The following is a 144,179-nucleotide window of genomic DNA, read 5'->3' as shown; positions in this document are numbered from 1 at the left end:
CTCATTGAAATTGTCATCTAATCGCTTGTACAAGTCAATAGGCTCTAATATGACTTCTGATTTCTTATGGAGCAAGGTGCTTATAGCAGCTTATTTTCTGTAAACCAGGTGCTGTTTTTATTTTTTAATATCTCTATTTGGATCCATACTCATATCAGGCAGAAGCCTGATAGCTGGACAAAGAGGACTTTGTAGCAAAAGTAAAGTGTTAATTGTTAGAAATAAAATGCATAGATATTATCTTATAAATATTGAGCTTAAATAGCGCAGTTCAAGGATCACAATTTGTGAATAACTTTATAAAATCAAAGTTAAAGAGATTACTAAAATACCAATACAAACAAGAAGAATAGATTAAAGGACCTAAAACAGAAGAAACCAGATCTTTTCATAATGTTAATATTTTAATTCTGACATTTTTGTTATTTTTTCCTATTGATCGTTCAACCAGGAAATAGATTTACTTTTTTATTCCGTAATAGTTTCTTGTTCCGTACTTTAAGTCACCTGCTGATATTTAGGTGAACATTTTTGTTATTTCAGTAGTCCATAAACTAGATATTATATATCTGTTTCCCCTTTGTCATTTCTCAAAGGATATGTTAACCTACACTGTATAATTTTTGGATTAAACTAAACACCATAAAAAAGCTACAGTGTAAGTGTATTTTAAAAGCTAAACAGTGTTTTAAACAAGCTGCAGTTATTAAAAAAATCTTTGTCTTAATTGTACGAAAATGCGATTTAGATCTAAATTTGCATTGATATGTACATTCATTTATTACTATGTGACTTAAAATTTATTTAATTCCACAAATGAAATTCCCAAACAGGTATTTGTGGGATTCTTTTTTCTTAAAATGGAAACGTCTTGGTAATATCTTCAGTAACTTGCAAGTATAACAGATTCTTACTCAATCATATTAAAAAATAAAGGTTTTTCCACTGTGCTTGGTGATAACTACATTACAGCATAAATATACAGAGGGTGCCAAAAATATATATACAACATTTTAAGAAAGGAAAAAGAAACTATTAAAATTGTAATAATATAGATCAAAAACAAAAGATGAATACAAGTCATGTGTATACATTTTTTTGGCACCCCCAGCATATATCAGAAGCCAAATTCAATTGTATTGAACCTTATAAAGCTCCTGTTGTCAAAAACGTAACAGAGTGTATGGCTGTTGTTATCCCTTTTTATTGATGCATAATCTTTATATCTATTTTATTGTTTAAATTAATATCATCCACTCTAAATGAAATGTTTAATGCACAGAAATTCAATGTTAGTTTTTATCATTTAATAAGTTCAATTCAACTCATATTTATTAAGTGTATACCATATACCCTATACTGGGCAACTGTAAGAGATACATAGATATGTTGTTCTTACACTCCAGTTGTTCACAGTATAATGGAGAAGAATGCACTACAGTAAGCGTCGTGACAGAAGGTGCGCAGAGGCTGATGCTGCATGCAGGGACCCATTTTATCCAGAACGGAGTGGAGGTTGCAAGGAGTGGAGATGGTTGGAATTGAGCTTTAAAGGATGACAAAGATTGGGACAATTAGTTCTGGGTTATGTGGTATGGGTGGAGAAGACAACCCATACTTTGGAATGAGGGAGCAGCTTGTGCAAACTCTGGAGTTAAGAAATTTTGCACGGGCTAAGAAATATCGCAGTGCCATGTTACTAGAGCATAAGCATCATTTGCAAGGTCCTTGAATTTTTGTTTGTAAGGCTAAAAGTCTACATAGTGATTAAATTGCAGAATCAGACAAATCTGGATTCAAATCGTACTAACTGTCTGACATAATGGTTGTCTGATTAAGGACAAGTTATACATCTTTGCTCAGCTCTCTTGACTCATCCATAAGTAGGGTTAATAATGCCTGATTCCTGGGGTGATTTTGAGGAATAAAAGAAATGGGTATCGCTATCATCTTAGCAAAGTGCCTAGAACACAGCAGGTTCTCAAATAATAGCATCCTGACCTTATTTACGTTACTGTTTTATATGATTTATGCCTATGAATAGAAAGCTTATGTGTTTGTTGGAAGAGCCAGATAACAGGGCATTATCACAGATTCTTATACAGTGTAAACCAGGACATTTTTCTCTTTCATGGCTATTGCTGATACTCCTAAGGCTACCAGGGAAACATGATTTTAAACTTGAAGGAAACTTTGTAAATCTATAATACTTACTAGAAAAGAATAGTACCATTATCTTACCTTTGTATCTTACTGTTTCAAAGCACTTGCAGGTAAAACCTGTGAGAAAAGCACCACCAGGTTAACTTTTGTGTATGGTGTCAGATAACAGTCTAGTTTCATTCTTTTGCATATGGCTTTCTAATTTCGCCAATACCTGAAACTTACATAATGTTGTTAATCAATGTCACCCAAATAAATAAATAAATAAATAAATAAATAAATAAATAAATAAATAAATAAGAAAGATACCACCAAAATTAATCTCTTGACAGATCAGTAAATGAATCAAAATCTATATATTTTGGCTCTTAGTCTCACTCATTTAATGTATGTTAGTCATATCACTTTCCTGTATGAAAAAAACTTACTCTTTAGATTTATACTTCTTGTCTGGTAGTATTTCTGCTGCCAACATAAGGTAACAGCTATGCAAAACCATCCTATTATGCATAACAAATCACTGATATTAGTGATCTCAAAGTAATCTCAAATGTAATGATATAAAAAAAATGTCTTCTGCAATTGTCTACTGATGGGCATTTTGGTTGTTTCCATATCTTGGCTATTGTGAATAGTGCTGCAGTAAACATAAGGGTGCATATATCTTTTCGAGTTAGTGTTTTGGATTTCTTTGGATAAATACCCAGGAATGGAATTGCTGGGTCATAAGGTAGTTCTATTTTTAATTTTTTGAGGAACGTACACCTGAAGCTGAATTAGGATAATATTGAATGTCAAATATAATTAAATATACATATGTATATACCAAAAATGTTTTCTACATATGTACGACACACCAACGCTAACAAACACAAGCAAAACCTCTAAAGATTGTGAAACCAATAAGTACTGTTTGTATTTGCTTTAAACCCGCAGGATATCTCAAATTTTAACTACAAAAAACATTTATGGAGCTTTTGTTATGTGTGAGGCACTATGCTAAGCAGCAATAGGATATACAAATGTGATTGTCAGTCTTAAGCAGTAGAGAACTGTTAGGGATTTAGGTACAAAAACAAATAACTGTAACATGCTATATGCAATTTTGATTGTTATATAGCTTTCTAGCTATATAAAAATGTTGTAAAGCAAGTGCCATAGCGTGAAGGGAGGGATCTGGAGTTTCCAATGAAGAAAATATCTTATTCAGTCTGGGCAATCAAGTAAATCTTCCTGATACAGTTGATATTTAAGATAGCTCTTTAAAAACAGATAGTGCTGGGTGGCCAGATGGATGGTTCAGTTGGTTAGAGCGTGAGTTCTCAACAAGGTTGCCGGTTCAATTTCCGCATGAGATGGTGGGCTGTGCCCCCTGCAACTAAAGATTGAAAACGGTGATTGGACTTGGAGCAGAGCTGTGCCCTCCACAACTAGATTGAAGAACAACAACTTGGAGCTGATGGGCCTTGGAAAAACACATTGTTCCCCAATATTCCCCAATAAAAAATTGTTTTTTAAACCCCCAAAACAGTATTTCTACATGTGGAACTGATGGAAAGGAAGAGTCCCTGGGCCATAGAGACAAAGAAGACTCACTGTAGAAGACACTACCTAGATTGGCTAGAGCATAAAGTGGTAGAACCATGGAAAGGGAATCTGGACATGAGTATTGAGAGAATATTAAGTAGGTTCTAAAGGTGAAGAAATTTTATTCTGTTCCTCATGTAATGGGGAGTCAGTACAAGTTTCTGAGAAGAGATGGGATGGTGTGGGGAAATGACTGAATCTGATCTCTTTGAAAATCATTCCACAGATCATTGAGGCTAGATGTGACGGAGCAAAGGGCTGCTACGAGGTGATTTCAAGAATGAGGGCGTAAACCAGGGCAGTACAAATGAGAATGAAAAGGATAGGGTTAAAATCTGGGACTTTGGAGAAGTAAGGAGGAGCCATATGACTTCATAAATGACTGCATGAAGGGATAAGGAGGGGAAAGAAAGGAAGATGAACACAAAGCTACAAGCCTTGATGACTACAATATCTTCCCATGGATAATGGGGGGGGAAAGGCTGATGGGCGGTGAGAAGGAGCTGCCATCCTTTATTGCTCTGACCGATTTTGTTCATTCTGTGCATCTGACCAACTAGGCCAGGATCTCCTTTCTCCATCACCACTCTGTATCTCTCCCAAGTTTGAGCAGATTTAAAATGTGAACACTGCCCAAAACTGAAAAGGTGACTTCATTAATCAACATTATGAGTAGCTGTGATCCCAGAATATGAGCTCCAAACAGGGAAGTCAGGAAGAAAAGTGGATTTGGGGCAGAGTTTGATGAATTTGGTTTTGGACATGGCAAGTTTATTTTTTTAATGATATTAGCAGAACTAATACCTTTTCTAAAGATTAATGTTTGAATTTCATATTAAGTGTCAGTCAGGTGGCTCAATTGCCTCAACTTTTGAGAGTACATGACCATCAATTGAGTAGGACCAGGTGCACCTGGAAATGAGACTAGAGTCCTGTGTGACCCTGGAAGTTGCAGGAGGCCACGAGAACTGCATCCCTACTTCATCCCACAGGCTATTAAATAATCATTCATTTATTAGCCATATTGGGTTGGCATAGTCAAATTACCAATTGCAAAGTGAAATTTTGGATCACAACCTGTTTTCACATGATGCCAAACCAACTACCCACTGCATGATTTAACAGAAAATACTAGGGGTACTTTTACAATTGCTATAAAACCAAAAAGAATTATTGATAAGAAAAATATCTGAATTAGGTCTCTCCTATTATATGACACCAATAAATAAACTTAGTTTTCTGATCTAACTGTAAAATAGAAAGAATATGTAAATGTAGTTTCTACTGTGTATGGGTTTTTTTCACATATAGTATCTAATTAGTCTTTACAATTCTATGCATTGAGTAGACTTACTGTCCTTTTGCTTTTATAACCAGAGGAAAAAAACTTAGTTTCAATTAGTAACACATCTGTTGATTTTCGAAGTTTAGATTCCAACCCAATGGTGTCTGATTCCAAAGTTCATGCTCTTCCTATTCCAACACATTACCTCCAGTCTTGCACCAGTGACAACCTAGTAGTGCAATTAATGAATTTTAAATTTATATCAATGAATTTTTTTTTTTAAATTAATTTTATTGGGGTGACAATTGTTAGTAAATTTACATAGATTTCAGGTGTACAATTCTGTATTACATCGTCTATAAATCCCATTGTGTGTTCACCACCCAGAGTCAGTTCTCCTTCCATCACCATATATTTGATCCCCTTACCCTCATCACCCACCCCCCACCCCCTTACCCTCTGGTAACCACTAAATTATTGTCTGTGTCTATGAGTTTTTGTTTCTCATTTGTTTGTCTTGTTCTTTTTGGTTTATATACCACATATCAGTGAAATCATAGGGTTCTCTGCTTTTTCTGTCTGACTTGTTTCACTTAGCATTATTCTCTCGAGATCCATCCATGTTGTCACAAATGTTCCTATATCATCTTTCCTTAACGCCGAATAGTATTCCATTGTGTATATGTACCACAACTTCTTTATCCATTCATCTATCGAAGGACATTTTGGTTGTTTCCATGTCTTAGCCACCGTAAACAAAGCTGCAATGAACATTGGCGTACACGTGTCTCTATAGAGAAATGCTTTTATATTTTTGGGGTAGATACCCAGGAGAGCGATTGCTGGGTCGTATGGTAATTCTATTCGTAATTTCTTGAGGAACCTCCACACTGCCTTCCATAGCGGCTGCACCAGTCTGCATTCCCACCAACAGTGTATGAGAGTTCCTTTTTCTCCACAGCCTCTCCAACACTTGTTACTATTTGTTTTGTTGATGAAAGCCATTCTGACTGGGGTGAGGTGATATCTCATTGTGGTTTTCATTTGCATTTCTCTGATGATTAGCGATGTTGAGCATTTTTTCATATGTCTATTTGCCATTTGTATATCCTCTTTGGAGAAATGTCTCTTTAGGTCTTCTGTCCATTTTTCAATTGGGTTGTTTGTTTTTTTGTTGTTGAGTTTCATGAGTTCCTTGTATATTTTGGATATTAGCCCCTTATCAGAGGAACTGTTTGCGAAAATCTTCTCCCATTCAGTTGGTTGCCTCATTATTTTGTCAATAGTTTCTTTTGCTGTGCAGAAGCTTTTCAGTTTCATATAATCCCATTTGTTTATTTTAGTTTTTACTTCCATTGCCTTTGGAGTCAAATTCATAAAATGCTCTTTGAACCCAAGGTCCATAAGTTTAGTACCTATGTTTTCTTCAATGCAGTTTATTGTGTCAGGTCTTATGCTTAAGTCTTTGATCCATTTTGAATTAATTTTGGTACATGGTGACAGATAGCAGTCCAGTTTCATTCTTTTGCACGTAGCTATCCAATTCTGCCAGCACCATTTATTGAAGAGGCTGTCTTTCCTCCATTGTATGTTTTTAGCTTCTTTGTCAAAAATTATCTGTCCATATTTATGTGGTTTTATTTCTGGGTTCTCAATTCTATTCCATTGGTCTATGTGTCTGTTTTTCCGCCAATACCAAGCTGTTTTGATTATTGTAGCCCTGTAGTACAAGGAAAAATCAGGGAGTGTGATACCTCCAGTATTGTTCTTTTTTTTAATATTGCTTTGGCTATTCGGGGTCTTTTGTGGTTCCAAACAAATCTGATGATTTTTTGTTCTATTTCTTTAAAAAATGCCATTGGGATTTTAATGGGGATTGCATTAAATCTGTATATGGCTTTGGGTAATATGGCCATTTTAACTATGTTGATTCTTCCAATCCATGAGCACGGAATGTCTTTCCATTTCTTTGTGTCTTCTTCAATTTCTTTCAGAAATGTCTTATAGTTTTCAGCATATAAATCCTTCACATCCTTGGTTAAGTTTATTCCTAGGTATTTTATTCTTTTTGCTGCAATTGCAAAAGGAATTGTTTTTTCTATCTCTTTTTCTGAGATTTCATTGTTGGTATATAGGAAAGCAATGGACTTTTGTACGTTGATTTTGTAGCCAGCAACTTTACTATATTCATTGATTGTTTCTAATAGCTTTTTGGTGGAGTCTTTAGGGTTTTCTATGTATAGCATCATGTCATCTGCAAAGAGTGACAATTTAACTTCTTCATTCCCAATTTGGATGCCTTTTATTTCTTTCTCTTGCCTGATAGCTCTGGCGAGGACTTCCAACACTATATTGAAAAGCAGAGGTGATAGGGGACAACCTTGTCGTGTTCCTGAACGTAGAGCACAGGGCTTCAGCTTTTCACCATTAATTATGAGGTTAGCTGAGGGCTTGTCATATATGGCCTTTATTATGTTGAGGTATTTTCCTTCTATACTAATTTTAGTAAGTGTTTTAATCATAAATGGATGTTGTATCTTATCAAATGCTTTTTCTGCATCAATTGATAGAATCATATGATTTTTGTCCTATATTTTGTTTATGTGATGTATCACATTGATGGATTTGCGAATGTTGAACCATCCTTGTGCCCCGGGGATGAACCCCACTTGGTCGTGATGAATAATCTTTTTAATGCATTGTTGTATTCGATTTGCTAGAATTTTGTTTAGGATTTTAGCATCTGTATTCATCAGAGATATAGGTCTGTAGTTTTCTTTTTTTGTGTTGTCCTTACCAGGTTTTGGTATCAGGGTAATGTTGGCCTCATAAAATGAGTTAGGGAGTACTGACTCTTCTTCAATTTTTTGGAAGAGTTTGAGCAGGATTGGTATTAGATCCTCTTTGAAGGTTTGGTAGAATTCACTGGTGAAGCCATCTGGTCCAGGACTTTTGATTTTGGGAAGGTTTTTGATGACTGATTCAATTTCCTTACTGGTGATCGGCCTGTTAAGATTTTCCAGTTCTTCATGATTCAGCCTTGGAAGGCTATATGTTTCTAAGAACTTGTCCATTTCTTCTAAGTTATTAAATTTGGTGGCATATAGTCCTTCATAGTATTCTTGGATAATCCTTTGTATTTCTGTGGTGTCCGTGATAACTTCCCCTTTTTCATTTCTGATTTTGTTAATTAGTGTCTTCTCTCTTTTTATCTTAGTGAGTCTAGCCAAGGGTTTGTCGATTTTGTTAATCTTTTCAAAGAACCAGCTTTTTGTCACATTAATTTTTTCTATTGTCTTTTTGTTCTCTATTTCATTTAGTTCTGCTCTGATTTTTGTTATTTCCTTTCTTCTGCTGACCTTGGGTTTCGCTTGTTCTTCTTTTTCTAGTTTTTTAAGGTGTTACATGAGGTTATTTATTTGGGATTTTTCTTGTTTCTTGAGATAGGCCTGTAATGATATAAATTTCCCTCTTAAAACTGCTTTCGCGGCATCCCAAAAATTTTGGTAGGATGTATTTTCATTGTCATTTGTTTCTATGTATCTTTTGAGCTCTCCTCTAATTTCTTCTTTGACCCAGTCGTTCTTTAAAAGTATGTTGTTTAATCTCCATGTATTTGTGTTTTTTCCTGCGCTCTTTTTGCAGTTGATATCCAATTTCAAAGCTTTGTGATCAGAGAATATGCTTGGTATGATTTCAATCTTCTTAAATTTGCTGAGGCTGATTTTGTGTCCCAATATATGGTCTATCCTTGAGAATGTTCCATGTACACTAGAAAAAAATGTATAGTCTGATGTTTTAGGATGAAGTGCTCTATATATGTCAATTGTGTCCAATTCATCTAATGTGTCATTTAGGGCTGCGATTTCGTTATTTATCTTCTGTTTGGATGATCTATCCATAGCTGTCAATGATGTATTTAAGTCCCCTAGTATAATTGTGTTTTGGTCAATTTCTCCCTTTAGTTCTGTTAGTAGTTGCTTGGTATATTTCGGTGCTCCCTGATTGGGGGCATAAATATTGATGACTGTTATGTCTTCTTGTTGTATAGTCCCCTTTACCATTATGAAATGTCCATCTTTGTCTCTTGTTATCTTTTTCACCCTGAAGTCTGTTTCATCGGAAATCATTATGGCTACACCTGATTTTTTCTGGGTACCATTTGCTTGAAGTGTCAATTTCCACCCTTTCACTTTGAGTCTATGCTTGTCCTTGTAGCTGAGATGTGTCTCTTGTAGGCAGCATATGGTTGGGTTTAGTTTTTTGATCCAATCTGCTACTCTGTGTCTCTTTATTGGTGAGTTCAGTCCATTTACATTTAGGGTGATTATTGATATGTGAGGATTTCCTGTCATTCTGTCTTTAGTTTTCTGGTAAGGCTGTGTCTCCATTGTTTCTTTGTCTTTTTGTTGTCTGTTATTTCTGTGTGGTAGTATTCTATGATGTTTCCCTCTGTTTCTTCTTTTATTACAGTATATATTTCAGATTTGGATGTTTTTTGAGTGGTTACCCTTGAGTTTATGTAAATGAAAGTTTGATATTTAGAGTATTCCAGTTTCTTCAGTACGCTTACTTTCTCTATTCCCATATTCCAGTTCAGGCCTTTACGCTCCCCCTTTTTATGTTTCGGTTGCCACAAGTTGTCCCTGTTGATGGTGGTCTAATAGCCTCCTTTAGTATTTCTTGTAGTGCAGGTCGTGTATTAGAAAATTCCCTCAGCTTCTGGATGTCTGGAAAGGTCTTTATTCCTCCTTCATATCTAAAGGAGATCTTTGCTGGATATATTATTCTTGGCTCATGATTTCTCTCTTTCAATAGTTTGAATATTTGGTTCCATTCCCTCCTAGCTTGTAGAGTTTCTGCTGAAAAATCTGATGATAATCTAATGGGCTTTCCTTTGTAAGTTACCGTCTTCTTTTCCCTGGCTGCCTTGAGGATTCTTTCTTTATCATTGATTTTAGACAGCTTCAATACAATGTGCCTTGGTGAAGGCCTGTTGGGATTGAGGTAATTAGGTGTTCTATTTGCTTCTTGGATTCGAGGATCCAGTTCTGTCCACAAGTTTGGGAAGTTCTCATCGACGATTTGTTTGAATATATTCTCTGTTCCCTTCCCTCTTTCTTCTCCTTCTGGTATGCCCATTATTCTTATATTGCTCTTTCTGATGGAGTCAGAAAGCTCTTGTAGAGTTCTTTCATTTCTTTTAAGTCTCAAGTCTCTTTCTTCTTCCTTCTGTGTAAATTCCAGGTTCCTATCTTCGATGTCACTGATTCTTTCCTCCATCTGGTCAACTCTACTACCTAAGCTGGATATTTTATTGTTAATTTCTTCTATTGAGTTCTTAATCTCCAGAAATTCTATTTGGTTCTTTTTCAAGATTTCAATCTCTTTTGTAAAATGTTCATGGTGTTCTTTGATTGTGTTTCTGAGTTCATTAAACTGCCTTTCTGTGTTTTCTTGCATCTCGTTCAGTTTTTTCAGAATTGCTATCTTGAATTCTCTGTCATTTAAATCACAAAGGTCCATATCTCTAAGTTCCTTTTCTGGAGACTTTTCACTTTCTTTCTGAGCTATCTTGTTGCCTTGGTTATTCATGGCAATCACTGATTTACTATTTCTCTTCCTAGACATCTACAGGAGTGTCTTCTGCAACAGGTTGATAGGTATGCGAAGAGCTTTTGGAGTTCCAAAGCTCTTTCTGCACCAGATTCAGAGCCCGTTTGTTTCAGCAGTTCTGTTTACTCCTGCAGGGATCCGCCCAGATAGGTGGGGCCAGGGGCGGGGTGAGTTGTGAGAGGTGGCCCAGAGCAATGGCGGCGACCACCACCACAGCCAGTCCTGCTTCCACAGCTCCCTCCCCTTTGCCGGAACTAGTTGAGCTGCGAATCTGTGTCTGCGGTCCACAGTTCTCAGAGCAGCAAATATTCTGTCCTTTGATCCGACACTGCTAATTTATCGCTTCTAGCACCGGGCAGGTGGGGGCGGGGCGAGCTCTGGGAGGGTAGGGAGGGGGCGGCTAGTCTCTGTGCCTAAGGCTTCCGCTCTCCGCTCGGCAGTGAGGGCTCAAACCACCGATCTCAGCCCTCTTCCCTCAGTCCTTGCTCCGAGGTCTGCCGTGAGCGAGCGTTGGGTTCAGCGGTTTTGTATGCTGCCCCCTCAGCCCTGTGGGCCGTAAGCGGAGCCCTAGCAGTCCGAGTCCTTCCCTCTCCCGCAGCGGCGGTAGTTCCGGGTGCAGCGGGCTCCGAGCACTGAGCTAGGTCTGTGTCCTGCGCCCGCGCGGCTCCGTCTCCGCACTTCTCCTCTCCCTCCTCCCCCGCTCGCGCGATTCACCCACCTGGATGTGAATTCAGTAGTCGGCCTCTTCGTCTTGCCTGTCTGCTGTGCAAGGAGTCCTTTGTGGAGTTATTGTTGTCCGATTCGTTGTAAATTCCAGGGGAGCGTTACAGAGGCTCACCTCACGCCGCCATTTTTTTTTCTCAATGAATTTTAAAATTATAAAAGCACAATGCAAATGTGATAGGGAATATTATAAATGTTATCTTCTAAATGGTTTAGACACCCTTGCTTTCTATAAACCTATTGATTTCTCTCTAAATTACCAGGTTTATTTAATCCTGGGATTTCAAATTATACTGAGACTTTCATCTGCTAGAGTTAGAGAAAAGTGGGTTAGAATAAGGAAGTCACTGAGCATCTGCAGTGAGCACATAATATCACACAGGTGCATGGATCGTGAGAAAACCAGAAATCCAAAAGAAACAGAGTTGCTTTTGAAGAAGAGAAGGCAAACAGATGAAACCTGACCACTAACAAGCAGAAAACTTTTGCATTATGCAGCATATATCCACTATCATCATCAATTGACACAAATGTAATATTGGAACAATTTCCCTGGGAGAGTAGTAATTATTTTTTAAAATGCACCAAATTATACACTCCATTAATAGTCCCATTGAGATTTGGCAGTCTAGCAGTAACTCAGCAAGCCACTTAGAAGCTAAAATTGTTCCAAGGTCAAATAATCAGAATGTTTGGGTGCTAAGGTTGTTTCAGGAAATAATTCTAGATCCAATTAACTTCAGGACATGAAGCACTTATGTGTATTTGTTATAAATTTGTAAGTAAAATTACTTCTAGTTATGTTTGACTTTTATTCATTGGGTAAACTGGCTCCAGCCAGACCAGGAGATTGTGGTATAATTCCCACTTGGGCTATTTAATATCACAAAATATCAAAAAAGAAATTAATCTCAAACCTCGACCAGCCCTTAGAGCTGCCTAATGCACTTTGAGCCCTTATCCACCCCCGCAGCCCCAACAATATGTTTCCCCATGTCCGAATAAGTTCATTTAAAGTAATGCCCTGAAAGCACCAGCAAGATCATTGGTGGCAGCCAATGGCTTGAAATTCCATGGGAGGTATGGGCTCTTCGAATTTAGTACCCTTCCGCGCTCGGGATCCAGGTGACTTACAAATACTTCTTGAATCCTTTGGGTTTTCCATAGTCACTTGTTGAATTATACACAACATACACAGGGGCAAATGTTGATTCTCAAAGATACTAATTACTAAACAGGCTCTAATCTCATAGAGATGTAAAGAAACATTTTCCTAGCTGTCCCTTAGCTTACAAGGTGACAGTTTTCACAATGGAGTTTGTACTCAAAAATGTGAAGCCACACTGTGTTCAGCCATCTTCCTTAATTATTTCCAACTTTGCCAAATGATGCCTGCTAGGCATTCAAAGCATCTTCCTACTGCTGAGTGATATACCTTTATGCTATTTGCTTTCTTAGCTCCATATAGACCCAGTTGAAATACTGCATTTTATACTCACAGGCATTGAATCAAACTTAATCAGGACCACCTTCTTTCCTGTCTCTGTCTTAGAATGGTTTGGTTCATTCAATTACTCCTTTGTTTATTTTTTGTATTTGCCTTTATTTTTTTTCCTAACCTATGAAATTGTGACACATGTCCCAAATCACTTAGAGTCAATTCCACGATGTCTTAACAAGTAACCGTCCACTAATCTTCACACTGCTGACTCACTGCTTGTTGTATGTAAGTCTCTTACTTTCTTAAATAAACAACAAGTCTTTAAGGGCAAGAACTGAGATTTGTACTTTTAGTATCTCCTAGAGCAATACTTTCCCAAAGAGTTGTCTGTGATAATGAAAATGTTCTATATCTGCATGTTCCGATACTACAGCCTCTAGCCCAATGTAACTATTGAATACTTAAAATATGACTAGGGAATCTGAGGAACTGAATTTTAATTCAATTTTAATTAATTTAAATTTAGCTCCATGTAGCTAGTAGCTAAGATATTGGACAACACAGCCCTAGAGCACCCAACTCAAATTGATTATATAGTAAGTTCTCAATGAATATTAGATAATATACACATAGAGCTTTATTAGGCAAAGTACTTCCATTTTCATACACAGAATTTTTATGCCCTTTGGAATTTTACCCTTAAATAGGGGGAGAAAACCTTTTAAAGGAAAGAAGGAGGGTACAAAGGAAAGTAAAGAAAGAGAGAGAAGAAAAAAAAGCTATTTGGAGGGGCCTTTAACTGAATCTATGTAATTTCACTAACAATTGTCACCCCAATAAATTTAAAAATAAATACATAAATAATAAATAAATAAATAAATAAATAAATAAAAGAGAAAAAAAATTGTTTCAGTAGTTAATCTCTCCACTTGGAGTTGAATCTAGTTGTATTATATTTGTGTTTCAGACTTCTTAGAGGAACTCCAAATTTGAAGTGGTTCTCACACCGACGATAGTGAGCTGAATTATCAGTCATATGAGGACATACAATTTTGTTCTAGATGGTTCAATCACATTTAATCAGCTGGAGCCAAAGAACCTTAATGATTATTTTCACAAAATGTGAACCTGAATTAAGTTTAGAATTTGTATTTTTCAAAAATATATCAATTGGTATTTTCTTTAATTTTTAAACAATTGTCAGTTATAGTTGACATACAATATGATATGAATATCAGTTGTACAACATAATGATTAGACATTTATATAATTTATAAAGTGATCACCCTAATAAATCTAATACTCATCTGACACTATACATAGTTATTACAATATTATTGACTATATTCCTTATGCTATACTTTATACCCCCATGACTTTTGTAACTACTAACTTGTAATTCTCTTTTTTTACTAGTTTCAGGTGTATAAAACAATGTAATAGTTAGACATTTACAACCCCCACAAATTGATAACCCTCCCAATCTACTACCACTCTGATATCATATATACACATAGCTGTTACAGTACCATTGACAGTATTTTCTATTCTGTATTTTACATCCCATGAATGAATAAAAAAAACATATATATGTATATTCATATATATACATATATGTATATATGTATTTGAATATATATATATATATATATATACACATATTTGATATTCAATACTATTCTGCTTCAGCCTCAGGTGTATAGTGCAGTGGTCAGGCATTCATGAAATGATTCCCCCTGATAAGTCCAGTACCCGTCTGACATCCTACATAGTATTTACAACAGTATTGATTATATTCCCCATACTGTATTTCATATCCCTGTGACTATATTGTGACTACTAATTTGTACTTTCTAATCCCTTCAACTTCTCCCCCATCCCGACCCTCCTGCCATCTAGCAACCATCAGTTTTTTTCTATTATCTCTGAGTCTATTTCTGTTTTGTTTGTTCATTTATTTTGTTGTTTAGAGTCCACATATAAGTGAGATCATATGATATTTGCCTTTCTCAATCTGACGTATTTACTGAGCCTCATATTCTCTAGGTTCATCCAGGTTGTTGCAAATGGTAAGATTTTGTTCTTTTTTATGGCCAAGTAATACTCCATTGTATAAATGTACCACAGCTTCTTTATCCAATTGTCTATCGATGGGTATTTTGGTTATTTCCACATCTTGGCTATTATGAATAATGCTGCAATAAACAAAGGAGTGCATATATTTTTTGAATTAGTGTTTTGGATTCTTTGGGTAGATACTCAGGAGTGGAATTGCTGGGTCATAAAGTAATTCCATTTTCAATTTTTTGAGGAATCTCCATACTGTTTTCTATAGTGGCTGCACCAATCTGCAATCCCACCAATACTGCACGAGGGTTCCCTTTTCTCCACATCCAACACTTTTGATTTATTGGTGATAGCCATTCTGACAGGAGTGAGATGGTATCTCATTGTGGTTTTTATATGCATTTCTCTAATGATTAGTGACGTTGAGCATCTTTTCATATGTCTATTGGCCATCTGCAAGTCCTCTTTAGAGAAACGTCTCTTCATGTCCTCTGCCCATTTTTCAATTGAATTGTCTGGGATTTTCTCAGTGTTGAGTTGCATGAGTTTTTGTTTGTTTGTTTGTTTTTTTAATAAATTTTGAATATTAACCCCTTCTCAGATGTATCATTGGCAAATAGCTTCTCCTATTCAGTAGGATGTCTTTTTGTTTTATTGATGGTTTCCTTTGCTGTGAAAAGGTGTTTTAGTTTGATGTAGTCCCACATGTTTATTTTTTCTTTTGTTTCTCTCTAACTTGTACCTCTTAATCTCTTTACCTTTCTTACCTATTCCCAATACCTCTCCTGTCAGGCAACCATTAAAATGTTCTCTGTATCTATGAGTTTACTTCTGTATTGTTTGTTCATTTATTTTGTTCTTTAGGTACCACATATACGCATAAGTGAAATCATATGGCATTTATCTTTCTCTGTCTGACTTTCTCCACTCAGCACAATGCCTTCTAGGTCCATCAGTGTTATAGGACATGGCAAGATTTCATTCTTTTTCATGGCTGAGTAGTATTCTGTTGTATATGTGTATCCCCTCTTTATTCAGTAATCCATTGATGGATACCTAAGTTGCTACCATATCATGGCAATTGTAAATAATATTGCAATGAACATATGGATGAACATGTTTTGAAGTAGTGTTTTGCGTATCTTCAGATAAATATCCAGAGGTGACTTTACTGGGTCCTTATCTGTCTCTGGTTATAGCCTTTGTTTTAAAGTTTATTTTTTCTGGTATATGTATTGCTACCCCAATTTTTTTGTTTGTTTTTCATTTTCATAGAATATCTTTTTCCATCCCTTTACTTTCAGTCTTTGTGTGTGTTTTGATCTGAAATGAGTCTCTTGTAGACAGCCTATGCAAGTGTCTTGCTTTCTTACCCCTCAGCCACCCTATGTCTTTTGATTGGAGCATTTAATCCATTTACATTTAAAGTAATTATTGAAAGATACGTAGTTATTGCCATTTTATTATTTGTATTTGTAGGGTTTGTTTGTTTGTTTGTTTCTTTGTTTTTGTAAGTAAGTCCCTTGAACATTTCTTGTAATACTGGTTTAGTGGTGATGAGCTCCTTTAGCTTTTTCTTGTCTAGGAAGCTCTTTATCTGTCCTTCATTTCTAAGTGAAAACTTTGCTGGGGAGAGTAATCTTGATTGTAGGTCCTTGCTTTTCATCACTTTGAACATTTTGTGCCAATCCCTTCTGGCCTACAAAGTTTCTGTTTAGAAATTAACTGTTGAGAAATAGTCTTATGGGAGCTCACTTGTAGGTAACAAACTTCTTTTCTCTTGCTGCTTTTAAGATACTCTCCTTGTCTTTAACATTTGCTGTTTTAATTATGATGTGTCTTGCTGTGGTCCTCTTTGAGTTAATCTTGTTTAGGACTCTTTATTTTTTAGGCTTGTATGCCTATTTTCTTCACCAGGTTAGGGAAGTTTTCCATCATTATTTCTTCAAATAGATTTTTAGTTCATTGCTCTTTCTTCTCTTCCTGGTACCCTAATGATGTGAATGTTGGTATGCTTGATGTTGTCTAAGAGGCCCCTTAAATTGTCCTCATTTTTTTGAAGCTTTTTTTTTTCTTTTTGCTGTACTTATTGGGTGTTTCCTGCTTCCTTATCTTCTAAATCACTGATCCAAGACTCTGCTTCATCTATTGATTCCCACTAATGTATTTTTCATTTTTGACTGTTTCTTTTTTAATATTTTCTATCTCCATTTTTATGTTTCTGATCTTTTTTTTTGAAGTTCTCACTGAGATTGATCATCAGTGTTTTGAATTCTGCATCTGGTAGATTGCCTGTCTCCATTTTGTTTTGTTCTCTTTGTAGAGCCTTGTTCTGTTCTTTCATTTGGGACATGTTTTTTTATCCCTCCATTTGGGCTGTCTCCTTGTATTTGTTTCTATGTATTAAGTAGACCTGCTATGTCTCTTGGTCTTAGTAGAGTGATCTTATGTAGGAGGTGTCCTGCGTGGCCCAGTGGCATAGTCTCCCTGGTCACTTGAGCTGGATGCTGCATGTATGTCCCTTATGTGGGTTCTGTGTGCCCTCCTGTTGTAGATGAGCATTGGTTGCTGTTTGCAGGTCGGTGTGAGGGATTTATCACTCACCCTGATTTGTTGTGAGGATTGGCCATGACTACAGTGGAGGAACTGTTGTGCAGCGGCTGACCTATGAATCAGGATTTGCTTTAGCAGGGTTCTGGTCCCTGTCCAGTCTGCCCTTGGGTATGTTGTTTCTAGAGGTGGCCTGGTGGTGCACTGGCAGTTTCCGAATCTGGTCACTGGGCGTTCTGGCCCAAGGGCTTCCTGGGAGGGGCACTCCTGCAGGCCAAGTTTAAACACTGCCAGTCCTTTGCCCACAGCCAAGTAGCATGGGCCACAAAGTGATCAGCAGATATCGTCCACCTGTGCTGGACTTGGAGGTGCCTGGGAAAGGCTAAGCTGTAAACGGAGGCTGGCTGCTGCTGGTGCTGGGCTTGGGACTGTTTAGCAAGAAGTATGGGGCATACTGAGCCCACATGCCACTTGTTTAGGGTTTGTACATCTCTGAGAGATTTTAGGAAAGTTTGAACCATGAGTCAAGAAAAGCCATTTCTATGGAAAAGCCATTGGAAGCAGCTTGGATGGGTCTGCAAGTTGTGTGTGGGGTGGTCTCAGGGAATCACCAGGGCAGGGTCAGGTTGATGTAGACTCCAATATGGTGGCTGCCTGCATCTACATGCTGGGAGAGGGGAGGTCTCAACAAAGGAACAATGGCTTCTGTCAAAACTTGTGCCTGGGAGAAAGCTGCCCCTGCAGCTCTCATCCTGCATCCAGACAACTTATTTTCTCTCAGTATGTTTCTGGTGCCCTCCAAGATGCTGAACCAGCCCTAGAGCTCAGAGTGAGTGCTTCAGTCAATGAGTAAGTTTGTACATGAATCCTTAAACAGGAATGCCTGGGACACCAGTAGCCCTCTGTCTCATTTGGCCGGGCTGAATGAGAAGTTGTGGGGACTTCTCTTCCCAGCACTACAACCTTAGGCTAGGCGGGGCCTGGTGTGGAGCTGGGACCCCTGGCTCCTCAGAGGGAATCCCTGCAGCCAAGATTTCCCTCCCTATTTTTAACCTCCATACTTGGGTATGGTGATCAGCCCAATCTGTGTCTCTGTCCCTCCTACCATTCTCTAGGAGTCTTTTTCTATATGTCCTCAGTTATAGAACTTCTGTTCATCTAGACTTCAGGTGATTCTCAATAATGGTTCTGTAGTTTAATTGCAAATTTGTTGTGGTTATGAGACGAGGTGAACACAGAATTTACCTACTGCACCATATTAACCACAAAATTCAATTGACATTTTCTTTTTAAGAACTTCAGACTGTCAACTCATTTATTTGCTTCATAAAATATTGATGCAATTTTAGGTAAATTGAATAAATTTTATTGTAAGTTTTATCATTTCTCTAAGGCACATGCAATGTTTTAGGATGTACATGAGCTAGCTAGAGTGACATAACTATTCTAATTGTGTATCTGTGATGCAGTACTAAATGTAGGAGGTTGAACATGATGTATAATTTTAATCTATGTTCTGAGGAATAATTAAAAATATTTAATTTAATTTTCACAAATACAAAGACTGAGTTATGCCTAAAACTGTTACCCATAATTTTCAATATCAAATGTTTTTATTGAAGCAGGCTCATTATCCTCATTGATCATGTATAAAAGTAAATGTTAACAATTTGAACTTATAAGTGAATGTATATTAAAGAAATATCACCTATATCTATTTTAGATAAGGTTCTGTGTAACATTTCATTTGAACATGTTTCACTGCTAAAATCTTTCATGACCACTGGCCAGTAAAATTTATTAGGATCATCAGAGCTCTGTGACATAGTTCCCTCTCCTGAGCTATTTCCTGGCCCATCCTGTGCTCCTTTCCAGAATGTTCTTTCCCACGATTCAGGAAGCATTGGGGTTAATATCCCAGCAAAAGTAAGAGCTAGTTACATAGTTTCACATATATTTCAAAGACCACAGACCTTATAATGTTTTCAATGTGTATACAAGTTAAGGCTGAGCCCATAGCACACTCTCCAAAGAATACATACCAAGGCCTTACTTATGTAGTTATGCTCGCTGATCCTATAATTTTAATTGCACTTCCCCAGGAGCCCAGCTTGACATCTAATTGAATTTGTACATAGAAGCTTCCCTAAGGCAAATGACTGTAATGAATTTAAAAATCTATCTTCCCTGGTCAGTTGATAAAACTTTTTTTTCTTTTAGCAAAGAGATATTTTTTTTTTTAGTTTTCCAGAAAATGCCTTACTCAGCTTATATTTTCTTTCTTTAATATTTCATGTATTTTGTGTATTTATTCTTAGGAATATCCATTATTTGTTCTCAGTGTTTATAAATATATAGTTTGTCATTTCAATACTTTTATTTTTTATTTTATTTTCCATATGCTGTCACATTTCTCTTTAAAAAACCAAGATAATTATGGACAAGAAATCAGTCACTATGTGAAAAAACAGGTCAATGAAAACCACAATTGCCAAATGAAATTCAGTTCTTTCTAAAAGACTGGAGACAAATTAAGTGTGAGGAGAAACCAAAGAGTTCTTTTTTATAATTCTAATTTAGGATGATTCCACAAGTTGGTTTGTTTCTCTAGCCAGTGTATGTCATTTTGAACTAAAATCCTACTCTTCCTGTTTGGTGCTGTTTGCCAGGGTCACAGATGAAAATCAAGCATTCCTTTCATTTATACGCTTCACCAGGTTTTACTGTTGTCAGTGTATGGGAACCTATAAACACCAAACAACAAATTGTCCATGAATTTGAAGATAGACTCATGAATGAGGTTTTTTAAAAAAAGTTAATCTTCAAGATGGAATCAACACTGGACTAACATAGTGTTGAGATTAGTTCTCTACACTCACGCACACCTTCTTATTTAGTACTAACCGTGTGCCGAGCACTGTTCTAAGTTCTTTACATGTATTATATAATTCACCCACCTTTCTCACTTCCTCTTTGTTAGATACGTCAATGAATCTTTTTGTGTGTCTATTTCCTCATCTATAAAGTGCTAATCGCAACTACCTTATAGAGTTGCTCTGAAGATTAAATTAATTATAAACATGATGGTCTTAGATTAATCCCTAGCAGTTAGTAAGTACCCAATAAGTATTCGTTGTTCTTACTGAATTCAGGAAAAATAAATGATATTAGACTTCCACCAATCTGGAGGAATGAATTCTACTGATTTCTAATGATTTCTACTGACTATAGGAAAGTGTATATAGGGTGATGAATGGCAATCGTGATCTCATAATTTAGTGATAATTTCTCTTAAGAACATTAACCTTGTTCAATTTTATGACCATCAAACAATGTTTCAGAGTTGCTATATATGGTTAGGCTGCACAGTTCTAAGGCCGTCATTTGCATAGTAGTCTATATGAATGGAGTCCCTGCCACATTGCTATATGGCAGCCATACTTCTCATGTACTCATTTGGAACTCACTCAAAGGCAGAATGAGAATTTCTGGGAATTTCATATTCATGAGTTTACTTTATGTGATTTAGTATTGCAAATTCTTACCATCTCTAAAAGTATTAATGTGATCAAATCCCTAAATTTGAACATCTGAGTAATTATTGATCCACAGTAACCCCACTTAAGAATATTAACACGGAAAAACAGACATCAAAACCTTCTCTACACAGTTTCACAAGCAGTCACACAGGAAAAGGCTTCAAGAAAACATATCAGAATGCTAGAATTAAGGGGGATTTTTATTTTATTCTTTTGCCTTTTCTGTATTTTGCTAAATTATTTTCAATGGCCATTCATTACTTTTAGAATCAGAAAATAAAACTCTCAAAGCTGTAACATAATTTTTAAAAAATAGTCCACATTAAAACAAATGGAGAGAGGTTTAATTCCTAGATGTCACAGCTATCACTTTAATCTACATGATATATGCTGATACTCATCAGTTCTGCAGCCTGGCAGTGGCCAATGTAAGTCAATTTATAGAATCTGGCAATTTAATCAACTGCCTAGAGGGTGCAGGCATGTTTTTAGCACCTACCATCCACCAACTCTTTAACATATGCTAAAAAACAAACAAACAAACAAACAAACAAACAAACAAACAAACAAACAAACCAAGAAGGAATAATAACACTCTGAGGCCCAGCTGAACATCAAACTGGTTTCTCTCTGTCACTTTTTATTGTTTCTGTTTTTGTGTAAAGTTATTAGCAACCATCTGTTGAACACTACCTATGTACATGCACTGGTTTAGGTCAGGTCTTGAGTTGATAGAAGTGAAGAAAGCAGACATGGAACTTATTATTTGAACAGTGTTATCATCTGAAGTTAAAACCATCTAGTAAACTTGTATATAAGTGGGACAGGTAATTGTTATCCCTTTGGTGCTTCTTATGAGGGTGCTATGGAATTTTGATTGAGATGATTTTCCATTGTATAGGAATGTCCCATATAAACGGGTAGGATCCCTGGCCATCAGGCCCCAAGATCTGTTAGCAAGCTTCATTCATTCTGACAATCAACATGACCCTAATAATTTTCCAAATGTTCCATTCAGGGGAGAGGTGCTATTTTTCCCTGATCCACCTTCCACCTTGCTGAGTACTGCTTGGCTAGAAATTCATCTATACTGTGCAGTAACTTAATTCTAGGATGTACAGAGTAATCAGGGAAACTATGTTTTTTTAATGTGTATCTCCTCCTAAATGCTTTGATAATATGGATGGAACATAATGAGATTGTTCATTTGTGTTTTTTTCTATTAAATAAAGGGTTCTATAATTATTTTGAACTTCCTTGATTAATGTAATGCTAAGATGTTTTCTCTGCATCCAGAATTTTTCATTTATACTCTGCATAAATTTTACATAAAATCAATAAATTTAATGTCAAATATGATGTGATAAACATATAAGTTATGGTGTTAGTTGGCATTTAAGCTCACTTAATTCTATTTCCAACAAATAATAGTTACTGATGGCATACTATTATTTCTTAATTTGTTATTTGCTCTCTAAGCAAAGATTACTTTTTTTTTACTTTATTAACATAGGACTTTATACCAATGTTCTTCATTACCTATTGACTTTTCATTTTCTCCTCCTATAACTTTCCTTCCTCTTCACTACATTTTCTTACTTTTTCTACTTCTTTTTCAGTTGTTTTTTTCATTAATTTTTTTAAAATCCCAAACTTTATTTAAATGTATGTGCCAAAGATAAAAACAAGCATGAGCAAAGAGGAATAATCAATATGAAATATCAAATATTTGGGTCCTTTCTTACTTATTTAGAACATTGAGTTGGTAACCCTGAGATAAAGCATGTAATCTTATTTTGTTTCAAGAGTCTCATCTGCCAAATAGGGATAATATTTGTACCGTGATTTTTTCATTGGGAGAAAGGACTAATCGCAGTATTGTGTTTTTACTTTTGAATATACAAATTTTGTATATGATAATTTTATATAAATGAGTTAAAGAATTACCTTTAGCTTCTCACACTAGATTGTTTGAACCAGATGCATGGTTGTTGTGTCAAACACAATCTAATGTACAAACTATGTTGAAAAGATACTCACACATAAACTCTATAACTGCTTCATGTCTTGCTTTGCTGGCTTTCTAATTACTTGGCTATTGCTGAATGAACAAATGGTTAAAGATGATTAATTTTCTTCTGTTATTTCTAATACTTCTGAAGAAAGCTTGTTTGTTTGTTTTTGTCTAAATGTTTCAAGTATTATGAATTGTTGCTAAAGTTGGAATGATAATATAAATAGCTATGAAAATTATCCCAGAAACGAGATATCATTTGCCCTTAATAACATTCATCACAGATACTTTTGTTCCAAGTTCTATGGAATGTCAGTGACCAAACACTAAAGCATATTGTGCTCCTTTAATTTCTTGCATTCAAGTCCCAGTACACTAAGGAAACAGCTCTAAGCTTTAATTTTAGGTTTCCATTGGCCTTAAGAGACGCATTAACTTTGCAGCTAATTGCATGTAGTTTTAAATAACTCAAGTAAGCTATTCAGACTACAGTTAGCATATAGACTATCACATCTTACAAGATAACACTGTTTTAGTTATTTTTCAGCTTGAGATGGGCTGCAGCAATTTTAAAGCGTCTTGCTCCTCCCTGGATGGTATTGTCACATACATCTATGTCTAATTTCCCACCATTCATCAAAAGTTCATTCTCAGATTGGTTTCTGTACTTTCAGAATCTGTCCTGTGGTTTAGGATTTAAGAAATTAGCTTTCACTGAGTGTAACATAGGGATGTAGTAAAGAAAATTTACCCTTTGAGAATTGTGTAGATTTCAGAAAAATTATAGGGGAATCAAAGGTTTAGATGAGTAAAATTTATGTTTTTCTAAATACCAACATGATAACATTTAGAACTGTGTGGCTTTGATTGAAAATTTAGAGTTTTAAGAAATATTTTCAAGCATGCAGGTGAGCTTGTTTCCATTCTTTTAAGTCCATCTATGATTGTAAGTTGTTTAATAAACGTCTGCTGAAAAAAGAACATAATTTAATGGTTAAGAAATAGTTTCTGGATTTGTACAATGTTTCCATCACTTACTAGCTATGGGACATGTGACCATTTATTTAACTGCCTGAAACCTGTTTCCTCATATGTATAATGCACAGAAAGAGTGCAGCTACTTCATAGGTTCGTTGAAAAGATTACATGACCTAATGCTCAGTGATTAACTTGCACAGCCCCTATACATTAGTGTTCTACAAATATTAGAAAACAGATAACAATAACCATAATACTCAATACTTGTAATACTCAATAGTTTCCTCAAAAGGTACATAGCAAGGTCGGAGTTCATGCTTTCTCTCCAGAGCTCTGACATTGACATGACACAATTCTAAATGATTTCAGTGTGCAAGTCCCTTCACCCTATTTTCAGTGTTTCAGAAAGGGAATATTATCAGCCTAATTAGGGGCAACTGTCTACCCCAGGCTCAATCAATATGGCCAAAAGAACAGAGCCATGTAATACTGTCATAAAAGCAGGTGTTCTGCTTTTATGTTTCAGGATCATTCCCATGAAATGCAGAAATGTCATCTAGTGCTGTTATTGTGTAAAGGTGTTGTTGATTTCAGGTAGTCTGATATTTTATTGAACAGAGTTGATTTATTTGAATATTAATCAACGAAATATATTTTATTTCGTATTGGATTCATTCCTATTTAATATTCTACTTCCATTGATGAACTGAATAAGGTTACCTATTAACTTCTGCAGTTGGTGCCAGATTATGGGTTGGTATAAGGAGGGTTTCAGAATAAAGGAAATGGGAAAACAAGGTTAGAATAAATTTCACATTAAAGAGTTAAAGAATCATGGCAGAACAACTAATTATAAAACACAAAAGGGAAATAGTATTATTAGGGAGAAATAAGGTGGGTTAGACTATTATGGAATGGAGAAAAAATGTTTTATTTTCCATTTGGCTTTGCATATTTTATGCTTATATTAAATATAATTCTTCATGGCATTCTAGGAAATTATTTCAAATAAAATAGTAAAGCTAAATTATGAAAACAACTCTGAGAACTGGGAAGCAACTCAGTGATCCAAACTATTTCCTTGATTAATATTCAAATAAATCAACTCTGTTCAAGCTCTCTTTTAAACATTTTATAGATCAAGGCATATGTCAAGGCATGTAATTGAATTTCAAAACATTCTTGCCAGAAAAGCACATAAAATTTATAATATGAACCAAAAACTATCATTTCGATCAATGTGTTACTTTTATGTCAACAAATAAGTTCTTAAAAGTGTGAAAATTTCAATAAAGATTAGACATTATATTTTTCAAGGATAAACTTGAATTTAGCCAATTCAGATCAGAATGGTGTATCTCTATATTATAGTTAGGCAGTTGGCTATGATAGTTAATTGACTATAAGTATAGTTAAAATGGCTAGTTAATGAAAAGCAGAATATAAAACTAGGGACACATTTTTAAAGAATGAAGTAAGTGTAAAAAAGTTATTTTGCTTAATTTGTAAGGACTGAAATCAAACAACATTTTAAAATGAGATTAAACAGTCACTTTGGTAATGGATTAGTGGGGTTTCTATAAGCACTAACTGTAAATAATAATAAATACTGATTTAGCACTTCCATTCTAAACACTGTGTTAATATCGCTTAATCCTTTCACACAACCCTATACTCCCATTTTGCATCAGAATAAAATGACATGGAGAGAAGTAAAAAAGCTTGCCTTAGATTACTTTAGAAGAGGAAAAGCTGCTATTAAAACCCAGTCATTCTTTCTAAATAATCTGTGCTTTTATTGTGTGTGGATTATTCAGAATATACTTAACAGAATTAAAATAACATGCATCTAAATATTATGCCTGAAAATCTTTGCAAAAAGATCTTGGGAGATTAACATTTTTCTCAAAACTACAGTTGAATGCCTCAGTCTTTTCTTTTACTCCAAATTCAAAGACCATTTTGAAACCTGTGTGTTAAAGCATGCTAAATTTATCAAGAAAATTATCCAAGAGTTCATTATTGCAATGTCCAGTTTTGTCTCAACCAAGGTCTTTTGCTGCAAATATTACAAACCTCAAACATGACTCACATCCAACATGATTACAACTCCATCTCATTCAGCTGCTACAGATCCTGAAAACTATGCCCAGATGTTCAGCTGCTATTCAGTCAGAGACTTGAATGGCCAAGTGGAAGGAGATAGATAAATACACAAAGATCTACTATATTACATAGCATGTTTGAGCCAAAAGAGTTCTTAGAAAGCTTTCAAATTTTTGTTTTTAGCTACAAAAATATTTAATGAAGTTATGGACTATATGTAGCAAGTTCTTGTTTTATTAGTTTCAGGTGTACAAAACAATATAACAGTTAGACATTTATACCCCTTAAAGTGATAACTCCCCTCCCCCAACGTACTACCCCTCTGACATCCTATATAGCTGTTACAGTTCCACTGACTTTATTCCCTGTGCTGTACTCCACATCCTGTGACTATATATATATATACATATATATATATATATGTATATATATGTATATATATATATGTGTGTGTGTATGTATATGTATATATATATATATATAATTATAGTTGACATTCGGTATTATTCAGCTTCAGCTTCAGGTGTACATTGCAGTAGTCAAGCATCTACACCGTCCATGAAGTGGTCTCCAAGGTGAAGGGATTAGAAAGCACAAATTGGTAACCAAAAGATTGCCACAGGAATACGAAATATAGTTTGGAGAATATAATCAATAATGCAAAGATTTTCAGATGGACACTTGTAGCAAGTTCTTGAAGATTCCTTTATTGTTCTCCTGCTAACCTCCAACCTCTTTCATGCCTCATCTATGGAAGAATAGTTGTTAATGCATTTGGGCAGATTAATGCATGTTTGATAATGAGCAGAATCATTAATGAACACAACTCTGTGAGTTGCTTTCCCTTCTTTCTCTCTTCCCTATCCTATGTATCTGCTGCTGGAGTAATAGGCCATTTGGCCACCTTGAGAGATTTGCTTCCTGTCATTTCCTGTCCTTCCTTTTTGGTATGTGGAAAGTTCTGGGTTTGGGCTTAAGGTAAGGAGAGATGCTTATTGCTCCAGTCTACTTTATCAGTCAGTGTTCTACATCATGTTTTAGGGGAAGAGCCCATTAAAAATTCAGCAATTTTGCTTTATTTTATGATTGTTCTTTGTGGGAACATGTGAGGAGACATCCTTTGATTTGAATCCTTGATTTCCTTAAGAATCTGGCCAAAGTCCCATTGACCAAGACAGCTTTAAAAAAAATTTTTTTTTAATTTGTTAGGGTGACTTTGGTTAATAAAATTATATGTTTCAAGTGTACAAATATATATCATCTATATATTGCATTGTATGTTTACCACCCAAAGTCATATCTTCTTCTGTCACCATATATTTGACATTTATCCAATTCTACCTCCCCACCCTACCCCTTTCCCTCTGGTAACCAATAAACTGCTGTCTGTGTCTATGAGTTTTTGTTTGTTTACATGTATTGTTTGTTTACTGCTTTCAATTTTATAGCCCACATATGAGTAAAATCATATGTTTCTCAACTTTTTCTGACTTACATTGCTTAGCATGATAATCTTAAGATCCATCCATGCTTTTGCAAATGTCACTATTTCATCTTTTCTTATGGTCAAGTAATATTCCATTGTGTATATATACCACCTATCATCTATTTGTTATTTTCATGTCTTGGCCACTGTGAATAATGCTGCAGTAAACATAGGAGTACTTATATCTTTATGGATAAATGTTTTCAGATTTTGTTGGTAGATACCCAAAAGAGGAATTGCTGTCTCATATGGTAATTCTAATCTTAATTTTTTGAGGAGCCTCCATACAGTTTTCTGTAGTATCTATACCGTTTACGTTCTCACCAGCAGTGTATGAAGGTTATTTTTTCTCCACAACCTCTCCAACACTTGTCATTACTTGTCTTGTTGATAATAGCCATTCTAATAGATGTCAAGTGATATCTCATTGTGGTTGTGATTTGCATTTCCCTAATAGCTAGTGAAGTTGAGCATTTTTTCATACATCTGTTGGCTGTTTATATGTCTTCTTGGGAGAAGTTTCTGTTCAGGTCCTCTGCCCATTTTTTGAATTGGATTGTTTGCTTTTTTGTTGTTAGTTGTATGAGTTTTTTAGATATTAGCCCCTTATCAGAGGCCTTGTTTACAAATATCTTTTCCCATTTGGTTGGTTGCCTTTTTGTTTTGTTGATGGTTTCTTTTGCTGTGCAGAAACTTTTTAGTTTGATATAGTCTCATTCATTTAGTTTTGCTTTCATTTCCCTGGATTTGGAAGTCAAATTCATAGAATCCTTTCTAAGACCAATGTCCATAAGTTTAGTACCTATGCTTTCTTCTATGCAATTTATTGTTCAGGTCTTATGTTTAGGTCTTTGATCCATTTTGAGTTAATTTTGGTGTATGGTGACAGATAGCAGCCTAGTTTCTTTCTTTTGAATGTAGCTTTCCGATTTTCCCAGCACTATTTATTGAAGAGGCTTTCTTTTCTCCATTGTATTATTTTGGCTGCTTTGTCAAAAATTATTTGACCACATATATGTGAGTAATTTATTTCTGTGCTCTCAATTTTATTGCATTGGTCTGTGTCCTTTTTCTTTTTTTCACCAAAACCATGTTATTTTGATTATTGTCACTTTGTAGGATACTTTGAAATAAGGGAGTGTGATATCTATGGCCGTTCCCCCTCACCCCCAGGATTGCTTTGGGTATTCCGGGGTCTTTCGTGATTCCATAAAAATATGATGATTTCTTTTTGTTCTGTTTCTTTGAAAAATGTCATTGGGATTTTGTTGGGGATTGTATTAAATCTATATGTTTCTTTGTGCTTATGGCCATGTAACTATGTTGATTCTTCCAATCTATGTACGCAAAATATCTTTCCATTTTGTGTGTGTGTGTGTTCTTCAATTTCTTTTAAAAATGTCTTATAGTTTTAGTGTATAGGTCCTTCACATCCTTTATTAAGTTTATTCCTAGGTATTTTATCCTTTTGTTGCAAATGAAAAAAGGAATTGTTTTTTTCATTTTTTCTTCTTAAATTTTATTGTTAGTATATAAGAATGCAAGGGATTTTTGTATATTTATTTTTTATCCTACAACTTTACTGTATTTGTTTATTGTTTCTAAGAATTTTTTGGTGGAATAAAAAAGTAACCATTTGGCTTCTTCATTCCCAATGTGGATGTCTTTTATTTTGTTCTCTTGCCTGATCTCTCTGGCTACAACTTTCAATACTATGTTGAATAATGGTGGTGAGAGGGGGCATCTTTATTTTGTTTCTGATCTTAAAGGAAAAACTTCCAGTTTTTCACCATTAAGTATGATATTAGCTGAGGGTTTGTCATATATGATCTTTATTATTTGAGATACTTTCCTTCCATACACATTTCATTAAGTATTTTAATCATAAATGAATGTTGTGTCATGTCAATGCTTTTTCAGCATCTATTGATATGATCATAAAATTTTTATCCTTTATTTCATTTATGTGATGTATCACATTGATCAATCTGCATATGTTTAACAATCCTTGTGCCCCTAAAATGAACTGTACTTGATTGTGATGTATAATCTTTTAAATGTATGTTGTATTTGACTTACTAGGATTTTGTTTAGGATTTTAACATCTGTATTCATAAAAAATACTGGACAGTAGTTTTCTTTTTTTGTGTTATGATATGACGGTAATTTTTTTTGTGTTGATATGACGGTAATGTTGGTCTCATAAGATGAGTTAAGAAGTATTTTCTCTTCTTCAATTTTTTTTGGAAGAGTTTGAGAAGGACAGGTTTTTAAGCATCTCTGACTGGTAGAATTCACTAATAAAGCCATCTGGTCCTGCACTTTTGCTTTTGGGGAGGTTTTGGATGATTGTTTCAATTTCCATGCTGTTGATTACTTTATATAGATTTCCCAGTTCTTCATAATTCAATCTAGGAAGGCTATATATTTCTAAGAACTTGTCCATTTCTTCTTGGTTATTGAATTTGGTAGCATATAGTCCTTCATAGTATCCTTCTATGATCCTTTGTGTTTCTGTAGTATCCGTTGTAACTTCTTTCATCACTGATTATGTTTATTTGTGTCTTTTCTCTTTTTTTCCTCAGTGAGTCTAGCCAGGGGTTTGTCAATTTTATTAATGTTTTTAAAGAACCAGCTCCTTGTTATGTTAATTTTTTATAGTGTCTTTTGTTCTGTGTTTCATTTAATTCCGCTCTAATTTTTATTATTTTCTTCCTTCTTCTGACTTTGAGCTTCTTTCATTTTATTATTATATTTTCGCTCTAGTTTTTAAGATGTAATATTAGGTTGTTTATTTGGGATTTTTCTTGTTTCTTGAGATAGGCCTGTAATGAGATAAACTTCCCTCTTCTTATCACTTTGGCTGCATCCCTCAAATTTTGATACATTGTATTTTCATTCTCCTTTGTTTCTATATATCTTTTGACCTCTTCTTTTATTCTTTGACCCAGTTCTTTAGTAGTATGTTGTTTAATCTCCACATATTTGTGTTTTTTCCCACTTTTCTTTTTGCATTTGGTCTCCAATTTCAAAGCATTGTGGTCAGAGAATATGCTTAATATGATTTCAGTCTTCTTGTCCCAACATATGGTTTATTCTTGAGAACGTTCTATGTACACTAGAGAAGAATGTATTATCTGGTGTTCTGGGATGAAAGGCTCTATAAATTTTGATTATTTCCATTTGGTCTAATGTGTAATTTAGGGCCAATATTTCCTTATTAATTGTCTGTTTGGATGATCTATCCATACTGTCAATGAGGGATTTAAGTCCCCTACTATAATTATATTTTTGTCAGTTTCTTTTTTTAGTTCTGACAGTAGTTGCTTTATATAGTTTTGTGCTTCCTAATTGGGAGTATATATATTGATAAGTGTTACGTCTTCTTGATGTATCATCCCCTTTACCATTATGAAATGTCCATCTTTGTCTCTTGTTACCTTTTTTACCTTGAGGTCTATTTTGTCAGATATAAGCATGGCTACACCCACATTTCTCTGGATGCCATTTATTTGGAGTATTGTTTTCCACCCTTTGACTTTGAGTCTACATTTTTCCTTGTAGCTGAGATGTGTCTCTTGAAGGCACTGTATGGTTGGATTTTATTTTTTGATCCAGTCTGCTACTCTATGCCTTTTTATTGGTGAGTTCAGTCCATTTACATTTGTGGTTATTATTGATATATGAGGATTCCTATAGCCATTTTTGTTGTTGTTGTTTTCTGGGAGCTTTGTGTCTCTATTGTTTCTTTGCCTTTGTGTTTCTGTCTATTATTTTAGTTTGGTGGTATTCTATAATTTTTTCCCTGTATTTTCTCATTTTTTTATGTTGTGTATCTCAGTTCAGGATTTTTCCCCCTAGTGGTTACCATTAATTTTATGTAAAAGAAAGTTTTATATATACAGTAGTACTTTTTCTTAAGCATGCATCTTATCTCCATTCCCCTTTTCAAATTCATACTTTTATCCTCTCCCCTTTTATGTTCTTGTTATAAAACATTTCTCCTATTTGTGCTGTGAGTTTATTTCAAAGTTGCAGTAGCAAATTGCCTTCTTCTTCTCCATTTCATGTTTTATCTCCTTTAACCTTTATGTTATATTTAAGTGTATATTCCCCTATTCTGAATAGGTGTTGCCATTTCCTGCTTCTGTCTGTCTGTTAGTCATCTTACTCATGTTTTGTATCCTTTTGTCTTCTTTTTTCGTTTAGAATAAGCCCCTTAAGTATTTCCCATAATGCAGGCATGCCTTGTGGTGGAAAACTCCTTCAGCTTCTCTATAGTTGGAAAAGTCTTTTTCAATGCTTTATATCTAAACAATAACTGCTGGATATGTTATTCTTGGCTTGTAATTTCTCTCTTCCAATAGTTTGAATATTTGATTCCGCTCCCTTCTAGTTTGTAGAATTTCTGATGAAAAATCTGATGATAATCTATGGGCTTTCCATTATAGGTTACTGTCTTCCTGGCTGCCTTGAAAATTCTTTGTCATTAATTTTTTACAGTTTCAATATAATGTGCCTTGGAGAAAGCCTTTTAAAACTGAGATAATTACCTGTTCTTCATAATTCGCTTCTTGGATTTGAGGATCCAGTTTTTTCCATAGCTTTCAGAAGTTCTTTTTCACTATTTATTTGAAAGTCTTTCTGTTCCTTTCTCTGTCTCTTCTTCTGGTATACTCACAATTCTTATATTGTTCTTTCTGATGGAGTCAAATAGTTCTTGTGGAATTCTTTCATTTCTTTTAACTCTCAAGCCTCTCTCTTCTTCTATCTGCTTTATTTCCAGATTTCTATTTTCAATATCATTTTCCTCTATCTGGTCCACTCTATTTTCTATGCTCACTATTTCATTCTTCTCTTTTATTGAGTCTTCAGCTCCAGAATTTCAGTTTGGTTCTTTTTAAGATTTTTTATTTCTTTGGTAAAGTATTCATTTTGTCATTGATTTTTGTTTCTGAGTTCATTAAACAGCCTATCTGAGTTTTCTTGCATCTCATTGAGTTTTTCAGAACTACAATCTTGAATTCTCTGTCATTTAAGTTACATATTTCCATGTCATTAAGTTTACTTTCTGGAGATTTTTCATTTTATTTCTGAGCTGCCTTGTTACCTTGGTGGTTCATGAAATTTGATGGATTATTTCTCTTCCTAGGCATTTATGGAATGAACTCTGCAGCAGGTTGATACAAACAGGTCTTTTATTTTTTTTTTACCCCCAGTAGGTGGTGCTGGAGCATTTCGTTTTCTCTTGCCCTGCTCTGACACAATCTCCTGGGGAGGTGGGTGTCTTCTCTGTGACCAAGTTGCCTAGGTCTCAGGGAATCACCTCTGTGGGAGAATGTGGTGGGCAATAGGGCCCCTGAAATCTGTGTTGCCATGCAGCCATAAGCATACTGTGCTGTCTGAGGCATCCCAGGTACACTTGCGTGGATTAGCCAAAAAGGATGAGAGGTATGGTGGGATGGGAGAGGCTGCTGGTTTGTTTGTGGCTTTGTTATCCTCCAAGTAATAGTGACTACCAGACCTCAGCTGCCTGGCATCTGTATCTCCGCTTTTGTCACTGGAATTAGCTTCAGTGTACATTTGCCTCTCAGGAACCATCTCTCAGGGCTGTAGATATTCTGTTCTTTAACATAACACTTATTGCTACAGTTTCTTCTAGGGCCCACTGCTAGCTCTGAGAATGTCGGCGAGGTAGTCAGGGTCCATGGCACTCTTTTCTACTTAACAGGGCTGCTAGACCACATCCGTCATATTTCTGTATTCGGTGGTTGGTCTGAGATCTCTGCCCCAATTACTGAGTTCAGCCGTATTATATGCTTATCATTCAGACGGGAATGCTTGGGCCCCAGACAGTGCACCAGCAGCCTGAATCCTCCCCTCCCCTGGGATCCACATTGAGCTCCAGGCTGTATCTGTGCACCCATCTCTGCTTTTCTCCTTTCTCTCCTCCACATTCACCCTGATTTACCCATCTCCAGGGGTTTTGATGTGTAGATCTCGCAGACGTACTTGTGTGTTGCACAAGGGATCGTTTATTGAATTATAGCTGTTCAACTTGTAACTTCAAGGTGAGATGCTGCTCCTCACTCTGTCGTGTTTCTGACAACCACCCCAAGACAGTTTTAATATTTTCTTCAGCTTGACTGAACTTTAGACAAGCTTCTTTCTAACTCTAGACCCTGACCTCTCTTAAAACACTTACTTTAGGAAACCTGTCATTGTAAATTTTTTAGAAGCCTGTGGTCAGTTTTATAACCCAGGAATGTCTGTCTTAAAGACCTGGAAACCATCTTTTTGAAATGTAGACATAAAAGGAGACAGTACCCCCATCTCCCATTCTTTCTGGCAGGATAGGAGCATAACTTTGAGGGTGCCAATTAGCACACAGATGGCCTAATCACAAAGAAAAACATTCACAAACTCAAGAATAACTCAATGTGCTCAACCCATCCCATTGAGCAACCTCCCTGATAATGGGTTGGGGGTGGGGAGTGGTTATTTTTCAGTACTTTTCCACTAACTCATGCCAGCACTTAAAAACCCTTTGCTTTTTGTTTTAGTGGAATTGAATTCAATCTCTGTCTTCTATTGCAATACTCTGAAGAAATTTATCATTGGCTGTTTAACTTTGTCCAGTGCAACTTTTGTTTTAACACTATCTTGCAACATTTTAAATCAGACAATATTTTATGCTGCTCTGGGTCCTGTGAGGATGGAGTAGCCTAGTTCAATTTCTATATTGTTTCTGGAAGCAACCTAGAGGAAATTTCCTAATCCCTGGGACTATACAGAATGTAATTTGAAAAGCCATTTTCTAGTTGTTTTTAAATGAGAAGGGAGAGTTTTATCAGAGTTCTAATGACATCCTCACCCAACATTCTAGTCTAATACTGATTCCACTACATTTTATCATTTTCATAAACCCTTACTCTCTGGATCTAGGGCCATTTCTTATAGGTGTCACATTCCTCCTGCCTCTTCCTTACTTAATCTCTATTCTGATGTAATATGGAAGTCTCCAGAGAAGAGATGGTCACAGTTGAAATGGCAAAGTTTTCAAAGGTAGTAAAACAGTATAGTGGGGATATTAGCTGAGTCTAAAGTAATATTTTAACTCTCTGGGTGAGTCTGTTGAGCAGGTTAAACCAGAGGCCCAGAGATGTCTATTAATATGAATTGATCTATTGGGGAAAAAGGAGAAAAACAGTGATCACTGCTTCTGAAAAGTAGAGAACAGCATGGTATCTGTTCCCAAGACTGGTCCAGGATGTCTGCCTGAGTTCTACAGGGGAACTGTGGGGAGAATCTCAAGGAAAAATGGAGCCACATGGGATAAATTCTTCACTAATTGGTATAAAAAGTATGACAAAGAGGTGATACAAGTCCATGAAACTAGAGTTCTTGTTCTTAATGTAATAATAAAAGGTTGTACAATCATAAAAATACATTAAAATGGCTGAAATAAATTCCATTGTCATGGTTAGAAGCAGTATTTCACTGAGCAATTACAAAACCAAATTTTTTATAATGCTACTTGATTTGTATTATTTGAAATTTAATAAAGTTATATAAATAATGTTTCTGTATGTCTAAAGGAATAACAAGGGGGAAGGAAAGACAAGTGTAAATGAACAGAAATTCAAATGTATTTGTTGTACATGGGGCTTACTGTCTCCCCAGGTAGAATTTCTCAGATTTTTTTCTTTTTTTGAACACCAGTGTTTCCAGTCAAAAAGATTGGGCCATAATGCATGCTATATGCCTTTACTTCTTGGACATGTGAATATGCACAATGACATCTGAAGGAACTGTAGAGAACAGACTCTGAACTGCTCCCATGATTTCTGTTTCCTGGTGTTCATGCCCTTGTGTCTCGTCTCATAGAGTGTGAATGGGACTTATGACTTTATTCTAACCAGTCGAATATGGCAAAGGTGATACCATGTCACTTAATGATGTTATATTAAGACTCAACCTTGCTGGCATCTAGAGTGAGTTTCTAGAGACTCTCCCTACTGGCTTGAAGTAGTAAGTGGCCATGTTAGAAAAGCTACTTGGCAAGGAATTGCAGTAGCCTCTAGGAATTTCTGGTAGCCTCCAGAAGCATCTGAGGGCCAGCAAGAATCCAGGCCCTCAGTCCTACAACTGTAGGAATTAAATTCTGCCAACAACCTGAGTGAGTTGTAAGTGGATTCAAGATGAGAATGCAAACCTGGCTAATATCTTGGTAGTAGCCTTATAAGATCCTGAATAAAGGAACCAGCTAGGATGTTGCCAGACTCCTGACTCACAGGAATTGTGAGATAATAAAGGGGTAGTATTATTTTAAGATTCTAAGTCTGTATGAATTTGTTATGCAGTGATGAAAAGTGAATACAGGAACCGAGTATTTCTGCAGTACAGAAATCTGTTAATTAAACATTTCCAAAACTTACTTGGGAGAAGTTAATTACTTTTGGCTAAGAGTTTGGCTAAATATACAGTGGTAGCAGAGAGTAAGAACTCCATAAATCTTAGCTGTCATTATGATTGTTGATATCACCATCATCGTTATACTGTTATATCTTGCTAGATAAACATTCCTAAATATATACAAAATACTAGGAAAACTTCTATTTATTAGATTTCCCCAAAATTCTCTAATTGCTACCAATTAACATCTTTCTTCACTCTCAAAAAGTTATCTCATACTTGTTCTATTTCTTTATATTTCTGCTTCTCCTTTATCCTGTCTCTGTCCTCCCTCACTCCTCTTCTCTTCCACTCCCTCTTTTCTGCTTCTAAACTTAAATGCATTTATCTTTAAATTGTTTTTTTTTTAAGGTGGACATTACATATCTACTCTTTTTCTCTACGCATGCTCTGAATTTTATATATGGAACAGTTGGCACAAAAAAGCAACCTATACTAAATGACTCTCTTTTTTCTGACTATTCCTTAAAATTGATAATTTCCCAGTTTTATGAACTCACATTTTTAATTGTATGATATGTCAGGAGTCATGAATTCACTGACTGTAGGTTTAGGAGGGCAAAATAGTGAGCAAAGATGACCAGATGCTTCCTTTTGCACATTAGGCAGCATAGAGGCAGCTGCTGCTCATCTCCAACCAATTGTTTCCCAGAGGAAATGTGGGACCAGTTTTACCAGGTCATCTGATTTTTCAAGAGAAGGTGGAATTATGGAATGTTTTGGTAAAATCTATGAATGTTTAAATGTTATTAACTAACTTACAAATGTATAAAACAGTATCTACAGCACTCAAAATATGTAGAATCTTGGCACATAGGTGTGACAAAGATGCTGAGATGTCCACTGAATGAATATCTGTTGCCCATTCTATGGGGTAGAATTGTTGCTGGAAAGTGACTGACCATCAGGGATTAAATTTCCCAGTATGCTTTGCAGTTAGGTGAAGCCAAATGATGGTGTTTTAGGTACTTTTATGTTTGTAAATCCAGTTGTCATATGGGTAGCCTCTCCTAACTAATAAAATAGGTTTGGGTATCTTAAAAGGTGAGTTGAGACCAGCATTTCCATATTTCCACTAATAAAAAGTATAAAAGTTAACATGCAAAGACAAAGTTCTTTTAATGGCAGTGTTTTTCATGTGAAATGCATTACAGAAATGTCTGTATATTGTTGGGTAGTGATTATAATGTTTTACTTATGTTACTTTGTAGTTTAAAAAGCATCAAAAAGAAAAAAAAACTGTCCAGTTATTCTGATTTGGATATAGTAATCTGATTGATTGCTGACAGCAGAATGGCTCCTGTATGCTACTCACTTGCCTTATGTCCTTCAACTGGGATAGGCTAAATGTCTTATCTTCTGGAGGGGGGATAAACAGAAGGGGAAGAGTAAGATGAGTGGAAAACAGCAGCAGTAGATGAGAAGGTGTAAGTTGAGTCCCTCATTCCTACCATTATCTGTTTCAATATCCTCAACATAGATGGAGCAAATATCAACAACCATATTACTGGAATCCCTCCTGCAGTCTTGGAGTTTTCAACCAGCCACAGAATCCAGAATCGTTCCCACTGATATTTAAGACAAAAGAGAACCACCACCAGGTGGCACTAAACCATAAACAGGAAATGGACCAATTGGGATGGAATTTCTTGGAAGCTAGCTGCTTTACCCGAGTCAGTTCATTAATCTTGAAAAAATACAACTCTTTGTATTATATCATGGATTTGTGTTGTGTCCTATATATTGCCTTATGTCAGGAATGTAAGATACTTTCTAATATATGATCTCATTTCTTATAAATAACTCTAAGAAGTGGGCCAGGCTATTATATTATTGTCCCCTTGGATGAGGAAATTGAGGCACAGAGATAAAATGTGACATTGAATAAAACAACAAATAGTAATATTGATTGTTGGTTTAAAAAAGTAAAAAGTACCTTTTAAATAGACATATTTTAATGACTCTGCTATAAAATTCCGGAATAAAGTATCTTAAGTAAATGGTTTCCATGGTAATCACCACAATACAGCTCACATACGTTATTCTCTTGCCATGTAACATCCAACAGACAGGGTTCCAAGGTCTAAGAACAGTGTTGCTAGTTAAATGCCCTTTACACTTTTTTTTCTTAAATAGCAGCTGTCTTAATTGAGCTATTGGCACTGTGATAACACTACGTCATCAGCTTGGGGAGAGAGCTTGTTTTATTGTTAGCTAAATATAGCAGACAGACATGGATCCAATTTATCAAAAAGCTATTTCATATTTTAAAATATGTTTTAAAGAAGCAACATGCATAAAGTATTCTAGTTCTTAAATTAATTAGAATTGTATTTTACTAAATTCTACTACAATTAGATATAGTTTAAAGAAGCATTAATAAGCTGGATCTATACTATAATTTAAAAATTAAGCTCATAACTCAAAGCTTTGAATAAATTCAAAGCTGTCATGCTATGAATAAAATAACAATAAACTTTATATTGGCTTTTTACTGTTTTATCTCTTAAAGGGCTAATATCTAGCATTGATTGCAATAGGAATAGATGGGCCTAAAATCTGTCTCTACCATAGTGAGATATCAGATTGCAGTACTGAGTATGTAGTAGATAATGAAAACAACAAAGAATTTGGAAGAAATATTAAACTGCCTATGAGTCCCATTCATTTGATCAAGGTAATTACATTGGTTTTGAAGACTAATTAACAAGTTTGCTGAAGGGTTCTAAATTGCAGGGGGAAAATAGTCTAATAACAGATATTTTAAAAATAGGCAAATATGTTCCCAATTTCTTCATTAATGTTTCACTCAGATGGCTGAACCCATGAGATTGCAGACACTAAATAATGAACAGTCGTATGTGATGAATCTATAACTTGTTTATTTGCAGGGGAAACCTTTTCCCAATGAATGGGGTACTAAAGACATTTTAAACTTCAAAAGATAACTCATGGAAAAAGGAAACTTTTGGCAAAAGACAACGAAGATGGTGCAGTAGGTAAACTCTCTGTTTACCTTCTCTCACAACCCCATCAAAATTACAACTAGTCTACAAAACAATCATTATTGAGAATCAGTTAAAATCAAGCTGAACTGATACCTTTCAACTAAGGACGTGCAGAAGAAGCCACCTCCAAACTGTAGGGAGGTCAGAGACACACCACAGGTTGGTCCCACACCTGTGTGTGACCATGAAAGATCAGGAGGGCTATTTTAGCTCTGGGTGTCCCTCCCCATCCCCTAAAAGAGTGAGAGATACCCCCTGCCTCAGCACGGGGTTCCAGTGCTGGGGAGAGAAGTCTCCATAATTTCTGGTTGTGAAAACCAGCGGAGATTGTGACTGAGTGAGACTGAGCACAGCTGCACTCACAGGCTCTCCTCTTAAAGGACTGTGTGCAGACTTACCCACCAAGGGAATCAGTCACACTGAGCTCCAGCACTGAGGTAGGAGCTAGAAAGGGGGCAGGGACAAATAGTGAGGAATTGAGTTGTCTGGCTTGGGATGGGGGCTGGAGAGGAAGATTTCTCCTGGGTGAAGGAGCTGGCAGAAGCCATTGTTTTTGTTGAGCCCTCCCCCTTCCTGGCATGCGAACACAAGTGGCTGCTATTTCTGAGTCCCTGCCATTTGTTTGCCATGTCCTGGTGATTCAAGACCTCGCCCCACCCAACTCTCAGGCACATCCAGGCTGCTTTCAGCAGCTTTTTCATGTAGATCACTTGTCTTGGCTCAAGCTGCACCTTCCTAGGGTCTTTCAAAGGTTTGCAGAACCCAGAGAAGCAGCATCTTGCTTGAGCATGTCCTGTACCTCTGGCTGAGCAACCCTAAGCCAGCACTAGTGGCAGCCGGCTTTGGTTCATGGCTTGGCCTCTCAAAGGTGCTTTCAAGCACAGCACAGGTGACAGACATCTGTGGATTTCTTTCTGGCTCCCCCTAGGTGGCCGCAGGTGGGGCATGGGCTGTGGCTGAAGTATACCTAGAGCAGATCCCCTGCAAGGTGGTCCTGGAGCTGGCGCCTCCAGTGGCCAGCTTTAAAATGAGCTGGAGCATCACCTAGCCATTTTCAAGTACCACACACTCAAGGGGCAGATTAGGAAGGCATCAGAGTACTGCTGAGGCAGATCCTGCTCTGTAGGATCAGCCGCTGCACAACAATCCTTCCACTGTAGGCAAGGCCAGTCCTCACAACCAGTGAGCCCTAGGGTCAGTCCCTCACAATGATGTGCAATTATCAACCAAGACTCAACTACAAAAGGACAGCACACACAACCCACACAAGGGACACACCTAGAGCACGTGGCTCAGGTGACCAGAAAAACCTGCGCCACTGAACCCCACAGCACAACGACTCCATAAGGCCACTCTACTAAGACCAGAAGTCATAGCAGCTCTACCTAATACATAGAAACAAACACAGGGAGGAAACCAAAATAGGGAGACAAAGAAATATGTCTCAAATAAAAGAACAGAACAAAGCTCCAGAAAAAAGAACTAAGCAAAATGGAGATAAGCAATCTATCAGGTGCAGAGTTCCAAACACTCATTATAAGAATGCTCCAGGATTTAAAAAAAATGGAGATGGAAATCATGAAAAAGAACCAGTCAGAAATAAAGAATACAATAATGGAAATGGAGAATATGTGTCATGCAGGGCGGCAGGCGGAGTCTCAGCTTCCGCTCCCCACATAAGAACACAGGACATGGTGAGGCCAAAAAGGAACACCCACGGAGCCATAGATAAGGGAGTCATACCACTATCGTCTCGCTGGCGGCTGGGTTGGAGACACAGGAAGCAGGAACCACACAATCCTCAACCCACCGTCCATTTGTCTCTGCCAACCAACCTCACGTCATAACTTTAATCCACTCTTGCCACCTCAGAAACTGCCTTCTGGGACTCTGTTCCCACAATATGTTACAGGGAATCAACAGTAGATTAGATGAAGCAGAGGATCCAACCAGTGATGTAGAAGATAAGGTAGCAGAAAACACCAACCAGAACTGCAAAAAGAAAAAGGATTAAAAAAGAAATTTGAGGAGAGTTTAAGGAGCCTCTAGGACAATATCAAGTGTACCAACATTCACATTATAGGGGTAAAAGAAGGAGAAGAGAGACAGAGAGCAAGGAATTGAAAACCTATTTGAAGAAATAATGACAGAAAACTTCCCTAACCTGGTAAAGAAAATGGACATACAAGCTCAGGAAGCACAGAGAGTCCCAAACAAGATAAACACAAAGAGGTCAATGCGGTGACACATCAGAATTAAAATGCCAAATGTTACATACAAAGAGAGAATCTTAAAAGCAGCAAGAGAAAAGCAGTTTTTTACTATGGGGACAGAGCCAGAAGTGCAGTTTTCAGGCTCGTGGCCTCATGCTAAAAGGTGCTGGCTCAGGTAGTAAATGGCCATCAACTGTGATTGAATGGCCATCGGCTGTGGCTAGTTGGCCGTCAGCTGTAACCAGTGAGCCATTGGCCACAATATAACTGTTGTGGCTACGCTAGCAGCAAATGGGGGCTAGCAAGAAGATGGTGGCTGAGCTAGCAAGCGGCGGAGTGTGGATTGCGGATTGCAGAGAGGCAGATTGCAGCTAGCAAGTGAAGTTGGTTGGCAGAGAGAAGTGAATGGCAGGTTGCGGATCATGTGGCTCCTGCTTCCTGTGTCTCTAACCCAGCCGCCATATAGTGGTATGACTGCCCTATCTATCGCTCCATGGGTGTTCCTTTTTGGCCTCACTATGTGCTGCATTCTTATGTGGGGAGTAGGACCAGAGACACCGCAGGTTGCCTCGCATGACAGTTACTTATAAGGGAGCCTCCATAAGGCTGTGAGCTGATTTCTCAACAGAAACTTTGCAGGTCAGAAGGGACTGGCAAGAAATATTCTAAGTGATGAAAAGCAATGACGTACAACCAAGATTGCTCTACCCAGTAATGCTGTTATTTAGAATTGAAGGATAGATAAAGAGCTTCCCTGACAAGAAAAAGCTGAAGGAGTAAATCACCACCAAACCAATATTACATGGACTCTTACAGGGACTTCTTTAAGATGAAGGGGGGTTAAGGATGGGTGAAAGGGGAAGGGATTAAGAATAAATTGGGTGTTATGTAGTAGTCATGCGGATGTAGGTTATAGCATAAGGAATATAGTCAACAATATTATAATAACGATGTATGGTGCCAGATAGGTACTAGATTTATCAGTGTGATAGATGGGAATGGGGATGGGGGCAGGGTGAAAAAGGTGAAGGCATTAAGAAATATAAATTGATAGTTAATACAGTATGGGGAATATAATCAACAATGTTGTAAGGATCATGTAAGTTGCCAGAGCGACACTGGACTTATCAGTGGGATCACGTCATAGACTGTGTAGATGCCTGACCAATGTGCTATACACCTGAAGAGCTGAAGTAGAATAATATTGAATGTCAACTATAACTAAATACTGTGTTTCCCCGAAAATAAGACCTAGCCGGACAATCAGCTCTAATGTGTCTTTTGGAGCAAAAATTAATATAAGACCCAGTCTCATATCATATATATCATATCATATCATATACTATTGTAAAGACTGGGTCTCATAGTAAAATAAGACTAGGTCTTATGTTAATTTTTGCTCCAAAAAATGCACTAGAGCTGATTGTCTGTCTAGGTCTTATTTTGGGGGAAACACGGTATATAGGTACCTATAGTCACAGGATGTGGAGTACTACATAGGGAAAATAGTCAATGGTATTGTAACAGCTATATAAGATGTCAGAGGGGTAGTAGCTTGGGGGGTGGGTTCTCACTTCATGAGAGGTTTAAATGTCTATTATGTAGCTTTGTATATCTGAAACTAATTAAATAAACAGGAACTTTTACAGCATATTAAAATTCTCATTTACCATTTCAGTTACTTGGAGGTAAAACTTTCCTTTAATGTTAATCTAAAATATTAATTATAAGAATGGCTATTTGAAAAAGAAGATATCACTCAAAATAGAAAAAGAAAACATTACATATACATTTCATTGATTCTAAGATAAATTTTTTATCATGTTTTAGTATTGCTGAAATTGGGATAATTTTTCAAATCAATGATGTGTGATAGTGTAATTGGAAGCATTTTTCCTATCTTTGTGGTACAGAAAAATAATTGTTAATCTGAAAATTAATGATTTTTAGATTCAATGAAATATGTAATCTGTCTTTTGCTCCTCTATTTAAACGGAATGGTTATTTCCCTGCTCCTTGTATTGCTTCTGCCTCTTTTTCCTGTCTTTAAAAATGTATTTTCTCCTATTTTATCCAAATATTTTCATGACATTTGTTGAGTGTTGTGTGCAGAGGTATACATGACTATTTTCTAATATACACATTATGTAAATATACAATTTTACAGTTAGAAATATTGTTATGGAATGTGCTGAAATTAAGGAATTTGAAATTATTTCACTAAGGGGAGGAGAAAATACAGAGGAAATCCTTAGTATTAGGGGGAGGACACTCATACAGTATTTAGATAGCCATGTTTTGGTAATTGTCAACTGCTTGTAGCACAGTGAACTTGGAGACAGCCACCTCGACACTGATTGAAACACAAACATGAAGGTTAAAAACTTTATTGGATGTCATTTTCCAAAGGCTTTCAGTCATCTTATATTCCTTCTTAGCTATATCCAAGTGATGCTAATAATATTAATGCCAATTTACCTAAATCAAACCTCTGAATAAATTGTGTTTATATAATGCAGATGATTATTTAAATTTTTCTGTACCACTGTGGTAAGCAATTTTTTCTCATAATGTCTATTGTTATAATTTGGTGACTCCATTTTTTGTGTCACTCATACTTCAAAATTAAATTGCCCATGGTCCTAAAACAATCAGCCATATAGGGAATTATGCTATATTCTTCTGTAATTTATCACTGCTCCTAGTACAGTTCAAATAATTTTACTTAACTGGCTAATTGGCTTGGAGGATCTATATCTTCATCATGTATGTAAATAATATAAAAATAATCAACCCATTTTTAGTAGTAGTCACACTGGTTATTTGATATTTTCTAGCTATTAATATTACTATTTCAACATTTACACTAATATTCAAATTATTTCAATTTTTACCTTTCAACTGACTTTTTTACTATATCTGTACAAGTATTTACTTGATTCTACCTATATACCTCTCGCAAAACTAACGTGGCTTCAAGCTTAAGAATATACAATTGATAAAAATTTTTAAGATAAAAAAGATAAATCAAAAGCCACTTTGGCCACAATGAAGAGACATAAATGCAGAAAAGGGATCAGATGGTTGCCATAACTAAGTACTGACTTTAATCCTGTGGTTTCTGGAATTCCGGCTCTAAAAACAAAAACAAAACCCCAAAAAACAAAGAGCATTAATATTCATGTTTTCTGATAAATGTATGTCTATCAGTTCCTTTAAAGATAAAGTGCTTTCACTCTGAAGTTCAAAATAGATTTATCAGTGAGCTTCTTAAATATATGTAAATTAGTTATATGAAGTTGAACACGTGAATAAAACAGAACTGGTATATATGTTACATTTCCTTATCTGGAGTAAATTAGGTGAAGTCTATAAAATTCATTCTTTACAACTATAATAGTTTGAAGTTCTTTCCTTTTGGGGGAGCTTCTGTTAACTTATTTTGTGGAAGAAACATAAATCTACTGAATATCATAAAAGATATTTCATATACTTCTTCAAAATGTAGTGTTCTTATTCTCACAAGAATCATAGAATTAAAAAAAATAAATATCAGCATTAATTGCTCAATGGCATTCACAGAAATTGAACACATGTACATGAGTGTATGTGTATATATGTATACACATGCACATATGAAGGTCAGAAAATTAAGTTCACAAACTCATCCTTAAAAAAAAATGCGACATACCTCATTGCTGAATATCTCTATGGTCACCTTTGAAGTACTCCCCTTGGGAAGCTGTGCACTGATGCCAGCACCTAATCAACCCTTCAAAGCAATTTTGGAACTCTTTTTCTGGAATTGCCACAGAGCTGTCCTTGTATTACCCTTGATGCCCTGACTGTCATCAAAATGTCTTTCTTTCAATATTTCCTTTATCTTCAGGTAAAGAAAGAAGTTATTGGGGGCCAGATCAGGTGAGTAAGGAGAGTGTTCCAAGACAGTTATTTGTTTACTGGCTAAAAACTCCCTCTCAGACAGTGCTGTGTTTGCTGGTGCATTGTCCTGATGCGAGAGCCATGAATTGTTGGCAAAAAGTTCGGGTCATCTAACTTTTTGATGCAGCCTTTTTAGCACTTCCAAATAGCAAACTTGGTTAACTATTTATCTAGTTGGTACAAATTCATAATGAATAATCCCTCTGATATCAAAAAAGGTTAGCAACATTGTTGTAATAAGTTTGTGAACTTAATTGTGAGACGTCATATGTACATACAATGTCTAGCTCATAAATTATACATACATATGTTCAATTTCTATATATATTCAATCAACACACATGCACACACACAGCAGTCATATTCATGTTACTTTCACCAAAATGTGCGAAGCAACAATTCACTTGTTGAAATCTTAATAACTGAAATGTGGCTTTTATATATCTTTTCTTTCTTTTTTTTTGACATAGATATGCAATATAATTTGAGATCTCCTCTGTGAGATACCACTGAATTTTTAATGCTATATGGAAGAGATTGTGGGAATAATAAAATCATATCAGTCAATTATTTTTCTCAGAGAGATGAACTAGACAGTCATATAGACTTAGTTTTATAAGTTTTTAAAAATAATTATATTTAAGTTTATAGCCCTAAATATGAAAATATCACAGAATGTAATATTTGCAATATCCCAATCCAAAATTTATGCTTTCCATTTTTTCTTCAAATTCCTATAATTCAAGTTCGTTTGGACTGAAAACTTCAGCTCTCCCAAGAGGAAGATTTTCTATTTTATTCCATGTGTAAGTTTACAATTTATTTTAGCTTCATTCTTGTATTTCAAATATGACTATGTTACTGTCAACATGATTTCTTTAGCAATAATCAAAACATAGTCTAATTATATATGTAATTTTCTACATTAAAGAATACATCATAAAAAAAATTTTAAACATTTTTTTAAAGATTGATTTCAGATATTTTTTGCTCTTACCAACCAGAATTTGATCATATTTAACCTTGTTCTCATTAAAAAGACACATGGATGTGAATTATATCTCAGTGCAGTAATGATGAAGAGAAAAGAGCTTGAGATTTTTATAAGTATGCTGAAAGGCAAATTCTGTTGTTGTGTTTGAAATAGTCAGGTTACTGTGTCATTGCCATAGAAATTTGATGGCTCCAATTTTGTTTACAGTGTGATTGAGGAATAACTTAAAAGAAGGAAGAGAAGAGAAGGAAGAGAAGAGAAGAGAAGTCGTACTATTTCATGTGGGATAGCTATGATGAGAAGTCATCTTTTAAATATGGCATTCACTGTATTGGGAGAAAGTAGGGACAGTGACATTTGATAACTTTTGAGGGCTGTATATGCTTTCTAAAATTGAAATGTTTAAAGGTACCTTGGTCTAAGGAACAAATTGATTTTTTTAAGAACTTGGTGAACATATCATTCCTCTGCTTTCCAGAAGACTAGATTTAAGAATGGAAACAGAGGAAACAAAACTGATTCAACACCTTTGTTAGTCACTTGCTATAAAATAATAGTAGAAGACAAGGAGCTTCCAGGTTGGTGAACATGTGGAGTCGCTGGGAGAGTGGTACACTTCGAGAAGGCAAGGAAGCTCCATGCTCCTTCCCCACACCTTGTCCTGTGCGTCTCTTCATCTGGCTATTGATTCTTACATTTTAATATCCTTTGCTATAAATCGATAACCTAGTGAGTAAAAAGAAATAATAATAATCATAATAGAAGCTAAAACAAGATTTAATCTTGTGCTGATAGTGGTATTCTTGCTTTGTCTTTATTGTCTAGTTAGACACATTGTCAGTACAGTTACGCAGGAATCCTGACCTATTCATCTATGGAGGTTGAAGTGACATGATATCAAACAAATGAAAAACATGGTAGGAGTATTTCTGCTGACAGCAACCAACTTGGTGAAATAAATGTTTTAGGCTACAAATTAGTTAATATAAGGATTACCTGGCAGTAAATGTGAAGGACATAGTCCATGAGGCAAACAAAAATCACTATTATTTGAGTAGTATTTTTACAAAAGAAAAGTCTATATGTGTGTCTTATGATATTTTCCCTCTGATTTACTAAAAGTTATTGCATCCAGTTATTTCAAACTAACATAAACTTATAGTTTTCTCATGATGTTTTAAATGAGATTGTGTGTATATAATGCTTATCCCAGTCCTTGACTGGTAGTGAACATTCAATAAATAGCAGTTATAACTAATATTTTAGTAAAACTATAATTAATAAGTATTTTGAAAAGATTTTTCACATGTTCTGATTGCTTAAAATGGTTTCTCTTTTTATTACTTTTCAATTAATTTTATTGAATAGACTTTACATACAATACAATGCACATATTTCAAGTGAACAAATAGTTCAATGAAGAAAAAAGTCATTTGGAACCCCCCAAAAAATAGTTCATGAACTTTGACAAATATTGGGGGTCCCCAAAAATGTATACACTTGACTTGTATTCATCTTTTGTTATCGGTATATATTAAGTATTATAATTTTAATACAGGTTTTTTTTCTTTAAATGTATATACATTTTTTTTGGCACCCTCTGTATATACACTATGTAACTATTACCCCACTCAAAATACAAACTATTTCCACCATACAGAAAGTTTCTTCATGCCCATTTTGGGGTGGAGTCAATCCTCCATCCCAAACCACTGATTTTATTTCTATTACCATTTTGAAGTTATAGAATTTCAAGAATTGGAATAGTATTGCACTACATTTTTGTCTGACATTTCCCTTGGTATACTATTTAGAGATTTATTTATGTTGAGATTTATTTTTATTGTCAGGGAACATTCCATTGTATGAATATTTCACAGTTTGTTTATTTACTGGGGGTGCCAAAACAAGTATACACATTTTAAGAGATGCTACCTATGTATTACTTTTCGAAGTTGAATTACAGTACCAATGTGTAGTATGACATTCACTCAAAAGATGGCATTAATCAAATGAATGCTAGTGTCACCATGCAACAGGCAAGACAGTCAAAGAAAATGGCAGAAGCACGGTTGTCATTGGAGGAGTTCAAAACCATTTTAAAGTGGTATTTAAAATTCGAGAATGTTGTGGAAGTACAATGATAATGGAGGACTGAGTATGCACCAGAACTTTTAACACACCTAACAACTGCACACATTGGTGATAAGTTTGAGATGCATGGTGCTGTGTGTGATGTGCACAAGGGAAGATCTGGGAGGCCTCGCACAGCAACAAGTCCTGCTGCTTCTGCTGTGGTGTTGGGACAGTTTACACTGATGGTAAGCACTTGGAGCACTTCTTGTAATTGCAGAAATCAAACATGATTTGTATTCATCTTTTGTTATCAGTATATATTTGAGCATTACAATTTCAGTACAGTTTTCCTTTCTTAAAATGTGTATGCATTTTTTGGCACCCTCTGTATTTACATGTTGATGAACATTTGGATGACTTTCTGATTGGAAAATAAATAACATCGATAAACAAGTGGAAACATGTTTTTATTTTTCTTGGGTAAATACCTAAGAGTGGAAATTCTGAGTCACGAGATAGTTATATATTTAATTTTATCAAAAATTACCAGTTTTCCCAAGTGGTTGGACCATTTAACTCCCATCAGCAATGTGTGAGAGTTCTGTTTGCTCTAAATCCTAGCCAGCATTTGGTCTTGTCAGTTTTTTTAATGTCAAGTGGTATGACATTATTGTTTTGATTTGACTTTGCTGATGACTAACATTGAGTATCTTATGATGTACTTATTGGCCATTAACCCTTTGTGAAGTTAATTTCACAAAACTGCCTTTTGTGAAGTTTTCTTCTTTTAATCTTTTGCCAATTTTTATTGAGTTGTTTTTCTTTATATACATTGCAATGTATATTTGAATATGAGTTCTTTGTCATAAATGTTTGAAAATGTTTTTTCTCATTTTGTGGGTGACTTTTCATTTTCTTAACAGTGTATTTTGAAGAATACAAGTTTTTAATTTTTCTTTCATCATTAGTGCTTCTTGTGTCCTATTTAAGAAATCTTTACCTACCCAAGTTCCTTATTTTATAATCTTTTTTCTTTCTATGCTACACTTTTGAATTCTGTTGACTTGTACTCAAGTTCATTAATTTTCCAGATATTGTGTCAAATGTGCCTAGAATTTAAGTACCATGTGTCTCAGACATTTCCAGCCCAGTCCTCAATTTCTTGTGCTGCCAAAGGGGCAGATAGTTTTAAATATCATTAACTGAGTTGTATCAGAATTTACTTACAACAGCTTCAAAAACATTTTGAAAGTGAATTCAGGGTCTCCTTTCAGGAAGGCCCTGGAACTAAACATTAAAATCCTGTTAGACTGCAAAACTGTGTGACCTTGGACCAGCCCGGTGGCTCAGGTGGTTGGAGCATCATGCTCCTAACGCTGAGGTCGCGGGTTTGATTCCCATATGGGCCAGTGAGCGGCAACCTCTACAGCTAAGATTGTGACCAATGGCTCTCCCTGGAGCTGGGCTGCTGTGAGCTGTTGTGAGCTCTTGTGGGCTGCCATGGGCTACTGTGAGAGGCTGCCAGCCAGCATGAGTGGCTGGCAGCCAGCGTAAGCTGCCGTGAGCTGCTGTGAGCAACCTTCTGGCTACCAAATGCCTCAGCTGGGGATGGGGGCATATGCAAGGCTCATAATACCAGCATGGGCCAGGGAGCTGTGTGTCCTACACAACTAGACTAAGAAACAACGGCTTGAACTGGAGTGTGGGGGGAGGTGGAAGAAGGGGGGGAAAAACAAACAACTGTATGACCTTGAGCCTGTTAGATAGACCTTGAGTCTCTGAGACTTGGGAGACTGTGAGATCTTGAGGTTTTTAGATGAAGTATTTTACAGACTATGAGATTTCCATACCACAGGCTGTAGGATTTCAAGACCATGAGTCTGTAAAACTATGAGGTATTGACACTATGAGATAGCAAGCAAGACAACAGACTGTGGATCTGATGGACCGAGGTCTACGAGACAGTGACAGTGAGAAGATAAAACAAGAGACTGAGATCTCCAGATAAAAAATTATAATACTGTGAAATCAAAGAGATCTGTCTAACTTTCCCTATCCTCTGATTATTCAGCAAAATATTGGTATAAATACATGACTTGGCAGAGAACATTATTTTGTAGTTTGAACTTTTTCCAGATTACAGCTTGACACAGTAGCCTACAGCTTTGTCAGAACTTTGCCTGGTTTCTGCCTATCCAAAGCAAGATTTTCATTATTCAGAAGGCTAGATCTCTGACTGTCCTCTCCACCCTTCCCCGCCCTCACGAACCCTGCTGCAACTTTGGCAATGTGTCTAAAGACTGAGTTTTCTTTGTGTGTTTCCTTGTCACTGCAGGAGGGTTCATCTCTTTAAATTCAGTGCTTTTAAGTTTCAGAATTCTTTGTGCCCACATATCTGTAAAGAAACATTTATATGCACATCTATCTATCTATCTATCTATCTATCTATCTATCTATCTATCTATCAATCATCTATCTATCTATCATCTATCTATCTATCAATCATCTATCTATCTATCATCTATCTATCTATCTAGATTTGTTTATGCAGTAATTTATTGTTGTTTCAGTGGAATTAAAATGTACTTTATATCCATCTGCGTCCTACCTAGTAGTGGAAATCTAGGTTTCCCAACTTTTCAGGTGTTTAGAGAATGTGTACATTTGCTTCCCATCTTTCACAGGGAGTCCTCCTGCCCATATAAGCAGACAGATTTCATTAGAGAAATAACCTTTATTGGTTATTTCAGCTGGGCTTTCCTAATCTGTGTGGTGAATGGTGACTGCTCAGTGTTTCCAGTCTTCATTTTATGCATAAAAATTTTAGCATTATACGGAAACAAAAAAAGTTGGGTATCAGTATTTATATCAGACAAAATTGACTTTCAAGCAAAGGCTATAATAAGGGAAAAAGAGGGACATTACATAATGATAAAGGGATCAATCAAACAAGAGGATATAACTCTTGTAAACGTTTATGCACCCAACGTAGGAGCACCTAAATACATAAAATAATATTGACTGATATAAAAGGAGAGATAGACCCATTGATACCAATGAATAGAACTACCAGAGATAAAATCAACAAGGAAACAGTGGCCTTAAATGACACACTAGAGCCGATGAATTTAATTGATATTTTTAGAGCATTGCACCCCAAAGCAGCAGAATATATATTCTTTTCAAGTGCACCTGGAACGTTTTCCAAGAAGACCACATGTTAGGCCACAAAACAAGTCTCATTGAATTTAAGAAGATTGAAATCATATCAAGCATCTTCTCTGACTAGAAATCAATTACAAGACAAAAAAGCTGAAAAACACACAAACACATGGAAGTTCAATAACATGCTACTAAATAATTAATGGGTTGACAAGGAAATCAAAGAAGAAATCAGCAGATATCTTGAATGAAAATGAAAATACAATGACCCCAAATCTATGGGACACAGCAAAAGCAGTCCTAAGAGGGAAATTCATAGCAACACAGGTTTAACTCAAAAAACGAGAGAAAACTCAAATAAATAATCTAACTTTACACTTAAAAGAACAAAAAAAGAACAGCAAACAGCCCAATGTGAGTAGAAGGAAGGCAATAATAAAGATCAGAGTGGAAAAAAATCTTAGAAATAGAGTCTAAGAAAACAATACAAAAAATTAATGAAACCAAGAGCTGATTCTTTGAAAATATTTGTTTTAAATCATAAATCTTTACCCAGACTCATCAATAAAAATAAATAAACAGTAACAAATAAACAACAACAACATTTGCAGATGATATGATACTATATACAGAGAAGCCAAAAGATTCCACCAAATTGCTATTAGAACTGATAAATAAATTTAGTAAAGTAGCGGGAAACAAAATTAATATTCAGAAATCAGTTGCATTTTTATACACCAATAAACTGTCAGAAAGAGAAATTAAGAAAACAACCCCATTTACAATTGTATCAAAGAAAATAAAATAGTTAGGGGTAAATTTAACCAAGGAGGTTAAAGATCTGTACTCAGAAAACTATAAGACCCTGAAGAAAGAATTTGAAGATACAAATAAATGAAAGCATATACTGTGCTCATGGATATGAAGAATTTACATTGTTAAAATGTCCATACAATCCAGAGCAATCTAAACATTCAATGCAATCTCTATCAAAATGCCAATGGCATTTTTCACAGAACTAGAACAAATAATCTTAAAATTTATATGGAACCACAAATGATTTTGAATAGCCACAACAATCTTAAGAAAAAAGAACAAAATTGGAGGTATCATACTACCTGATATCAAATTATAATACAAGGCCATGGTAATCAAAACAGTGTGGTACTGGCATTAAAACAGACACATGGAACAGAATAGAGAGCAATGGAACAGAATAGAGAGCCCAGAAATGAATCCATACCTATATAATCATTTAATCTATGACAAAGGAGGCAAGAACATACAGGGGAGTAAAGAGTCTGTTCAATAAATGATGTTGGGAAAACCAGTATCTAAAAAACAGATACATACAAAAGAAAATGAAACTGGACTACCTTCTTACATCATAAACAAGAATAAACTCAAAATGGGTTAAAGACTTAAATGTAAGACCCGAAACCATAAAACTCCTAGAAGATATAGGCAGTAAGATCTCTGACATTGCTGTTAGTGATATTTTTTTCTGATATATCTTCTCTGGCAAGGGAAACAAAAGAAAAAAAAATAAACAAATGGGACTGTGTCAAACTAAAAAGTTTTTGCACCTCAAAGGAAACCATCAACAAATGAAAAGGCAACATACCTCAATGGGAGAAGATATTTGCTAATGATACATCTGGTAAGGGGTTAACATACAAAATTTACCAGGAACTCATACAACTCAACACCAACCCCTCCCCTCCAACAATTCAAAAAAGCAACAGCAACAACAAAAAACTGGGCAGAACACCTGAATAGACATTTCTCCAAAGAGACATACACCTGGTCAATAGAAATATTAAAAGATACTCAGTGTCACTAATTATCAGAGAAATGAAAATTAAAACCACAATGAGGTATCACCTCACACCTGTCAGGATGGCTATCAGAGTCAATCAACAAACAAGTGTTGGAGAGGATGCAGAGAAAAGGGAACCCTCATACACTGTTGGTGGGATTGCAAATTGATGCACTCACTATGGAAAATAGTTTGGAAGTTCCTCAAAAAATTAAATAGAACTACCTTATTACCCATCAATTCTACTTCTGGGTATTTACCTGAAAAAACTAAAAACACTAATTCAAAAAGATATATGCACCCCTATGTTCAATGAAGCCCTATTTACAATAGCCAAAATATGGAAGCAACCCAAGTGCCCATCAATAGATGATTGGATAAATAAGTGGTGCATATATAAAATGGAATATTACTTGGCCATTTTTTAAAAAAAGAATGAAATCTTACCATTTACAACAACATGAGTGGACCTAGAGGGTATTGTGCTAAGTAAAATCAATCAGACTGAGAAAGACAAATGTCATATGATCTCACCTATATGTGGAATCTGAAGAGCAAGAACAGAAAATGAACAAATAGAATAGAAATAGACTCATAGATGATTGTTGCCAGAGGGGAGGGGAGTTTGGGGAGCTGGGTGAAAAAGGTGAAGGGATCAAGAAATACAAATTGGTAGGTACAAAATAATCATGGAGATGTATAAAGAATATAGTCAATAAAATTTCAATAACTATAATATGTGTAGTGCCAGGTAGTTACTAGAATTACTGGGGAGATCACTGCATAAATTATATAAATGTCTAACTTCTATGGTATACATCAGGAACTAAATAAATATTTTTTTTAATTTTAACATAGTTCTGTCAATGAAATTAATCTTTAATTTTAAATTGAAGCTAGTTTTTTTTTTTTTTTTTTTTACTTCATTGATTTTGTCATTTCAACTGAGCAGCGGAAAAAGAGGAATTTAAAATTTATGTGTAGAATATCACTTGGGAACAGAACTCTCCAGTCAGAGCCTTATTGCCTCTTAGTTTGTTTAGAATTATTGTTTTATTTTTTATTCTCAATAGTATGTTGAAAAATGGAGCTATTTAACATAGTTGCTGTTGTACTATCTTTTAACATTATGTCTGGTGTGAGTCATGAGTGGGTGACATGTTGAAAGCTCTGAGTAGTTCATGAGCACTGTGTCATGAAGAAAGGAGAAGAATTTAATTACTGCATGTGGATAGGGTTGTTAGAGTAATTACTGACAGAAGACTTCAGAAAAGAAATAAGATCAAAAGAAAGGTCATAGAGCTTTCTCATAAAGCATGTTTTGATTTCACAACATAGAACATTTTTAGCACATATATTTCAATGTGACAAAATGTTACAGGTAGATGTCCTCAAGACTCTTTAGTAAACAATTTTACTGCCTTTCTCTCACAACTTTCAGTGTTCGTAATAGTGACACCCAAGAAGAAAAATTGCAGGTTTATCTTGAGTTTCCTCTAAGTATTAGTTCCAGAAGCAATATGGCATATCAACTGTCCCAGATTTTGTTTTAGTGTGCTGATTTATGTATAGTCATCTCTGTTTCTAACTGACTAACATTTCTGAAGAAAAACTCAATTTTCAAATTGCCATCGAGGACAATATTTAATATAAAGGTGTTATAAACAAAGTCTAATATATTCATTAAAGTTCTTAACATTTGGGATTTATGTTCCTAAAGTTAAAGCATATGCTATACACTTTAGTTTGCAATTGGCTGTACAGTAGGTTAATACATAAAGAAACCCACCCTCCCCCCTCATGTTTAAAGAAATATACAAACATGCACAAATAATTTAGTCTTCTGGGTATAAATGCACTTTTTCCTAGCATATGGAGTTTTTAGCATTCTACAGTTTGACTTTTTGATGAATAATGGGCATAAATAAAAGCTATTTGAATTATGAATTCCCATATGTAGGTAATTATTGTAGTATACATTACCACAAGCTTCTATCAAAAGATAGAAGATATTGTCATCCTTTTATTTCATAAATGAATTTGAGAAAGTTGGAAGATACTTCCTCCTTACATACACAGGTGACAGAATTTCATTGATAAATATTTGGTGAATCACAGTTTACTGTGCCTCGAAAATAAGACCTAGGCAGACAATAGGCTCTAATGCATCTTCAGGAGCAAATATTAATATAACACCTGGTTTTATATTATAGGAATAGTCTACTGCATATAGTCTATAGTATAAGACCGGGTCTTACATTAATTTTTGCTCCAAAAGACGCATTAGAGCTGATTGTCTTGCTAAGTCTTATTTTCAGGGAAACACGGTAGTCTGAAATATTTTGACATGTCAGAAAACAGGGCTAAATGATGCTTTAGTTGGATGTAGTATAATCTAAAGGAGTATCGTATTTCTTAAGATGAATGGATTAAGAAAGAAATCCAAGATCAAAAATACAAATTGGGACTGGATAGAATAACAAGATGGAGTAACAAGGACCAGATATAACCTCCCATTAAATCAGTCAAAAGAAAAAACAAAGATGATATCAGAAGTAGTTTTTTTCAAGACATTGGACATCAGACAATGAAGGACAGTGATCATGAGAAATGGGAACCAAATGAGTTCTACTATTGCTCCAGTTTACTGCCTTGAGTTCCAGTCCATGGCATAGGAAAACGAACCCCAAGAGATTCATGCAGATACCCTTACCTGAGGAGATGAAATCACGATCCCAGGAGACAGAGTTCTTAGAGTTTATAAGACAGAGTAACAGAAAGGAGAGAGTTGCAGAGAGACAGAGAGAGGGAGAGAGAGAGAGAGACAGAGAGAGACAGAGAGAGACAGAGAGAGAGAGAGAGATAGAGAGAGAGAGAGAGAGCTGACTGGCCCATGCATGTAAGGAGACTACTAAAGATTGGAAAAGAACTGTGAATGAATTAGAAGTAATGGCATAATGCTCATACAGGGTCAAGAATAAAAATCTGTTCCACATGAGCCCAAAAGAAAAAGAACAAAATTGATTTAAAGTGAGTTAATGGCATCCCAAAATAAAGTTCAAAAATGTTTATCAGAATGAAAACATATGCACCACCCAACAAATAAAATTTATAATCTCTGGTATCAATCAAAGACTACCAGCCACATACAAAGAAACAAAAGTATGATCCATGATAAAAAAAAAAAATCAATTAATCAAAAATGACCCTCTACTGACATAGATGTTAGAAATAGCATGCAAGGATATGAAAATAGTCACAAAACTCTGTTTCATATGTTCAAAAAGTTAGGTAAAAATATGGAAAATATTAAAAAGGCCTAAATAGAGCTTCTAAATGAAAACTCTCTCTCAGTTGACAAACACACTGATTGATATTAATGGTAGATTAGATATTGTATTAATAGAAAAAAAGATTAATGATCTTCAAAACATAGCAATAGAAAGTATCAAAAGTAAAAAAAAAATAAATTAATTAAATTAAAGGAGCGTTAGTTAGCTGAGGGATAGCACCAAGCAGCCTAATATATATGTCATTGGCACACAGACAGGAGAGGAGAGGAGAGAGAGGGGACAGAAAAATATTTAAAAGAGAAAATAGCCAAAAACCTTACAAATTTGATGGACACTATAAAACACAGATCCAAGAATCTAAGCACTAGAAAGATGAAAACCACACCAAGACACGTTATAATCAAGTTGCACAAAACCACTGAAAATAAGACAATCTTATAAAGAAACAAGCAAAAAATGAAAATAAACAACAAAAAACTACATTACATATAGAGAACCCAATAGAAGTGTTGGGTCCAATACAATTCAAAGGAGAAGACAATTGAACAAATACTTTAAAGTATGAAAAAAATCAGTTTAGAACTATATAGCTAGCGGAAGTATCTTTCAAGAACAAAAGTGAAATAAAGACCTTTTCAAACATACAACAGCTCAGAGAATTTATCACCAGCATACACAACACTACAAGAAATTATAAAGTAAAAAAGTATAGAACTTCAAGGAAAAATAAAAAAAATAAACAAAAATTTAGAGCTAATGATTTCAATGTTTCTCTGTCAATAATTAGTTTAAAAAAGTGTAGACAAATAATATAGATGTGAGCAACAGAATCAAACCGCTTGACCTAATAGATATTTATAGAAAACTCCACCAAACAACAAAAATGTACACATTATTTCAAGCACACTTAAAATGTTTTTCAAGATAAACTATATACTGCACCAAAAATAGTGTCAATAAATGTAAAAGGATTCAATTCAAACAAAATACATTTTCTGAGCCCAGTAAAACTCATTGGAAATTAATAACAGAAGGGTCACTGAAAAATCCCCAAATACAAGGAATTAAATAATATTGCTATCAGAACCCAATAGTTCAAAGAAGAAATCAAGAGGAAAATAGAAAACATTTTGAACTGAATGAAAATTGAAACACAACATATCAAAAGTATGCTAAAGCAGTAATGGGAAGAAAATTTGGAGCACTGGATGCCCATATTAAGAAAAAAAAAAAAGATCTTAAATCAATGTCAGCTTCCACTTTAATAAACCAGGAAATAAAGAGCAAAGTAAGCATAAAGAAAGGAAACCATAAAAATCACAGTGGAAATCAATGAAATAGAAATAGAAAATCAACAGAGAAAACAAAAGAAGCTTAAAGCTAATTCTTTGAGAAAATCGATTAAATTGGTAAAACTTTAACCAGAATAAGAGAGAACAATAGAGAGAAAATGCAAGTTAGCAATATCAAGAATATGAAAAATCATTAAAGATTCTAAAGATATTATCAGGATAATAAGGGAATATCATGGACAACTTTGTATCTATAAATTCAACAACTTGGATGAAATGGAAAATTCCTTGAAAGACACAAATTCCAAAACCAACTCAAGAAGAATTAGGTAAACTGAATAATCTTGTGTGTAATAAATATACTGATTTGATAGTTAAACACTTTTTTTCAAAGAAGATGCTATACATAGCTGGCTACATTGGTGAAATCTACCAGACATTTCAAAAAGAAATAACAATTCTGCACAACCTCTTCCAAAAAATTAAAGGGAATATTTTCAACTCATTTCAATAAGCCAGATAGCAAAACTAGACAACAACACTACAAAGAAAAACTCAAAACTTTAGATTGATGACCCTTGTTAATAAAAACGCTCCTGGTAAGCATGAGATGTTTAAGCAGATCCTCTATGTATGAATTAGGCTGGTGTTTCAGATTGATCCTGCGTATATCTGAAAATGAATTGTTTTATGATATGAATTGATAATATTTTATAATCCTCACTGATGACTTCAGATAATAATTCTTTCCAAGTAGTCAATTCTATATAGTAATTTTACCTTCAGTTCCTAAATGAACTAGTGATTTATTTCACAGAAACTTTTCCAAACTTAAGTCACTTAATGAAAAAAACAAAAAGGCAACCATTTTCATGGTTATATTACTGTATGGGAATGCATTATCCCTGAATCTGAATACCTTTAATTCTGTCAATGCAATACGACCTTGACTACTTTAATAATCTCTTCGCTCTACTTTTTCAATTTACCTTCATACCTTCCATTATTTATCTCTTCAAGCTGTTCCATACGTTCTGACTCATTCCTCAACAGAAATGGCTTTATCAAGGTTAACAGTGAGCTATGTCCTACCAAAGCTAGTGGTTGATTATCTGTCTTCATTTTAGTAGACCTTGTGGCTGCTTTTGATGTGGTTTACCACTAGCTCCTCCTAGAAATATTTTTTCCAGGAGGTGATGGCATGTTCTCCTCATTTTTCTTCCCTTCTCTCCTTTTGTCTTCTTTCCTGACTTCTCCTCCCCATCTGACATCTAAATGTTGGAGTATTTCGTGACCTAGTCCTCTTGTTTTCTCTCTCTCTTCTTTTGGACACAGTGATCTCATTTTATCTATCCTCTTGCTTCCAACAGCTTCCTTGTGCTGATGACCTTCAAATTTTTATTTTATAGAGTTCCATTATTTTTTTCCCCTCCTCTAGGTAACCCTGCCTGTGGGAATTCCAAGTGGTTTCAGCCACTTTCAAAGTCCACGTGAAGAGGCTTAACAAGTAAGAGAAACCCTGCACTATACAGTTTATGTGCTAAGCATTTTCACATGCATTTTATTTTCAGACCTCCCTCTCTAAAATGCTGCTTTGCAGGCATTGTAAACACTATCCTCATTTTACAGATTAAGAAACTAAGAACCAAAGTTTAAGACTCATTGAGAGTTACACAGTTAATCAACCAACAAGGTTTACGGAAGTCCATTTTTATACCACTAAGCTGGGAGCAATGTGAAAGCAGGAACTGTCCAACTTTTCATCATTATCCTTAGTTGCAGGAAACAGGAAATATTTAATCATTGCATGAATGATTCAGTCTATTCTTTTTTTTTTTTTAGTCTTGTCTATCTACTTTTCTTCACCATTTCTCGCATCCTGACTTTTAATATGTATTTTTAAACACAGAAGCAAACATGAGGGAATCTTTCACTAACTCATTAAATAGATAGCTTTGAGAGTGTAATAATTTGTTAGATGGCAAAGGGATTTTCTAGGTGCTGAGACAGCAAAATGAGACCTACCTTGGTTAACCTGGGAGTAAAAATGGTGTTAGTCTCCAACATTTGTTGCACTTACTATTTGCTGGGCACTATCCCAAGAAGGCAGATTATCTTATTTAAGTCTCACAACAATCATGGAAGGTAGATATTTATTTTACTAATTGGAAAGGTAGATATTTATTTTACTAATTGGAAGACTAGGATGGATTAGCATGTCCAAGGTAACAAAGTTAGTGGTAAAATCTTACTTCCAAGAATGAAGTCCGAAAGACTTGATGAGCTTTTATATATGGCATGAAAAATAGCTAAGAACATACGAGTGTCAAAAAGCTTTACAAGTTCTGAGGGGACAACTTGTTAGCATAACATCATAAACTGTAGGTGCTTGAAGCCGCTTTTGAAAAAATGTAATCCAACTATTGCATTTTATAGATTAAAAAGAAAACAAACAAACAAAAAAAATTCTAGAGCCTGATAGATCCTTTGCCTTGGCCTACATCTTGTACCTAATATGCAAAACTTAAGTCTCCTGCCACCCAAAACCAAGCCTTCCGCTGCTTCCTTGATTTCATCTCTTGCCTTCTCACTTTGCTGCTTAGTCCTTTCTTGCCTGCACTGTCAGTCAATTCTTCTGTGTTAGATATTTTCAACAGCAGAAAATATGTTCTAAGAGTTCTCGTCTTTAAAAAGCCCTCCAGTTATGATTTCATTTATAGTTTTGTGACCCCCTACACGCAGAATTGCAAGCCGCTCCCCTTAGTTTTTTTATTGCTAAACTGAAAACTAAGGAGTATACTCTCTTTGATTGCTCAGCTGTTCCGTGTCCCTGCTAAACTCAAACCCACAGAATGCACTTTTTATAGACTTGCTTATCCATAGGCCATCTAATTCTGAGACGTGAAACCAGAATATTTGTGTTGCCTTATATCACATTCTTCTGTCCTTATACCTTTTTGCCTCAGACCAGTCTAAGTGCCTATAGCATATAACACCTTGCTAACTGTGAGAAGGCTGCAGATAAAGGCCTTCGCTTTGTTATTCCATTTTGATTTTTATTTCAAGACCCTTGTACCTTCACAGGCACACTTGTTGAAATGTATATACAAGGTGTTACAATTAAGTTCGCGAACTTGTTGCAACAGTGTTGCTAACCTTTTTTTTTTTTGATATCAGACAGATTATTTATTATGAATTTGTACCACTGCAGAAACAGTTATCCAAGTTTACTGTTTGGAAGTGCTGAAACGGCTGCATGAAAAAGTTAGACGACCTGGACTTTTCACCAACAATTCATGGCTCTTGCATCACGACAATGCACCAGCTCACATGACACTGTCTGTGAGGGAGTTTTTAGCCGGTAAACAAATAACTGTATTGGAACACTCTCCCTACTCACCTGATCTGGCCCCCAATGACTTCTTTCTTTACTTGAAGATAAAGGAAATATTGAAAGGAAAACATTTTGATGACATTCAGGACATCAAGGGTAATACTATAACAGCGCTGATGGCCATTCCAGAAAGAGTTCCAACATTGCTGTGAAGGATGGATTAGGCACTGGTGTCGGCAAATAGCTTCCCAAGGAGAGTACTTCAAAAGTGACCATAGTGATATTCAGGATTGAGGTATGTAGCACTTTTTCTAGGACGAGTTCATGAACTCAATTGTCCGACCTCGTACACTTGAGATTGCTGCCTCCCGAATCCTCAGTTCGTCTTCAACCCATAATCCAACCTGCACCAATCCTCTAACACTATTCTCATTACAATTTCTAATACCTCCTTTTTACCAATTCTAATACACATTTTTTGGCTAATATCCCAACAGCTTTTAATACATTAAGTCACTCTCTGAAAAACTGTCTTCTTTTGGTGTTCCTTACACAGGGAATTTTAAATTCTAGCTCTGCTACATTCTAGCTGGTTCATTTCACAAATTATTTAACCTGTCTGAGACATATTTCCTAACTTGTAAAAGAGATCTAAAAATACCCTTTATTTTATTCAGTTTCTCTAGAACGATTGAGTGCATTTTACAGAAAAATATTTATTTCTCCATGTATGAATTAAATGCACCAGGCGTTACAGTTCGGCATTGACTATATGTATCTGCAAGGATCAGAAAAAATACTGTAAGGTTATTGTGTATAATATGGTTATCACTAGTTTCTTTGTAACAACAGATTCAGGTTCTGCATAGTCCAATTTTGTTTATAGTATCAACAATAGCAGAGTTTATATGAGAAAGGAAAGACACCCCCCTTTCAAAGCCTTGGATGCTATTATAACATTACGTAGTATAAACTTTGTTTCTTCCAGTTCCAAGATAAAAGTATTATAATTATAATTTGTAAATGGCCATCTCAGTTGGTTTTGAATATTCATCTTGTAATTACATTCAGCACAAGGTTAATTGGAAAACTGTTTTCCTGATTCAACTTGAATGTTTATGTAATTATCCAGTTCTTATACATGTAATCAATATTAAGGAAGCAATTTCTTTGAATACAGTTCTTATTTTACAACTAAAAAATACTCTACTAAAATATTCTATGTAAATAATGTTATTTGGAGAAAAAAATCACTTTGGCTCAACTCACAAAGTATATAATTTATACAAGGGTGAAGATGTTTCTCTGGACATCTCTAATGTACAAGTATATTTTTTAATGGAAACTTTGCCAAACTGTTAACCCAAACAGGTGTTTATTGGAAATACAAATGCTTTAAGCATTATTTAATGGTTCTTGTATTTTAGAAACTTCTACACATGGAAAGCATGGTCTTAATTACCTCTCAAACAGGGACACACTTCCCTCTTGTAGTTTGTACCAGCTAAGCACACAGTCTGGCTTTTGCCCATTCCCCTGCTGTTGGGTATTCCATTGTCCCAGAGCTCTGGGGCCATTCTTAGATGGAACCATAATGAAAGTTACCACTCAGAGACCAATATGAGCAGTAAGAGAGAGGATTTCATCACATCCCTGTGAGTACATGTCTTTGGCTAAATTTCTCCTGCGTTGTTTTGTTATAGTTCATGATGTTTTTCCAAAGCTGGAAATGGCTATATACACCTACGTATAATCAAAGTACTATGAAAATGATTTCGTTACACTACCAGCACAGAACTGTAGCTGAACTGCCCATTCATTTAATAATTTATATGCAAATAGAAAGGTTAATCAGCAATTATTTGCAATGTACTTACCATCTGTAACATGCTAGGCCAATTGTTACAATAAACAGATGAATATTACTGTGAATAAAATTTACATCTAATTTAACATAATATACAGGTGGTGCAGAGTCAGCTGAGCCTATATATTTGGAAGCCATTGTCCTTATAATTTTAAGGCATAATTTATAATCCAGATAGCACTGAAAATTAAAGATATTTGGTTATCTTCAAATTTCTGCTGTGCTTTAAAAATGACCAAATCTGTCATGGTTCATTATTAACATTGCATTTTAACGGTTCACAAACTAAATAGCTGCTTGTTTTTAAATCTGTCAGCATTCAAAGAAAATACTTCTAGGTCATAAAAAACTTGGATAAAATGATTTTCTTAGAAACTTAGAAAAATTATGAGACCTGACAATTAAGTTCACGAACTCATCCTAGAAAAAGTGCTACACACCTCATTGCAGAATATTACTATGGTCACTTTTGAAGTACTCACCTTGGGAAGCTATGCACTGCGGCCAGCACCTAGTCCACCCTTCAAAGCAATTTTGGAACTCTTTTTCTGGAATGGCCATCAGAGCTGTCCTCGTATTACCCTTGATGTCCTGAATGTCATCAAAATGTCTTCCTTTCAATATTTTCTTTATCTTCAGGTAAAGAAAGAAGTCATTAGAGGCCAAATCAGGTGAGTAGGGAGGGTGTTCCAATACAGTTATTTGTTTACTGGCTAAAAACTCCCTCACAGACAGTGCCGTGTGAGCTGGTGCTTTGTCGTGATGCAAGAGTCATGAATTGTGGGCGAAAAGTTTAGGTTGTTTTCATCTAACTTTTTTACACCGCCTTTTCAACACTTTCAAATAGTAAACTTGGTTAACTGTTTGTCCAGTTGGTACGAATTCATAATGAATAACCCCTCTGATATCAAAAAAAGTTAGCAACATCGTTTTTATTCTGGATTTGGACTGACGGAACGTTTTTTGTCACAGAGAATTGGCTGACTTCCATTGTGCACTTTGATGCTTTGTTTCAGGGTCATATCGGTACACCCATGTTTCATTACCAGTGATAACATGGCCCAAAACATTGTCTTGCATCTTCAAAATGTCTTGGCAAACTTTGACTCTCCTTTTCCTTTGTTCATCGGTGAGCTCCCTCGGGACCATTTTTGCACACACCTTTCTCATGCCAAGATTTTCAGTTAAGATTTTCCTGTTTCTCTGTTTACTTGGTCTGCTATGCTTCTCACAGTGAGCCAATGATTTTAACAAACAGTTTGACAAATGTTTGCAATGTTTTCATCATTTCTGGTCATTAGTGGCCACCCTGAACTCTTTTAATCAGTGATGCATTCTCTCCCCTCAGAAAAATGTTTAATCCATTTGTACACTGCCGTTTTCTTCATGGCATTATCCCCATAAACTTGGACTAACATGTCCCTGACTTCATTTCCACTCCTGCCAAGTTTAACAAGAAATTTAATGTTTGTTCGTTGCTCTAATTCAAGCTCAGACATTCTTGTGATGGCACACAAAAAATGCAACAACAATAATGAATGCCACTCAGCAAGACACCATCACATGTCGACATGGACACAGCTGTGAGACACTGATGTACCAAGGTTATGAAACATTTCCTAGCTGTGTGTACAATGCTGCCAAGGTAAGCTCATGGTGGCAAGTTTGTGAACTTGATTGTCATACCTCGCATTTATAAAAACATCATAAAATGTTTTGAAGAGCTGATCACTTGTGTAGAGGGGAAATGAAAAGGCACACTTGAGGATCTTTGTCCAACAAAACATATTGGAAATTCTTATGACAAGCTAAGGGAATCAAGTATAGAAAAACCCAATGCTAGAAAAGAAGTAAAAGGTACACTATTAAAGAGTTCATGCTATATTGACCATCAACACATGAGTCCATTTTATAAGTCAGACACTATTCTAACTCACAGAACAGACCTTCAAGGTAGGCATTGTTCCCCTATTTTAAAGGTAAGAGAATGGACACCCCATTGATCTGTAGTTCAGTATCACAGAGAGAAAACATTAGGGCTTAGAACAAACTGTGTTTTATACCCAACCACACACCATTTCTAAAATGCTAAGTTACTATTTTTAAAGGTTCCCTGAAGCAAAGCTCAGTGTATGGAAAGACCATGGTGTCCCTTAGATATCACATTCTGTCTATAGGAGAGAACACAGACTCTAAAGGCGAAACACGTGATGATTTCTCACTACCATGTTTCTCCGAAAATAAGACCTAGCCGGACAATCAGCTCTAATGCATCTTTTGAAGCAAAAATTAATATGAGACCTGGTCTTACACTATATAAGACCAGGTATTAGATTAGATTAGATTAGATTAGATTAGATTAGATTGGATTAGATTATACCCTGTATTATATTATGTTGTGTCCTACGAGACCAGAGTTGTGGGGAGTGAGGAGGGCTGCGCAGGGTTAAGAAAGTAGCCATGAATAGAGTTTAAGTGTGGAGGCCAATTGACCAGCAGCCTCAAGGTCTGGGCTGTGACGCCTAATCTGGCCTGCGCAATAGCTTTTATTAGTTAGGTGGGGAAGCAAAGGAGATAAAGCTTGTCAATCTCAAGATCTGTATATCATAATAGGAATCCTATATATCATAATAGGAAACTGATTCAAGTCAATCACCCTTGCCTGTAGATAGCTGGACCATAAGTCTCAACTTCCCCAAGGGATAAAACTTATATGCACCTCATTGAATCACTTCCCTTGCAGGTTTTGGGAAGGAATGCAGCCATAGAGGCTGAGGCTTTCCTTATCCTGAGGAAGGTGGGGGGCTGTGCCCACCTCTATGAACCCTGTGGGTTCTCCTGTTGGTCCCCACGTGACTATGTCTGGCTTGAGTTGTTCCTTCCATGAGGAATCTTAGTCGTCATTGACTGTCCAGTCATCTTTCTGTGACCAAACAAGAAGGCATAAGGTGCAAACACAAAGGTTTAGCAAAGTCTCTGAAAGGATCTGTCTTACAGACTCCTTTCTTTGGGGGCAGGTACAAACGGTTAAGTTGTTGTGTGGCGACAATATTATACCCATTATTTTATATTATTATATGATATGATATATTATATTATAATATGTTATATAAGACCTGGTCTTATACTAAAATAATATCAACAGTGTAGCAAAGGAAATAAAAATCTATAATCTTTGTTATGATTTTATCAGCCTCCCCTATCTCCCCTTTCCCATCTTGCAGAATTTGACACAATTATTGAGAAAAAAATGTCCTCCATAATCCCACTGAAGCATATGAAGACACAGGGAAATATACACAATTAACTAGATTGACATCCGTGCATAAAGATGTGTTGCCTATATAGAAACTAGGGACAAACAGGAGAAAAATAAAACATCTCTGTTAGACCTCTGATTTCCCATTGCCTACCTTTTCACATCTGTGGCCCCTTGAAATACTTGTGCATACCTTGGCAAGTTGTTCAACAAATATGGCAACTAGCAGATAAGAAAGTGGAGTTTGCAATTCAGCAGGATGCCCAGAGCATTGTCTGTACTTTTCTACTGTTAGAGTTACTTGTAATGAAGTAGAAGTAAACAAAAAAAAAAAAAAAAAACACCCATATTTTCAGGTCAGAATTGTCTTAGGTGTATTCTCCAAGCTAAAATTTGTCAATCAAAACAGATCTCAAACTTGCCAAAGTGTAAATGTTTACATACATACACATACGAGTATAATCATATACATGTACATACACACAAGTATTACTTGCTTGAAATCGGCTGCATAGAGAGAGCTATACATACATATTTCTTTTTAAGGACAGCCCGAAAAGGAACATTTTGTGACATTGTACTTATTACTAAGCCTAAAATTAAATCCCTTTTTTGTTCCTTTGCATATGCAACTCATTAATAAACACAAAATGTCTACTTGATGGAATAAGAGTAGTTGCAGCAAATATCAGGTTCTCCTTTCCAAATCTTTTCAATCTCTTCACCACTACTCATATCCAGGGTTTTATTGTGTTAATATTTCCCAGACATGGCAACACATTAGAGTCAAATGTAGATATTTTTGAAAGTATTGATACCCTGGTCTCATAGCAGACCGTTGGAATCAGAATAGCTGGGATGAAGCCTACGGCAGAAAACCACTGTACTATGAGATTCTGAAGCCAAGTTTAAATCACACTTCTAGGACCTTATTATCATTTAATATTGATAGGTATTATCATGGGATTTGGTGTCTTTGCCACAGTTGCCAAAGCTCATGTCACCCTTCACTTGTGCTTCCCTGGCTAAGATAGCTCCTCTAGCTGTTTTTTGCCCCCAGGACATTTAAAAGAGTATCTTATCTATGGCCCCCAGTAGTTTTCTCATTTCTGCTCACCTTGCCTCCCACTGGGATCTTATTCAAGCTTCAAATACACCGTTTCTACAGAAAAAGGAATAGTTACCTCCTGAGGCTATGGATTTATTATGGTGAATCTAGAGAATAATTCTAACCTTTCTCTAAAATAATATATATATACATATATATGTGTATATATATGTATATATATATAATTTAATACAATATAATTATGCGTGTGTGTATGTATGTGTGTAAATTCACAGAGGCCAAAAATGAGCAGTATAAGTCTTCAGTCTTTTGAAACAGAAATGAATGGATTGGTCCTATATTTCTTCTGTGAATATATCACATGCTTCTTCAGATTCTATCTCTTTGTCTAGCACCATATTTATTGGTATAAAAGCCTAGTATTAGGACTTAAATCAAGCTAAAACTAAAATGAGAATTTAGCACAACTTATTCTACTACAGATCTTACTCAATCTTCACACCTCCTCTTCTTCTCCCTACTGCCCTGGCCAACCCATTTTAATGAAATAAATTTTGCTGGTGTTTTGTCCGTCATAGAAACATTATAATAGAGGCAAAGGAGGGAGAAAACAACCACTCAAAATTTGACATACATTAATAACTTTTGTACGGTCAGGAGCAGATACATAATGTCCTCCTTAGTGGCTTTGTTGAACTGAAATCTAAATTTAATCTTATGTCTATCAGGAAGCAAAAACAAAAAAGATTGCATGTTCTATGGAATGCTAGGAAATTTCTAGCATATCTTTCAGGGTTACCTGAATCTAGAGTTGTTCGTACATTTCATTTTTTTCATGAGTCATTTTATAACTTTATATGTTGTAGGAACTGATACTAATGCAAATTAGTTCTGTCCAAAGACAGGCAACTGAATGTTTTCCAGTGGAGGTGTATTGATTCTCCCAACCTTTGATAAAGAAGCCAGTTTTGCATCTATTAAATCATGTCAGCATTGCTTTTTGCTTATAGATATGTCTCTCTTTGGCTTCTCCTTCGAACCAGTTTTTAATGCCTTTTAGTTTACATTATAATTAATAATTTATAGTATTTTACACATGTTCATTTTAAATTGGAGTGAGAGTTGTGATTTTGATGCACATTTAAAATATTATTTTATACCATACCTTTTTTTTAATTCAATGAATTATTGTTTCCTCTTGAGAACTCCTAAATTGAGTACAATGGTTATGGTGGGGGAGGGGGTTGTGTATGTTGGATAGTCAGTCAGTGTCAACTTGCTATGGATCAATAATATAAATAACATTTCCAAAAGGGTGAATTAAATGAATGGTTTGCACAAAGGAATGACAAACTTAGTTTTTACTCTACATCAGTAATTACAGCTTGGATAAAGAGACAGAGTTCAATTATTTTGCCCTTTGCTTTTAAACAGAAGAGTATCTTTGTGAATGTATGTATTGTGTATATAATAAGATTGCTGTATGACTCAGAACTGATTCAATGAGAAAAGGTGCAATTTAGTGGTTGATTGGCTCTTGATAAAGTGTGTAATTTTGGATTAGATGTTAGCTACATTCACAAAGCTAATCCTCTTTTAAAATACTGCTTTTATCATAGGACATTGGATGCTTCACTTTCAATTTTATCTCAAGTGGAAGCTTTTTTCAGGTTTTGTTTTTGTGTGTGTTTTTTTTTTTCCAAATTAAGGACAATGAGCGGAGATGATTCATTTGACTTTTTACCTTATGTGAGTCATGCTGTGGTGCCTCAGCTGCAGACTGTTGGAATCGAAACCTAAATACTATCTATTGAAGTGCTACTGAAAAAGATACCTTGATGTTTCTACATATGTAAGTTTAGGCTGCCATTTGCTAGTTCTAAAATGATGACCTTTTTAAGTCCAGGTCATGAAGATATGCATATTGTTAACTGGTTTATGACTGATTTAACTCCATTACGTATTTAGTTATTTACTTAAAATGCTCAAGTTTCCTTTGTGAAATCTTCCCCATTTGAAGATAAAACTTTTTTTGACATGACTCTATCTTATATTATAGATTAAGTAACACATTGCATAGAATGGTAGTTGCATTTACATAATAATATAATCTGATTTTGTTTAGTGATACTTTGGGGGATGGGGAGTCATTTCTTCTTAGCTCCATTTTCTTTTACCATACTCAAAGAGATCTCCACTTCTCCCCACAAGAGTGAAAATACTGAACAGAGTCCTTGTTTCTATTTCTATACCTGATTTACTGCTGAAAAATTTCTGGACCTTTATAGAAGAGTTTGCGATTTAAGGTTGAAAGAACAACTAATCTAACTGGTAATGGTGTATAGTATCTATTAGGTCCTTTTAGCAGTCAGTAACATTACTGTATTTGAAAAGTAAGAGCTATTCCACTTTCTCTTGCACTGGCTGTTTCATGCATTGTTGTGACAAGCCAAAGCTTCCTCTCCAGTTCTCCTTCTAGAAGCAAGCCTAGACACCCAATATATTCTCTTATATACCTATTCTGAAAATGACTGGGTTCCTGTGGAAGCTTGTAACAAGCGCTGGTTAGGTAAATATATATGTAGTTTTCTTTGAAAAGTCACCTCTTCCCATAAGTGGATGTCAAAGTGCAGATTTTCTATACATAGTAGCAGGTCCTCACCTTGGTCTCAGATCCCAGACATGCTCTCCAGTCTAGATTTTTCAGAAAGCTGTGCACTTTAGATAATTAATGGACTGCTATTTACAAAATTCATACCTTGAGCTTTATTTGGCATCTTGTATCTATATCTTCATCAAAGAACCTAGAGAAAAAGAGGGGCAATAATCAGTAGCCAAACAGAAATTTTTGAAATATTTAAACATATTTCTAGAGCCTCAGAATCAAATGGAAGTGTTGTAGGATGAATCAGTAACGGAAGTAACGACTTACAAAGATGTGGGGTCTAGGGAGCTGATCACTAGGGTAGAAACAGAGAGACTCTAGATCAGGATTGACTGCAGTGACTCCTGGGCCAAATCTAGTCTACTGTCTGTTTTTGTAAACAAAGTTTTATTAGAGCACAGTTATATCAATTCACTTAGGTATTTTCTTTGGGTGCTTTCATGTCATAATGGCAGTGGTAAATAGTTGCAACAAAGACTTTTGGCCTTCAAAATCTGAAACATTCCCTATCTGGCCCTTTATAGAAAGAGTTTGCTGACCCTCTGCTCTAGCCTCAGAAATATAATATTGTATAGATGACCCACGAGAGAAATGAGATTTAAACGATTAAACAGTAGGTACCTATGATGGTAGCTCCTTTCCTGGAGGAGGTTCTCTATCTAAATTCTTTTAGGCAGTTAGGGGAAAGGACAATGTTTTTTTCCTGAGCCTTTTGTTTCATGAAAAAAACTCAGTTTAAAATAATCAATATCCCCACAAGGCATATTTTGCTTCCCCTGACACTCAAGATCACATAGCAGTTGTAAAATTCTATAACATCTTCTTGGTCTGACTAATGCCATCTTATGAATGATGCTCTTGACCCATTTTACAATTTTTATTTATTACAGGGGATACTAGATGGCTAAATCTCACTCTCCTTATAACAGCCCCCAGCGCCTAGTTAATCACACTTAGAATCCTGCCTCAGAAAAAGCAACCAATCCAGAACTGATTACTACCTCCCTTCGTTCCTCTTCAGAGTCCTTCAGTGAGAAAACAAATCTTGCAAAAGATACTTCCCTCCTTCTTCTTGCCCAGCAGAATTCCTCTGGAGTGCACTCCCTTGTTGAGAATCAATAAATCTTTTTTTTATCAGACCATAGCTAATTAAGCTTTAATAGCTGTGAAAGTATAATATTAAAAAAGGTAAGAGCATGACTCTCATACAAATATAAAATTTACATGTCAAAGATATTTAACTCAATGAGGGAACTAATGAGGCTACAGAGAGGCAGCTTTAATAAAAAACAAATATGGTAGGGTAGGAGTGCTCGGTTAGATACAAAGCTTATTAATATCCACCCAAGACATAAACCAGTCTCTAGGATTATCTGTCCTGGAAAGAAATTATTTGCATCTTTACTAAATATAAATCTAAAAATTAACCTCTGTCCCCAATAATTGTAAAATAATACATACAATAATATATAAATCTCAGGAGTGCACTAAAAGAATATTTAACAGTATCTTCTGCTTTTAAAAAGTTTCAGATAATTTCTTTTATAATGTAAATCACAATGAGCATAGATTATCTCCCTCTGCCAGAGAAAATATCAGTAGTTTTTTTGTTGTTGTTGTTTTGTGTTTTTTTTTTTTTATTTTTTATTTTGAAGCTAGAAAAAATGTCTGGAAAGAATGATGGAAGCTCTTTTCCTACTAACATCCCAGAGTAAACCCCACTCAGACATTCTGGTACTTGTAAGGCTTAATCCAAAATGGCTTGATCTTGCCTGCTAACCCTAAAACAAAGTTGACAGGTGATAAATGCCCATATATGCAAAAATTTCAGTCAGCATTCTTATGTGTTGTAAAGATAAATTATCAGCCGTCACCAGATATTATAAAAACAGTATTCAGAATAAAAGAGAAATATAAATAAAACTATATATATGATATTTATATGTGGTATATATATCCTATATATATAGTTTTATATATATAGGATATATATACTATATATGATATATAAGATACATATATAGGATATACACGTGATATAGATATATATCATATGTATATCATATATATCATATGTATATCATATATGCATATATCATATGTATACACATATCATATGTATATGATCGATATCATATGTATATGAAATAGATTATATACATATGATATAGATCATATACATATGATATATATATAACTATATCATGTGTATATAATATATATCATATATATTTTTTTCTTTTAACCGGGGGAAATATTAATAAACAAAATTCTTTGAGGCTTACATTTGTCCTGAAAGAAGGGGTTTATTAAGCCATATGCTAGCCAGAAAAAAGACCAGGTCCTGGGGCATACAGCCTAAACCATCAGCAGCATGACTAGATGGAGAAGACAAATATGTCCACCATCCTGGGATTGGTGAGGCTCTTTTATTACAGTGATTTTGGAGAGAAAAGATGTGAGTTGTTTTGAAAGAATTCACATTGGCTATGGACAACGGGGGCAGGAAAAGTTAAAGTGGGATTAGTTCTGGAGTAAGTGTATAGTCCATAAGGAAGAAGTATTTGAAGCTTTTAGATCGGTTGTAGGGAACAGTTCAGAAAGTTCATGCGGAAGCAGGATGAGGTGGCATCTGGTGACGGTCTCTTCTCTCTAGATAAAGGGTGAAATAGCCACCTGGAAGTTGATTCAGAATTTTAACGTACCTCCTGGAATGTGAGCGGTATTTTATTTTCGGCCCACAGCACTGTTAATTAACCTCCCTTGTCTCTCCCACTCTCCAGCCAGGTGTAATTAAGGAGATCTCAGAATTTTCTCTTTTCAGTATCTAACTTTAAGAAGCAAAATATGTATCCTCAGGGAGATTCCAAAAGATTCTACATTGTAAAGTAGAAACTGGATAGTAAGAAAAAGGGCCGTAAAAAAAGAAAGAGTTCTTAGACATTTAAAATATATTGAGAATCTGACCCAAATGAGGTGATATCTCATTGTGGTTTTAATTTGCATTTCCCTAATGATTAGTGAGGTTGAGCATTTTTTCGTATGTCTGTTGGCTATCTCTGATGTGGAGTACAGCATAAGGAATAGAGTCAATGAAATTGTAACAGCTACATATGATGTCAGAGGGGTAGTAGATTGGGGAAAGGGGGTTATCACTTTGTGAGGGGTGTAAATGTTTATTACATTGTTTTGTACACCTGAAACTAATACAAATAAATACATAAATAAATAAATACATGAATAAAATGTTGCCAAAACAAGGTACAACAGGAAGTTAGAAGAAAATGATAAATATCTAAGAATGTAGAACAAAATTTCAAAGAATAAATTAATTTAGTTTGCCAGCCCCTGTTGGCAGATGCCTGTTTTTTGAAAAACCTATGACAAACAATTCAATATCAATTGGTGATTTGTGGGTCATATCCTAGAAGTGTTTGCAAATAGATATATATTTTGTCGATTTCAATTCCTAGCCCTGAATTGTGTATTTCAAAGTTGTTGAAAGAGTAGATCTTAAAAGTTCTTATCACAAGAAAAAAAATTGTAATTATAAAAAATACATGCATACATACATACATACATACATACATACACACACATATACCTAGCAAATCAAAAGCAAGTATTGATTACTTACTCCTTGCATAAGTTTTGCCCAAGTCACTCTGTGTGTGGTGGGGTGGGGGTGGGTGTCAACATAAAAAATAAAATTATAAAGCATTGGAAACCTCTAAACACAGGCATAATTTGTGACCTATGTAACTAATCTCTATACAGAAATCTCTGTATTTAAACCAACAAAATGAATTTCAGAAAAAAATAAAACAAAAGTATTTCCTCCTCTTGCCTTAAGTTTCACTCTGACTAGTCTTCTAAACACTTGGAAGAACTCACAATGAGCATGAGACATTGACATTGATACCCTCTAGTCTTCAGGGTCTCTGACAATGATGAATGATAAATCTTTAAATAAATGAGCCTTGACATGTGTATTGCAGGCAGTCTTATTTGTCATGCACATAGCTTCTTTTCCTCAAAAAGACGAAAAAGGCAGTTGATTTAAGATATTTTTCTCCAATTCCATTGATATTTCTAAAAAGTCTTGCATGGACAGGGACATGGTTGTAAATTGATACTAGAAGATAAAACCCAGTGAAATATCATCATTGCCAAATGAGGTCAAGGGTTCACAAAACACAGCTGATAGGTACCCAAGGCTTTTCTGCACTGTTACAACTCATACAAGGGGCACTTAATTAGCATGCCTGGCTTATAGATCTTTTAATCACCATAATTCACTGGTTAAATTAAAATTAACAACACTATGCAATTGCTCATGAGTCAAAGAATGCAGCCTATAACCAACAAAACTGTAACCAACAAAAAGAAATAAAAACAGCAAAAGAACCGAAATGGGTGGCTTGAAGATTCTCGGCACATGTTTTTGCATTTTCGTTTTCCATTCTCTAACACCCTTCTTACTGCTTTTCTTTAGCGGTCTCATGGATATTTTTCTTCCTATTCTTCTTAGCATGTAGCATCTGAAGATGTATCTTCCTTTTGGAGAATGCCACAAAAGAAGGTTCTGGGAACATGTTAATCATTCTCCTTTCAGAATAAACATTTACTGACCCTCAGCAGTTCTCTACCAAAATTAAGCCAAAGACGGGGCTAGCGCCAACTTTCATAATTTGTATTTTGTTTCCTAAAAGCACAATATGTTTATTACATTAACTTAAAATATTACTAAACTTGGGAAGGAGATAAAAGACAAATGCAGACAAACCAGCCTTTGAAGAGGTAAATTTAAACAGAAATCTGGAGTCTAGTATATCAATACAATAAATTTTGGATCATTAGAATTTGATGCCTAATATTTTTTGGTCAGATAATTCTATGAAAAACAACGAACTATTACTCCAAACAAACTCACTAGGGGAAATAACACCAAATTTGATTATATAAATAGATTTAGAAGATTTATGTGCCCACTAAAACCAATTTGTAGAACACATAAGAATACTTGGTTAAAACAAAATATCTTCCGTGACTGAAAGAACAGTCATAGATTCTTGAGTGTGATTGTACTAGTTAAGTGATACATACTCTTAGGGAAAAGAGCTGAATTCAAGGAAAATCATTTCTTGAAAACAAGTTTCAATTTTCTTTTCTATAATTCAGTCTTCCAAGATAGTTACTCAGGTTTTCGGGTTTTTTTTTTTTTTCAGTTTTTTTATGTTTTGTTTTACTGTTTCCTGTTCTGCTGTTTACAACTTAGAGAAAAAAAAATGATCAATACTTTTAATCAAATCTGTCATCACCCAAGTACTTTGCCATATACAGGCATACATTGGAGATATTGTGGGGTGGGTTCCAAACCACCTCAATAAAGCGCACATCACAATAAAGTGAGTTGTAATTTTTTTGCTGGTGGAGGGTCTTGCTTTCAATTTATAAAAAAATTGCAACATTTGTGACGCACAGTAAAGCAAAGTGCAACAAAATGAGGATGCATGTATATATAGTTTACAAAAGTGCTCACAGTGCAGGGTGACAAGATTTCCTTCACCGAAACCGATGCCTTCTCTTTTTTTTAAATATATTTTTAATTTTTCAATTACAGTTGACATATAATATTATATTAGTTTCAGCTGTACAACACCGTAATTAGATATGTATATAACTTGTGAAGGGATCATCCCAATGAATCCAGTACCCATCTGACACCATATGTAGTTATTACAATATTACTGACTATTTCTTATGCTGTACACTACATCCCTATAACTATGTTGTAACTATCACTTTGTACTTCTTAATCCCTTCCCCTTTTTTCACTCATCCTCCCCTCCCAAACACTCTCCCCTCTGGCAACCATCAAAATACTCTCTGTATCTATGAGTTTATTTCTGTTTTACTTGTTTGTTTATTTTGTTCTTCAGATTCCACATATAAGTGAGATCATATGGCATTTGTCTTTCTCTGTTTGATATACTCCACTCAGCACAGTAACCTCTAGGTCCATCCATGTTGCTACAGATGGCAAGAGTTCATTCTTTTGTAGGGCTGAGTAATAGTCTATTGTAGTTATGTAACTCTTCTTCTGTATCCATTCATCCATTGATGGACATCTCAGTTGCCTCCGTATCTTGGCTATTGTAAATAATGCTGCAATGAACATATGGCTGCACATGTCCCTTTGAAATAGCGTTTTGTGTATCTTCAGATAAATACCCAGCAGGGGGATTACTTGGTCCTTTGTCTCTTCTTATAGCGTTTGTTTTAAAATTTTGTTTGCTATATAAGTATGGCAACCCCAACTTTTGTTTATTTGTTTCCATTTTCATGAAATATCTTTTTCTATTACTTTCAATCTGTGTGTGTCTTTCAATCTGAAGTGAGTCTCTTGTAGGCAGCATATGTAAGCATCTTCTTTTCTTTTTTTTAGAATGAGGTATTTTTAACTACATTGTCTAAAATGGCTTTTAGTTGCAATTTAGAACGCAAACTTGGGCCAAGAACAGGAACTAGTATGAGTTGGTCTTGACAATTTAATTTAGGGCAAACTGCACAAATTTGATGCTTCTGTTTGAATTAGAGGGAAACTACAAACAATAAAGTCTCTTTAGTTAATTTCAGAGATGGGAGTATTTTCTAATGCAGATTAAAGTTATTCTTCACATGGAGCTCCCCTCTGTTCGAAGGGGTGGCAGGCAGGATGCAAGATCCCCAGTGTTCAGTGTGAGGGGCTGGCAGCCCCCAGTGATATTCCCTGGCCCTCTCACCATAGCTGAATAAAAGTGCCACCTGCTGTTCTGAGAGAGCAGCAGTTATCACCATCTGAGAGAAAGTCCAAGGTTCTCCTGCATTGGCATCAATAAACAGGTTCTGAGAAGCCACCAGCCCCTCTGTGATGGACTGGGTTCACAGCTGCCTTTTCTGTAGCAGCGGCCCCTCCCCCCCATGCCGTCCTGAGCATAAGTGTGTGGCTCTGGAAGCTGAATTGGGCCTGTGCGTAACTCTCCCCAGGGCCACCTGACCACCCCAAGACTTGGGCAAGGCCTTGCTCTTGCTGTAGAGCAGAGCCTTGTTTTCTTATCCATTCAGCCACCCTATCTTTTGACTGGAACACTTAATCTATTTATATTTCAAATAATTGATAGATATGTAGTTATTGCCATTTTATTATTCATATTTTTCTTCTTCTCCTTCCCCTTCCTTTTTCCCTTTGATTCCTTCTCTTTCTCCTTCTCCTTCTCCTTCTTCTTAAGGAAGTCCTTTCAACACTCCTTATATTGGTTTAATGGTGATGAACTCTTTTAGCTTTTCTGTGTGTGTGTGTGTGTGTGTGTGTGTGTGTCTGGGAAGCTCTTTATCTGTCCTTCCATTCTAAATGGTAGCTTAGCTTAAAGGAATCTTGGTTGTGGGTCCTTGTTTTTCATCACTGAATATTTCTTATCAATCCCTTCTGTCCTTCAAAGTTTCTGTTGAGAAATCAACTGCTAGACTTATGGGAGCTTCCTTGTGGGTAACTAACTGCTTTTCTCTTGTGCTTTTAAGATTCTCTCTTTGTATGTAACATTTGGCATTTCTTAGGAAATTCCAACGCAGGAGCCAAGACAGTCCTTTGTGTAGAAAAGCCACTAGCTTGGTGGGTCCGAAGGTTGAGTCGAGTGGGATCTCAGGGAATCACCAGGGCAAGGCGAACAGTGTTAGCCAGGTGGATGGTGACTCCAATATGGCGGCTGCCTGCATCTGCATGCCAGGAGTGGGAGGGCTCAAAAAAGAAATAATAGAAAGAAATAATAGATTTTGCCAGCACTTTTGTCTGGGAGAAAGCTGCCCCTCCAGCCCTCGTCCTGATACCAAACAATTCAGTTCCTCCCTGCATGTCCCTGGCACCTTTAGATGTGCTGCCCCAATGCTGCAGCTCAGAGTGAGTGAGTCCATCAGTGAGTAAGTCCATGCCCAGGCCCTTGAAGAGGAGCGCCTGGGACTACAGCAGCCCTCTGTCTCATTCAGTCACAATCTCTGCTGGTTTCCACAGCCAGAAGTTGTAGGAACGTCTCTTCCCATCACTAGAAACCTGGGCTGGGAAGCCTGGTGTGGGGCTGGGACACCTTGCTCTTCAGGAGGTACCTCCACAGCCAAGACATCCTTTCTGATTTTTTACCCCCACATGAGGGTGTGAGACCAGCCTGTTATGCATCTCCACCCCTTCTACCAGTCTCAAGGTGGTTTCTTCTGTGTGTCCTTAGTTGTAAGACTTCTGGACAGCTAGACTTCAGATGATTCTCAATGATAGTTGTTCTGTAGTTAAATTGTAATTTTGATGTGGTTTTGGGAGTATGAAAGCACAGTATATATGTACTCCACTATCTTAACCAGAACTCCCACCAATGCCTTTTCTTCCTTCCTAATTAACAGCAAGATTCATAGGCCTTAGAAATAAAATAATTAGCAAAGAAGATATAATTTTACATTTTGTTCAGTTGTTACATACCAAAACCAAAAACTCATTTAACTGAAGTGATCACAAAGCTTGTGTATCTGTCACTCTGGTTGATTGGATATTACTTTGGCAGATAAGTCAGAACTATTTTTGTTCCTGTTTTGTAAATTTCTTAGGTGAAAAATAGTATTAAGCTATAAAAATTGAATCATATTGAGAATGCACATAACTTGCACATTTAGCAACATATTTAATAAATTTCTTTACCATAAAAGAGCAGTTGAAATCAGAGCTGTTTGAGAGAACCCCATATGTGTTCCCTATTACTAGAAGTCATATAAACTACTATTTCTCAACCACGTTCCACTCTCAGAAATTCTGATGTCGTTAGTCTGCAGTGTAGTCTGGGCATCAAGATGTTCAAAGCTCTGTGGGTAAATACAATATGAAGCAAAATTTAAGAACCACTGATATAAATAAGTTATTTTAAATGAGAGTATACTGGGGTTATCCTACAGTAGGTCTATCTGTAGCTGGCACTTTTCCTCATTACGATACAGTAATTTAAACCAATGTTTCCTGTCCTCCTGATATCATGGTATACTTAGAATATTGTGATATTTTGTGTGGCTCCCTGAAGTTAAATAGAGAAGGTTATGTGTAGCAGAAGTAACCCGCCTGAAAATCTCAGCTGCTGATTAGAGCCAGGCTACTCCAGGGTCAAAGGGGATCAGATGTCAATATCAAAGTACTCCAGTAACCTATTCTTTGAAACTGAAAGATTGATATACTCTGCCTAATTGCACTAATAATTAGAGTCAATGAATATCAAAAGTAAATAAAAAACTATAAATAAAAGCTATTTGCTTTTATTTTTCCCTGTTCTTAGATTCTAGTTGAGTTTAGAACTCATTTAGAACAGGATTTTTATGGACTGGAATTGGCCTGTGGTACTTAAGCAATCTCAGGGGACTTCTGGAGTCCCACTTGACACAAATTGATCCTTCATTCTGAATTCATGGGAGATATAACCCAATTTTTTGCTCACATCCGGTGTCAGTCCAGGGCAAGTCCCACCAATATTATTCTGGGCCTTCTTACTCAAGCACAGACAAGGTTAGGAATTGTCATTACCTTTATCTTACTTGAGGCTTAACTATGAAAAAAAGAATGGAGAACTTAATAATCACTAGCTCCTGAACCTAATAATAATGGATTTAATAGCTAAAATATCTTAGCAGTAAAGAAAGGAGCAAAAGTCAATTTTTTATTAAAATTATATCTTTTTACTGGGAAAATAGAACATAACATATGGGATGGGAATATAAAATAAGACAGAAGAGGCTGAATTTAATTATGCTTAATTAAAAATTGTGCATGTGGGACTATGACAAAGTAAAGCATATTTGGCTTCAATTATTTTTGCTGAAAACAGGTAGGATGAAATGTAGCCTTTAGAGTATGAAATTAAACCATGAGAGAGAGATTGTGCTGTGGTAAATGTCATATTTTAAAACTTTTGCATGTGGAAAAGAAATTTAAATATACAATAACAACATTCAAAGATTTTACTTAGGAAGTGACTTTAAAATCAAGAGTTTAAGAGGAGTAACTCGTGGATCTTTCTCCCCCAAATATTTATGAAGCATTATCCATAAGCAGTGAGCACTTGTATCTACAATGAAAGCTTAATTCAAGACAAAGATATATTAATAGAAGGAGAGAGAGGAGAAAGAAAGGAGGAGAAAGAAGAGAAAGAAAAGAAAGCATGTTGAAAATTATTTACTTGCCTGAAGTTAAATTATTTACTTCAAAGATATCATACTCATTAAAACCTTTATGCTATGGAGAAAGTACTAACTCTCTGAAGCTTATTTACAGTGTGTATATAAGAGTTCCAACCCAGTGGACTCATCATAGAAAATAATATAATGGTATATTAGACACCTTAAACAATGCTGGGCACATAGTAAGTATGTGATTGAATACCCTCAACACCTTTTATCTCAGTGTTTAAAGTTGAATTCAGTTTTTACCCCTCCACTAAAACAACCTCCTCTTTTTAATCTCCTACTTCCATTCTACCTGTCTCATAATTCTCAGAAGTATAAATTTCTTTTACTTCTCACCATCAGCTCATTAGTTAGGACTTTGGTACTCCACACTGTAGTTATTGTAATGTCTCCCTAATTGACATTTTATTTTCCTTTCACATGACTTTATTTGAAAATGGAATAGTTGCAGATGTAATTAGTTAAGAAGAGGTCATGCTCGAGTAGTGTGGGCCCTTGATCCAATATGAATGGTGTTCTTATACGAAGAGGGAAATTTGAACACAGAGACAAAGACACATAGAGGGGAAGGCCATACGAAGACACAGACACAGAGAAGGTGGAATGTAAAGATGCTGGAGGCAGCGACTGGGTGATGCCGTGATAAGCCAAGGAGCACGTCGGGCAACAAGAAGCTGGAAGAGACAAGGAAGTCCCACTAGAGGCCTCAGAGGGAGCAGGGCCCTATTAACTAACACTAAATTAACTAATGTCAGACTTCGAGCATCCAGAATTGCAAGAGAATAAATTTCTGTTGTTTTAAGCTATCCAGTTGGTGGTACTTTGTTTCAGCAGTCCTAGGAAACTAATATACCCTCTGACTGGAGTCCTTTTTGTAGAGATTGCAGCCAACTACGTATTTTAAGGGCCTATGATGATGAGTGTATTCAAGCAAGGTAAGGAGTGAACCATGAAGGCTCTCATCCATCCTCTTGGCACATCTTTTTTTTCTCCTGGCTATTGCTGTGTCAACCATCTCCATATAGGTATATTCTTACAGCAACTTACCTGCACCTTTTTTTGCTTTCTGTCCTGGGCTCTTTTGTTACTCAACATGGGGAACTGAAAGTGACCATTTAGCCAAGCTCTACATGGTGTTCCTGGAATTGCAACAGAGTCCATATCCCCTTGGGCCACCTTTGACCAATGGGAGTGAGGGGCCAATGGCTAAAACTCCTCACTGCTATTTCTAGGGCAGGTATTAATGAGATGCTTCTGCACGTTCCTCAGAGGGCCCCAGCATAACCAGCTCAATAATTCATCCTTGAATTGCCTTTCTTTCTTTTCCTGTTTCAGTCCTCTCTGTTATCCCACTCTAGTTTTCTAGGATCTTTTCCCAAAGTTAACTACCAATAAGCAAGCAGGCCTTATTGTCAGAAAGAAACTGCTGTAAGTGAACTATAGAGTTTTCTCCCAGAAATTTGTGCCTGATTTTCTTTACTACTGTAAAACAAGCACTTGCATAGTGCCTTGGACACAGTAGGTATTCAATAAATACCAAGGGTGCCAAAAAAATGTATACACATGACTTGTATTCATCTTTTGTTATTAGTATATATTGTGTATTACAATTTTAATACAGTTTTTCCTTTCTTAAAATGTGTATACATTTTTTGGCATCCTCTGTATGTATTTGTTGAATGAATGGATGCAAAGTCACTTTGATCCACTAATTATTGCATATTATAGACATTATAGTTGACTGTGTATTCCACAGTCAACTATAATATAATAAGATAATATCTTGGTAGTGATCCAGTCTATATTTCTTTGGCTTGCCTACATTGATATTGTAAGAAACATTGTTTAAAGAAATCAAGATAAACTATGTATCTGGAGAGTTGCTAATTTATAACTTTAAAAACATTATTAAAGACAATATCAGGTTAGTAATCCTGATCTCAGGCAACCATGTAAATTCCAGGTACTTGAGTCTACAAATAACCCTTTATTTGGGTCCATGTGTCTGTATCCAGTTTTTTTGCCCTTTGAGATCTAACATCTACGATTTCTCAGAGGTTACTAGGGATGACTCTATCAAATGGTTATATCCTTGAGGCTCTTTCAGGACCCTGAGATTCATTTATCTGGCCCTGTCTACTTGAATTCAGAGAACAGTGGAACCAAATTTGTATATATTCTAACTTAAATGCCAGCTTCTACCAGGATTCCATCCAATGAAGCCTTAACATGTGGGATCTTAGTCTGGCCCTCTAACACTCTAGACAGATGGAATACCTGAGAAAGTATATCAGATGATAAATGCTATAGGTGGCCTTCCTGTCTCTGCCCTACTTGAATCCATTAATTTATTCCATGCCACTCTAACTTTCTGTCCTGATGGTGATGAGCATTTGCAATCTGTTCATGTAGGACATGAGAGGAAATTCTGTTTTGGGGCTAAGAAAGAAGCATCCTCATAGTACAGGAATAATTACCTAGTTTTCTGACTGATAGTAGCATTGCATTAATCAACCAAGAAGGAAAATAGAATCTTCATGTTTATTTTCAGGCTCATGTAGCACATGTGGGCTACAAATTTCATCAAATGGGCTGCATATTTGAGAAGGACATTCAGTGGTAAAATAGGGACAAAAACATAAAGCTACAACAACAGCTTTTTTCCTCAATAATGACTAAAGAAAAATTACAAACCAACCAAAATTGTGAAAATATGCTAGAATACAAAAGGAAGGGCAAACAATGAGGAGCTATCTCTATTAAAGATTCTGATTGGATAATTTTATTCATAGGCTAACTTATCTTTCACAAATGAATATGGAGAAAAGCATCATAAGGTATGCAACAGTGCAAAATGTGCACTTGTGGACATCAGATGGCCACAGGAAAGAAAATAAAATGGGACGGATTTGACAACCTGTTCTGTGGTCATAACAAACTGTCACAGTAGAGAATTTGCCTCATTTAAAAATGGCACATTCTATTACATCTTCCTGGTCAATATGTTTTCCTATTCTCTGAGATGGCAATTCAGATCTTCTCCACTTCTCTGGAATCTCTTCACTTCTCTTCGACTAGGCACATAATCTTGCTTCCTACTTTACAGAAAAATATAGGAGCCAATGGGATACATTCAATGTTTGATACCAAATCTACTGACCTATATGCACCTGGATCAACACTTCTGCCATCTAGAGGTCTTTTCGTTCTCTACTCAAGGGAAGTCATTCTTGCCATTAAAGGAATATACCTATCTCCTACCTTGGTAATCTTTTCCATTTCCTCTCTCTCCCCTTACCCACTATACTTACTGGAATGGATTCACCTTGTTCTTTTTTGATGTCTGCAAACATACTAAACTCTTTCCTACCTCAGAGCCTTTATAATTATGTTTCCGTGCCAGAAATATTCTTCTTCATGTTTCTTTCTCATTCAGAGCTCAGCTTAAATGTCAACAATTAAGAGAAGCCTTCTGTGGCAACTATTTCAAAGTACACCTCCTAAACCTCCACATCCAATTCATCTCACTGATTTTAGTTTCTAAATCACTCTCGGTTTTATCTGTTTCTCTTTTTCTTTAATACCCTGACGCTAGTCAACGTGGGACAAGTTACTATTACCTCTTTCTTTAACTACTATGAAAATGTCCTTAATTGTCCCCCTGGGCAGGAGTTACATTAAAAATATTTACAGTCTCCCCTGAATAGGCATCAACTTATTAAGAGCTGATGATAGCTGCACTGTTAGAATAGCATTCTGGAGACCCACCAGTGCAATAGGTGTTCACTCTTTGATTGCTTGATTCTGACATGAGGTAGGACAGCCCAAATGCAGGAGAGTACTCATGCACAGGGTATCAGCTACTTCTAACAAGAATCAAATTATGTCTATTTTTTAACAAGCTGTATGGTTGCACTGTTGAAAACTGACTGATGCATACTGGTGCATAATAGTCAATAATATATTTGCCCAATCATTCACATCTATACAAAAGGAATCTTTAATGAACACACACACACACACACACACACACACACAAACACACACACACTTTAAATTCTATTATGCCTGCTCAGTCCTTAAATATGACCCACAGTTCCTGAGTAATCTGGCCCTTGCTACCTCTTTAATATCACATTGCATGATGATTCCACTGGTTCTCCCCAGGAAAAACAACTAGGAAACTAAACTGTAGGATGTGTTCATACCCTGGAGTGTAGGCAAGACCCCAACAGAAGGCAGTTTTCATTAAAGTCCAGCTCCAAGCGCAAAATAACAACGCATATGAAAACTCCAGTTCCATATGACATAGTCAGAAATGAGTGACTATATTCTATAACATAAAAAAGGCAACTTGGCAAAATATACTAAAAGTAAATAAAATACAAGTAACATTTGACTGAGCAATTTCAATCCTAGAAATTCATTTTAAAGAAAAAAAATACACAGTGTTTTGCACAAGGATGTTAATTACAGTATCATTTACAATGAAATATCACAAAACTAACAATAGATGATTAGTAAAACACAGTATGTCTCAATTACACAAGATGCAGTAGGCAGCCATTAAAAATTTTTGAGAAGCATATTTTAAAGCACGGCAAATGTTTAGTATAAATTCCCAAGTGGGAAAATCAAGTTATGCATTAGAATGTGCATTGTAATTCCATCTATATAGAGAGTCAGATCAACTGGTTAAGTGTTGAGATCACAAATAATTTTCTTCTTCTTCTTTATCTTTTTCTGAATTTTGCAAATGTGTTTCAGAAGACTAGAATTGCCTTTCTAACAGGAGGAAAAGCCAATACATTTAATTAAAAAAATAGCAGTATGTTATTTCTGAAAGAAGTATACCAACATGCTTTATTGATATTGTGGTCTATTGCAGAAAGCAGACCTCTAAGCGTCTATAATACATGGATGATAAAAGAGATTTTGCTGAATAGAGTCAATAGCACTTTTTGGGCTTCTGTTTTTTTTCTGTGACTTTTTATGGTGCTTTAAGATGATGCAGCAGACCTTTTTTCTAAGACCCAAAAGCAATTTTTCTTGAAGATGATTTTATGCAAATAACTTTTACAAACGAAAAGACTGAAATAGAATAAAAATTTATAAAAACCAGGCAAAATGAAGGGGAAAGAAAAGGTTCAAATAGTCCTGCTGTAATTTTCAAAAGAACACTGTGTTCCCTCATCGCTTGTCTCCATTAAAAAGACCTATGTACTTAGCTTCTCAAGACATTTTGAATTTGGTATAAATTAAGAGGCATGAGATGACATCCAAGAATGATGTCAAGTTAAGAAAACTTGTATTATACACAGGCCAAAAACTTGTAAGTCCATTCCGTACAATAAAGCTGATCTGCGTCAAGAACACAATAAAGTGTTCTGCGTCAAAGAAATTTTAATCCAAATACTTTGCTCATTTATTTTCTTTTCAATGTCAATTCACTACATGCTCATGCTAACTGATAAAATCCTCTGTAGTGAATGCATGAGGAAGACCTGTCAAAATTTAAGTCAACATACAATTTGGTTATTCAAATTGAGTAAACTTTCCTTTAAATTGATTTTGTATCACTGAAGTTTGTTCTCAAGCTTAACAAAAATTACAAGTTCAATTTGTAAAGTCTCTTAAAAATTTTTGGTCACTTATTCCAACATGATAAAACCATTTTGAAGTGAAAGGAATTATTGATAACCTTCAATATGTGTTTGATTCCTTTTTCTTCACCTTCATTGCCATATTTTATGCATTGCTTCAATTACCTCATTATTTATCTTGTCACAGATAACATTTTGTCCTCCAATGTGTCATACTAGATGAGTCTTCTAGAACTCCAGTTTTATCATATCATTGTTCTTTCTTACATCTGCAATGACAAACTTATTGATTAAGATCACACATAGATACAACTTAGTCTAGCATTAATGTAGCCCATGAGGCTATACTACCAGGGGCTGCCAAAACAATGTATATACATGATTTGTATTCATCTTTTATTATTGGTATATATTGAGTATTACAATTTTAATACAGTTTTTTCCTTTGTTTTTGCTTTTGGCACCCTCTGTATTCACCCAAACCCACCTAAACTACTTCCCAAACAGATATGCTCTAATCTGTGCAGAATGTGCTCATTTTTGCTACATAGCATGTTATTCTTTCCTTTTATGTCATTGCTCATGCTTATATCCCCAACTAACATATTCTTTCTGGGCCTTTCCCCTCAACCTCTTCTTAACCAAATTAATATCCTATCTTAAATCTTTTAAAGACTTTGACAATCACTTTTAGTTTCCTCACTACTTCACCTATATTACTTCTCATTATGTCATCCAGAATATGATTACTAGATTTAGAACTACTTTCTAAAGGCACCGATTTAGCCAATTACCCATAAATATGTGTGAAGGGGTGGCTTGGAAATGAGAAAATATATTTGAGCGCATTCATTTCTTAAACAAATCTTCATTGCACACCTCTTCTTTATCATGCACTGGGTAGACACTGATAAATAAAATTATTGCCAAAAGTTTACGGAAGTTACAATCAAATTGAAATAAAAGATATTATACAACATTTAGCTGTAAAGATATACCATGTTTCCCCGAAAATAAGACCTAACTGGATAATCAGCTCTAATGCGTCTTTTGGAGCAAAAATTAATATAAGACCTGGTCTTATTTTACTATAATAGAAGACCAGGTCTTTATAATATAAATAATATAATGTAATATAATATCATGTCATGTCATGTCATATCATCATATTATATCATACCGTGTCATATTCATTTTTGCTCCAAAAGACATATTAGAGCTGATTGTCCGGGTAGGTTTTATTTATGGAGAAACATGGTATTTACCCCGATATTCACTGAGTATTATTTACGGTGGCCAACATGTGGAAACAACCAAAGTGTCCTTCAATAGATGATTAGATAAAGAAGATGTGGTATATATGCCCAATGGACTACTACTCTGCCATAAGAAAAGACGAAATAGTACCATTTGTAAAATTCTGCCATGGATGGATCTTGACATTATTACGCTAAGCAAAATAAGTCAGATAGAAAAAGTCGAGAACCATATGATTTCACTCATATGTGGGATATAAAACTGAAAGCAATAAATGGACAAGACAAACAAAAAAACAAAAACTAATAGACACAGACAACAGTTTAGTGATTACCAGAGGGTACGGGGAGGAGGGTGGTAGAAGAGGGGAAAAGGGGGCCAAATATGTGTATGTTGATGGAAGGAGAACTGACTCTGGGTGGCGATCACACAATGTGATATATGGATGATGTATTATAGAATGTACACTTGAAAACTTTGTAATTTTATTAACCATTGTCAACCCAATAAATTTAATAATAAAACAGGATACTATACAAGTTATCAGACACACGCATCTAATTTATAAATTATTATAAGTGCTGTGGTATTAATAAGATGCAGTGACGTAGAAACATAGGTGAAGGGAGGGGAAAGTAAAATTTAGATCATAAGGGAGTGATCTTGCTAGAGAGGTGACATTTATACAGAAGAGAAGAGCCAGCTGTTTGAAGAGGAGTTGTGGGACTTTTTAGGTTCTGGAAACAGTATCTGAAAACATCTTTGAAGACAGGCTTTGAAGTGGGAACAAAAGCAAAAAAATGAGCTTTGACGCATAAAAGAGAAGCCAGCAAGGTCAGAGGGCAGAGTAGCATGAGACAAGGATGGAGATGTTATTATTCTAGATCAGGGGTGTCCAAACTTTTTTCAATGATTTTCACCAAGGGCCATATGCGGCAAAATACACAAACAGCCAGGCCACTCACTCGAGGTGAAGTATGTATTGCCTCACGTGGTTTATTTAAGTAAACTAAATATATTTTTGGAATTTGTTGTGGGCCAATTAACAGTGGATCATGGGCCGCAGTTGGCCCACGGGCCGCAGTTTGGACACCCCTGGTCTAGATCATTCAGGATATCGTTGGCCGTGTAAAAAACTGTGGATCTTATTGAACTAAGATGTGTAATGACTTGTTCTTTAAGATCAGGTTTATGGCTATGTGGAAAATGGATTAGAGAATATTGAATAGGACAAAATGTGTATTTGATTGTTTGTTTTTACAAAAATTATGTCATTTATTGAACTTATCTCAGGTAATGGAAAATCATAATATAAGCCTAGTTAGATATTTTTTTAATTTTTACAATTGGTTATTAGAGAATTTTAAGTTTTTTGTTTTGTTTTGTTTTGTTTTTGAATGACAGTTATTTCATTACTCCTAGAGGTCCCTGACATTTTATTTATGTTTCAGTGGTGATAAAAAGAAAAAAAAAATGCCTTTCGTTCAGCTTCACTAAATTTCTTTTTTTTTTTATACTATGTGGAAAAGATTTTCGTTCTTGGTCATCTATGTCCATGAGGGTATTATGAGACATCTATATATGGCTCACTCTGTGTCTGGCTATACTCACCCCAAGACTGGAATTCTCTGTTGAAAGTTATTTCTCAGTAATCTTTGATACTGCCAAATTCAAAAACATCTTTTGCCTCTGTTAAAGATTAAAACTAATTTGCATCACTTCATCCTTACATTTAATATAGTTAATGTCTTTCCTCATCTATTACTTTAGACTTAATTAGTCAGCTAATATTTTCCTTAGCATCTCAAGGAGTGGCTCAGAGGAAGTTAACTGTGTTTCTGTGGAGTTGGACCTTTGGGAGGAAAGAAAAGACTTGTATTTGTATCTCTTAATCTGTAATATCCTTTTCAATTAATGATACAAAATACCTAAATCAACCAAATTAGCAGAAAATATGTAGGAGTTTAGCTTTCATGGCCCTTATGTGATTGCTGTTGTGAAATCATGAAATACATACAATTTTAAACTAATCTGGAAGTGAGATGAGTAGATGTTAAATAATCCTCTATTTCCTCTCAACATGTTTTACTGAAAAATTCCATTTTAAACAGTTACATGATTACAAGCTCTGAAATTAAATTTCATGATGAATAACTAAGCACCACTCTTCAGAGTCCCTGGGAGAAATCACATTCTCTGCAGCACAAACACTTAGAATAATCGATTGGGAGTCAATTGGCAAAGTACTTGAGATTTAATTTGCAGCTCTGAAGGATCCCCCTTCACTTCAGCTATTAGAAAATGTGCTGTAGCCCTTCCTTGTCCCATGTTGGTGAAGAAAAAGCAGGACTTCATCTTGCTTTGCTATTGTTTCACATTGTGATATATGATACCCCACTTGGTTTTAAAAAATATTTGTACCCCTTTTCCTTGACAAGAGGGCAGAGTACAACTTGACTACAGGTATGGCACACTTTCTGAATCAACATTAAGTCTTTCCGTTGCTTGAGTTTCTCTCAGTATAGGAGGTATATAATGAAAAAGAATTATTACAAGGGAAATTGGATCTTAGTAATACCAACATGGTATGTTGCTATGGATATATACAAAAACTTTATTCTGATGATAGTCCTCATGTTTTGGGAGAAAAAAAGAACCACAATTGCACAGCTGAAACAACTTCAGGCAGAAACAGACCATTTTCAAAGTTGTTTGAATATCCCAAAACTACAAAGCAAATGCAGTCAACCAGGATGGTCAGATGCTATTAGACTACCTCGCAGACAAGCACAGTTTTAAGGAAAAATATTTAGGTACTTTGCAAAGTTCCAATATGGATGCAGGAATTACTCTGGAGCACCAGAATATCTTTAGTTCTTTAGAGTGTTGGTTCCAGCAACAGATAGAAATGCTTTGAGTTCACTCTGGGGAAAACTGGCTTCTGAAATTTTAATGCAGAATTGAGATGTAGCCATGAAAGACCTTACATGGTTAAGAGATCATAGATAATAACTCTGTGAGTTCTCCACTTCAGTCTCTTCAGCTGTGAACATGGATCATTCATCGGTCTCTGTTTTCTTCAACCACCACAAAGGGCACAATAATTGTTGATGTCTTCCTTTACCAGCCACTGTGTCTTAATGCAATACAGACAATGTGTTCACATATTCTTCTCTGGTTGACTACAGTCGTCATAACAAATAAAGATGTTCGCAAATGCCAGAAGATCAAAAGATCTGGTCAAAGTTATTCAAAAGGTGTCTTCCCGTGTAAAGATCCAATTACAGAGTTTGTTGAATGCTTATGTTAACTTTGACTTTGATGGGACTCAAAAAAAACCCGAGGGCATGTGAATCTGTGCTTGTGAATGACTTCTTGGTGGCTTGTCTTGAGGATTTTATTGAAAATGACCATCTTTTCATATTTGAGACTTTTTGTCGCATCCACCAGTGTATCTGCATTAACATGTTGGCAGATAAACTGAACGTGACTCCAGAAGAAGCTGAAAGGTGGATTGTAAGTTTGATGAGAAATGCACGACTAGATGAGAAGATTGACTCTAAATTATTAGGTTGTGTGGTTATGGGTAACAATGCAGTCTCACCCTGTCAGCAAGTGATTGAAATGATCGAAAACCTTTCATTTAGAAGCCAAATGTTGGCCGTGAGTATTGAGAAGAAACTTAATCAGAATAGTACCAGGTTTCCCCCCAAATAAGACCTAGCCGGACCATCAACTCTAATGCATCTTTTGGAGCAAAAATTAATATAAGACCCAGTCTTACATAATATAAGATCTGGTCTAACATAATATAATATAATACCATTTGGTCGGGATCTGGAGAAAACTGGTTAAATTATCTGTGTCTCCGTTGCTTTATCTATAAAATGGGTATAAAATGTTTCTCAAAGTTGTTGCTAAGAATAAATGAGATTATAAATAAAAGAACTCTCACACAATGCTTGACCAGAGTAGACAATTCTCCCTGGATCACTGGATCAAAGTCTGGGTCATTCCTTGTTCACAGACTGAAGAAGGTTACAAGAACGGTATTTGATATGATTTCCAGTAAAAAGTTTCTACATGCCTTGACAACTTTGAAGCATTGAGTGAAACATTCATCTTCCTGCAACGATGCCACTCCTCGGCCCAGCATAGCTTGGCTGCACTGTGTCACTACTGATGAGGGTGCGTGGATACTGGCAGGGTGAAAAACAAGGGTCAGCACACTTTCTGTAAGGACTGTATCGTTAGCATTATAGTCTGTGTCCCGACGATTAAATTCTGCTATCCTTGGGAGAGAACAGCCATTGACAGTATATAAATAAACAAGCACACTGCTTTACAATAAAATTTTATTTATAGATACTGAAATTTGAATTTATATATATATTTTTTACTTTACACAAAATATATTTGCAATAACTTTTAGTATAAAAGCCATTCGTAGCTCACAGGTGGTACACAGACAGATGGTTGACTGAATTTGTTCTGTAAATGTGGAGAAGAGAACTGTGGGGACAGAGCCAGGAGTGCATTTTCCAGGTTCTCGGCCTCATGTGGAAAGGTGCTGGCTCAGGTAGTAAATGGCCATCAATTGTGATTGGATGGCCATCAGCTGTGGCTAGTTGGCCGTCAGCTGTAACCAGTGAGCCATTGGCCACTAATATAACTGCCATGGCTACGCTAGCAGAAAAATGGGGGCTAGCAAGAAGATGGTTGCTGGCAAGCGCGGATTGCAGTTAGCATGGAGGGTTGCAGACAGTGTGGCTCCTGCTTCCTGTGTCTCCACCCCAGCTGCCATACTATAGATGTATGACTCCCCTATCTATGGCTCCATGGGTGTTCCTTTTTGGCCTCACCATGTCCTGCGTTCTTATGTGGGGAGCGGGATCAGAGACCCCACCTGACAACCTGCATGACAACAACCTACGCTAAGAGTCTTACAACCTAGAATCTAGACAGACACCTAGATTATTGTTATAAATAACTGTGCCACCCAACACTAGTTACATGTTTCCTTTGGGCCTCAGTTTTATTTTCTGTAAATAGAAGGATGAATTTGGTCACGTTTAAGTTTTCTTCCACCTCTAAATTTTCGGTCTCTGATTGTCAGTGTAATTAATTGTCTCTAAAAAAGAAAATGCAAAACAATCTGACCCTCTTTAGCCCTGGTCAGCTGCTTTTTCTGGGCCCAGGACTGCTAATGTATACAAACAGATTTGTGCTCTAGTCAAAGAAGTAATACTGGTCTGTTCATTGAAAACTCCGAGGCTCTTCTAGGGGAACCTGAGAAGACTGATGGCAGAACTTTTTCTTCAATTGCTTACCTTTGGAGGCAATGGAATGCTCCTCCTCTGTTACTGAGGAAAAGGTGAGAGGATATAGGTAATTAGACAGCCATAGACTATATGTAAACAAACAAGCACACCGTATTCCAATAAAACGTTATTTATAGACACTGAAGTTTGGTTCTCCTATATTTTCACTTTTCACAAAACATTACAGTTCTTTTGATTTTTTCCAACCATTGAAAAATGTAAACATATTTTAAAAGGAGAAAGTTATGTGGCTTCACTGTTAAAAAGGTAAGAGGCAAGGATTTCTGCACAAAAATAAGGAATGAAAGATCTGAGGGGAGTGAGGTAGATGTTTGGGGATAAAATGGGAGTTTTAGTCAGACAGAACTGGATTTGAATTCTGTTTTTTTTCCTTTCATTGTCCCTGTGACTTTAAATATAAGATTGCCGAATCTCTGTCTCTTTCTCAATTTTCTCATTTGTAAAACAGTGATAAAAATACATACCTGATTGGGCTATAGAAAGGATTAAATGAATTACTCTACATAATGAATGGTTCTTGTATACAGCAGGTATTAGGTTGGTGCAAAATAATTGCGGTTTTTGCAATTACTTTAACTTTTTAAACCATAATTACTTTTGCACTAACCTAATACTTAATAAATGTTGTATGACTAATCTTTGTGTTACAGTGGTAGATTGAATACTGGCCTCCTGAAATTGCCCAGGATCTGATCATAGGAACCTGTGAATAGAAAGGTTATAAGACAAAGGGGAATTAAGGTTGCAAATGGTTAAGGTTGTTAATTAGCTGACCTTCAGATGAGGAGATTGATCTGATTGTCCGGGTGAGCCAGTGTAATCACAAGGGTCCTTATCAGTGGAAGAGGGAGGCAGAGAGAGAACACCAGAGAGATGGAAGTAAGAGGAGGACCTGGCCCAACATTGCTGGCTTTAAAGATGGGAGGAAGCCAGAAACCAAGGAATGCAGACAGCCCCTAGAAGTTGAAAAAGGTGAGAAAACAGATTTTTTTTTCCTACAACCACCAAAAAGAACTGCAGCCCTGCCATCATCTTTGTTTTAGTCTGGTGAGATTCATTTAGGTCTCTGGCTTCCAGAACTGTAAGATAATAAATAAGCTGCTAAGTTTGTGGTAATTTTTAAAGCAACAACAGGAAACTAAATTATTTTATTATTATTTATGCAAAAAAGTTGTCTGCAAAAATATGTGCCCCCCCTTCATAGTGCAGAGATTTTTGCAGGAAATTGCTGCTGTAAAGAATCCAGAAATAGCCAAATTAAAACCACTAAATCAATAAGAGTTTATTGTGCATATAAGAACAATTCTTAAATTGGGAGCTTTCAAAATTCAAAGACTGATGGTGCAAAGCTCAGGGGTATGATGTTACAGGATGGCTTATAAAGTGAAAAAGAGGAAACTGCTAAGCTTTACAATGATTGGTTAACATAATGGAGGTTTCCAGGTGGCAGAGAACTGGTTAAAAGTGATTATCTTATACTATTTGTACGAAGATGACTTGAGTTTTTTTATGATTATTGGATGCATTTACAAGAAATAACCTGTTAAGTTTCACGTGTGGTCACTGTAGGGACAAAGCCAGGAGTGCAGTTTCAAGCCTCTCCGGTTCATGTGGAAAGGTGCTGGCTCAGTTAGTAAATGGCCATCAACTGTGATTGGGTGGCCATCAGCTGTGGCTAGTTGGCCGTCAGCTGTAACCAGTGAGCCATTGGCCACTAATATAACTTCCGTGGCTTTGCTAGCAGAAAATGGGGGCTAGCAAAAAGATGGGGGCTAAGCTAGCAAGAGCGGATTGCAGCTAGCAAGTGGGGTTGATTGGCAGAGAGAAGTGGACAGCAGGTTTCAGAGAGTGTGGCTCCTTCTTTCTGTGTCTCCAACCCAGCCACCAGCAAGAATATAATGGTGTGACTCCCCTATCTATAGCTCCTTGGGTGTTCCTTTTTGTCCTCACCATATCCTGCATTCTTATGTGGGGAGCAGGAACAGAGACCCCGCATGATACATACGGGTCATGACAGTCATGAAATAAGAGATTTAGTTTTGCTTAAGTGACTTAAGTGGTTTTGTCTACTCAGGGAATTCTCAGGTCCGGTCTCCATTTTGTATTTAATGTTAACAATGGCTCTCTTTTTGGTCATTCTATCAGCACGCTGAGAGTGTGACCAACTAGTACAGTGTTGCTCTCAGTTTCTGCTGTTGTCATAGCCAGGCTGAAAAATCACGTGTTCACTGTTTCCACTAGTAAGTAAGAATAGAGGGTCATGTAGTCACTGTTACCAGAAGTTGCATTGTCATCATAGACCTGGGAAGTCAAATCTTTGAGCTCATCAAGTTGTCTAATTATGATGGGTATCATTTGATGTGTGAGTGGCTTCAAATGCCATTTAAAAGCCCTTGAGAAGATACAATGCCCTAGAGAGGTTAATAAGATGACTATAAAGAAGAATAATAACCAAGGTTGAAAAATGTCCCACAGCAGAGATTCCCAGGAGCCAATATTTAATGAATTAAATAAATAAAATGGTTATAATAAAATTCAGGTTTTGCTTTTGTAAATCAGTCTACATTTGGAGGGGCATAGTATGTAACTGGTTTCATTTTTTTGAGTTATTTACATAGGCACTGTATGATGTATTAGGAGTCACATATCCTCATGATTACTTAACACGAGACGACATGAGGATGTTGTATTTCGGGAGGTATTGTAGGTGAGCTTCCACCTAAATTAGGCCTTTATGATCTGAGCAATCAGGTAGCTTCCTGAGAGGGCATTTCTATGGAAACAAATGAAAAAGCAAAGGTTAATTTTAAAGAAAGGTTAAAAGGTTAACAAAGGTTAAATTTCAAGCAAATTACAAACTGCTTCTAAGTTTGGCGAGTAGCCAGTTGAGAACATTTCTAGATTTGAGTTGGAAGCATCTTTAAATGGTGGAATAAGGATGGCAGTTTCAGTTTGATTTTCCTGGTTTGCAGTTTGACTGTCTTTGATGTTATTGGGTGTTCTAGTGAACTCTCTTGAGTGGCCCATGTAACAACAGGGCATGAAGGTTGTCCATATGTGATCTTTCGTGGTGGTTTCTCTGAAGTTTACAAGTAAATAACAAATTTTCAAATACAGTTAGCAGAACTAGAATCTGATAATGAGTACACTATAGTTTTCTATTGAGACATATTTTTTAATAGCCGTCCATTTTTATCAAAGATATTTATAGTGAAACTAATTTATAAGATAAATCTAGTCTTATTAAACTTAATTTGATTATTGAGATAAATGTAGTAAGAATAGTGATTCTATGAATTTTCAAATATACCATTTTAGCCAAAGCTTTGATTATATCTAAGGGGCTTTATTGGTTCCATAAAGTCAACCTTTGTTTTTTTAAATTGTTTGGTATATAAGAAATTCAGATTAGACTTCTAAAGTCTCTTTACTCTAAACTAAGGATTTATCTAAATGTGTCCTATTACAAAAGGAGAATAGACTCTTACTAAACATATGTAAGTACATATATTGTCATAAAAAATAAGAATATTTAATGAGTTTCTAAATTCTGGAAGGATCAGGTAAGGAACAAAACACAAACGTTTCAACTTTTATTTACAAAAGTATATTTTACAAAATTGCTGTAAGTTATAGATCAGAGGTGCCCAAACTTTTTTCAACGTTTTTTACCAAGGGCCATACGCGGTAAAATACGCAAACAGCCGGGCCACTCACTCAAGGTGAAGTATGTACTGCCTCACCTGGTTTATTTAAGTAAACTATATATATTTTTGGAATTTGCTGCGGGCCAATTAAAAATGGATTGCGGGCCACAGTTAGTCCGTGTGCCGCAGTTTGGACACCCCTGTTATAGACAGTCTAAAAGAAAGGAGAAAAAATGGATCTTTTAAATGTGGAAAAACATTTAAAAACCAACAATGTTATAAATGAAGTCATGAATATAGTAATTGTCTTCATCAGCTTATTCAGTCTTCTATAATTAATTCTTGTTTTGCTTCATCATAGCTTAGCAACTTTACGAATCAACCGATTTTCCATTAGAGTTTTAGAAATTCTTATCAGTTCAGTGTTATGATCTTAAAGTTATCAAAAACCTTTATTCTAAGAGTACATGGCAGGGTTTTTTTCCTATGAATCTCTTTGAAAATGAAGCATTTTTGTCTGTTGTTGATTGCAAGTGCTTTCAGAGAAGAATTCAGAGTACAACAATGAAGAATTGAGAGTAAAACAGTAACTGTCTGTCAATGACAAAAGACTTCAAAAGACTTCAAAAGATCTGGTGAGAGTTTACACACCACACACACACACACAATGATGCAATTGACAAGTCTATTTTGTTGTTTTGTGACATGCAGTATTTTATAACAGCTGAAATTTTGACTGGTAACATTATACCAGGACATATTAGAATCTTAGAAATTTCATACAATTTCTGAGTTACATATAAACATAATATATGCCATGTAAATGTAATCTGGGAAGGTTAAACATTACTTTGTATTTGATAATGTTTCCCATGCAATTTAACGTATCACATAAACCTAAATAAATCAACATTTTTCTTTTATAAGGAGAAACAGCAAATATAATTTGTAGATCTTCTATAAAATCCCAAGTTGGTTGGAAGTCAAAAAGACTTCATTCAGAATTTGATTTGGGGGAGTTTGTCAAAAATGTCTAAAGATCAAATAGGAGCATAAGTCACTGTGAAACAATACTTAGTTATTCATTCAACTGAAGTGACAATGAAAAGATTTCATAGACAAATACAGAAAGTTACGCAGTTGTAAAAAAAAAAATCTTAGCCCATTTAATATTCAAAAGAGTTTCTAAGTAATCAAAGACTTAAAGACAACACGGAGCACAGAAAATATTGTCTAAGATACAGATTCTTTGTTTCCTAGGCAGATTACATGAAAGAAAAACCTTTTATAAACTTTTATTAAGAGTAGACCATAGTCTCATAAATTCAGCAGCTTTAACAAAAGGAAAATTAAACTCTCGTTTTGTATCAATACATTAGTGAGCTCATTTAAAAATCCCTTATAAATAAATCTATTCAATTTAGCCAGCCCTAAAATCACAACATAAAATTTCTTTACCACAAATGTTTTCCAACTTTATATCTATTTAGATTTTGTCTTGCTCTTTTTCCTCTCGCATTCTAGAATAACCAGTCATTTTATTTTAGACATTACTCTTTTGATTAACAAAAACACATCTTATATACTCTTGACATAAAAATATATCACTTTTCTTCCCATACTTTGCATACAAAGTTGTTTCCTTTCACTCTTATTTTTTCTAGTAGTTCAATTTTTACATATTGATTATTTATTTTAACTGTTAGTAACCTTTACTTTCTAATGAAAACCAGGAAGAAAATAGTGAACTGCTTATCATATATTAACATCCTGAGTAGAATAGCAAATTTATATATAATTAAAAATTTACAATTTTTAGAACCATGGTACAATTTTTTAATATGGCAAAGAGATTTGTTATAGATCCAAATATATTTTGTCTCTACATAAAAATTAAGGAGCCCAAAGTAGATAAACTTAAACATATTTAGCAATTAATGTCTCAATATTGTCTTTTTGGAAATGATCTAGATATTCAATGAATATTATTTAGTTATTACTTAGTATAAAATTTTATCTTATTTACTTTATTTAAATTACTTGTCTTTATGCTTAGATTAGACATCAAATAACGAGCCATGATCTTGAGTTATGTTTCTTGTTGAAAAATTTTATAACATAGAAACAGTATGAGCTTATTTGACTAGTAAACCCAGATAGAAAAAGTTATATGTTTGCATTATATTTAATGTTGACAATTCTGAATACATGTCTGCTTTTATTAAACCAAGAAACTTAAACTTTTATTTATCAAAGATTATGCCAGATCATGTGAACTTAAAAAACATTTGGGTTAGTTTCCATATATCTGGGAGTTTTAGGAATACTTAATTTACATACATGCTTATTTTTCTTTAAGCCAATTAAATAAAACACTTAAAATATTACATATACGTGATATACATACATACACACTCATACATAAACATATAGACAGATACAAACAGATCTTACGGTTTTCATTTAAAAATTCTACATGTCTCAGTTATGATAATTCAAAGCTCTAAAAAATAGCAGATCCAAATTGTGTTTTTGTCAGATGGACTAAAATTACGGTTACCCACTCAGAGAGCGATTTTTTTTTTTCCCTAAAGATTTATTTGCATGTTGTAAGGATCCTTTTTAGAGCTATTTTTTGGAGTCATTTTGACTTTCAGAAGGTTCTGCATACCAATTAATGCATTCCACTGTCTCTGAGAGGCTTAAGATCCTCTTTTCAAGAATGCCCCTTATAATGGCTTATGTTATCTAAGTTAAAGTTTTCCCAAAGTGACCATTACTATTCAAAATTATCTAAAATTTCACCTATTCTACTGACACGGCTTAAACGGTTTTGTCTACTCAGGGATTCTCAAGTTAGGTCTCCATTTGAACTCCCTAAACTGAACCTTCCAGCCCCTTGCATCTAGAGGAGCCATATAACCTATTTGTACCAATTACATAGCTTCTTGACCAAAGCATTTAGGTAGGTGGTGTCTCTTTTTTTTCTGGGCCTAGATGCAAAGGACCCCAAACTACAAAACTGAAAATTTTTCGTACCTGAATCACAAGCTTTGGTACCTGAATCACCATCTGGATAAACCAAAATTATCTGCTGACTAGATACACCTCATTGGACTGTTAAATAAACAAGAAAAATGTGTTGCCTGAGATGCTGACATTTTAGAATTTATTTGTTAAAATAGCTACTATTATTCTACCAGAGGTATTATCTACCACTAAATTCCTATTCATTGTATTTCACTGGAAAACTGGCCAGAAGCATCCTTCTCTTTTGCAATCCTTTCATCTCTCTAGGAAATTGCAAGTGTTTCCTTAAATCTATTTGTGAAGTAACTCTGGTATGGTTATCCTTTAAATATCCTGTAATCTTCCTGTTGACGTAATCTCTCAAAACCCAATAATTTAGAGAACTCTGTTACTAAACTCTGAGGCTACTAGATATTTCAGATCTTTGCTTCAGTACATTGGCAAAGACAGATTTATAGAATAACAGAAGATTTGAGGAGGAAGTGACATTGTTCTCACTTCCTCTGTGTTCAGACGCACAAATTCCCAAGACTATAATTAATTACATCAGGCCTGGCTTTCTGGTCTCATCTAACACCCAGAGCCATATTCTCTCACCATGCTGCTCACTCTTAGTCATTGGAAAGTTTTAGAAAGTGTGAATGTGAGCATTCATTAAGTGGCTAAATTGTGATTGGGAGACAACTGTACAGGAGATTGTGATTGAAACATTCAGTTTAAAACAAAAAGTTTTTCAAAGCAAGCTGAGTCAGCTCATGAAATCTTACAGCTAGAGTGATTTGTAAATCTGTAGGACATCATACTCAACCTGCTCTCCTTTAGAGCCAGTGTGTGTACAGGATAATGATGGGATTATAGGAAGAAAGATGGGTTGTGTGCTCAACTAAGTTTGGGACATCCTGAATTAAACAACTTAAATACATTTGTTTTCTTTGACATTGTTACAACTTTTGTTGTATAATTCAAAGTAAGTACTATAGTATGCAAGTTTCCCAAATATATATGATCATCAACTTGCATATATGTACATATGAACATATATGCAGAATATGTATACATATACGAAACTAGCATGCCCTAAAAGGGTTTTGTAAATTACTGTTCTTGAGATGCTGATTTTTACGAACTAAATTTCCTGCTGGATTATTATTTACCTTGCCTTTTCTCCTCCTTTACTGAATGGTTTCTACCTAACTGTTTATATGTTCTTCAGGTATTGTAAGTGAAAAGGAAGGTAGACAAACTGAGGACTTTTCCTGGTTTACTGCTTTAGTTTGTCTAGGGTTCCAAAGAGTGTTCTGAATTTAAAGACAGTCATACCTGTGTTTTCTTGAGTTTGGTGTCTTTATTCAGAACTTAGGAAAAATCAGAAGTCTGGCAGTAGGGAGGACCTTTTGCAGAGAAGAAAGGTGTCTGATGGGGAATTAAGTTTCTATGGTATGATGTTAAAGATAAGCTTTTTCCACTCTGTCCTTATTAAATCATAAATAAGAAATCTAGTGTTCTCAGTTTGTTATAGTTCAAGATGATATAACAAAAATAGTATACACTGGGTGAATGACTTAAACAATAGAAATTTATTTCTCGCAGTTCTGAAGGCTGGCAAGTTCAACATCAAGATGCTGGCCAATTGGGTTTCTAGTTTGAACATGGACATCTTTTTGCTGTATCCTCACATGGCAGAGAGCAAGACAGGAAGTGACCGCTTTCATGCGCCATTATGAAGCCTCCACTCTCATAACATTAGAAATTAGAGTTTCAACATATGAATTTTGGGAAAACACAAACACTCAGCCCATAGCATAAGTGGATTGTAAAGGTACATCCATTTTGGCTCTGTGATGGTGTGATGATTTATGACACAGGGTTAACAGAGACCACCCAAAAAGTCTCCCATATGGGTATCACAGTATAGATGGAGAGTGCATTAAAGTATAAGTCAGGAGCTGGGAGTTCTAGTTTATGTTCTATCAGATGGACATACTCAGTGACTCTTCCATATCATGAGATCAGCTTTCTATGATCATGCAGGAGTTTTCTGATCAAAGGCAAATGTTTGGGGAAAACCTTTGACATTAACATGAGTGTAAGACCCATGACATATGATATACCCAGTTCATTGGCAATCACAGCATCATTGCAAAGATGGCCTGTTCTACTGAAACTCTAAAAATCCTGAGTCACGCAGGTTGTGCAGTTGCCAAAAGAACTCTTCAGAAAGAGTAGCCATGGAAACAGCACACCACATGTCTCAAAGGGTGTATAAAATCATCTGAAAACTGTCAGAAGGACTGCTTGGCAAACACTTGGAAAGGTAAGAGTCTGTGCTTACCTTGTGAATGGAACAAGTTTTATGATGTTGCCTCTATGAAAGGTCTAAGCATAAAATCTAAAAACAAAAATATGCACCTCAGATCAGTCTCTGTGGTGACTGACTTCACAGTTGTCACCTGTGGTCTGCTCTGTGGGGACTCCGTAATGACTGAGACACTTTAGTCTAAGTTTATGTACAGTAACATCTCATACAGTCTTGGTGGTAGAAAATGCTCTGCTGCCATCAATTCTGATATTCAATGGTAAATATCCTCATCCAATAAAACTCCAGGGAAAGTGTGCCTCTGCATAGAAAGAAACTGTCTATAAACACTCTGTTATTCACAAGAACCACACTGCTCTCATCACTGCCCAGTTATTTTATTTTATTACAAGATTAAATTATAATTAATCTTTCTTTTAAAAAAGATTTTTATTAAAATATAGCTAACATACAATAATATATCAGTTTCAGGTATACACCATAGTTATTCAACATTTCTATACCTAAAGAAGTGATCACCAGTCCAACAACCATCTGACACCATACTATGCTATCACAATATTATTGACTATATTCCCTCTGATGTACATTACATTCCTATGACTTATTTGTTTTATACCTGGAAATTTGAATCTCTTATGCCCTGTATCTCTTGCTAAGCATTCCCAAGCCTACCAGTGGCAGGAGCCAGCTTCAGTTGGAGACTTAGCTTCTCCCAGGTACCTCTAAACCCAGTGCAAGTGGAAGCCATTTGCAAATCACTGTGTAGCTCATTCCAGGGATAAAACAGGCAGCAGCTGAAATTGTCCTGTGAATGGGCTCCTCCCAGGAGGACCTAGGGCCACCTACAGCTTGGTGGCCATCTTTGGACCTTGCCAGACGGCCACCCAGCCGCCACTTCCACAGATGACACACCCAAAGGGCAGACTGGGCAGGCACCAGAGCTCTGCTAAAGTTAATCCTGCTCTGTAGTGTCAGCCCCTACAAAACACCTCCTCTATTGTAGTCATGGCCAATCCTCACAAACACTGAGCCTAAGCATCTTTCCTTCCCACTGATGTGCAAACAGCAACCAAGGCTCAACTACAACAGAAGAGCAAGCACAACCCACAAGCGTTACACACCTACAGCACTCAGCTCAGGTGTCCAGTGAGACTGCACCACTAGGCCCCAGAGGACACCAACTACATAAGGCTACTCTACTAAGAACAGGAGACAAAGCAGCCCTACCTAACACATTGAAACACACACAGGGAGGCAGCCAAAATGGGAAGACAAAGCAACATTCCCAAATGAGAGAACAAAACTAAGCTTCAGTAAAAGAACTAAACAAAATAGAAACAAACAATCTACCAGATACAAAGCTCAAAACACTGGTTATAAGGATGCTCAATGATCTCAGTCAGAACTTCAACAAAGAGATAGGAAACATACAAATGGAGATAGAAAATAAAAAAGAACCAGTCACAAATGAAGAATACAATCACCAAAATAAAGAATACATTAGAGGGAATCCACAGTCAATTGGATGAAACAGAGGATTGAATCAGTGATTTAGAAGATACGGTAGCAGAAAACACCTGGACAGAGCGGCAAAAAGAAAAAAGAATCCCAAAAAGTGAAGATAGTTTAAAGGGCCTCTGGGACAACATCAGGCATACCATCATTCACATCATAGTGGTGCCAGAAGGAGAACAAAGAGAGCAAGAAATTGAAAACCTATCGAAGAAGTAATGATGGAAAACTTAACTAACCTTGTGAAGGAAATAGACATACAAGCCCAGGAAGCACAGAGTCCCAAACAGGCCACACCAAGACACATCTTCATTAAAATACCAAAGGTTAAAGACAAAGAAAGAATCTTAAAAGCAGCAAGAAAAAAAGCAGTTAGTTACCTACAAGAGAGCTCCCATAAGACGAAGCTGATTTCTCAGCAGAAACTTTGCAGGTCACAAGGGATTAGCACAAAATATGCAAAGTGATGAAAAACAAGGACATACAACCAAGATTACTCAGCAAAGCTATCTTTTTTAAAAAATTTATTGGAATGACATTGATTAGTAAAATTATATAGGTTTGAAGTATACATTTCTATGATATATCACCATATATTTGAACCCCTTTTTCCCTCTCTACCATCCCCCCCTTTACCTTCTGGTAACCACTAATCTATTGTCTATCTCTGTGCGTTTTTGTTTCTTGCTTTGTTGGTCTTGTTCCTTTGTTGCTTTCAGTTTTATATCCTACATATGAGTGAAGTCATGTGATTCTTAAATTTTTCTGTCTCCCTTAGTTCGCTTAGTATAATAATCTCAAGATCCATTCATGTTGTTACAAATGGCAATATTTCATCTTTTCTTATGGCCAAGTAGTATTCCATTGTGTATATGTACCACATCTTCTTTATCCAATCATTGATCCAAGGACACTCTGGTTGTTTACTTGTGTTGGCCACTGTGACTAATGCTGCACTGAACATTGGGGTATATATATTTTTATGGGTAAATAGTTTCAGGATTTTGGGGTAGATGCCCAAGAGAGGGATTGCTGAATCATATCGTAATTCTATTCTTAATTTTTTGAAGAACCTCCATACTGTTTTCCATAGTGGCTATACTAACTTACATTCACACCAGCAGGGTATGAAGGTTCCTTTTTCTCTACATCCTCTCCAACACTTGTTATTATTTGTCTTCTGATGACAGCCATTCTAATAGTGTGAGGTGATATCCCATTGTGGTTTTGATTAGCATTTCCCTAAAAACTAGTGAAATTGACCATTTTTTCATATATCTGTTGGCCACTTGTATGTCTTCTTAGGAGAAGAGTCTCTTCAGGTCTTCTGCCCATTTTTAAATTGGGTTGTTTGTTTTGTTGTTGAGTTGTATGAACTCTTCATATATTTTGGATATTAGCTCCTTAAAGTAGGTGTTGTTTACAAATATCTTCTTCCATTTAGTGATTGCTCTGTTTTGTTGATGGTTTGTTTTGCTGTGCAGAAGATTTTAATTTGATATTGTCCCAATCATTTATTTTTGCTGTTACTTCACTTGCCTTTGAGGTGAAATTCATAAAATCCTGTTTGAACCCAAGGTCCATAAATTTAGTACCTATGCTTTCTTCTACGCAATTTATTGTTTTCAGGTCTTATGTTTAGGCCTTTGATCCATTTTGAGTTAATTTTAGTATATGGTGACAGCTATCATTTAGAATTAAAGGACAGATAAAGAGCTTCACAGAAAAGAAAAAGCCAAAGGAATTCATGACCATTAAACCAATATTACAAGAAATGTTAAAGAGACTTCTTTAAGAAGAAGAAAGAAAAGATCAAATACATGATAATAACATGACAATAACTACGTATCTGTCAACAATTAACTATCAACTTTAAATGTAAATGGATTAAATGCTCCAATCAAAAGATAGGGTGGCTGAATGGATAAGGAAAGAAGACCTTTACAGATGCTGCCTAGAAGAAACTCATTTCAGACTGAAAGATACACACAAACTAAAAGTAAAGGAATGAAAAATATATTTCATGAAAATAAGAACAAACGAAAAAAAAGTTGGGGCAGCAACACTTATACCAGACAAAATAGACTTCATAACAAAGGTTTTAGCAAGAGACAAAGAAGGACTCAGTAATACCACTTCTCAGTGTTTATCTAAAGAAACCCAAAACACAACTTCAAAGGAACACGTGCCTCCACATGTTCACTGCAGCATTATTTACAATAGCTAAGATACGGAGGCAACCTGAGTGTCCATCACCACATGCATAGACAGAGAAGAGGTGTTGCATATATACAATGGAATACTACTCAGCCCTGCAAAACGATGCAATCTTGCCATCTGCAACAACATGGATGGACCTAGAGGGTATTGTGTGGAGTGAAATAAGTCAGACAGAAAAAGACAAATACCATATGATTTCACTAATATGTGGAATCTGAAGTACAAAATAAATGAACAAATAAAGCAGAAACAAACTCATAGATACAGAGAACATTTTTAAAAAAACTTTATTTAAGTGTGTTTTTCCAGGACCCATCAGCTCCAAGTCAAATAGTTGCTTCAATCTAGTTGTGGAGGGTGCAGCTCACAGTGGCCCATGTGGGGATCAAACCTGCAACCTTGTTGTTAAGAGCACCGCACTCTAACCAACTGAGCTAACCGGCTGGCCCCAGAGAACATTTTGATGTTTGCCAAATGGGAGGGAGTTTGGGGGGGATAAGTGAAAAAGTGAAATACAAATTGGTAGTTACAAAATAGTCATGGGGATGTAAAGTAGAGCATAGAGAATATAGTCAATAATATTGTAATAAGTATGTATGGTATCAGATATATTGGGGAGATCACTTTGTAAGTTATATAAATGTCTAATAACTGTGTTGTACACTTGAAACTAATATACTATTGTATGTCAACTGTAATTAAAAAAACTAAATTATTTTTTTAAAAGAATGAGTATATAAGTGTAGATTTTGTAGCTTGCTGAGCCAGCTCCAATTTCCTGTTCTTGTCCTATTTAGAAACTGAGGATTGTAGTTGGGCCCCATGAAACCTGGCAGAAATAACTTGGGGAAGTGAGATCATAGTCACTAAAACTGACTTCAAAAATTTCAATTCTTAAAAAATGTTTAGACAAGGTTGTTAAAATGAAAAATGGAATTTGGGGGTATGTTAGTTTCATTTTTCATAATGCTTCAGTTGAATTCAACAGCAGTTAAAATTGTATACCTCATAAATATTTGCATATTTCACAAGTATATATGCATCTCTGGATGGCATAAAGCAGACTTTCTAGATGCATTTATCTTCTCATAAAAGAAAGCAAATAAATAAAATTGTTACTGAATTTTACTCATCATCAAGCATACTTGTTCAATACAGGTTTCCCCAGATGATTAAATCCCTTCTCCCATAATGCCAATACAGCAAGAATAGTCTTAAAGTATGTTAATTATTTAAATTATTCAAATATGCTCCATCTCCTAAATAATAATTTGCCAAGTATTAGAGCATTTATTTCGGATTTTCTGCTGCATATAAATTAATGCATGAATGATTTAATTCCAATTCATTTAACTTCAAGGTAATACTCGTAAAGAATGAGAAGTTTAAAGTGCAACATTTTTTAAAATTCTGATATAGAGAACATGGGTGCATAACTAATAAAAGCACAATGCAGACTTAATGTTGAGCTTAAGGGAATTTGTGCCTTGGTGCTTGCTGATTTTTTGGTGCCTCAGAGAAATAGCCATATCGTCATCCAAGATTCTCTCATTCTCAGCTCTCACATATTGGGTTATAGAGGCCAAACTGCCCTATGGCTCTTAATCCTCACCAGTGATATCTTCAGGCCCTACTAAAAAGCAGGGGAACAAAATAAAATAACAAAACACCCTGTGCATAGCTGGGTAGAATTTTTTTTTTGCTTCAGTTTCAGCCATAAGCCATCTGGCTGGAAGTCTAACCAGAATACAAACAAGAAACTTTTTAAACCAATCATTTGTAAATGCAAATGACCTCTGGTGTCCAGAGATTTCACTACAGATTCCCAAATCTGGGAAGTCATTACTTTCTCAAATTCCCCTTCCCCAACAGCATGTGACCTCAATGGTAAAAGGTAAAGCAGTCTCTCTACTGTAATCCAGGAATCACCAAAGATCAGATTGATCTTTGAAAAATATAAATCTGATCCTATCCTATTCCTTCTTCCCTTAAAACCATACATTGTGTTTAGAGCAAAATATTACTCCTTAGCTGTATTGTAAGTCCCTCCACTAATCAGGTGTCTCCAGTTCCAGCCTCATCTCATTCCACTGTCTTCCTTGCTCACCATATTACAGTTTCAATAGCCTCCTTCTCTTCTGTGGGGTCAAACTCTCTGCTCCCCAACAGTCTTTGTATTCACAGGGTCTGGAATCCTCTAGCCTTACTCTGCTCAGTAGGGTATATCTTGACCAGCTTATCTAACCTAGATCTCTCTCTCTCCTACCCAGTTAGTCTCCTTGTCACCATCCCATTTTCTTCTCCCACCCAACCTGCAATTTATCACAAACTAATATTTTTGTTGTTTATGTGATTTGTACATATTTTATTGTCCATCTCCCATTGAGGATCTTTTTAGCATTTTATGTTTGGCATCTAATAAAACAGCTCCAGGCACAATGCAAGTGTTCAAAAGTTTTTATTGAATCAATTTAGTTAATGAAAAAATAGCTACAAATGGAGAGAGACAAGGGAAAGAAGAATGAATGCCATCAATGAATGCCACAGTGAAAATTAGCATTATCCCAAATCGACTATAATATGGACATGGAAAAAAAGCTCATTAGCCAATCAGAAAATAAATATACACGATCATAATAACAGAGAGCAGTATTCATTTTATATTTATATTATTTTATGCACATTTTCTGAGTAATCTAAATATTGAGTAAAATGGAGATTCTCTACCATGTTTTTCTAATAAACAAATCACTGTATTACTTGGCCAATTAAAATCTTAAAATATAAATTTATTCATCTCTTTGTGTTTCCCTATTTTTCAACAGTACAATTTTGGTCCAAATACAAAAAAGATGAAATAAATGAATGTGCTATTTTAAGGCTTGGACCAAAATTGCATTTATTAGAAAAAACTTTTGAACACTTGCATTGTACAGACTCAGTCAGCCACCATATCTGAATCTCCACCAACCAGGCTAACACCATTCGTTCCCTCCATCCTGCTAATTCCCTGAGATCCTGCTCCACCCAACATATGGCCACACCCAAACCGTTTCGAGTGGCTTTTCTATACAAACAGCCTATTCTAGATCATGCTGCGACCTTCCTGAAAATCTCTCAAAGGTTCACAAAATCTAAACAAGCAGCATTTGGCTTCAACACATCCCGTACCTCTTTCTGAGAGCCCTAACCTAGGCACTAGCAGAAGCCAGCCACGGTTCAAGGGTTGGCCTTTCGAGGCACCTCTGAGCCCTGTGTAGGTGGCATCCATGTGTGCATTGCTTTGTGGCTTATGCCAGGTGGCTCTGGTCAGGGCACAGGCTGCAGCTGATTTGGCCTATGGTGGGGCCCCTCCCAGGAGGCCCTGGGGCCAGCATGCCTAGTGGACAGCTTTGGACCCAGCCATACCATCACATAAGTGCCTCCAAGGATGACACACCCAAAGAGCAGGCACCAGACCGCTGCTAAAGCACTTCCTGCTCTGTAGAGTCAACCCCTACACGACAGCTCCTCCACTGTATTCACAACCAGTCCTCACAATAAATCAGCCCGAGGATCAATCCTGCCCATTCACTTGCAAATAGTAACCAAGACTCAACTGCAACAGGAGGGCAAACACAACCACACAAGGGATACACCTGGAGGACCCAGCTCAGTGAGATTGCGCCACTGGGTCCAACAGAATACCTACTACATAACACCACTTTACTGATACTGGGAGACATAACAACCCTACCTAATACATAGAAACAAACACAGGGAGGCAACCAAAATGGGGAGACAAAGAAACATGTCCCAAATAAAAGAACTAAACAAAATGGAAACAAGCAATCTACCAGATGCAGCAAAGCCGTCATTTAGAATCAAAGGAGAGATGAAAAGCTCCCCAGACAAGAAAGAGCTAAAGGAGTTCATCACCACTAAACCAGTATTACAAGAAATGTTAAAGGGACAGAAGAAGAAGGAGGAGGAGGAGGAGGAGGAGATCAAATATATGAATAATAAAATGGTAATAACTACATATCTATCAACAGTTACTTTAAATATAAATGGATTAAATGCTCCAATCAAAAGACATAGGGTGGCTGGAAAGATAAGAAAACAAGAAGATTGCATATGTTGCCTACAAGAGACTCACTGCAGATCAAAAGACACACAGACTGAAAGTAAAGGGATAAAAAAGATATTTTATGAAAATAGAAACAAACAGCTGGGTAGCAGTACTTATACCAGACAAAATGAACCTTAACACAAAGGCTATAACAAGAGACAAAGAAAGACCCAGTAATCCCATATCTGGGAATTTATTCGAAGAATTCACAAATGCTACTTCAAGGGGACTTGAAGTATATGTTCATTGCAGCATTGTTTATAATGGCTAAGATGTGGAGGCAGCCTGGGTGTCCATCAATGGAAGAATGGATAAAGAGGAAGTGGTACATATATACAATGAAATATTGCTCAGCCCTGAAAGTGACTGGGTTCTTTCCATCTGCAGCGGCATGGATAGACCTGAAATGTACTGTGCTGAGTGGAGTATGTCAGGCAGAGAAAGACAGATGCAATGTGATTTTGATTATGTGGAATATAAAGAACAAAATAAATGAACAAACAAAACAGAAACAAACTCATAGATACGGAGAACATTTTAATGGTTGCCACAGGAAAGTGGGTAAAAAAATGGAAGGGTAAAAAGTGGGTAAAAAAAAAGAAGTACAAAATGGTTGTTACAAAGTAATCATGGGGATATAGGGTATAGCATAGGGAATATAGTGAATAATATGGTAATAACTATGTATAGAACCAGGTGGGTATTAGACTAGTCAGGAGGATCACTTCTTATATTAATGTCTAACCACTATCCTGTACACCTGAAACTAATACAAAATAATATTGAATGTCAACAGCATTTGAAAAATTTAAAAAGAGGAGAAAAGGTGCAAAGGAATAAGAGGTTCAAATTTCCAGGTGTAAAACAAATAAGTCATGTGGACGTAATATACAGCATAGAGAATATAGTCAATAATATTGTGATAGCATGGTGCAGTGTCAGATGGTTGCTGGACTTATCATGGTGATCACTTCTGTAGGTATATAAATGTCGAATCACTATGGTGTGCACCTGAAACTAATATAATATTGTATATTAGCTATATTTTAATATAAATTTTTAAAAAGAAAGTAATTATGAGAGATGACAATATTAACTAAACTTACTGTGATAATCATTTCACAACGTATACATATATCAAATCATTACGTTGTATATCTTAAAATTATGCAATGTTATATGCTAATTATGTCAATAAAACTGGGGTGGAGGAAAGACTATTTTAGGGGAGAGAGATTGAAAGTGAGAGAATTTTTAGACGCCAGGGTGAGTTAGTGGAAAAGTACTGGCAGGCACTATGGGTGTGATCAATATGATTAGGCAATGTGTATTTGCTAAGTAGTGCTTTTAGAGTGAAGTTACACTCCTACCCTCCCACAGAGCCTTTTCTTTTTTTTTTTTCTGGATTTGGTAATATGTCTTTTTCATTGAGGTGATTTTGGTTACTATCATTATATAAGTGTCAGATGTAGATTATAATTTGAAATCTGTATACACTGTAGTGTGCTCACCAGCAAACTCTAGTTTTGTCAGTCACCACATATTTGACCCCCTTTACCCATTTCACCCTCCCCCCACTATCCTTCCCCTCTGGTAACCTCCAATCTGTTGTCTACGAGGTCGTACAATTAATTTTGCAAACCCATCCTAGAAAAAGTGCTACATACCTCATTGCTGAATATCACTATGGTCATCTTTGAAGTACTCCTCTTGGGAAGCTATGCATGAACCCCAGCTCCTAGTCCACCCTTGAAAACAATTTTGGAACTCTTTTTCTGGAATGGCCGTCAGAACTCTCATCGTATTACCCTTGATGTCCTGAATGTCATCAAAATGTTTTCCTTTCAATATTTCCTTTATCTTCAGGTAAAGAAAGAAGTAATTGGGGGCCAGATCAGGTGAGGAGGGAGGGTGTTCCCATACAGTTTTTTTTTAGTGGGTAAAAACTCCCTCACAGACAGTGCCATGTGAGTTGGTACATTGTTGTGATGCAAGAGCCATGAATTGTTGGTGAAAAGTTTGCGTCGTCTAACTTTTTCACGCAGCCTTTTCAGCACCTCCAAATAGTAAATTTGGCTATGTGTTTGTCCAGTTGGTACAAATTCGTAATGAATAATCACTCTGATATCAAAAGAGGTTAGCAACTTCATTGCAACAAGTTCATAAACTTAATTGTCAGACCTCGTATATCTATGAGTTTTTGTTTTGTTTGTTCATTTGTTTTTTTGTTTCATATTCCACGTATTCTGTCTGACTTATTTCACTTAGCATAATAACCTCAAGATCTATGTTGTTATATATATATATATATATATATATATATATATATATATATATATATATGTATGTATAATCTTTATTCATATATCTATATATGTATAATCTTTATTTATATATCTATTGATGGACACTTAGCTTGTTTCCATAGCTTGACTATTGTAAATGATGCTGCAGTGAACACTGGGGTACAAATATTCAGAAGAGTAATTACTGGATCGTATTGTAATTCCATTCTTTTTTATTGGGGAATATTGGGGACCAGTGTGTCTTTCCAGGACCCATCAGCTCCAAGTCAAGTGATTGTTTTCAATCTAGTGGAGAACGCAGATTACTGGCCCATGTGGGAATCGAACTGAATGATCTCAGTGATATGAGCACTGTACTCTAACCAACTGAGCCACCCAGCTGCCCTGTAATCCTATTCTTAATTTTGGGAGGAACCTCCATACTGTTCTCAACAGTGGCTACACCAGTTTACATTCTTACCAACAGTGCATGAGGGCTATCTTTTCTCCAAATTCTCTCTAACACTTGTTATTTTTTGTCTTTTTGATAATAGCCATTCTAACAGGTGTGAGATGATATCGCGTTTGGTTTTGCATTTCCCTGATGATTAATGCTGTTGAGTATCTTTTCATGCCCTTTTGGCCATCTGTATGTCTTAAGGGATGGCTCCCCTGTCTTGAGGAAGATATTCCTGGGTTGTGAAGCTGCCAAGAGGCTGGGAGAAAATTTACATTTCAAAAGCAGAGAAAGAATTTACGAGTGTTTTAAAGAAAATGATTCACAGAGTGTATCTTCCACCACTAGAAGCGCATATAATTTACTAAGACTAATAGTATGCTAGCCACCTCTTGTTTTGCTGTCTGATCAGCATGATGTCATTGATGTAATGGATTGATGTATAATGGATCTGAGGGACTCAGTCTGAATCTATTCAGACTATATTATGACAGTGGGCAGGTAACTTCGCATAGCCCTGAAGCAAAAGCATAAATGAATGCGTTCATGCCAGTCACGTAAATGCAAACTATTTCTGATCCTCTTATCTGACTGGAATAGGAAGGAATACATTCACTAAATCAGTGACTTCATACCATAGGAGCTGGAGGCTTTATAAATGTGTTCTAGCAATGACACTTCATCTAACACAGCAGTTGTGGAAAGGGTTACTTCTTCTTTGAGCTAGCAGTGGTCTATACTCTAGTCATTCTCCAGGATCCATCCATTTCTGCAGGAGCCAGGCTGACAAATTAAACAGATAAGCTAGGGAGGGACCTCCACCCCAGCATCTTCTAGGACTAGGTTTGTAATGGCGATATTAATCTCTGCCAGTCCCCATCTGAGTATTATATGATGAGGAAGAAAATGATTCATAGCAATTATAGGAAAAAGGAACAGTAAATTGCTGACTCACTCATCAGGGAGTTAGCAGAATCAGGGAAAAAGATATAGGTCAGAAACACCAAGATTTGAATGTTTTAGCCACATGGCCTGATTATTGTCTGCATAACCAACTATAAATTATTTAATTCTTTGAGTTCCGAGTTTCAATTTCTCTACCTGTTCATAGGCTTAATAATTTTTACCTTCAATTTGTCTAGTGTGTGAAGTTATTAAATAAACAAATAAATATAGAATGTTTACTTAAGAATGGTAGATATTTGGTGCTGTAGATGTATATTGGGAAGGCTACAGAACACTCTGAACAAGAAACGTAAGCAATTCTGTAGGAATGTATAGGGTTTACTGCTGATATTTTATCTGTTCGTTTGTATGAGCTCCTGAAAGAAAGGTGTTCAAATCCCCAGTCATGTGATTTTGGATATTTCTTTTTCTCCTTATAATCTGTCAGTTTTCGCTTTATATATTTGGAGGCTATGTTATTAGATACATGTACACTTAACACTTTATCTTCATATTACATTGACATTTTGTCATAATGAAGTATCCCTCAAGTTTCTGTATAACTCTCTCTCTTGCTCTAAAGCCTCCTTTAGTATCTGTATACCCACAAAGAAACAATCTTCTCAATAGACAGACAATAAACGTCCTCTCTCCGTCTATCTAGTAATGTGTATTACCTTAAAGTCTACTTTATCTGGTATTATTTTACTAGCGGGTTTTTGTTTTGTTTTGTTTTGGTTTGGTTTGGTTTGTGTCGGTTTGCTAATTACTGTGATAAGTGAAGAAAATTAAAAATGTCTAAGGAGATAGAGAGCAATTAGGGGCAACTTTACATAGGATTTCAAGAAATACTTCTGTCTCAGGAAGCAAGAGCTAGATAAAGAGAAAGTACCAGCCAATCAAAGATTACAGGAAAAAGCATTTCCTGTAGAGGGAAGAATAAATATAAAGAAATTCCCCATGGCAGTAAAATACTAGCCCTAGTCCTGTAACAGGTATAAGGTATAAGGCCTGCTGGGGAAGAGGTGTAAGTACTAAGGTCAGAGTGGCTAGAGAAGTTCAGGGCCAGGTAGGAACTATAAACCAGGACCTTTGTACAGGACCATATAAACCAGGATCAGCAAATATTTTCTGTAAAGGCTCAGATAGTAAATAATATAAACTTTGCAGTCCAAATTATTTCTGTTGCAATGAGTCAATTTGCCATTTAGAGCAAAAGCAACCATAAATAATATGTAAGCAAGTAGGTATGACTCTGCTTCAATAGACTGTTACAAAAACAGCAGTGGACTCAATGTGGCTGCAGGCTATATACCATGTTTCCCCGGAAATAAGACCGGGTCTTATATTAAGTTTTGCTCCAAATGACATGTTAGGACTTATGCTCAGGGGATGTCATCCTGAAAAATCATGCTAGGGCTTATTTTCCGGTTAGGTCTTATTGTCGCGGAAACATAGTAATTCACCAACCCCTGGTATAAACCATGGCAATAATTTCAATTAGTTGGAATGCATTTGTGTGTTTTTAAAGAGGTATTTTTCTTGCTGACATTTTTTTGTTTGTTGGTGTTTAGCAAGAGAGTCTAGCATACATTTTCAATTGATCACTATGGTGCTTTGTGGAAATTGGGTGGCAGGGGGACAAGAGTAGAAGCAGGAAAAGCAGGGAATTATTACAGTGCTCCCCTAAGATGTAAGATTGTTTGAATAGAGTAGCTTAGAGTAGACCTAAAAATACTAGAAATAAATTGATGGAAGAAGGGAAAGGACTTGGTGATGGACTGCATTTTAGAGATGAGGAAAATGCATAAATCACAGATGACTCTTAGGTAGTGGCATTCGATGACATAGGGAAAACTTGGAATTAAGCAAGATGGATAGATACAAAAATTCCATTTTGGACATGTTTTATGTTTGAGATGCCTATTAGATGGAGATGTCAGGTAGACAGTTGGATATGGATATGTTGGATATGGAGCTCAGAGAAGAGGCTTAGGTTAGAAATATTAGGTTGAATCAAAAAACTGTTGATATTCACCTAATTTTCACTTATGGAGACATCAGTTCCACGTGGTTCTATCCAAGGTACCTTTTATAATCAGTCAAGGAGAAAGTTTAGGTGAGAGAAAATAAGAATAACAAGTATAGAGCCTGTCTGAGGCACACTGACCTTTAATGTGAAAATAGAGGCAGTGACAGTCAAGGAGACTGAGAAGGACCAGCCAGTGAAGTCCAGACAAAACCTGGAGAGTGTCATGTAAACCCAGAGAAGAGAGTGCTTCAAGAGAAACTACTTTGAATGCTGCTGAAAGGTAGGGTAATATGAGGAGTGAGGAATGGACAATGAAGTAGGCATCATAGAGGTTACTGACAAAAGAACTGGAGGAAATAGCAACAGTTTGGAATAAATTAAAATATGAATGAGAGGTGAGGAAATTAGCACAATGTGTAGCAACACTTTTTTTTTTTTTTTGTATTTGATCATTTAGTATTTATTGAATGCTGTTCTGTACAAAAATTCCTGACTTGAATTTGTAGGATTAAACAGCAGGTTGTTTTTGAGTGCCAACACGGGGCAGTACTGTGAAGCTCTTCCTTTTCTCTGTGTCCTAAAAGCAACAATTCTTGTTGAGATGTTTTACTGTGATGTTCTGAGGCTAGAGGCTGATGAGGGTTTTATGTTTGATTATTTGTTTTAAGATCAAAGATACAAAAGTATAGCTTAATGCCAGTAGAAATCACCTATTAAAGTAATGTGGGTGATGAAAGGGCAGCCAGGTAACTGAGTAGGAAGTAGTTAAGTAGGTGAAAATGTGTGGACATAGAGCACCAGCTACCCTGTTTCCCTGAAAATAAGACCTCGCAGGACAATCAGCTCTCATGTGTCTTTTGGAGCAAAAATTAATATAAGACCCGGTATTATATTATATTGCATTATATTATATTATATTATATTATATTATATTATATTATATTATATTATATGTGGTATATTATATTACATTAATATATTATTAATATTATTAATATTACATTAATTATATTATATAAGACCTGGTCATATATTACAGTAAAAGAAGACTGGGTCTTACATTAATTTTTCCTCCAAAGGACGCATTACATCTGATTGTCCAGCTAGGTCTTATTTTTGGGGGAACACAGCAAAGAGAGCAGGAACCAGTACACCGGGGTTATCCATCCTTTAAAATCTGGATTTCAGTTCTTAACCTTCCAGCCCTGACTGATGACATTAGACAAGTCATCTATCAACCGAAGGATAAGGCAGTATATTTCCAATACAGAAAATAAAACAAAATTATAATTCTGAGAGAGATTAAAATAAGACCAGAAGACACAGATTTTGAAATGTATTGTGAACTTTGTTCCTCTAAATATTGGCTTCAAGATGAAATAATCAAGAGTTCAATGTGTTCTGCTCAGTAAAGCTAGACAGGGAAGAATTATTCCACTTCTTTGACACAAGGATATGAATGGATTGTTACTAAACAAAATAATATTTCACTTGTGATAAAAGAGGGGAAGGAGAAGAATAAGAAGAGAATTGGTGGGGTATAGAATCCCATTTAGACCACTAACATAAGATGCTGCCAAGTAAGAATCTTTAGCCAAGATACATTGGTAGGTCCTTAAGTAAAAATCTAAATATTTAAATAATGTCATACACATTGATAAACAGATCCTGCCTGAAATTTCTCTAGAGTTGTCCTACGTATACTGGCTCCTTCTATAGTACTCTATACCTCCCCAGCAACTAAGGGTTAATGCCTAGGGCAGCAGGGGATCTCTGATCCTACCTATCTCTACTGTAATTTTTCTCTCTTTTATCCTTCCTCTCAACAAATCACTGCAAACTAAGCAGAATAACATCAAGATTAAGAAAAATAGCTCTCCCTTCTGGATGTCTTCCAAACACCTCCCTTCAACTACAAAATTTCTCCAAAGGTCTACCTAATGCCTTGATTTAAATGTAGGCAGGCATATACCTCCCTCATAGAGAAACCAATAGAGTTTGGCAAGCTCGGGGAGCAATGTCTGTGCACAGGAAAGGAATTTAATTTAGAATTGAAGGACTAGAATATGTTTGGAGAAATGCAAAGTAGTCCAGTTTGACAGGAGCACGGATTATATAAAGCACAAAAGATGATGGCCAGGGCAAGAGAAGGCAAAGACAAATTGAGACTCTTACATAGGGAATCTGGTGCCAAATCACCAGATTTAGAATCCCAGTTTCTTTGTGAGAGCTTGGGCAAGTTATTCAAACTTCTGTGCCTCAGTTTACTCATCTGAAGAAAATGAAGTAATGATATCTTCTCACTAGGGTTATATAAAGGATTAAATGAGTTAGTGGATGAAATGTGCTCAGAAAAGGGCCTGACCACAGTGATTATTTAGTAAAAGTTAGAGGCTATTATTGGTGGAGAATATCTTATTTCGGTAAAAGGAAATGTTGTGGCTGGTTCTGTGAGCAAATGTTTGCATTTTAGTAACTAAATATAAATATTTCTGATGTCATCAAAGCATAAAGGGTGCATACTCCAAACTATTCCAAAATGGTCCATGCATCTTTTAAACAGGAGTGGGAGGGTTGACTGAGTCACAGGAAATACAACAAATTAAGCTCCTACAAAGGAAATTCGTTAACATCCAGCTGGCCCAGCATCTTTATAGGACAGTTTATGTAAGCTTTATGACTGTAGTTTGACATTGTTTGAAAGCTCAGCTATAGGATTTCTTAATTTCCTATTGCAAATCCCCTAGAACAACTAGTTGAGATACAATTAAACCAATACTTAAATTTTGCTACTTAGGAAACATATTAAAAGTTCTTAGATAGTATAAGCAGTTTAATAGAAATGAAATTTGACCCGTTGATACAGATTGATGAATATTAGTTGAGAGAGGGAGGCGTGGTACACCCTTTGCAGTAGCACTTTGTTCTTTTAACCTCCAAAATGATCCAGTGGCAAGAATTTCATATTGAAATTTGTTCAATGTTAGAACTTGAATCAATGAATGGTGACCAAAGCTTTTTAGAAAATGAATGTACATACACTACATACAGATACCACATAAAATTTAATTCCATAGAAAATCCGTCAGCCAGAAATCAGATAGTCAATTTGGTTTTTGACACCAAATGAAACAAACAGAAATTGATATAATATTTTTGTCACTTTAACCTAGATATTATTTTTAAAATTTATTGTAATAAGAAATTAGCTTTAAATTTTTTTCTAATTAACTTATCACAATAAACCACTCACTAAGTTTATGTATTTAAAATGTTAAACTAGCATACCTAAACACTTATCTAGTAACAATCAAACAATGTCTCCAAAATTTTCTAGGAAGGAAGGGGAAAGATAACCAAATATTTCCCAGTCTCAATGGATTTTTATTGTTGTTGGGTAGGAGGACCCATTAATTTGCCATCAGGTCACATCAGCCTGGGCTGATGTCAATGATTTCTCTGCCATTGCAATTCCCCAACAGAATCTCACATAGAGCTAATGAATAGTTCCATGAAATATAAGAAAAAGGAAAATTGTTTACTACATCTCCATATTTGTTAGCTCTGAAACACATGGCTGTTTTTGTTTTTTTTTCAATGAAGGGTCATGCGTATTACCTCCATCTTGGAATATGAACTTGTCAACATTGCTTAAAAAACAGGGGATTCAGTATCCTATTTTACCATAAGCTTTTGCAAAAATGACCTGAGAACTTATGCACCATAGCCAGCATGATAAATATTTGTTGTAAATAAATAAATTCAGTGGTGGATCACTAGCATTGTGACTATATATGAGAGGAGAGAACAAAAGAAGGGAAATAGTCACTTAAATCATGTATTTACAAGAATATAAGCAGACAGCTGGAGTACGTAGCCAGAAGAGCAGACTTGTTAAAATGCAGCCTCCACAGATTACCAGATTTTTCAAAATTGTAAAAGCAATATTTTGACATTAAATAAATTTATAAAATAAAAAAATAAAAAACTATAAATCTATCACTCCTGTAATTGACTGCATAACTTTCCTTTTTTGTCTTAATTGTTGTCAAGTCCTATGTAGGTCTCGCACCATCTAAGCCATTGATGTCTCTGACTGATGCCTTCCCTTTGGCCCTCTCCTGAATCCCACAGGAACAAAGGAGGAGGGCTATTACTGTGTTTCCCTGAAAATAAGACTGGGTCTTATACTAATTTTTGCTCCAAAAGACACATTAGGGCTTATGTTCAGGGGATATCATCCTGAAAAATCATGTTAGGACTTATTTTCTGGTTAGGTCTTATTTTCGGGAAAACACGGTATAGGCTTTAAAGGGCCTGGGCAGTAGGATATAGAGGATCTTCTACGCTCTATACTCAAGGATTCTGTAGCTCTTAGCATTCTATAATTTCATTAATTCACACTTTCTGGAAATCACTCCAATCAAAGGGAGGCCCAACTTCCTATCTGGTCTGATCCCCATTACCATCAACTACTATCCATTTCTGGAATCTCTTACGTAGGTATCTAGGGTTTCACGGTGCTTCTCAATCTTTAACACCAGAAGGTGCTGTGCTCACCATCTGAGCCAGCTGGCTAGACTTTGTTCTAATCTCCATCCAACCAGGAGTCAGGATCAGGTTTCAATCCCCCTTGACTTTTCTCTGGTTGATATTACAGGATAATCCTTCCTTCTGTCTCTGGCTCTCCCTCCATCTCTACTTCACACTTCTGAATTCCGGCACTCTTTTCCATCTTTCGGTTCAAATGCCCTTCGAGCAGGAAGCCTATGCAGCATCAGATGGCTATATTATTGCCACAGTCCCTGTCATTGCCTGTGAGAACTACTGTCCTCTTGCCAATAGTGATTGGTAGGTGGGTAGCTCCTCTTATTCCCTCTTTTCCTTACCTCAATCCTCTCTCAACCCCAGTGTACACATGGCTGACTCTGCACATTCATTTATACTAAGTCCCTCATGAGAGTCATAAACCAAATTATATTATTTTATCATTTAGCATAATCTTTTAAAGTCCACATTGCTTCAGACTCTCCATAATAGTTAATTTTTGTGGTTCTATAATATTATTTTCAGTTACAATAAACATTTACATAACCATTTCCCTATTGCTAAATCGTAGGTTATTCCCTCTACTTGTGAGGCTACATAACATAATGATAGAGTACAAAATCTACAATCTGATGCTTGCTGCGTGGTGGTAAATTACTTAAGCACTTTGTACCTTGGTTTCCTTATCTATAAGATGAGAAGATGGCATGTGAGGATTAAATATGTATGTAAAGCATCTAAAATATACCTAGCACAGGATAAGTACTATATAAATGTGGGCTGTTACGACTATTTTTTCACTTTCAATACAGATAAAATGTTCAATGAGCATCTCCATGTATCTTCTGCTTTTAAAATATATATATTTTTAAAGAATACGTTCCACAAATTTCATTTGCTTGATCAATGGAAAACAATTTTTTTGACTTTTGACCTATAGCCAAATTGCTTCTCAAAAAGGCTATCCTAATTTCCAATGTCATAAATTATATGAATATATACTTTTCAAACAATTGTCAAAACTATTACCATTTTTACTCTGCTATTAATAAATTAAAAAAAAATATTATTAGCAAGTATGAGTTTAAGTATGTTTGCTACATGATTATTTTTCTCTATTTAATCCTGTCTAAAGCCTTTTATACTATTTTGAACAATTGTATAAGCAATGGATCCCAATTTTTATAATACAGAAGTAAACGTACAATTCAAGAAATATGATGAGATTGGCAAACTCAGTACAAATTTTTGGAGGGTCTCTAGTATAGAATTATAGGATACATGATTTCAAGGAGCCCACTGAAGGTTAGCACATATATAACTGTATATCTTCCTCTGATTCATTTAAACTCAAGCCAGTAGCTTTACCGGTCAATTAATTGCCTCTACAAAAGAAGAACAGAATGATTTGGGAAAACCACAGTAAATTCTATTTATTATTCAAAATAAGAATTATTTATATTTTGTGCCCTGAATTTAAAATCTGTTTCAAACTTTAAGTTAATTTTCATAAAAATGACCCATGATGATTATTATGAGGGTGATGATGATGAAACACCATTAATTATCTAGCATTAAATATGTACCAGACATTTCACCAGATATTTGACATTCATTATCCCTAATCCTCATGAATACTCCACGAACAATTTGCAGATGAGGGGATTGAGAATCTTAGAGTGTAAGTGACTTGCCCAACACTGAATAAATAGTAAATGTGTTTAGAATAGTTAATTCTGCAATAGGAGATGCCATTTTTTAAGATAACCTCCAGAAGTTCATTTCACATGAAATACAAAATAATCTGAAATACTATCTTTCTACTGACGATGACTGTAGTCAATTTTCTGACTCTTTAAATATGTCAGGGTATTTATACAAGACAAAATAGAGACATTTCTATTTTTGACCTGTATAGCAAAAATTTTCCTTCTTCTTTGAAATTTTGTTTGTTTATTTATTTTTAATTTTTACATTGAATAAGAGAATTAAAAGTAATTTTTCATCACTACCTTTGCTCTGTGTACCTTCAAAAATTTGCCAACTTAATACAAGGTTGGAGAGTTTATTTTCTCTCTTAGCTTCATCACTAGATTTGATGCATGGGACAACCAAAAGTGTTGTTTTGGACATATTTGCTTTGGACAAAGTGATCCCTAAGAATTACTGACTAGTTTTCTTAGATAAACATCAAGATTCTGAAAATGAACACATTTTATCGTAGAGACACATGGAATGAGAGTCTCATAGGACCTTAGAGCTGGCCGAACATAATTTTCTTCATTCATTCATTCCTTAACAAACATGTATTAAATACCCCCATGTGCAAGTACTGCACTGGGCTCTAAAAAGAAACAGGATAAACAATAAATAGCTCCATTTTTGATAAGACAGAAATAAACTTACAATTCAAGAAATATGATAAAGATTGTGTTGTAATGGAAGCTTTGAGGAAGGAAACTGAGCCCAGCCATGGTTAACACCATGATTTGTCTTCCATGGCTTAAGACCCAATCACAAGCAGAGAGAAAACTTCTGTGCTACAGTAGGGACTTCTTCATTTATCCCCAAATAGTGAACATTGTGTTGTGAAATAAGAACACAAAGCTAAACAAGTCATAGACAGCCACTGCCTAACAGTGCTTGTTCTTGTGGGGAACACGTCAATACAAGTGTCTGCTGTACAGTGCAGTGAATCTAATGATAAAGGAATATTCCTTAGTGATGCCACTGTTCCTCCGTGTTTAATAATTCACTTAGAAGAAATTCCTCTTTTGCCAAATGTCAATTCTTTATGAAGAGTACACCTTTATTTTCTCTTGTTATCTGAACTTATGACAGAAAAGTTACCATCCCTCACTAACTTGAACATAACTCACACAACTATAGCTATAAATAGGGAAATAAATAAAAACTAGAATTTAAAATTCTGGGAATGGAAACTAACATCTACACATGATGACTCTAATGGAAAGGATCTTTTCAGATTTGAAATATGAATATAACTTGGATCTCAGTGGAATACAATAATGATTTTGTATTCAAATTCTCTGTGCATTCCTAGAAAAATGAGTTAAGTGACCTATCGGAGGATTTTTTGCGTTACATTATTTACTTGGCTTCTCTACATTGAAACTTTCCCATTGAATCAGTGTGTTAACATCAACCAATTAATAATTCTTTTGAGCACCTGTAATGCTTACTGCATTCTTCTAAGTATTCTGAGAAAAAGTCAAAGTCCAGGTTATAAACTAACTTGGAAGTTTACAAATATATAAATATTTGTATGTATATTTGGAGTTAGATGTGAAGATACAGGTTGTTCATCCTCTGATACTCTGCATGTATGATATATATTTACATATATACATATATGATATATAATATATGGAGAAAGAGAGGCTATATATGTGTGTGTATATATATATATATATACATATATATTGCATATTAATATATGGAGAGAGATGATGTATCTCTTTTATATTTTAAATAATTCTATTTACACAATTTGATTTACACACAACTTTTTAGAAATATATTATCTGTAATATTCTATGTATTTCTATATATGCCTTTTATCTTCAACCCCAATGCCTAAAAGAGCACCTGACATTGACTAGGTATTTATTCAACATTTTAGAATGGATTGATAAATATTTTTCTAACCAAATATCAGCTAAAAGTGACAGCAATAAACAAAGTCCACCTATTCCATTTTTTTCATATTCTTAGAAGTTGAAAACATTCAGTGGAAAATATGGATAAATGTTTTTGCAGATTCCTAATGTGAAATTTTTTGAAATTGAACATATGACCCCAACATCACAGAGTTGGCAAGCATTTGATTGCTAAAGGAAATGTTAACTTGCTTACAATGGAGATGTGAAGTCTTCATTGCTTTACAAATGGTGCAAAATTTACAAAACTGAAGGACATATTGCTTATGTCACTGCCAAAGCCCCAAAGAGAATCTCTTCTCATAATTGACTAATTTTTCCTATTTCTCTGGGACTATCCAAGGAGGCTAACTTCACATTCCACCCATTGGTATCATTTGTTAAATTTGCCCTTGAAATATTGGGAGATTTAAAACCAGCTAGGAAACACACAACAAAAAACAACAACTTTTTTCCAGAAGCATTTTTGTAGCTTATTCCTTGTTAAATATAGAAAACAAACCAAAAGAAAATCCATTGGAATCTGTATTTTATAACCTCTAAACAGATTGAGACCTTTTTTCTAAGCAGCTTCCTAACTGATCCTGAAATATGCTTAGACCTAATAGTGACAGTTCTAGCCTGTTTTTGGAACTTACCATTGGGTTTGTTTTGTTGTTTTCAGATATTGAAGGAGGAAATAAGCCTCTGATGAGTTAGCATGTTTTCACAGGCAGCTGTAATGCATCCTCGCACATTGCCCATACTTAATCTCTGGGCAGAGAACCAATGTCTCATGCTGTTGAGCAGCAGCCTGTACGTCTGATTAAAGAAATGGTCTGGCAGCTCCTATAGAGATTTCTATCCAATTTCCTTCAGCTTCCATGTTGGTGGATTTAGGTGAAAAAGCAGGATGACAACGAAGGAGGCTGTTTTCAGGAACATGGAAAAACATTGTGGAATGATCAGAGGTCTAAGGGAAATACCACGAGGCATTCTTTTCCCGGCACAGAAAATAAATGTGAACCTTGATTTTCTGTAACAGGCAGTAAGAGTTTTTGGAGTAGAAGAGGCTGTATTTACAAAAGAGAACCTAGACTGCTTGATGATTATAAGGATGAGAATTTAAATGAACTTTGTTACTATTGCCAGTTTTCTGAGAGAAAGACATCCCTGGTGGAGCACAGATGGCATGTTTGAATGAGAAGCTGATTATGCCAAGAGGGTAGTATGCCCAAGAGTACTGCTTATTGATCTGTGAGTAGGACTGCAAGAGAACTAGCTATGAATATTGATCTGTTACTAGGATTCAGGAGAGCTAGCTATGAAGAAGAATGCCTAAATCGTTCTAAAACACCTGAGAAAATCGAAGCAGCTTGAAATACACATCTAATATTGGAATTATTGTAATTCCCCTGGTTTTTTCTGTGTTCTGTCTTAAAATAACTAGAAGAAATCCCATCTGTTGAAAATGCGGCACACAAAATTAAAAACATGGAACATTAGAAACCAGTGTTTAGTTAAGAAATATTTGCATGTTGAATTAAGAAAAAAATATGCAGGAAGCACAGGAGTAGCAAAGAAAGAAAATCCAAAAAAGTTAAGGCCAGATTTGCTTCAGGAGCAAAATTAAACTGTGATACTGTAAGTATGGGCTTTCACTCAGCTCACTTCTCTTAAATGACCTCTTCTCTTGTTAGAAGTATTTGGCCAGTTTTCATGCTGTCTTCTTCAGTACCTGATGGAGACTCAATACAAAGGTTAAAAAGAATCTTCCCTGTAACTCTGTCACCTGTACCCAAATTTCTGATGTTCTCCATGAAACAAGATAAGGCTCTCTTTCTATCAACACACCTAACTTTGAAGGCATAAACTTTAATAATGTAAAATACTTGGGTTTCTTGAAGCTGAGCTTCCCTAAAGGCCATAGGCCTTTTAGATCTTTTATCATCAGTAATTAACATTCATTGAGCAATTCTGGATATATTGTTATATAAAGTAAATTTAAATTGCAAGTTCTTAATCATATATATATAGTAAAATCTAAGAAAAGCTAACACAGAAAAATTTGAGAAATTTCATTCAAATCTACCTACAAGAAAAGTTTTGCTTACTTAACTTTAAAATGTAAGTTGGAATATGTGTATTTATATATCCTAAAATATTTTCAAATACTATTTGTGTTCAAATTTCCCCATTTTTCCTAAACAGTTTCCCTTTTATTGACCCAAATGAAACATAAATATCAAAACCATGGAGCTGTGATGAGATAAACTGTGGTTATCCAATGAAGTGTGCTAAAATCTTTCACTATGATTGTGCTTCGTCAATTTCTTCATTTAGTTCTGCCAGATTTTGTTTTATAAACTGTGAGACTATGTTATTGATTGCAAACACATTTGGAATTTTATGTCTATCTAGAGAATTGACCATTTTATTATGAAATATAATAGAATATAAAATAGAAATCTCTATTTCCAGTAATGCTTCTCGCCTTAGAAACTGTTTTAAAATATGTTATAGCAGAGATACATGAGTTTTTTGTTGGTTAGTACTGGTAACCCCCATATAACATGGTTGTTAGGTTCCTAAAAAATGCTATCTTATGCGAATTCATGTTATGCTGTCTTATGCGAATCCATGTTATACGAAACAAAGAACTAGTACAAAAAAGGGTGTTAAGTTCCAAAAATTTAAAAAGCAACAAACATACTATTATATTTTTAGAATTAAGAGAAATATCTTTATTAAAGCAATTTTCACCAAAAGTGTAACACATTAATATGTATTAAATAATATTTTCTACGTCATCACTACTAAGCACCATTAACCAAGAGGGTTTTTTGTTTTGTTTTTAATTGGGGAAGGGGAACAGGACTTTATTGGAGAACAGTGTGTACTTCCAGGACTTTTTTCCAAGTCAAGTTGTTGTCCTTTCAATCTTAGTTGTGGAGGGTGCCGTTCAGCTTTAGGTTGTTGTTCTTTCAGCCTTAGTTGTGGAGGGCGCAGCTCAGCTTCAGGTCCAGTTGCCTTTGGTAGTTGCAAGGGGTGCAGCCCACCGGAGTTAGCAGCATGGAGCTCTAACCGCCTGAGTCACCGGGCCGACCCAAGGGAGTTTTCTTTTTGACAAAATATCTTCATCCTCTGAACTTAATACTCCACAGACAAAATGGATTTAAAATTCTAACAAATTTTAAAATTCTGCAGTCAAATCTGATACGACATCCATGCTCGAATGAAAAATTTCAAATGAGATACCTTTTGCTCTTAAAAGTTTTTATTATGTTCCATATTATTCAGGGATTTCCCTAAATTCAAATGAGATATTTTTGTTCTTAAAAGCTCTTATTAAGCTCCATGTTGTTCAGGGATTTCTCTAATTCTCAAACCATGTTAGAATGAAACCGTGTTCTAGGATACCATGTTGTATGAGGGTTTTCCCCAATTCTCGAACCATGTTAGAGTGAAACTGTGTTGTAGAAGTGCTGTGTTATATGAGGGTTACCTATAATTGTATAGTATATATTTTTCATCTCTCTGCTTTTAACTTTTGTGTCCTATTTGAGGTGTGTCGCTTGTAAACAGCATATCCTTGAGTTTTGTACTTGTTTTGCAATTCAATTTCTGCCTTTTAATGTAAAATTTAATCAGTAGCTACAAACTAATGATTGGCACATTTGATTTTAATTCTACCATCTTATTATTTGCTTTCCGTGTGTCTAGTTGCTTTTGGTTCTTTTTCTTTTTTTCTTTTTTTGCCATCTTTTTGATTAATCAAGGTTTGAGTTTTATTACTTCATTTTAGCTTGATTAGATTATTGGTTATACATGGTTTTATTACCTTTCCATGATTTCCCTAGATATCATCACAAATATCTCTGATTTTTTATAATCTATTACAAATAAATACCATTACCATTTTTCATAAAGGACCTTAGAATGTGTTTACTCAAGTTACCCTTCCCACCATTTGGTGATATTTTTAAGTACATGTTTATCATTTTAGGTGCTCTTCACATATATAAATTTTGTGTCTGTAACAAGACTTTATGACCCTATGCAAGTCTTATTTGTCTTCATATTACTCCTATCTGTAACCTCAGTCTCATCTCTCACCAGTGCTCTGAACAACTAAGTTCCAGCCATATCAAACACTTATTCCCAACTCCTGACTCATCATATGATATAACAGTCTAGCTATTATTTGGTATCTGCAGATGTTACTATTTTTCCTTCCCCACCCCATCTCTGTCCATTAGTTTTCTAAGCCATACTGTGTCTTCAAGATTAGGTCAGATATTAATGCCTCAAAGACATGATACTTCATGCCCTGATCAGATCTGGATTGCATGTCACTCTCTGACATGAATTTGATTGGCTGTGTACTGATGAAAAGTTTACATGACTGTCTCTCTACTAGACTTTGGAGTTCTTGGTGTCAGGATGACACTTTTCACCTCTGAATGTTCTGCCCTAAAATCTGTGCTGGCCTCATGTTTTAGTGTTTTAGGGCTGCTGTAATAAAGTACCACAAACAAGGTGGTTTAAGCAACAACAGAAATTTATTGTCTAGCATTTCTTCAGGCCAGAATTCCGAAATCATGATGTTATCAGGGTGAGTTCATTCTGAGGACTGTGAGAGAAAGATCTGGTCCATGCCTTTCTCCTTGGCTTGTAGATGGCCATCTTTTTGTTCACATGGCATTCCTTCTGTATATATCATTCTGTTTCCAAATTTCCTGTTTATAAGGAAATCAGTAATATTGGATTAGACCCCATCCATAATTATGTAATTTTTAGCTTGATAAAGACCTTATCCCCAAATAAGTTATCCTTCTAAGGTACTGAAGACAAAACTTAAACACATGAATTTCAGAGGCATACAATTCAACCCGTAACAGTATTAATAAGTATTTAATTACTGCATGTGGAAAGATGCAGTATTTAATTACTGCATGTGGATTGATTTGAGGAATGGAGAATTTGTATCACTTATGTGGACATAGAGGTTATGATTGACTAATTTGCTATATTTATAGCAAAGGGGCCCACCTGTCAGTTTACATATAAAAATTCTAGACAATATATGAATTGACAAAAGGATTAGATAAATGATATAGATGTTAGATGCCTGTAATGATAGAAATTATTTTTAAACTTTGTTGTATATATAAAACAAAAAGTTCCCTCAGCTTAAAACAACAGTTTTGTTTGTAATATTTTAATTAAATTCATCATGCTGAGAAATGTTTAAAAATAATTTGTAATCCCCAAAGTACTGTATTTTGTCATGTGTAAAGTGTACTTTTTTGCCCAAATTTGTGAGGGAAAAATAAGGATGTGCATTACACATGGGTAGTACTGATTCCATATCTATATAAATGTTTTCAACTCTTTTATTTATGCTTATGAGTTAAAAGTGTAACTAGATAAATTAATAACAATACTGTCATGCAAAACAACCTGGAATACCATAATTGATTTTGTTGAACTTAAATGAACTTGCAACAACGAAGAGTTCTTGGCCTTCTGTGATGCATAAATATCATAAATTTGTTACTGGTACATAAAATTTCTTGTGCCTTTTATCTGTTTTTATATTTTGTAATTATTATTACATAAAATTTCTTGTACCATCATATGTTTTTTTTAAAAAAATGCTAAAATTCCTTTATAATACAGAAAACATGCACCTAAGTTTAAACAAATAAAAATGTGAATTAAAAAATTAAAACAAAAGATTTTTATCCCTGAAAGTTTGGGCAAAAAATTTAGGTGTACATTATACATGGTGAAATATGGTATTAAATTTTACTAAATACATTTCTCTGATCATTCAGAAACAAGTGATTTTTATAATACAAAAGTTTGAATTTAGTCACCAGAGGGAGCCATATATCACTGTACATAGTAACTTAAAGAGCAGATGTCAATATTTGGAAAATTGTAAACATTGATAGAAAGTAAACTTACAAAATGAAAAAAATTAGGAATAGAGGTGCCGTAAGAATAACTCAGATTTGAACAAATTCACTTAATTGATATTTATAGAACACTCTGCACAACAATAGCAGAATGTGCATTTAAAAGCGCACATAGAACAATCACCAACATAGACTATATTCTGGGTTATTAAATAAGTCTCAAAAAATTTAGAAGACTTTAAGAAGTACATAGTATGCTCTCTGACCACAACAAAACTGAACCAATACCAGAAGCATTCCTAAAAAAAATCCCTAAATATCTGTAAACTAAATAACAACCTGCAAATTTACAAAAATAAATCAAAAAGAAAATTGCAAAGTATTTTAAATGGATGAAAATGAAAACACTACATATCAAAATCTATGCAGTGCTAGTAAAGCAGTGCATAGTAGAGAACATAGAGAACTAACTGCTTTTATTTAAAAAATGAACAAATTTCTGAAATCAATGACCTCATCTTCCATCATAAAAGCTAGAAAAATAGAAGAGCAAATTAAACTCAAAGTAAACAAAAAATAGTGAAATTATATAAGCCAGACTGAAATCTAGGAAATTAATAATAATAATAATAATAATAATAATAATAATAAAAAAAACAATAGAGAAAAATCAATGAAATTTAAAGCTTCTTCTTTGCGCAGATCAATAAACTTGATAAACCTCTAACTAGACTGATCATATGATCAGAAAAGAAAAGAGAGAAGACACAAATGACCAAGATGGGAAAGGGAGTGATGATACTACTACAGAGTCTATACAACTGCCATTAAGCTATAGCAAGGAATCTAGTTTTTCTAAACTATGGATTAAGAAAAGAGTATCTTTGGTAACTGGTCTTTCCCTTCCTGATCTCTGTAAACAGGTTTCAGTCTTTCTCTCTTTGGGGCCTCTATAGCATTTTTCTACTTGCCCCCATCGTATTCTAAATTCTCTATATGTATCTGACTCCTCTATCCTAGACAAAGAGCTTCTGCAGACAGGTGCTGAAAAAATTCTTGAAAACATTAAAGTTTAAAATACTCTAGATTGTATAAGGCATAACACAGACAGAATAAGAATAAACGCTAGCAGAGTCAGCAAGCACATTCTGGGAGTTCTTAGCGGCACAGCCTGGTAGCCCCTCTGAAAGAAAAGATCTGCCAGACCTGTCATTCTAATATACTTTTTCCTGACTATTCATGAGATTGAGTATCTTTTAATATGTTTTGGCCACCTATGTTTCCTCTTTGAAGTGTGGGATTTGTATGTCTTGAGTCCATTTTTATTATTTTTATTGTTTTTGCTTCAAAAATTCATAAAAATAATTGTATAATCGGGATTTTAAACTTTTGACTATAATATATGCATTGCAAATATTTTCCCAAGATAATATTTATATTTTACTATCTCTGATAGTATCTTTTATTGTTATATATTATTGTTTATATTTTAGATACTCATGTTATATGTTTCATTTTTCTGAGTTTTGCTCTTAATGAAGGAAAAGATGCCCAAATTTAAAAATATACAATCTACTAAATTTTCTTCTAACGTTTTATTGTTTTGCACTGTAGGGCTAAATTTTTAATCCATCTGGAATATTTTTTGGTATATGATATGAGATAGAATCTACCTTTGTTTTTTTCCAGATTAAATGCCAGTTATGCCATCACCTTTTTTAAATAAACCATCATATTTTCTGCAGAATTGAAACGCCAACTTTGCTCTACACTGAATTTCCATGTATAAGAATATATTTTAAGACTTTATTCTTTGACCAATAGTTTTTATTCCAGTCCAAATACTGTTCTGTAAAGTTTATAGTGAATTAAGAAGTTCCTCGCAAATTTTTAAATTAATTTTATTGGTTATTTTAGATTTACTGGGTATATATCACCTACAAATAAAAGTTGTGTTTCTTCTTTTCCAGTAATTAAAACTTTTTCTTATTGCATTTGCCAGAATCACTTTCAATATTAAAACAGAGTGGTATTCATTTCTTATTCCTGATTTTAATGAAAATGGTTTTATCATTCACTATTTGATATATTTGCTTTTGGTTTTAGCAAATAGTCTTTATTATATTTAAACATTGGCTTGTATTCTTTTTAATTTGAATATATATATATGAATTTATATGGCATGTATATGTATATATGTATTGAAATTCATAAAAAATATGGAGAAAGGTACAATTATTGTAAATGCACTAATCAATCAAAATTAATCATGGGTGATATTCTATTCTTACTATAGTCAGGGTTTTCATTTGGACATCTACTAAATTTTATTGAGGCCTTTTTATTATCAGCTTATATAAGCATGAAATCTCTATAATTTGTGGATATACTTAATTGTTAATAATGGTTATATATTTCTTTATGTTGACTTAAATTTATATTATTGGAATAAGCCCTATTTGCTCATATTGAATTAATCTCAACACAGAGCTGAATTTAATTTGTGTATATTCAATATTTTACATATTTATAAATGAATTTGATCTATGTTTTCTTTTCCATAGTAATTTTAACATAATTGTATGAGGTTCATGTTTCATAACAACTTTATTCTCTTGTCTAAAATAATTTCAATGCAATAAGAAGTGTATTTTCTTTAAAAATTAGGTTAAACTTCACTACAAAACCAGGCTTATACCATTTTAAAATGATGACTGTTCAATTACTTTTGCAAGCTCTTTTATGGTGATTGACCCATGTAAAGTATGCTCTGCCCCTCCTTGAGTCAATTTCTTATAAAATTTTCATTGGAAATAATTTTCTCTAGATGCTTCAATTCTTTGCCATATATTCTTTTCAAGTTACAGATATTTGCATAAAATAATCTCCCACAATTCTAAAATTTCTTCTATATCTGTGGTTATATGTTTCCTCAATCTTAATGTTGAAAATTTTTGCTTTCTATTTCTTTATCGGACTGCATGATTTCATGTATTTTATTGACACTTTCAGAGTCTAGTTTTTATTTTATTTTATTTTATTTTTTTAATAGTAAACCAATTTAATATTTGAAAATGATGTTTACATCATATTCAAATCTAAATTACATAATATTCTCAACTGATAGTGGTGCTAGGACTTACATTAGGAATCACTTCCATGATCAAATACATTGCATTCCTGTCCTTTATTACAAAATTATTTTCATTGAGGTAACCACTGAAGTTTCAGATGGTTTTAAATGTTTTTTCCCCTTTAACATATACTAATTTAGGGCTTTTAAAGCTTCAAATCAATAGTCCCTTCCTATTTTAACTTGCCTTAGTTTAAGAGTCTAGTTTTTAGATTTATTTACCCTTCCTACTACTTTTTGTTTGTTTTGACTTGTCAACCTGGGCTTTAAAATAAGTCTTAAAATAATTACCTTATGTTTTTAACAAGGCTCTTAATGAAAGATTAGCTTTAGGCCTAAAATGTTAATGTGTCACTGTAAACGAAAAGGCTAAAGTCTCACAGAGGATCAACTATTTATTAAATATCTTCTTTGTACATGATACCTACCAGTGCTGTTCATTCCGAGCCACCCTAGAAAGCTAAAATAACCCCAAAGAGTGAGCTAAATAAGTCAAAGGAACATGTAGGCCTGTTGGCTATGTGAATACCCTATATCTTTTTTGTAGCTTCCCATGGTGTCATTAGATTGTTCCACTGAACTAAAGTTGAAATTGAAGAACATAGAAAAAAGCAATCCCCAGCTGTTTATGATGAAAAGAAACACATATGTGAAACCTTTAGGCATAGCCAAAGTGAAGTAAGAATCTCGTGGCTTTAAGAGAATCTTGCCTCTTGTCTCTTTTCTCATACTTTGTTTTACTCTCAGTAATATTTTTAAAAAGTATTGTATTCTAAACATCACTATTATTTACATTAAACTTATGGTAACCACTGTGGTAGTCTGAAAAAAAATGCCCCCCACCCACCCCAATGATATATTTACTTCCTAATCCCTGGAACCTGTGAATATTATCTTCTATGTCAAATGAGTAAGTAATACCTTAAGTGGAAAGAGAGTCTTTACAGATGTGATTAAGGATTTGAGATGAGGAGATCATTTTGTGCTCTAAATGCCATCACATGTGTTTTTATGAGAGAGAGGCAAAGGGAGATTACACACACACACACACACACACACACACACACACACACACACACACGAAAGGAAATAAAGGCAGAGAATGAAGTGATGCAAACACAAACCAAGGAACACCAAAATACGAAGAAACACCTGCAGACAAGGAACAGATTCTCCCCTTAGAGTGTAGACACCTTGATTTCAGACTCTGGCCTTCGAGCTCTGAGAAAATAAATTTCTGTTGTTTTAAAGCACCAAGTTTGTGGTAATTTGTTATGGGAAACTACTTAAACTAATTTATGTCTCAGATTCAAACTCTTTTTTAATATGTCCAGGAGAAACTTTTGGAGTCTATTATAGTCATATTTTATCATTTAGAGTAAGAACTGAAATTCTTGTTTAATTCACAAAGATTTGTTTTGAACAGCCATCTTTCAGCAAGACAAAGAATTGCTGAAGGCAAATTATTAAAGATGATGTGACTCAAATCCTAAACCGAAGAGCAGGGGTGTCCAAACTGTGGCCCGCGGGCCAACTGCAGCCTGCAATCCATTTTTAATTGGCCTATAGCAAATTCCAAAAATATATTTAGTTTACTTAAATAAACCAGGTGAGGCAATACGTACTTCACCTTGAGTGAGTGGCCCGGCTGTTTGCGTATTTTACCGCATATGGCCCTTGGTACAAAACGTTGAAAAAAGTTTGGACACCCCTACCATAGAGTAATTCTTGTTCAACTCCATATTGACTATTAACCGACAAGGTCAGTTTTCATTGAAATCCATTAACGGATGAACAGAAATTTGAGTCTCACTGACTTTAGTTGCATGGGATTCCTTTTAATTTATTTTATACATCCACAAGTTAAAGTTAAAGTGGTGGTTGATTAGAGAGAAATCACAAACAAAATCCCACTAAATAAAATTTCATTTACCTACACCTTCAATTTTTTTATTCATCCTGGAAATTGTATATATACATACACACACAGATAAACAGACACAAACACTTTATATAGACAAATCAGATTCCATCATAATAAATATCAATTATTTCATTAATAGAGGTGGCTAATTTGAACAATTATCATGAGATTCTTTATAGATATTGTCTCCAATCCTTACAATGGTTTTGAAAAGTAGATTTTAGTATTTCCATTTTAGAAATGAGGAGAATGAGAATTAGAGAATTTAAGTTACTTGCTGAAGGTTATAAAGCTACTAAGATATAAATGAAAGGATCTCTGATTTCTTAGCCTGTGTTCTTTCTACTATCCTTCGTTTCCCCTTAGCTCTGATACTGGCTACTGCTTACTTCAAGAAAAAATAGAATAGGGCTTGAGGTTTTTTGTTTTGTTTCCTTTTCTTTTTCCAAGCAAAACTATGGAGATAGTGAAAAATTCAGTGGTTCCTACTATCCTCCTTCAAAAGGATCTTTGAATTGTGATAGACACATAATCAAAATTATTATTTTGTTTCTATAACAAAACACACATGTATACTAAATTCCTATATCTGGGATCACATGATTAATAATGAAATTGATAATAGCACCCAATTTTCTTGTACTTCGTGTATTGTACTCTGCTGCATTGCAAGTTATTTTGTTCTAAAACTCTCATAAATATCACATTTATTCCAAATATACACATAGAAATATAGTCAACTGATCTTTGGCAAAGAAGCAAAGGCAATACAATGGAGCAAAGACAGTGTTTACAATAAGAGGTGCTGAAAAACTACATTCACATGCAACAAAAATGAATCTAAAAACAGACCTTAAACCATTTACAAAATGGATCACAAACATAAATTCAAAACACAAAGCTATAAAAATCCTAGAAGATAGCACAGGAGAAAACCTAGATGATTTTGGGTATGGTTATGGCTTTATAGATACAACACCCAACACATGATCCATGAAAGAAATAATTGATAAGCTAGACTTCACTAAAACTCAAAACTTTTGCTCTGCGGAAGACAATACCAAGAGAATGAGAAGACGAGGCACTGACTGGGAGAAAATATTTGCAAAAGACCCATCTGATAAAAGATTATTATCCAAAATATACAAAGAAGTCTTAAAACTCAAAAGTAAGAAAACAGTCTGATTTTAAAATGGGCCAAAGACCAGACACCTCATCAAAGAAGATATACAGATGTCAAATACGTATATAAAAAGATTTTTCACATCACATGTCATCAGAGAAATATAAATTTAAAAACCAATGAAATACCACTATACACCTATTAGAATGGACAAAATTGGGAACACTGACAACACCAAATGCTGATAACAATGTGGAGCAAGTTGAACTCTCATGCATTGCTGGTGGTAATGCAAAATGAAACAGAAACTTTGGACGACAGTGTGGCTGTTTCTTATAAAACTAAACATTCTCAGCATAAGATCCAGCACTCATGCTCATTGGTATTTACCCAAAGGAAATGAAAACTTATGTACACACAAAAACCTATGCACAGATGTTTACAGTAGCTTTATTTATAATTATCAAAACTTGAAAGCATCAAGATGTCCTTCAATAGGTTTAATAGAGAAATAAACTGTGATACATCAAGACAATGAAATGTTATTCAGCACTTAAAAAAAAAGAGTTATCAAGCCTTGAGACGACATGGAGGGATCTTTATTGTTTTGTTTTTATTGGTATCAGGTGTACAAATCAACATAATGATTAGGCATTTACTCCCCTCACAAAGGGATAACCTCACCAAGTGTACCACCCCTCTGACATTGTACATAGCTATTACAATACCATTGACTATATTCCCTATGTTGTACATTACATCCCATGAATACATAAATATATATATAGTTAATTATATTTGACTTTCGATGTTATTTTATATTAGTTTCAAGTATACAGCACAGTGGTTAGACATGTATATAATCTATGAAGTGATTCCCCCCGATAAGTCCAGTACCCATCTAGCCCCCTACATAGTCTATACAACATTACTAACTATATTCCCCATACTGTATTTCACATCCCCATGGCTATTTCGTGACTACTAATTTGTACTTTCTAATCCCTTCACCTTGTCCCCCACCCCCAACACCCCTCCCTTCTAGCAACCATCAGTTTTTCTATCTGAGTGTACTTCTGTTTTGTTTGCTCATTTATTTTATTCTTTAGATTCCAAATATAAGTGAGATCATATGGTATTTGTCTTTCTCAGTCTGACTTATTCACTTAGCATAATATCCTTTAGGTCCATCCATTTTGTCGCAAATGATAAGATTCCATTCTTTTTTATGGCAGAGTAATCGTCCATTGTATAGATGTACCATAATTTCTTTATCCAATCATCTATTGATGGGCATTTCAGTTGTTTCCATATCTTGGCTATTGTGAATAGCACTGCAGTAAACCTGGTGGTGCATATATATTTTTGAATTAGTGTTTTGGATTTCTTTGGATAAATACCCAGGAGTGGAATTGCTGAGTCATCAGGTAGTTCTGTTATTCAGTTTTTTGAAGAACCTTCATACTGTTTTCCATATGGCGGCACCAATTTGCAATTCTACCAACAGCACACAAGTGTTCCCTTTTCTCCACATCCTCACCAACACTGTTTGTTGAGTTATTGATGAAGCCATTCTGACAGGACTGAGGTGATATCTCATTGTGGTTTTTGTTTTTTGCATTTCTCTGATGATTAGTGATGTTGAGCATCTTTTCATATGTATGTTGACCGTCTGTGTGTCCTCTATGGAGAAATGTCTCTTCATGTTTTCTGCCCATTTTTCAATTGAGTAATTTGTTTTTTTGGTGTTAAGTTGTGTGAGTTTTCTATAAATTTTGGATATTAACCCTTATCAGATGTATCATTGTCAAAGAACTTCTCCCATTCAGCAGGATGTCTTTGTCTTATTGATGGTCTCTTTTGCTGTGAAAACACTTTTTGTTTTGAGATAGTCCCATTTGTTTATTTTTCTATTTTGTTTCCCTTGCCCAAGGAAATATATTAGTAAAAATATTACTACGGATAATGTCTGAGAGTTTACTTTCTATATTTTCTTCTAGGAGTTTATGGTTTTGGGTCTTACATTTAAGTCTTTAATACATGGAGGAAACTTAAATGCATATTATTAAGTGAAAGAAACCAGTATGAGAATACTGTTAGGTTGGTGCAAAAGTAATTGTGGTTTTTGCAATTTTTAACCTCTTAAATCACAATTACTCTTTCAGCAACCTAATACATACTATATGGTTTCAACTATAGGACATTATGGAAAAAAAGCAAAACTATGGAGATAGTGAAAAATTCAGTGGTTGCTAAGGCTTAAGAGAGAGAGAAGAATGAATAGACAGAGCACACTGGATTTTCAGGGCAATGAAAATACTTTATACCATATACTATCGTGATGGATATATGTCATTCTTAGGTCGAAACCCATGGAACGTATAACACGAAGAGTGAGTCCTAATGTACACTCTGGGCTATGGGTGATTATGATGTGTCAATGTATATTCATCAGTTGTAATAAATGTACCACTCTCGTGGGCCATGTTGGTAATGAGAGAGGCTGTGCCTGTGTGGGGGCAGCGAATATATGCGAAGTCTGTACCTTCCTCTTAATTTTGCTGTAAATCTAAAATTGCTCTTAAAAAAATCCCCCAAAACAAAAACTTAAAAATCACATTTACTTAGGGTATCTAATCCTGTGATTTGCCCTTGTTTTTCATTCTCTTGTCTCAAAAAATATTATAAAATCTTTTCAAATGTCAAAGTTATTCTTTTTCTTTTATCACCTGATCTCCTTTCGCACCACATACAACTGCTTGTCAAATTGCATCTTATCTAAAAACAACAGTTCTTCAATTTTGAGGGTCGGGGTCATAGACCAATTGAAAACATAATAAAAACTCACACCCAAAGGCACTTCTATAATAAAAAGTGCTTGCAGTTTCAGGGAGTTCACATGTTCAGATATCTCAGAACCCATCCTTTGACTCCTGACTCCAACCCATTCATTAACCAGATGCCAAGATAAACTTTCTCAAATCAGTGGTGCCAGGAACCAGCTCATACTGGCTAGAAAGAGCTGATGATGTGCATCTCTTTCTACCTCTGAGTTTAATGATTTCAGGTTTGTAGTGGGAGTATTTACAATTTAAAAATTGGTAAATGCTACAAATCAGCCTTTTTCTCTTAGAGAGTAGTTTTACTAGCATAATACTGCCTGTGTTTCCCATTGCCTGAAGTTCAAGCTCTTTAGCATATAATCTGGCTTCACACTTCCTTTCTAGCTCTATATCCCACTTCTCTCCATGGCCTTTGTATCATAATCTCCACTCACACAAAGCTGCTCACAGCTCCTTGATTATACAAAATGATTTCCCACGTCTGTATCCAGAATGTGCCAGTCTCAATACCAAGAATCCCTCTTCTCCAGAGCCAAATTCACTTTGTTCAAAGTCAGGTCTTCCCTGAGACTCCCACTCAAAATCAATCCCTATTCTGCTCCAATGCCAGTCCTTTACCCCTCCCATGACAGTGAACAATAAACATTTAATAAACATTGTTTAACAAACATTTATTGAATTCCCTTTAGTCAATGGCAATATAGTTCTATCTGTTTTAAATGTATTGTAAGTTCATTCTAGACAAAGATTATATTATTTATCTTCTTGATTCCCCAGATTGACCCCCATAGTCAGTATAGAAATTTATCTATACTTGTAGATGTGATGTACAATACAAGTTTGTTGAATTTATTTAAAATGCTTTATGGTTCCAATACAATTCAACATCTCATTTAAGTTTTAATACAGTCCTAGGTAGTGAGTCTAGAATCAATGGCATATATATTATATATGTATTTTATATATATATATATATTTCATATATATATATTTCATATATATAAATTTTATATATTTCATATACATATAAATTATATATATACATATATATAAATTACATATATGTGTGTGTGTGTATATATATATATATATATATATATATATATAAAATTCAGAAAAGTTGAAAATGAATATCAAGGTACATAGAGTACTTTTGGGTAATTAATTCCTTGGCCTGAAGGTTAGTTTGTAACTTGCCTTTATAGCGTTATTTGACTATGTGCTGTGAATCCCTATTGAGGATGGTGAAACTACTCTTAGGGGCAGATTTGAGAATCTATGGTTTGCCTAGGTTTGGTGGATATTAACTGAGCTAGATGTTACATCTTTCCGGTGACTCATTCCTCACAGCAGTCAGGAAGAATGAATATTTCTATTCCTAAATTCCCAAAGAGGAAAGTAAGGCAAGAGAAGACTGTGTGATTTGTTCACATTTAGCATGAAATGTGAATAGCATATGCACTGACACAAAGCAACCAGACAGCATTTTAATTGCTCATCTAACCTCCAGAAAGAGTCACCATCTGTTGAAATTCTGAAGATTAAAAGATATAAAACCTGACAGAAAACTGAAAGCTCATAATAAGCAGTAGCCGAGTCACAGATCTTGGAAAACATCCACAGCAAAATATAATCTATCTACAAATAAGAAAAGAATAACACCATCAATTAAAAGAGAGGGCCGAGAAGCATTTATATGGGAATAGAACACAAAACGAAATAGTGTTTTAACCTTTGAAAGACAGTCCATCATGAAAAGCCTTGTTATTTGTGGTCAAGACGAGGCCTCTCCCATCTTCCCCCAAAATCGAACCATGTCCCTTAGAACCTGTATTTCTATCACTGAGATTAGTTTTAATCAAATTCTCAAAGGCTAGGTGACATTTGTCCATTGTGACAGAGCCTAGCTATTTATCTCTGGAAATGTCAAAGTTTTGCCACAGGTCAGTTGTTAATTTAATATACATAAACACACACACACACACACATATATATATTTAAATCTCATTGTTTTAAGTAAAAATTGTAAAATCTAAAACTGAACTTCAGTCCCTCATGTACTTCTAGGTGCATGACAGAGTTCTCAAAATGTCCAATATCTACTAGTAAAACAGATATTCACGTATTGACCTTATCTCAAAACATATTTCTGCTCCGTGAGATCATGACTGATTATACAGTGATCAGATTTAGGTGAAGTTTCAAATGATCCCCTGCCTTAAGTGTAACTACCAGTCAATAAATATGTGTTAATCATAATAATACCTAATACTCATTGTAGGAGTCTAAGAGTTTTACATTGTTAATTTCTTTAATCCTCATTATAGTCTTATGAGATCAGTGCCATTATCAACCCGATTCTACATTTGAGGGAACTAAATGATCAAAAGTGTGTTTTCTTCTTTATTTAATATGCTCAGTATAAAAGCCAGTGAGTACTAAAGCTGGAATTCCAACTGAGGGAGTCTGGTGCCGCCACACACACTCTTAACCACTATTTTAAACCTCAGGAAAAAAATTCTGATAAATTTTTAATAATATATGACGCTTATTAAAAATCCACATGCATTGGAACTTTCCAGCTAAAATTTATTATTTTTTTATGGGTGACAGCATTCACACTGTTCTTAAACAAGGCATACTGATTTTTAACTAATAATTATGAAATAACTACTATGTATCCAGCGCCATGTGCTGGGAGGAAGCTGAAAATTAATGACATGACCCTGCCCTCGAGAACTTTAGAGTTGGAGAAGGAAGGTTCATAAACAGCACAGCTATATGGTGTAGGGTTTGGGCAGGACTCCATATAAGGACAAAGGTACCTTGTCACCCAGGCAGGGGAGACTAGGGAAGGAAACAAACAGTAGGTAGTACATTCTTGGGGACTTGTGATAGGAAAAATAATGTCCCTCAATGATGTCGATTTCCTAATTCCTGGAACCTGTGAATACTACTGAGAGTATCACCTTTGACTACCTTTCATGGCAAGTGGACGTGGCATATGTGATTAAATTGAGGATCTTTTTTTTGTTTTAAATTAAAGTGTATTGGGGTGACAATTATTTGTAAAGTTACATAGATTTCAGATGTACAATTCTGTAATACATTATCTGTATCTCAAATTGTTTGTTCACCACCCAGAGTCAGTTCTCTTTCCATCACCATATATTAGACCCCGTTTAACCTCTTCTACAGCCCCCCTTCCCCTTACTCACTGGTAACCCCTAAACTATTGTCTCTGTGTAGGAGGTTTTGTTCTTTCATTTGTTTGTCTTCTTCTTTTGTTGTTTTCATCTTTATATACCACATATCAGTGAAATCATAGGGTTCCCTACTTTTGCCGTCTGATTTATTTCATTTAGCATTATAATCTGAAGATCCATCTATGTTGTTATAAATGGTACTATTTCATCTTTTCTTACCGCTGAATAGTATTCCATTTTGTATATATACCAAAATTTCTTTTTCCATTCATCTATCGAAGAACATTTTGTTTGTTTCTATGTCTTGCCCACCAAAAATAAAACTGCAATGAACATTGGAGCACACGTGTCTTTATGGATAAATGTTTTCAGATTTTTTGGGTAGATACCCAGGAGAGCGATTGCTGGGTCATATGGTAATTCTATTCGTAATTTCTTGAGGAACCTCCACACTGCCTTCCAAAGCAGCTGCACCAGTCTGCATTTTCACCAACAGTGTATGAGAGTTCCTTTTTCTCCACAGCCTCTCCAACACTCGTTACTATTTATCTTGTTGATGATAGCCATTCTGACTGGGATGAGGTGATATCTCATTGTGGTTTTCATTTGCATTTCTCTGATGATTAGCGATGTTGAGCATTTTTTCATATGTCTATTTGCCATTTGTATATCCTCTTTGGAGAAATGTCTCTTCAGGTCCTCTGTCCATTTTTCAATTGGGTTGTTCGTTTTTTTGTTGTTGAGTTTCATGAGTTCCTTGTATATTTTGGATATTAGCTCCTTATCAGAGGCACTGTTTGCGAAAATCTTCTCCCATTCAGTTGGTTGACTCATTATTTTGTCAATAGTTTCTTTTGCTGTGCAGAAGCTTTTCAGTTTCATATAATCCCATTCGTTTATTTTAGTTTTTACTTCCATTGCCTTTGGAGTCAAATTCATAAAATGCTCTTTGAATCCAAGGTCCATAAGTTTAGTACCTATGTTTTCTTCTATGCAGTTTACTGTGTCAGGTCTTATGCTTAAGTCTTTGATCCATTTTGAATTAATTTTGGTACATGGTGACAGATAGCAGTCCAGTTTCATTCTTTTGCACGTAGCTATCCAATTCTGCCAGCACCATTTATTGAAGAGGCTGTCTTTCCTCCACTGTATGTTTTTAGCTTCTTTGTCAAAAATTATCTGTCCATTTTATTTCTGGTTTCTCAATTCTATTCCATTGGACTATGTGACTGTTTTTCCGCCAATACCAAGCTGTTTTGATTATTGTAGCCTTGTAGTACAAGCAAAAATCAGGGAGTGTGATACTTCCAGCATTGTTCTTTTTTCTTAATATTGCTTTGGCTATTCGGGGTCTTTTGTGGTTCCAAACAAATCTGATGATTTTTTGTTCTATTTCTTTAAAAAATGCCATTGGGATTTTGATAGGGATTGCATTAAATCTGTATATGGCTTTGGGTAATATGGCCATTTTAACTATGTTGATTTTCAATTCTCCCAGCACCATTTATTGAAGAGGCTAGGCTGTCTTTTCTTCATTGTATGTTTTTTGTTTCTTTGTCAAAAGTTATCTGTCCATATTTATGTGGGTTTATTTCTGCGTTCTCAGTTTTATTCCATTGTTCTGTGGGTCTGTTTTTCTGCCAATACCATGTTGTTTTGATTATTGTTGACCTGTAGTGCAAGCTAAAGTCAGGAAGTGTGATATCTCCAGCACTGTTCTTTTCTCTTAGGATTACTTTGGCTATTCGGGGTCTTTTGTGGTTCCATACAAATCTGATGATTTTCTGTTCCATTTTTTTAAAAAATGTCATTGGTATTTGATGGTGATTGCATTAAATCTGTATATTGCTTTGGGTAATATGGCCATTTTAACTATGTTGATTCTTCCAATCCATGAGCATGGAATGTCTTTCCATTTCTTCGTGTCTTCTTCAATTTCTTTTAAAAATGTTTTATAGTTTTCAGCATATAGGTCTTTCACATCCTTGGTTAAGTTTATTCCTAGGTATTTTATTCTTTTGTTGCAATTGCAAAAGGAATTGTTTTTAAATTTCTTTTTCTGAGATTTCATTGTTAGTATATAGGAACGCAATGGACTTTTGTACTTGATTTTGTAGCCAGCAACTTTACTGTATTTGTTTATTGTTTTTAATAGCTTTTTTGGTGGAATCTTTCATTATATCTTTCATATATATAGTCTCATCATATATATTTCATTATATATTTCATTATATAGCCTCATGTCACGTGCAAAGAGTGACAATTTATCTTCCTCGTTCCCAGTTTGGTTGTCTTTTATTTCTTTCTCTTGCCTGATTGCTCTAGCAAAAATTTCCAACACTATATTGAAAAGCAGTGGTGATAGGGGACAGCCCTGTCGTGTCCCAATACATAGAGCAAAGGGCTTGAGTTTTTCACCTTTAATTATGATATTAGCTGAGGGTTTGTCATATATCACCTTTATTATATTAAGATATTTTCCTTCTATACCTATTTTATTAAATGTTTTAATCATAAATGGATGTTTTATCTTGTCAAATGCTTTTTCTGCATCAATTGATATAATCATATGATTTTCATCCTTTATCTTGTTTAATGTGATGTGTCACATTGATGGATTTGCGTATGTTGAACCATCCTTGAGCCCGTAAGATGAGCCTCACTTGGTTGTGATAAATAATCTTTTTAATGCATTGTTGCATTCGATTGGATAGAATTTTGTTTAGGATTTTTATATCTGTATTCATCAGAGATATTGGTCTGTAGTTTTCTTTTTTTGTGTGTGTTATC

The 144,179-nt window shown here is 35.3% G+C and overlaps 1 pseudogene across 1 annotated transcript; it reads left to right on the top strand.

Annotated features, from left to right (window-relative positions):
- The first annotated feature begins 89,557 nt into the window (after nt 1-89,557).
- Nucleotides 89,558-90,845, top strand: LOC308506538 (eukaryotic translation initiation factor 3 subunit E-like; annotated as a pseudogene). The gene has a single exon. The product of its transcript is annotated as a eukaryotic translation initiation factor 3 subunit E-like (transcript).
- The last annotated feature ends 53,334 nt before the right edge of the window (nt 90,846-144,179 follow it).

The sequence above is a fragment of the Rhinolophus hipposideros genome (assembly GCF_964194185.1).
Source record: "Rhinolophus hipposideros genome assembly, chromosome: 13".
Lineage (NCBI taxonomy): Eukaryota > Metazoa > Chordata > Mammalia > Chiroptera > Rhinolophidae > Rhinolophus > Rhinolophus hipposideros.
The sequence above is the reverse complement of the archived record's forward strand: the minus strand, read 5'-3'. Positions and strand labels throughout refer to the sequence as shown.